Genomic DNA, 134129 nt, shown 5'->3' on the forward strand with positions numbered 1-134129 from the left:
CCAAGGGAGGTGTCCAGGGGCAGCGCACCGTTGCTTACAACACCCATCAGCTCCCACAAGCATCCGCAGCCAAACGTGCAAGAAAAATCTTGGTGTTATTTAGAATGCAGCTTCAAGACCAACCCTCCAGGGACCGACCCCCGCCCTGCCCTGCAGACGGACCGCAGCAGCTCGGGAGCCCCCCCAGCTCGCCCCCCCCCCCGCCCCCCGGGAGTCCTCACGGTAGACGCAAGGGTTCTGGCAAACAAGACCGAAGCGGAACGGGCCGGCCGGCGACGGTTGAGAAACTGAGGCAGGGCCGGCCGGGCGGGAGGAGGATGGGGGGGAGGCCGCTCTCCGCGCGGGGGGAGACGAGGTGCGGCGGGGCTTGGGGGCCGCGGTGGGGGCGCACGGGGCCCTGGCGCGCCCCAGCCGGTGCCCGCGGAGGCCTGGGGGCCGCGGGGGAGGGACATCCCTCCGTCCCGGGGCGGGACCAGGGGGCGGAGCGGCCCGGTGACCGGCGGTGACGCGGGCCCCGCCCGCTCATATAGAGGCGCCCCGGGGGCGCAGGGACCGAGCTCCGCCGCCGCCGCCGCCGCAGCCTCGCCCGCCGGGCGCCCCGCAGCTCCCAGCTCCCAGCTCCCAGCTCCCAGCTCCCAGCTCCCAGCATCCGCGCCGCCGCCGCCGCCGCCCCCAGCGCCACCGCCATGCGGGAGATCGTGCACCTGCAGGCCGGCCAGTGCGGCAACCAGATCGGAGCCAAGGTGCGCGGGGGCCGGGCCACGAGCCCCGCAGAGCCCCCCACCGGGGGCTTCCCGCAGGGCTGGGGTCCCCGGGAGGCCGGCACCCCCGGGGACCGCGGGGGGCGGGGGCAGGGCCAGGCTGGGAACAAAGAGGGCGGTGGGGGTGGGGCCTTCTGTGCGCTGGCCACAGCTGGCTTCACAGCTGGCCGCTGTCCTCTCCACGCGCACAAAGAGACCCTGCCCCTCCCCGCGGCTGCAGCCTGGGCGAGCTGACACCAGCAGGCTGGGCTGAGGTGGTGACTCCGCTCCTCCCCGCCCCCACCTCTCCCTTCTTGCTGCCTCATCCCTGCCTCCCCACGAGGCCTCTGGGTCCCCTCTTCACCTTGCCAGGGGGGACAGGTGGCAGCTAGGGAGGTGGTTGGAGGTTCGTGGGCCCAGAGAGGCAGGGACAGGCCAAGCCGCCTGCTTCCCCTCCCTCTCTCCTCACCACCACCATCCCTCTAGTTTTGGGAGGTGATCAGTGATGAGCATGGCATCGACCCCACGGGCACATACCACGGGGACAGTGATCTGCAGCTGGAGAGAATCAACGTATACTACAACGAGGCCACAGGTAGGGCTCAGGGGGCACCTGCGGGGGTGGTGGGTGGGGAGGCTGGGAGGGGACAGGATGCTGGTGCCCGGCACTCCGCCACCCCAGCTGCCCTCCATCTGCTTCCCTGCAGGAGGAAATTATGTTCCCAGAGCCGGTGCTGGTGGACCTGGAGCCTGGCACCATGGACTCTGTTCGCTCCGGGCCCTTCGGCCAGATCTTCCGGCCTGACAACTTTGTGTTTGGTGAGTTCTAGGCATGGGAAGCCCCCCTGTTCCTTTCACTTCCAAATACTTAGTGGAAATTCTTCACATAGCATGGGAGACGTCAGTGCTAATCGCAGGGCCCCACGGCCCAGTGGGGCAGGCCGACAGGGCAGTCAGGCTGTGACGCGTGACACACAGGTCACTGCGGGAGCCCAGGACAGGCATCTGATATGGGGGAGGGTGTACAGAAGGCTTCCTGGAGGAGGTGGCATTTTAATTTAACAGTATGGACTGGAGCCAGGCTGCCTGGGTGAAAATGCCAGCTCTGCCATTTCATGCATCCAACAAATAACTTATTGAGCACCTACCGCATACCAGGTCCTGCTGTTACCCCCAGATGAACAAAGCAGACAAAACTCTCTACCCTACCGGAGCCAACTTCCCAGTGGAGGGAGATGGGCAAGAGAGGAGATAAACAAGTAAAATTCAGCCACCGATTGAGCCAGCTGGGTGACTTAAGAGGGGCTCTTGGATCTCTCTGTGCCCCAGTCTCCACATCTTTAAAACAAAAAGACCTACCTGAAAAAATAAATAAATAAATAAATAAATACATACATACATACATACATAAAAAAGACCTACCTGTCAGGATGGGAGGCTGAAAGCCATTAATATGCGCAGAGCACTTAGAACAATGCTGAGTGGAGAGCAAAAGGTAAATAAGCATTTGAGGTTTTCACTGCCATCATTAATACCTCCAGCCTAAAATAAGAGTGGGACACAGGCTAACCCAGACACTGAAGGGGGAAAGATGTGCAAGAGAGAGGGAACAGCACATGAAGACCACAGACACATTTGTGGCCCTCAGATTCGAGGCGCACGCACACTCTGTGAAGATCCTTCTCTGAAACCTTCCCTGGTGCCTCCCAGGTCAGGCTGGCTGCACACCCCCACTTGGCCTCAGGCCCCAGGCCCCACCCTCTCCCCCAGCACCCCGGGCACCTCTCTTCCTCAGAGCAGGGTGGTTTGTCGAGGCTGAAGTCTAGACATTGACAAGACAAGCTGTGTGACCTTGGACAAGCGACTCCCCCTCTCTGGTCTGTGGGATGATTCAGCAAGATAATGATCCTCCTGTGTGGATACGGCTGTGGTAGGACTAAATAATGTTGGCCACAGGGTGCGAGGGGTTCCCATGGAGGGCTCCATGGGGACCACGGAATTCTATGGGTTCCAGGAGAGAGGGGAGGGGAGGCAGTAGTAAAAGTGTGGAGTCAGGAGCCAGATTGCCTGGCCATCCTGTTTTCTCTGAGGCTGTGACCTGGCACAGAGACCTGAAGGAAGAGTCAACCATGTGACTATCTGGGGGAAAGGGCATCCCAGGCAGAATGAAGAGCAGGTGTAAAGATCCTGGGCGGCATCAGGCCTGGTGTGCTGGAGGAACAACAAGGAGGCCTGTGTGGCTAGAGCAGGGTGAGCATGCTGGAGAGAGGGAGGAGGCAAGTGCAGGTAGGTGACAGGTCACTCAGGGCCCTGTGGGCTGCGGGGGGACTTGGGCTTGCACCTTGAAGGAGGTGGGAGCCCCGGAGCCTTGCCGGTAGACGCGGGCAGGGCCTGACTCACGGGCGCCCTCTGGTGGCTTAGAGAACAGACTTTGGGGTGTAGGGTGGAGATGAAGGTGGGAACCAGTCCAGCGCAGGGTTGATGAAGTCAGACCAGGGTGGAGTCAGAGGAGGGGATGAGAAGAAATGTTACATTTTCATGAAAATACCAGCCCATATTCTAACACTAATCCTTGTCCTCCCGGAGCTCACACTTCCCTGTGACATTACGGGCAATAAACATGATTAATAGGGCAGCACAGGTTTGTCAGTACTTTGAGGAAAAAAAAAAAAAAAAAACAGGGAAGAGGACTGAAAAATGGGAGGGGTTGCGGTTGTATATAGGGTGGTAAGGGAGACCCTCACTGAGGGTGACAGAGCACTGGAGGAGGAGAGAGCCGCGTGGGTATCTGCGGGTAAGAGCATTTCAGCCAGAGGGAATGTGTGTGCAAAGGCCCTGGGGCAGGACTGTGGGTGGTGTGTTGGAGGAACGGCAAGGAGGACCCTGTGGCTGGAGCAGAGTGAGCGAGAAGGGGAGAGAGAGAGAGAGAGAGAGAGAGAGAGAGAGAGAGAGAGAGGAGGTGACGGCAGGGAGGGGAAGTGGCAGGTCCTGCAGGGCCTTGCCGGCTGAGGGACGGACGTGGGCTCTTGTTATAGACAGAGCTGGGTTTTGAGCCAACGTGGGATGGTTTTGAGCCAAAGTGGGGCAGGAATCCATTCGGGTTCTAACAGAATCCCTCTGGCTGCTGGCTGAAGAGGGGCAGGCGTGGAAGCAGAGGGAAGGATTAACCATGAGACTAATAAAAACAGGGGCAGCCCGGGTGGCGCGCAGCGGTTTAGCGCCGCCTGCAGCCCGGGGTGTGATCCTGGAGACCCGGGATCGAGTCCCTCGTCGGGCTCCCTGCGTGGGGCCTGCTGCTCCCTCGGCCTGCGTCTCTGCCTCTCTCTCGCTCTCTCTGATTGAATAAATAAATAAAAATTCAAAAACAAAAAAATGTCCTTATTCAAGTGCTAGGATGGCCTGGGTGGCGTTGGGGTCGAGCTCTCCTCCTCTCCTCCCCTCTCCCCTCTCCCCCCTCCCCCCTCCGCAGGCCAGTCCGGAGCCGGCAACAACTGGGCCAAGGGCCACTACACGGAGGGCGCCGAGCTGGTGGACGCGGTCCTGGACGTGGTGCGGAAGGAGGCCGAGAGCTGCGACTGCCTGCAGGGCTTCCAGCTGACGCACTCGCTGGGCGGCGGCACGGGCTCGGGCATGGGCACGCTGCTCATCAGCAAGATCCGCGAGGAGTTCCCGGACAGGATCATGAACACCTTCAGCGTGGTGCCGTCGCCCAAGGTGTCGGACACGGTGGTGGAGCCCTACAACGCCACGCTGTCGGTGCACCAGCTGGTGGAGAACACGGACGAGACCTACTGCATCGACAACGAGGCCCTGTACGACATCTGCTTCCGCACCCTGAAGCTGACCACGCCCACCTACGGCGACCTCAACCACCTGGTGTCGGCCACCATGAGCGGCGTCACCACCTGCCTGCGCTTCCCGGGCCAGCTCAACGCCGACCTGCGCAAGCTGGCCGTGAACATGGTGCCCTTCCCGCGCCTGCACTTCTTCATGCCGGGCTTCGCGCCGCTCACCAGCCGCGGCAGCCAGCAGTACCGCGCGCTCACGGTGCCCGAGCTCACGCAGCAGATGTTCGACGCCAAGAACATGATGGCCGCGTGCGACCCGCGCCACGGCCGCTACCTGACGGTGGCCGCCGTCTTCCGCGGCCGCATGTCCATGAAGGAGGTGGACGAGCAGATGCTGAGCGTGCAGAGCAAGAACAGCAGCTACTTCGTCGAGTGGATCCCCAACAACGTCAAGACGGCCGTGTGCGACATCCCGCCGCGCGGCCTCAAGATGGCCGCCACCTTCATCGGCAACAGCACGGCCATCCAGGAGCTGTTCAAGCGCATCTCGGAGCAGTTCACCGCCATGTTCCGGCGCAAGGCCTTCCTGCACTGGTACACGGGCGAGGGCATGGACGAGATGGAGTTCACCGAGGCCGAGAGCAACATGAACGACCTGGTGTCCGAGTACCAGCAGTACCAGGACGCCACGGCCGAGGAGGGCGAGTTCGAGGAGGAGGCCGAGGAGGAGGTGGCCTAGGGCTGCGCCAGCGCCGGGCCGGGGAGCCCTCGCCCCTCCGCCCCTCCTCCCCTCCTCCCCTCCTCCGCCCCTCCTCCGCCCCTCCTCCCCGGAGCCCAGGAGCCTGGCTTCCCACTCACGCTGGGGGTGGGGGTCGGGGAGCTGGCTGACCTTTGACCCGGGAGCCCCGCTTCACCAGTGACCCGGCAAGCCTACCTTTAACCCACTCCGACCTCTCCTCCACCTTTGACCTCCCCCACGAACCCCTCTGTGCCCCCAGACCCCGGAGTCCCGGAGTCCCAGCTTGCCGCCGAGCCTCCACCTCCCGGCATCACCCTTGACACTGGCAGCCCCACCTCCCCTCCCCTGAGCGCCCGACCCCCCTTCCTCTTTCCTCCCACCCCCCCCACCAACTCCCTCCCCTCTGCTCTCCCAACCTCGGTTCCCGCCCACTCCCCCCCCCCCCAGTGGTGGAGGGCTGCGTGCTGCCGAGAGAGCAGACCCTGAGCATGTGAGCCAAAGGCCTCCCCACCCCCCTCCCCTCTGCTTCACCTGCAATAAATAAACTATTGTCCTGCCCTGTTTCTGCCCGGAGCCTTTTTCATCTCCCTGTGGGAGGGTCAGGAAGTGAGCCTTATGGGATGCAACTGGGTGGGGAAGAGGGAGCCTCTGATCTGGGGGCGGTGGGGAGCCAGGCAGAGATTTCAGAGTCCCACAGAGCAGGCTAGACCACTAAGGATCTGTGTGGGGTTAAGTAAGCCACTTGCCATCTCTGAGCCTGGATTTGTTCAGAAGGGGCAGGTAGAAGGAGGGCATCGGTTCTCCCCCAAGTTCTGGGGCATCCTCGCAGCAGGGTGCCCGGTTCCCCGGGAGCCACCATCCCAGGAAAGCGAGGCCTTTTTCTGCTAGCTTCAGAAGTGACCGTGTGAGTGTCCTCTGGACTCCTAGTCGACAGGGTCACAAAGGTCTACTACCCAGGTTCAAGGGGATGGGATGTACACCCCACCTCTTAAGGGTAGAGGTGAGATTCCAGAAGGGCATGTGGGATGGGAGCTATCGCCGTGACCGGCTTTGGAAATTGCAGCCTGCCACACGGAGGCTCTTGCCCAAAGTCCACTGGCTATTTTTTTTTTTTTTTTTTTTTATGATAGTCACACAGAGAGAGAGATTGAGAGGCAGAGACACAGGCAGAGGGAGAAGCAGGCTCCATGCACCGGGAGCCCAACGTGGGATTCAATCCCGGGTCTCCAGGATCGCGCCCTGGGCCAAAGGCAGGTGCCAAACCGCTGCGCCACCCAGGGATCCCTCCACTGGCTATTAAGTGGTGAGCTGGGGCTCAAGCCCTGACATGATAAGTCTAGAACACTGATTCCCCTTTATCAGCCAGAGTTCAGCGTAAGGGCCGTGGTAGGCATATTCAGCAGAGAAGGATTTAATAGGAGGATTTAGGGGCTTATAGCATTGTTGGAGGGACTGAAGGAGTGGGCTTATTTCTTAAACTTTAGCATGCAAAAGGCTCACCAAGAAGTGGCACCTGGCTGGCTCAGGGGGTAGAACACACGACCCTTGGGCTCAGGGTTGTCAGGGTCGTCACCTCGAGCCCCAGGTTAAATGTAGGGCTTACGTTAAAAAAATAATAAGTAAAAAAAAAAAAAAATCTCCAGGAAAACTTGGCTACAGCACAGCTTCCTGGATTCTACCATAGAGTTCCTGGTTTAGTAGGTTTGGGGGGGGGGGGGTGAGGCCCAAGCCTTCACATTTTTAAAAATATTTTATTTGGGGGGCACCTGGGTGGCTCAGTGGTTGAGCGTCTGCCTTTGGGTCAGGTCATGACCCCAGGGTCCTGGGATCAAGTCCCACATCGGGCTCCCCACAGGGAGCCTGCTTCTCCCTCTGCCTGTGTCTCTCCCCCTCTCTAGGTGTCTCTCATGAATAAATAAATAAAATCTAAAGAAAGAAGAAGGAGGAGAAGGAGAAGGAGAAGGAGAAGAAGAAGAAGAAGAAGAAGAAGAAGAAGAAAGAAGAAGAAGAAGAATTATTTATTTTTAAGTTATCTCTATACCCAACTCAGGGCTCACACCCACCACCCCAGAATCAAGAGTTGTGTGCTCCCCCAACTCAGCCACCCGAGCACCCCCAGACTTTGCATTTTTAACAAGCTCCCAGGTGATGGTGGTGGATGCTGCCTATGAAACCACATTCTGAGCAGCCCTCGAACAGGCTGGAACATCACAGAGCTGAGCCACCAGGGAACTGCTTCCTCTGCTCCGTGAGAAAGGTGGAGAATCGAGAGGCTGCCACCAGATTCACAGAATCCAAGCACACCTCCCGACACCCACAAAACCTGGAAATAGGTACAGGCACACACGCACACACTCACTCTGCCTTCCAAATCTTGCGAGCATTTCTAAGTTGCTAGAACCTCATCTGCATCCAGAACCAGAGCTGGAAAGAAGTCTAGGAAAAAAATTTTTTTTTCATATTTTTCACTTCTGCAATTCCACAGGAAGGCGAACCAGCAGGAGGAGAAGGCAGGAGGAGAGAGGTTGAGAGCCACTCAGCTATCTCCACCACACTCTGCTGGGCCACCAGACCCAGGCCGGCCTTCTGGACCCCTGACTGGGTCCCCTCTCCGCAGCCAGGAGGAAGAAGTATAGGGAAGACAGCGTGGATCCCCAGACCCCAGCACCCCCCAGTGGGCAGGCACAGCACAGTGCTGATTGGTGGGGCAGAAAGATGGGATGACCGGGCAGTGAGCTTGGCTCCTTTATCATCACAAACCTTAGGTGGCAGCAAAAGAACTCCTTCTACTCCCCAAACATCCCCTTCTCCAGTAATGGGCACCATCCAGTTGCTCAAACCCCAAAGCGAGGAGTCAGCCTTGATTCTTTGTTTCCCGTGCCCAGCACCCTCTTCCTATCTTTTGCTGAGTCTAGTTGTCTCTGTCTCCAAAGTGTGTCCCAAATTTGACCCCTTCTCCCCACTTGTCTATACCCTGGCCTAAGCCACCACTGTTCCTCATCCCGAAACCTCCTCCACCCATCGCTGCCCTGGCCCCCTGCCACCACCCCAGCCACCCTGAAGTCAGTCCCCCTTCCACATCAGCCAGAGAGGAGCCTGTATATGCAAATAAGAGCCTGTCCCTCCCCGGCTCAAACCTTCCCACAGCTCTCCCTACACTCAGACTGAAACCCAAACTCTCACCTTGGTCTCCACCCACTACTGACTACATCCCTATCACCCTCCCCCGTCGCTCATTAAGCTGAGACTGCAGTGACCTTTCTGGTGCTCAATCAAATCAAGCTTGAGCCAACACTGTACCTGCCATTCCGCTACTTTTTTTCCAGAGGTGCTCACTCACCACCGGCCACTTCTGGTCTGCGGGCTTCAGTTCCTTCAAATGTCACTTCCTCGGAGCAACCCGCCCTGGGGAATACAAATTAGCACCCAGCCCCTCCCCGTCCACTCTCTTGTTTCATTTCTCTGATGGCGCCTCTTGCTAACTCCAATGATCTTGTCTATTTGTACACGTGTTTCTTTTGTCTGTCCTCTTGCGTCCCCACTGGCGTGTACGCTTCACGAGGACAGGAATCTTGTCTACCTGGGCCACCACGTGCCTCGGAACAGCCGGATTCAACACAGGCCTTCCGTAATTCTTTGTTGCACGAATGAGCACGTGCACCATAGATGTTCTGATTTCCTCATTTTACAGTGAGAAAAATGAAAGCCCAGAAAGTACAGAAGGCGGCTTTTCGGATGGCCTCCCGAGAGGCCCATCTCCCCTTCCCATGCCCTTGTGTGATCCCCTCACTGACTGGGGGCTGGACCTGGTGATGGCTTCTGACCCATGGGGTAGGTCAGAGGTGTTGGGATACCGCTTCCCAGTGGAAGTGACAAAAGACCGTCACTGCCAACGCGATGGGCTCTCTGGCCTTCTTAGCCCTCTTGCTGTGGTGAAGCAAGTACATGACAGACAGTAAGGTCCACGTGGCAAAGAACCGAGCCCAGCCAGCAGCCAGCAGGGACCTGAGACCCTCAGTTCAACAATCCCCAATGAACCCAGTCCTGCCAACAGCCATATGGTGAGCTTCAGAGCAGACCCCTCCTCCGGTTGGTCCTACAGATGAGACCACAGCCTGATGGACACCTCACTACAGCTAAGCGACCTTGCCATCGAGGACTCCAATAAGCTGTGCCCGGAGTCCTGGCCCCCACAGAAACTGTCAGATGACAAATGTGTGTTCTCTTATGCCACTAACTCTAGGGCCATTTGTTACACAGCGATAGATAATACTGAGAGGTCAGATGACTTGCCTGAGGCCACACAGATCTTAAAGAAGGAAGTCAGTAACTTCATCAGAAGAGAGAGTTCTAGGCTTCATCAGTAGAAGAGAGAGTTCTAGGCTTAGGCCAGGGTATAGACAAGTGGGGAGAAGGGGTCAACTTGCCTGAGGCCACACAGATGTTAAGAACAAAGTCTGTAACCAGATACCAGTATCTGGTACTTGCTTCCGCAATACCAGATAGAACACATCAAAAGTTCAATTCTGGCCTTATACTAAACATTTTACATGAACTCTCTCGTGGAGCTCACGGGATCTGTGAAACAGACACCGTATCCACCTATGGTACAGATGCAGAAACCAGGCTGGACAGAGAATCGTGCCCTGAGATCACACATCAGAGACATCAATTCTTTTTTTTTTTTTTTTTTTAGCCCCACCTCCTCGGTATGCCATTGGGTATTTGTTCTGAATTGGAGTGGATTTCAGAAACGAAGAAAGACTCAGGACATCTCTGCGGACTCCAGGCCTCAGTCCGTCAGGGCCGCTATACCAGAACACCACAGGCTGGGTGAATACAAACAACACACATTTACTTCTCACAGTTCTCAAGACCGCAAGTCCAAGATCAAGGCACCAACAGATTCCATGTCTGGTGAGGACCCACTCCCTGGTTCACAGAGACAGCCGTCTTCTCACTGTGTCCTCATGTGCCAGAAGGGGCGAGGGAGCTTTCTGGGGTCTTATAAGGGCACTCATCCCATCGGTGAGGGCTCTACCCTCATGGCCTAGTCAATTGGCCCCACCTCCTAATACCATCATCTTGGGGGGTGGAACTCAATCTGTGAATTTGGGGAAGGACACAAATTCATTCAGTGTCTAGCAAGGTCTAAGAGTGTGAGAAGAGAGAGGGGGAAGGCCGATGTGCCATCATCCCCAGGCCTGGCTGTGGTCCAGCCTCCCTGGAGAAAAAAAAGGGACACCGGGCTCTCTCAGCCTCATCCACCTGTGTCTTGGCTGGAGGCTTTAGAGGGATGTGTGTGTGTGTCTGTTCACATGTTTGTGCACCTGCTCCCCCCCCCCCCCACTCCTTGGCATGGAAATACCTTGCACCCATGGTCACAACAGACACGTGCAGAATGAGAATCCCCAGTCACCTGCATCTCTACATGATCTGATGGACTAGACACAAATCCCACAGCCACACACACACCCACATTCACCTCCAGATACCCTGGGACAAGCCAGACATGAGGATTCTTGCACATGCACACCTACATCCACACAGACATCCTCAGCATCTTTCAGGAGGCCAAGAAGTCTTGCGGACTCTGTCGAATTTTGACTCCTAAGCACGTCTGTGGGATTTTGTGTGTAGGTGCGTGACCATGGGGACCTCTGCCTCTGTGCCTGCACGTGCGTCCCTGTGCTTCACAGGGACAGTGTGCCCCTCTGTCCACTTGCATTCTGTCTCTTCCTGAGACTGCAACTCTGCTCTGGTGTGTCTGGACAAGTCCCTCTCCATGTGTGCGACGGCGTGTGGCTCTGACTCTGGCCTGTGGCCGGGTCCTGACCATATCCGCCCCTTTGTCACTGCTCTACCTACATCCGTGCCCTAGGCACTCCTGTCTCTCGCCCAGATCTGATCTCTGTGGTGCACAGCTGTGGTCTGTTGTCTCTGTCTGGAGCTGCCCGCTGGCTGCACCGGTGTGTGACCTCTGTGTCTATCACACAGAGGCCGGGCAACGACCGCTCCCTCCGCATGTGTGCTGTCCCTCTGCATTCATCGCGTCGGGTCCAGACAGACTCTGTTCTGTGTGCTGTGACTATGCAGGCCTGATTGTCTGTGTCAGTCACTTCCTGGCTCTGTATGTGTCTGTCTGTCTGTCTGTTCCTGTGTACTGACTGCTGTCTGCCCACCTCCCTGGCTCCCTGGCGTCCACTGTCCAGCCTGGCTCCCTCTGGTGGCCCTACAGGGAATGGCCCCTACAGAGGGACCAAAGGAAGGACGAGTTGTGCAGAGGAGGCATTTTAGGCAAATTCTGAATCTTTGGCTGCCCCAGAGACAAGGGGGCTTGGGTGTGATGACAGGGCCCCAGAGGTGCCCTGGCCCGGCAGGACGGTGCCGGGGGTCTAGCCTCTGAGCCCGCCGCCCATCCCACCCATCCTCAGAAGGCTAGGAGGCAGGACGCCTGGGTCTCTCACAGGGGTGGGGGCGGGGGCCTCCCTCCTGGGACGTCACCCGTCAAACTTCCTCTCTCGGCCACACAGGAAGCCGAGCGGGCTCGGGGCCCAGCCCTGCGCAAGCACAGGCCCCGGGGACCCCTGGGGCAAGGGCCCCACCGCCAGCGGCGGCCCTGCAGGGACCATGGGATCCAAAGCTGAGTAAGAGCTGCGCCCTCCCCTGCTCTCTGGACCAGGATTCCCAGAGCAGGCCTGGGCTGGGGCCGAGGGGTGCTGGGCTGGGGCAGGCCCCGGCGGGGACAGGTGGCCGGGACTGGGGCTGGCCTTTCAGCAGGCCCGCGGTGTGAACTGGACTTTCAGGCACACTCCGGCCACTCGCAGCTCCTCTTCCCTCTTTCTCTTTCTCCTTCCGGCTCTGTGTGACTAAGTTTGTAACTCTGAGTGGGCACCCCTTGGTGTGCCAGAGAGATGGGGAACATGGCTTGGGGGGGATCAGCGGGGGACAGGGTGGTGAGACAGATTGTGTGGGTCCGTGTGCCCGGTGCTTGTGTGGGACCATGTGAGCATGAGGGTGAAGTGCCGGGGGTTCCCGCATCGGGGACTGTACATGTCTGCAGCCAGTCCCCATCCTGCCCTGTGTCTCTCTTCAAGTCTCATTGCCCCTCTCCCTGAGTCCACGTCCCAGTATCCTCTGGTGGGGGGGGTGGTGGTGGAGGGGTGGGCGGGGACAAGGGAGGATGGCTGAGAATCCAGGGGTCCCAGAAGTACCAGGGCATGCCGCCCTCCTTCCTCTGATGAGAAATCTGGGGTCAGCCCCTGGGGCACCGTGAAGCCCGACACACAGACACACAGGCAGGAGCTCTTGCTCTCACGACCACAGGAATCCACACACATTTACCCAGCCACGCTCACGGCCACGCAGGAGACTGTGGATGTCATTCATCCTCACACAGGCTTGGTCACACACACTCACACTCCCCCCCCGACACCTACAGTGGACAGTCAGGCAGACTCAGGGTAGAGTCACACACACACACACACACACACACACACACACACCTCTGCATGGTCACATAAGTCCTACTCACACATACACATCTGCATGCTCACACAAGTCATGCACACATGCACACACACACACACACATCCTGCACATTCACCTAAGTCCTGCTCACACAAGTTATGCAACACATAAATACAAGTCACATGCTCGTGATCAGGTACACATGCATATCTGTGTGTACACACAAGTCACGCACACACACACAGTCGCATTCTCACTCTGCTCCATACCTCTGTCATGCACATACAGTCAACACTAGTGTTCGCACAGCATCACACGACCTATACACTGCTACAAATCATTGAGGTCACAAACACACAGCTGCACCTGTCACACACACACATACAGAGCAGCAGACACGACCACATACACAGAAGCAAGCCCCTGGACCCACTAAGCCATGTCCCACATGTCCTGTCCCACAGAGGGGGTCCACCTGCCATGTTTGATTGGTTCTTTGAAGCAGCCTGCCCTGCCTCCCTGCAGGAAGGTGAGTTGGGGGTATCAGGTGGGAACGGGGACATGAGGATGGATCTGGGACCCTGGACTTAGAAGCCCGCTCTCCCGCAGATCCCCCCATCCTGCGGCAGTTCCCCCCAGACTTCAGGGACCAGGTATGCAGGCTGGCTCTTTGCTCCCCTGGAGCCAGAGTCAGTCCACCCAGGGGAAGAGACAGTCTTGGCCAGGGTTGTGGCCCAGCCTGGGTGGTCAAGCAGCGTGTGCTTCTCTCCATCTCCAGGAAGCTATGCAGATGGTGCCTAAATTCTGCTTCCCTTTTGATGTGGAAAGGTACGGAGGGAAACAGACACTCAAGGCCCCAAGGACTCAGACCTCTCAGGGACCCCCAGGATTCAAACACCCAGGGACCCTGACAACTGAGAACCTAAACACAGACTGGTGGACACAGTACTAGAAGTGCGGGGGTGGGGGGGCATGGATCAGAAAGCTGGGACCTTCAGGTCTCTAAGAGCCTTTCCCACCTGCAGGGAGCCTCCCAGCCCGGCTGTCCAGCATTTCACTTTCGCCCTCACCGACCTGAGCGGCACCCGCAGATTTGGTTTCTGCCACCTACGGGCTGGTGCCCACAGTTGCCTCTGCATCCTCAGGTGTGGGGTATGGGGCTCTGGGGTGGGGCTGGGAAGGGCCTCGGCCTAGGGGTACTTCGTAGAACCTATGTCTTCTCTCCACAGCCACCTGCCTTGGTTTGAGGTGTTCTACAAGCTGCTGAACACAGTGGGCGACCTCTTGGCCCAGGATCAAGTGAGACCAGCCCCCCTTCTTATTCCTGTGGGAGCCCCAGCCTTACCCTCCCAAGCCCCCAGCCAGGCTCAGAATCCCCAGGCCTGACCTAAGACCCTCAGCTCCTCCCAGACCACTCAGCACCACCACCACCCCCGGCCCCAAGGCCCCCAGAATCCCTTCTGGCTCAGACACCCCACTCCTACCCAGGTCTCTGAGATGGAGGAACTTCTTCTAAACCTGCTGCAGCAGCCCCTGCCTGGGACTCAGGCCTCCATAGAGCTGGTGAGTAGCCCTCAACCCCTGGGTGTCCCCCCTTGGGTGGACAGAGAGGCTGCACCCCAGCCCTGACCACACAGCTACACTCTCTCCCAGGGGAGCGGAGTGACACTCTCCAGCGCACAAAGCATCCCGCCCCCTGCCCCTGGGAACAGCCGGCCGGTGAGCAGAACTGGGGACCCGGTTAGATTGGGCACCCAGGGGAGGCCGACCCCCCGGCTGATCGATGCCCCCACCCATCGCTCCCCCCACCCCTCCAGCTTTCCTGCTTCGTAGCTCCCGACTCGGGCCGCCTGCCATCCATTCCTGAGAACGTGAGTGGACACGTGGGAGAGGGTTCTGGGGGGCGGGGAGAGATTTCGAAACCCAGAGTGGGGCTGTCGAATCCTGCGGTCCCTCGCGCCCAGCGCTTCTCTCCGGTCCTCAGAGGAACCTGACGGAGCTGGTGGTGGCGGTGACCGACGAGAACATCGTGGGGCTGTTCGCCGCGCTCCTGGCGGAGAGAAGGGTCCTCCTCTTCGCAAGCAAGCTGAGCACCGTGAGGCGGGGGGCCAGCCGTCCCGGGGCGGGGCGACGGGGCGGATCCCGAGCTCTAATTCCCCCGGGCGGGACTTGAGGCAAAGTCCTGGCTGGGTCCCTAACCCTGGCTGGGCCCTTCTGGGGGGGCTCAGAGTGGGCGGGGCTGTAGGGCCCCCTCTCCTGCAGGGCTCCGTCCAGACCCCGCCCACTAGGGGCCGGAACGAGACTGGCTCCGCCCCTCTGGGGGCTGCGAGCCTGGGGAGCAAATCCTAGCTGCATCGCTAGGAGGAGGCCTGGGGTCTGGGGGGTCGGGAGTGCGGGACCCACGCGGGCTCCATCCCCAGGGGCGGGACCCAGGGCGCCGAGTCCTGGCCCCGCCTCCTGGGGAGCGGTCGGGAGGGCTGCATATTAGCTCCGCCCCCTAAGGGCCTCTGCCCTGCGGAGTACTGGCTCCACCAGCGCCCAACACTGTCATTTGCCGAATTCTTGGTGTCCACAGGATTCCTAACGGGATTTGGATTTTCACCTCTTACCCAGCATTGCGTGGGGAAGGGGCGAGGAGGGGGAAACGGGGACAGGAGATTGGGGACGTGGGAAATGGAGCCGGGAGAGCCACCATCCGAAAGAGGGTCCTTGAAACTGGAGATGGGGGGAGGGTCCAGGCCTTGACCCCACGGCCCCCCCGCGTATCCGCAGCTGACATCGTGCGTCCACGCGTCCTGCGCCCTCCTGTACCCTATGCACTGGGAGCACGTGCTGATCCCCACGCTGCCGCCGCACCTGCTGGACTACTGCTGGTGAGGGACGGGGACTGGGGAAGGGACCTGGGATTCTGGGGACGCTGGGGCGGTGCCTGCATGACCCTGTCCCCTCGGTCGTCCGCAGTGCGCCCATGCCCTACCTCATCGGAGTGCACTCCAGTCTCGCCGAGGTGAGTGGTTGCAGCGCCGGCCGGGATCCCCCTCCTGCACCCCTAAATAAGCGCCCCCGCCAGAGATCCTCGGGCTCTGAGCGGCCGCCCCCACCCCCACTCCCCAACGCAGAGAGTGCGAGAGAAAGCCCTGGAGGAAGTGGTGGTGATGAACGTGGACTCCAATACCTTGGAGACGCCCTTCGACGACGTGCAAGCGTTGCCCCCAGATGTGGTCAGTGTCACCCCTTCTGTGTTCCTGCCGCGTCGCGGCCGCTGAGGCCCCACACCCGCTGGCTCACAGCTCAGAGCTCACAGCCTCCGCTGGTTCCCCAGGTGTCCCTGCTCAGACTGCGACTACGGAAGGTTGCGCTGGCGCCGGGGGAAGGGGTGTCCCGTCTCTTCCTCAAAGCCCAGGCCCTGCTCTTCGGGGGGTACCGCGATGCGCTCGTCTGCAGCCCGGTGAGCAGCGGGGAGGCCAGGGGAGAGGCCTCGTGGGCCACTGAAGGATTAATAATAGTAACAATAATGATGATGATGATGGTGATGGTGACGATACCTAGCCTTTATGGAGCGCTTACTCCGTGCCTCTGTTTGCTCATCTGTAAAATGGGATCCCCCTAGTACTCGCACAAAAGGGCCACATGCAAAATGTTTGGGGAGTGCCTAGCACATCGTGAGCACTTGACAAATATTAGGTTTTACTGTCACTATTATCTCAGGGAATGCTCACAACCCTATTATGAAATAGATACCATTATGGTCTCATTTTACATACGAGGAAGCCAAGGCTTGGAGAAGTCCCACAGCGGGGTGAGTGTTGAATGAAGCCAGAATGTCAGGATCTGCCCATTCTCAAGCCTTCCCACCACCGTTTTTCACAACTATTTTATAAAAACTTGGGAGCAGGGGTCTATAATTCGAGCATTGGACATTTCTGTTGGCTCTGCTTTTACAACACATTCTGAATCTGCCAATATCTCCCCTTTTCCGTCTCCTCCCGGGGCTGGGCCCCATTACTGCTTGCCTGGATTAGCGCCTTCATCTCCTTCAGTCGTCTCTCATGGGCTCCCACCCTCGCCCACTACAATCTGTCCTCCCCACAGCGGCCAGAAGTCACCTGTGAGCACCAGAATCAGGTCCCGCCCTCCTCCTCCTCAAAGGGTTAAAGCCAAGACCTCCCTGCGCCCCCCCCCCCAGACCCTGCACAAGATCAGACACACAGTAGGCACTCAATCAACGTCTGCTACATAGACATATGGGTAAAATAATGGAGACAGGTGGGCTCCAGGAGAGCCACGGAAGATCAGATCGCGAGTCTTTCTTCTAGGGCCAGCCTGTGACCTTCAGTGAAGAAGCCTTCTTGGCCCAGAAGCCGGGAGCGCCCCTCCAGGCCTTCCACAGGCGCGCTGTGCACCTGCAGCTGTTTAAACAGGTGCGCCAGAGCCCTGGGGGCGGAGCCGGGGCTGGGAGGCACAGCTAGGGCGGAAAATTTCTGGGTCCTTGGAGGCGAGCCGGAGCTAGACAGGCAGCCGACTGGGTCCCATTGGGCGAGACTAGAGTGGGCAGGGCAGGGTCCCACCCTTCAAGGTCCCCGGGTGGAGACAGCATGACTGAACGCCTGTGTCCCTAAAGATGGGAGCCCCTGACTCCTGGGGGGATGAGATCTACCCCCCCAGGTCCCTGGGGAGATTGGGGTGGGATCAAATCTCTGGGTCCCTAAGGGTGGTGCGTCTGGGGCGGGGTGGGTGTGCGTGCGGGACTCTAAATGGGGCGCGTCCCGAGCGCTCACTCCTCTTGCTGGGGAGGAGGGGGGCGGGGGCTCTTGGGTCACAGGGACGCGTGGGGAGAGGTGCAGCCGGACTCCTGGGTTCTCGGGAGGTGGGCTGGACTCTAGGGCCCATCTGTGCGGGGATGGGTTCTCGGGTCCCTGAAGGTGAGGTCGACTCCTTCCAGGATTACTGAAACGAGGGGGGCCGGTCCAGGAGTGTCAGAGTCCGACTTCCGGGTCCTTCTGAGGGGCGGGGTCTGGTCCCTGCCAGGTCCTGACTGGGGCGGCGGGGAGAGGGTTGGACTTCTGGCTGCCCCAGGTGGCTCCAGACTCCTGGGTCCTAGGGGTGAGCCCCTGGAGGGGCCAGGGATGGCTTCTGAGTCTGTAGGGCCAGCAGAACCCTGAGTCCTCGAATTCAGATGTGTGGGTGGCAGCCCTTTCTGACCCTTACCGGGCCCCCAGTTCATCGAAGGGCGACTGGAGAAGCTGAACACAGGAGAGGGCTTCACAGATCTCTTTGAGCAGGAGATCACCTGCAGTGAGGCATCCTCAGGTGAGCTCTGTGCCTAGCCCGGAGCCCCCCCGCCCCACCAGCACCGCAGCCTGAGCCCACCAGCCATGACCACCTCTCCTCCTTGCAGGTGCTCTTCGCTCCTACCAGCTCTGGGCAGACAACCTAAAGGTAGGAACACCGAACACTTGCTTAGTGTTTATTATTGGATTCACTTAGCCTCCTAATGGTCCCCAGGGAGCGTCATCATTATGCTCACAGACAGAAGTCAAGAAATCGAGACCTGGCGAGGGAGGGGGCCTTGTCCTGCACCACACAGCTGAGGGGGGGAGATGGAGTCCGGGGGAACCCCAAGGGACCAAGTCTCTCTCCTCCCATTCTCTCTCCCCAGAAAGGCGGCGGTGCCCTCCTGCATTCAGTCAAGGCCAAGACCCAACCAGCCGTCAAAAACATGTACCGCTCGGTGAGGCTACACTAGACAGGCCACTTACTGGGGTGACAAAGACAAGGGGACAAGGCACCTTTCAACCCCTCATGGGGACATGATATGTTAACCCCACATTTAAAGTGCACTTTTTTTTTTTTATCTGAATTGAACCAGCAGTTAAACTGTTAACAAGTCTTCCTGCTTTTATTCTCCCGCGTACCTACTCATTTTTGTCAGGATCATTGGTTCCCTATTTAAAATTGACAACCTAGATTCATTGGTGAACATCCTTTGTCCTCAGACACGACGACAGTCCCAGCCTCTGCCCTTGTTTCTCTTCTCTCAAGCCCAGAAGTTTCCTGTGGCCAACTTCTGCAGCTTTGAGGTGTCCCTTAGGATTTACTCGAGTTGTCCCTTAGGATTTATTCCTTGCTTGGCTTTTGAATGCTGATACATTTTTACAACATTCCATTTTTGCCCCTCCCCATTTCATTCAGTGGTTACGTCCCCTAGGAATACTCCTTCTGTATTAGGCAAGCGGTGAGTTTGCATGGACTTCTCAGGTGGTAAGTGGAGAATTGTGACTTTCTGTGAGGCCCAAACGTGAACAGATGGCAAGACAGTTGTCCTATGATGGAGAGCTGAGCTCTCAAATGCTCAGGGTCAAGTCACTGTGGAGTCTAATTCTCTTTTGGCTCCTCCGCAGGCCAAGAGCGGCTTGAAGGGTATGCAGAGCCTTCTGATGTACAAGGTAAGGCCAGTGGCCAGTGGCCGGGGCAGTGGAAGAAGGGGCTCCTGGCTCACTCACCCTCTTCCTAGGATGGGGACTCTGGCCTGCAAAGGGGGGGTTCCTTGAGAGCCCCGTCCCTCACCAGCCGCTCAGATCGCCTGCAGCAGCGCCTGCCTATCACCCAGCACTTTGGAAAGGTAGGTATGCCTGCCTCACGGACCACCACCACAAATGCTCTCACCTGGAATTACCACCTAGGCCTCCTCCCATTCTGTCTTCATTCAGACACCTCACTCACAGTTCACCTACCCCAATATCCGGTGCCCACTTAACACTCACCCTCCCCCAGAAACCTGATTGGGTATTTCCTGAGGCCCTGCCCTCCGAGAATCTGTCTTTTGCAGAACCGGCCCATTCGCCCCAGCAGGAGGCGGCGGCTGGAGGAGAGACCTCCCCAATCCCTGGGGGAGAGGTAAGGCTCAATGGCTGGGGAGGGAGCCTTATTGGGAGTGGGAGGCCAAGACTGATGGGGAGGGTGGTCTCTAAACTCAACAACCTCCAGAGCAGTCCAGTCAAAACTGGGGAGTCTTGAGCAGACATGTGAGGCGGCCCATCCTTACCCAGGGCACCTGCTCTGAGCCCTGAGGATGTCCAGGACCCATGGGCAGAGGAGGCTCTGGACAGCAGTTTCCTGGGGTCTGGAGAAGAACTGGATTTGCTGAGCGAGATTCTGGACAGTCTGAGCACGGGAGCCAGCAGGACGAGCAGCCTACGGCCCAGTCAGAGCTTGGACTGCTGCCACAGAGGGGACTCAGACAGCTGCTTCAGCCTGGTGAGAGCCTCCTAGTCCTCCCCCACTAGCCCATCCAGCCCCTCCAGCATCTGAAGGCCAGCAACTTGCCCATCTCCCCACCCCTACCCAGCCTGACATACCAGGAGGACCAAGATGGCAACCAGAGGATGAGAAACCACCAGAGCCTCAGCCCCTGTCCTTGTCTGCTGACCTGCCATCTCTGCACACCCTCCAGCCTTTAGATGCCATGATCTCCTCAGAGGACCCTACTTCCCAGCCACCCTTGGAGGCCAGCCAAGAAATCATCCTTCCATCCCAGTCCTCATCAGGTCCTGTGGACACATGCAGTCAAGGAGACCCTGAGTCCCATCTCCTAATCCTACATCTCTCCCCTTCCCCCAAGGAAGTCGAAGATCCCAGAGCCCAGGACAGCCCCTGCTCCCAGCTCTCCACAGCACCCACCCAGTCCAGCCCTCCAGAAAGCCCCCAACTTCTGGTCCCCACAAAGCCCAACATGGATATTACCCGGACCTCCCAACCCCTTGATTCTTCCTCAGATACCGGTTCCCCAGAGAATCCCAGATCCCAGCCTTCTGAGGTCCTGCTGGCAGAACCCGTTCACCCCCAGCTCCCGGAGGGGGCACCGGGAGCCCTCAGATCCCCTGCTGCACCTGCCAACGACTGGCAGGGGCCCCAGGCTAGGAGCGGGCCCAGAGTTGCTGAGCTTAAAAAGTGTTTTGAAGGTTAAGAATCAGGGTCCTGGAGGAGACCCCCGTCCTTCCTTCAATAAAGCCACAAGAACCCAAAACTGGTTTTCCTGGTGAGTTTATCCGGGGGCCCCTCTCTCTGCTCAGAAACACAGCCCATCCACTACCTTCCTCCTGGGGCAGCCTCCAGTTGGCTCGAAGGTGCAGCTGAAAGCCCCTCCCTTCCAGGAAGCCCTCCCAGCCCTCGGATCCTTGCAACCTTACAATTCATCTCTCAACAGCCTATGAGTCCTGAGTGTGTTCCTTCCATCTAGACTAATTCCTGCCCCCATCAGCTCAAAAAACAACAACAAAAAGTTTTAATATCTCTCACTACTGAATATATGTAAATATATAAAATGTGAGCAGCACATCTCCCTAGCCCTCAGGGACTGTCTTTAAAGCACCTTCTTCCCTTCTACTCTTAAGCACTGGGTAAGTTTGGTTGCCCAGAGAGGGCTCAGCCTTCCCCTAAGGTCACACAGCAAGGGAGATGGATAGAAAAGGGGACCTAGATGGGCAGGCAGCCCCGCACTGTCTCCTTGGAGTCCTGGGGAGCCCGGGCCTCGGCTGCATGGTTGAACTGAAAGGAAAGGAGAGGACTTGTCGGGCCTGTGCAGCAGCAGGACAAACAGCCGAGCGAAGACGGTGCAGCAAGCGCGGAGGCGGGCCCCCAGCCCCGGCACCCCTAACTGCAGGCAGAGTCAAGCAGAGGTGGCATGCTTCACCGAGCCCGCCAGGCAGGTGCCCCATGGCCCCCCAAGTCCTCCTGAACCATCAGAGGCTGTTGTCTCGGTGGCGGCTGCTGTATGTGAGCGAGCACCGGGCGGTCCTGGGCAGTGGTGGCGGCTGCAGCAGGCCCCAGCATTCAGATGAGCCGCTCCTCGGGCGGCAGCTTGAGGTTGGGGGGCGGCGGCACGCGGGCACCCACCTGCTCCTCGCTGCTGGGCCGGTAGGTGCCCTGTGTCTGCCGCTTCTCACGCAGTTTTCGCAGCAGCAGCACCAGCCCCACGGCCAGAAGCACGGCGGCCAGGAGGGAGAAGACCACAATGATGGCAGTGATGGCCTCCTGAGACTGCAGGAGAGGGGACAGGTTGTCCACCCTCGCCTGAGAAGCATCCAGAGCTCCTAATCTCTCCACCCACCCACCCCCCGCCAAAGCCCCCCACGATTCCCATCAATCACATCTGGGGCTCCCAGGCTCCCCTCTGCCATGCCTGGGATCTCCCTCCCAAGCACCTGCCACCTCTGGGAGTCTGGGCCCTTTCACCTGCTACGTGTGGGACACCTGAATAAATCCCTGTGACCCTCCTCCTACATATAACCCCAACTCACCAGGGCCCCATTGGAGCCAGAGCCGGGGGCAGAGGGTGTAATGGTGCCGTTCTCATTTACGTGGGGGTCCAGCGCTGTGGGGAGGGGGTGAGTAGAGAGGATAAGTTAATCCTTATCTAGCCTTCCCACCTTGGCACGACTGCACCTTCCTTGGGCATCCCTCAGTTAGGACCCTGCCTTTCTCCGTCTTCCGTTCTGGTGGAGACTGTGGGTACCCTGCATGCAGGGGCTGGCCTGGTTGTTTCTGCTCCTCTAGCCACCCCCAAACTCGGCAAAGCCCAGCAGTGAGTAATCAGCCACCAGTAGTTTGCAGTTTGTGCTGAGTTGGGGTCTGCTGTAATGGACGGTGTCTGTCTGGTCGGCAGACCCTGCCCTTCCCCCCCCCCCCACCCCTCCAGCCCTCCCTCGGCCCTTAAGGATCTGGGTGGATCCTGCGTTTCCCTGGAGTGTCTGACTCACATCTCCCCCCAGGCTCCCGAAACTGAAATAGGACTGAAAGGCTGGGTCCACACCTATGGCCAGTCTGGTCAACCCAGGCAGGGCCTCCTCCTGGCTCCCAGTCCGCCCAAAACACCTCCAGCACACGGAGACTCAGGTGCACAGGCTCCTGTCCCCGGCTCACAAGTCCACCTTCCCCGGGAACTCAGGAATTCTACACCAACTCCAATTGTGCAAGGAAATCCCTACCCCTGCCCGACCCTGTAGCCTCCTCTCAAGGTATCCGGTGACCGCTCCGCGTTCTTGACCTCTCCAGGGCCCAGGTAACCCCCGCGCGCCCCCCGCCGGTACCTACTTTGCCCCCAGGCCCGGCCCCAGCGGGCCGGCAGCAGCGGCAGGCCGAGCGCCAGGAGCAGCCCCAGGCCGGGGCTCGCCATGGGCCGGGCGACGGGCTGGTGGCACCGGGGACCGGGCTTCGCGGGCGCGCTGCTTCTACCACATCTCGGGCCGGGGGTCCCCGCGACCCGGCACCTGGGGCGGCAGAAAGAGAAAGGCCGGGGCGTGGGGGACGGGCCCGGACCCTGGCGCAGGCCGAGAGGAGGGATGACCCGCCCCGGGCACCCAGGAGTCCCGCCCCGCCCCCGCCGCCAGAGGTCAGAGATTAAAGATTAACTCGAGGCGGCGCGTTCCCGGGCTGGGGAAAGGGAAGGGGGCCGGAGGGGGTAGGGGGAGGCAGGCCAAGCCGCGCGTCCTACCTCCCTACCTGGCCCAGGCGTCTCCGACCTGGCTCAGGTTCCCGGTCCGGGTCCCTGGCTCGAACCCCCGGTGCGTCCGTCGGTAGCTCGGGCTCCTCCAGCCCCGCCCGCTCACGTGACCCGGAAAGTTTAGTCACTCACCTGGGAGGGGAGCGCACTTCCGGCTTGTGCACCTGAGCCTAGATGGGAGGGCGGAGCCAAGCGGAGGTGGGACCGCGCCAGGGACGCACCTGTAACGGGAACCCAATTCTATAATACGGAAGAGTAAAAAGGCGCGGAAGCGCGCAGGTGTACGACGGCCCTTCCACCTATATTGCGGGCATATCTGTAGGATCGCGTTAGTGTGGAGACATTACCGGGCGTGGAGACACTGGTGCATGAGGCACTCCTGTCTGGGGCAGGCCTGAATGGGTGGCCCCTAATAAAAACACACCTGTGTGGTACACACCTGCCTAGGAGCCAACCTGTAGGGAAGACATTTGCGTGGATATATGAGAAGAACCCCTATGGGAGACATCTGCATTGAATCACACCTATTTGGAGTATAGCTGAACGGAAACATACCTGTGTAGAAAACAGCCGTTTAGAGCACACCTGCATTATAGCAAACACCTAACTGAGACACGCTGATGTAGGATACATTTGTCTCGGAAACGCATCTGCATGGCTCGCCCATGAGACGAACAACACTAGTATGAGGAATCCCTGTGGGGAAATGTATTGGAAAGACCCGTACAAGACACAACTGCATTTTAGTACACCTCATAGGACCCAGGTATATGCAAATATGCCCATACAGGTGTGTACTTAACTACAACATACCTATGGGGGGGGCGGGGGGAGCCATATAATGTATTCCTGGGTGGGTTTCTGTTGAGAAACACACCTGTGAAATGAAGGCATAAGCCTGGTATGAGGAACATCTGCATAGAATTGAGATCAAATGAAAAAAAAAAAAGACCTGAGAACATCTGCATGAGGCACACTCATATTGAAGCACACTGGAGCTTCAGGGGGGCGGGGGCCTCAATACACAGAGGCTCGTGTGTATTGAGGCCCACCTGTCAGGGATGTATCTGAGGCATTCCCAGGCATTTCTCTGGGAAAACGTCTGTATTCCCCATGTTGTAAGGCACCCGCAAGGACCCCCCTGTGAAGAAAACACCTGTGAGGGGACCCTCCTGAAGGGGCCCTTTGGTCTGGGACCCACAGGTGCGTTTGAGCACACCTGTCTGGGCAGAGCTAAATGTGCCCCTAAGGCCGTCCCTTCCGATAAAGGACGGTGGTAATAAGACCACCACCCCCTGGGAACTCTGGGGTGAAGAGGAAGGGTTAAGGGGAAATTAACACTTTTAGAGTATAGAGCAGCGGGTAAGAATTCCAGGTCTGGTTAAATCCCCGCTTTGCTCCTTTCTGGGCATGTGGCCTCGGGGGAGCAGTTTAACCTTCTGTTCCTTGGTGTGTGAAGTGGGAAAGCCAGTCCCACCTACCTTATAGGGTTTCGGCGAGGACGACGCGAGGGGCGAGTAAAAGGCCTGAGTTGTACAACGCCGGGAATCAATGTTAGTTAGCTATTGTTATTACTTTTCGCCCAGTGGTCTGGCCGCCCCTCCCCCTAACGGTGACTCGAGAAACTGCGCCCGAAAGGAGTGGGCGGGACTTTCGGCAGGTGCAGCGAGCGCGACAGGCGGGTGCCCCGCCTCCAGCGCTCGGCTCCCCGCTCTTCCTCCGCCCTCGTGCCTGGGACACTGAGGTCCATCCCCAGGTTGGTCTGGAGAGAGCAGTTCGCACGGCGACTGGATCCGGCTGCGGCCTCTTTAAGGCGGCCGGGCGGGCCCGGGGCTGCGGGGGCTCCAGGCAGCACCCGGTGGACGCGGAAGCCCCGCCCAGGTGGGGCGGGAGGGCGGCGCTCCGGCAGCTCCGGCCAATAGGAAGCCGACCTTGCAGCCGCGCCGCAGGTTGATCTTCCGTTTCGCAGTCTGAGTGGGACCGAACGCAAGGCTCGCGGGCGGGATGTCGGGTTCCAGGGAGAAAGCACCGCTGCTCGATCTTCGGTTTCTGCGACCGAGCGGGGAATGTGAAGTGAGCGGGCGGGCAGATGGAGGGCTGGAAGGCGTAGGGTTGGCTCTTCTGCAAGTCTGGGGAAAACGAGGACTTTATTGCCTAAAGAGGGGAGGGAGGTCAAGTAGAAAGGGATTACGAAACCAAATCCCTGATATCTCTCCGCTGGGCCCGCTCGGGAAGAGGGTAAACTGAGGCACACCAGGCGGAACTCTGAAAGCAGAATTGACCCCATTGATCTCTCCAGCCCCTCTCCCCAGAATGGACCCCCGTGCTTCCCGGGCTGGGCGACACCAGAGCATCCCCGGCATCTCGCCCCGCACCCCGCTGCTCCGCCTCCGGCCCCCTCCCCCCCGAAGCGGGTCGGGGGAGGAGACGCAAGTTCTGGCGCGGGCGGCGACGGCCAGCAGTCACCGCCTCCCGCAAGTGCCGGAGCCAGGCGGGCAGCGCGGAGGCTGCGGTGGCCGTGGCCGCGGAGCTGGCCCCGCGGGGCCCCGGGGGGGAGGGGGAGCCGCGAAGCCCCCGCCGAGGCCGCCGCCGCCGGGCCTCCCCTCCCCCCCCGGGCGGGCGCCATGCGGGGGGGCCCGGGCGACGCGGAGCGGCGGCAGCGCTGGGGCCGCCTCTTCGAGGAGCTGGACAGTAACAAGGATGGCCGCGTGGACGTGCGCGAGTTGCGCCAGGGACTGGCCCGGCTGGGCGGGGGCGACCCGGACCGCGACACCCAACAGGTACCCCCGCGGGGACCCCAGCCTGGCCCGGCGGGCGCCGGGTAACCCGATCCCCTGAATGGAGCGCGCCGCCGCCAGCCTCTGCCGGTGGCTGCGCTCCAGTGCGGGTGCCCAGCCTGGGCGCCCCGGGCCCCTTCCCCCTGCCCAGCGTGTCTGGGCCTAACGGGTTCGCCCAAGACAGAGCCGCCGAGGCCCCAGGCCTGCGGTTCAGCTGCCAGCACCCGGTCCCCACCCCCCTCGCCGGTGCCTCGAGGGCGGGGGACGCCTGCCCGCCTCCCTGCCCACTGCCCCGGACACACCCTCCTCTGAACTCTTTGCCCAACCCTAGACGTGCCCTGCGCCCGCCTCAGGAGACACACCCTTTCCCATCCTCTCTGCCCTGCTCTGGGCACCCACCGCCCTCCCAGGGAGCTGCCCCCCGCCTCTCTAGGTTTACATTCCCCAGGCCTCCCCTTTCCTCGGGCCTGGCCTGGCTTAATGCCCCAGGCTGCCCCAGCAGGGACTGTCCTGCCCAGGCCACCCCCGGCTGGGGATGTAGCAAAGCAGGAACCTGCCCCTAGGCCTGTGCAGGTGTCCCCTACACCTGTAGCCCCAGATGCCACTGGAGTGTCTCTCTCCACAGCATCCTGAGACCTCCAGTACAACCTCCCACCCTCCAGGTGGGAAAACGGAGGCCGGGTGGGTGCTTAGCTTGGACCGCTCATTGCCCCACATTGCCCAGAGCTGTGTCTCCCCGGAGCTCCCAAAACTGCCATATGGACAGGGTTTTTTTTAAGAGATAGCTGGGAGGATAGGCTTTCAGAGACAAGAGCCCGAGGCTACCCACCACTTCCCAGTTCTGTAACCTTGAAAAAGTACTCGACCTTGGAGAGCCTCAGTCTGCTTGCCAGGAAAACTGGGCAACTGCTTTCCACCCTGCAGACCTATTGTGGCCTTGGGCATGTTGCTGAGAAGTGAGCTGGAGGTCCGAGGGGTAACATCCCCGGCTCCTGTCCTTTTAAAGGGGCGGGGGGGGGGTGGGGGGGAGGAGCGCTGAGTTCCTGGGCCATAAGTTTGTTGTGCCCCCTGCGGATGGGGAGCAGCCTCCTGGAGCACTCTCATCCCTTCCCCCCCTGCCAGGGCATCTCCTCCGAGGGCGACGCTGACCCAGGTGGTGGGCTCGACCTGGAGGAGTTTAGCCGCTACCTGCAGGAGCGGGAACAGCGCCTGCTGCTTCTGTTCCACAGTCTGGACCGGAATCAGGATGGTAAGGCCCGGGGATGGGCTGCGGGGGCCCTGGAGGCACCAGTGGGGTTAGAACTGCCAGCGCTGGGAAGAGGGGGGAGGGCCACTTCTCCCTGATGACTCACAGGCTATTTTGGGAGCTCTCCTCACCCCCCAGCTAGGTGGTTGGGCTCATGGGCCCATCCCACCTCCTTTCCCTTCTGGGATGCGACCCCTATCATTACCTTTAAGTTTCTACGGGCCAGAGATGCCCCATATTGCATCTGGATTCCCTATGAGTCATAGACACCCCCTCCATAACCTCTTCTGAGTCCCTAATATTGCCCCTCAGTCTCCTATGGCATAAGGACCCCTATAATTATCCCTAGATTCATTTTTTCATTCATTCATGGAGCAGAGAAACCCCCTCCCCACAACATGGCCCAGTTCCATCTCTCTGATCCCAGTGGGTCAGTGACACCCCTCCCCAACCCTGCTGCATATCTCACCCTGGGTTCCTGGGTTCCTGGGTCCCCCAGTCTTCCTAGACCAGTCCCATTCTGAGGTATACCGCACCTGGGTTCCAGGGTCCCTCCCACGCACACTCTTTTCTGGCCCCCTCCCCAGGTCATATCGATGTGTCTGAGATCCAGCAGAGTTTCCGAGCTCTAGGCATTTCCATCTCGCTGGAGCAAGCAGAGAAAATTCTGCACAGGTGAATAGCTTGGGGGGTCCAGAATCCCAGGTAACTCGGGTCCCCGGGACCCCCTTGGTCACCTTGAGCCTCTAGGCCCCAGACCCAATCCCAGGACAGGTAGAGCCAAGAGGTAGGCTTGGGAGTCAGGGAAATCCTGGGCCAGATGCTTCACTTCTCGAGCCTCAGTTTTCCCCTTTGTGAAATGACAAGCTCTCAGCACACAGGAAATCAGTGCCCCCCACCCCAACCAGCTGAACCTCACTCCAGCAACCCCCCTCCCAGTCCCAGCACTGATTCTGTCCCCATCTTGCCCTGCACCCCCAGCATGGACCGTGACGGCACGATGACCATAGACTGGCAGGAATGGCGTGACCACTTCCTGTTGCATTCACTGGAGAATGTGGAGGATGTAGTCTATTTCTGGAAGCATTCTACGGTGAGGTGGGGGCAGCTTTCCTAGCTTGGTGGCGGGGCCTTGCTCTGGTTTCCCCGGCATGGAGGGGCTGGGTCAGAACTCCTGAGAAGGAAGAGCCGCTGGCAACAGCCAAGGGATGAGACTGTTGTCCACTCTTCCTCTGATCAGGGATCAGGGGACTGGGGACCCATTGGAGGAGGTCTGTGATCGGTTGGAGCCCTCAGACCTGACTTTGGAGTGCTGGGCACAGACAGTGGGAGGTGGGAGCACAGGGGAGGGGGAGCTCACTAGATGGGGCACCCAGCCTCCAGCCTCCACCCACGGTTCCCCTTATGCTGACTTCTTTTTGCCTCAATAAATGGTCTGCTGCTGAAGGAACTCATAAAAGCCATGTTCTTTGGAAGATCCACTGAGATCCACTGGAAGTTGGGGGAGGAGGTGCTCTAGATCCCCAGCTTCTGGGTGGGAATCTCTGAGTGATGTTTCCAGTAGCATCTGATGGCATCTGGAGGGAAATCCACCTGTGGGATCTGTTGAGATCCTCTTGGGAGATTCAAAGATTCCTGCCCTGGGGATCCATGAAGGGCTTGGTTGAGAAGTCTATAGATGAATTCTAGAGGAGGGATGATCCCTGGGAGCAGATTCCTGTGGGATCTGCTGAGGCCCAGAGGAAGGGATCCACTGATATCTTTATATGGCAGATCCCTGATTAGATCTTGTGTGGCCCTGGATGGATCTTCTAGAATCCTTATGCGGGTGGTCCTTGGTTGGGATCCCTCAAAGGGATCTGATTGGCTCTGGAAGGAATCTTTATATGGTAGATGCTTGGGCAGGCTCCTCTGGTGGGATTTGGTGGAGGTGCCCAGGAGGGATATTGGGATCTTGTGTGGGAGTCAGGTTGCATGTTTTGCTGGGATCTGGTAGGAGTCCAAGAGGGTCTCCTGGGCTCTCCAAGTGAGAGCCATCATTGGTGGATGCCCTGGGGATCCTGGGATTCCTGAGGGAGATATTCCCATTTAGGGCTGAGGTACATCTCTCTGCCCCTATCATGATGTGACACCCCAGTCCCTGCATCCTTAGGTCTTGGACATTGGTGAGTGCCTGACTGTCCCTGATGAGTTTTCAGAGCAGGAGAAGCTAACTGGCATGTGGTGGAAGCAGCTGGTGGCGGGCGCAGTGGCAGGTGCTGTGTCGCGGACGGGCACAGCCCCTCTGGACCGCCTCAAGGTCTTCATGCAGGTGAGGGGCCCGGGAAAGACCCACCCCCTCTCCCAGGCCTGGGCCCCAGAAGGGGACCCTAAAATCACCTTATCTCCCCATGCAGGTCCATGCATCCAAGACCAACAAGCTAAACATCCTGGGAGGCCTAAAGAGCATGATCCGAGAGGGGGGCATGCGCTCCCTGTGGCGTGGCAATGGGATTAATGTGCTCAAGATTGCACCTGAGTCTGCTATCAAGTTCATGGCCTATGAGCAGGTGGGAGCAGGTGGGGGCAGGTGGGGGAGAGGTGAGCTAGCCGTGAGGGCTGGTGGGATGGCCTTGGGGGCAGGGGATGTCTGCAGGACTCTGGGAGTGGGCATCTGCTTCCCTGTGTGGTGCTCACGGCAGGAGGACCTGAGGTCCTGCCCACCTCTGTGTCTCCCACTTTCAGATCAAACGGGCCATTCGGGGGCAGCAGGAGACCCTGCACGTGCAGGAGCGCTTTGTGGCTGGCTCCCTAGCTGGTGCCACAGCCCAAACCATCATTTACCCCATGGAGGTGAGAAGGAGGGACTCTGGCCAAGGCCCCATTGCAGAGTGGGGGGTTTGCAATAACCACATCACTCCATGGTGTGATAGACATTGGGATCATAACTGACTCTCCCCGATTTGGACTGTGGCTTATTAGAGAAATGCTGTTTCACGTGTAGTCGGAGTGCACATGCACATTTGAGAGGTGACTTCAAGGGATGATGGTGTTGGTCATAACTATTTAGGCAGCAAATGTGGGGGCGGCCAACCGTTTATGGACATGCCTCTTCTAAGGATACTGATTTCCAGGCTGTTTGTTCCCAGAGAAATCATTTTAGGTTTCAGGTTGTGCACTGTGTCAGGATTCTGAGTGATGGAAAACTCAAATCACACAAAGGAAGTCTGAGGTAAGCAGTTCAGGGCAGGTAGGGTGGCTTCAAAGTGTTAGGGACCAAGGTTCCTTCCCTCTATCTTATTCCAGCACTTCAGAATGTAGCATCCACCTCATGGACCAGAACGGCTGCGTGTGCTCCAGTCATCACGTCCATGGTCCAGTCAATAAGGAAGAATAGACAAAAAATAAAATAAAATAAAATAAAAAACAAGGAAGACTAGACAAAAGAAGGAACACCTCGAAGATACTTTCTGAGAGTCACACGTGCCTGTTCTCCTGTTTCATTAGCTAAGACTTAGTCACGTGGCCATATATCTAGAGAGAATGAGAAATGTAGCCTTTATTTCTAGTGGCCATGTGCTTGCTGAAAATGATAGTTTCTATTTTTAAGGGGAGAAGGGAACCAGATATTGGGAGACAGCAGTGGCCACCATATGCAACTCTGAGAGGTGTAACCATTTCAAGATATGGAGATTCGGGGTAGCAGAAGATTCTAGAGTTAAGTGGTTTGTTAAATTCAGTTATTGCGAGGGTAGAGCTTTCTCGGAGTAGCTATTTCTAGGTGTCTTCCCTCCTGGACGTGGTGTTTCTGGAAGCAGTTTTCCCAGGGATAACCGGGTCCTCCCCAGGTGCTGAAGACGCGGCTGACCCTGCGCCGGACCGGCCAGTACAAGGGGCTGCTGGACTGTGCGTGGCAGATCCTGGAGCGGGAGGGGCCCCGCGCCTTCTACCGAGGCTACCTGCCCAACGTGCTGGGCATCATCCCTTACGCGGGCATCGACCTGGCCGTCTATGAGGTCGGTGGGCAGCCCCCTCCCTCCTTTCTCTCACCCTCTGGGATTGGCCTGCGGGACACCCCTTCCCCATAGGGCTGACTTAGTCAACCTCGCAGCTAGGTGGAGAAGCGCCATGAGATCCTGGGGAATCCCTTCATCCATCGAACCCCCCGACTCTTCCACATGTACCACCGCGAGAATTCTTCCCATTTCCATGTGCAGTTCACGCTTCCTGGGCCTCAGGACCCGAGAAGGTCAGGGACCACTGTGGCTCACAGAATCATGGGAGAAAGTGAATGTGAGCTTCAAAGATGCCCGTGTCCCCAAACCAGCCAATGTCTTCATCAGGGCCTGCCCATTTCCTAGAGACAGCAGCGTTTCTATGGCCAGCATCGCAGGGCCTTTGTGGAAAGAGGCAGGAACGAGGAGGGGTTGCTCTTTCTCTTCCAGGGGTCATGACTTTTATCTTTTCCTGGTAGGATTGCCAGGCTCTTCCAAGCAGCACAGCCCCAGATGTCCCCAGGCTGCCCCCAAAGTCTCTGTGTCCAGCATAGGGCCAGCTTCACAGACAGGTAGCCAGTGCAGTCGCCAAGGACCCCATGCTCAGAGGGGCCCGCCTCTTGGTTTAATTCCCTTGCTGTTGATGTCTTGAAATTCTGATCATCTTCAGACAAGAGATTTCACGTTATTTTTATTTTGTGCTGGGCCTCGCCAAGTTCTGGAGCCAGTCCTCATCCACAACACTCCACACCCGCCATCCGTACCTGACTTTGCCAGCAGCCAGCACCACTGCGGCCACATGAGACAAGGCCACCACTCATTCACTCACTTACTTGTTCATTCCTTCATGCGCTCACTCAGCAACTATTTCCTGAGCACCCTAGTGGACCGGGTGCTGTGCTGGTTGCTGCAGAGATGGTGTTAAGTAAGAACAACACAACCCTTGCTTTCCTGGGGCATCCACTCCAAGAGCCAGGAAGTCAGTCTAGGAGCCAACAAGTAGTTTCAGATCCTGCTAAGTTCTCAGAAGATGAGAAAACAGGATGTGTAATTGAAAGTCACAGTTAGCTGGAGGGGGTCTAGGCAGGCCTCTGAGAGGCAGTGAGCAAGGGGGTGTGACCCAGGCGGAGAACGCAGGTCTAGAAGCAGGACTGGCTTTGACCTGTTGGAGGAGTGGAAGTCTTGAGTTGGCTGGAAGGAACTGAAGAGTCCCCAAGAGCTCAGTGACGCGGCTGGTTTTTCCTGAGTGCAATACAAAGCCACTGGGGACTGTGTACAGAAATAAGACATAACTGTATTTGATCCATTCTTCACAAAAAAGGGAGCTGGGAGGCCTGGGTCATTTGAGAAACCCTGTGCCCTCTTGAGTTTCAAAATCTATGTTAGTCTCATAAAGGCTCGGAGAAGTCTGCAGAAAAGTGATCTCACTGGGGTTTTATTTAGCCTGGTGTTGGCCATACTTATACAGTCATCAGAACATCTTTTCAACAGAACAGCTCTTAAAAACTCATTAAACACCTATTTGGCAAATGCCTGCTGCAGCCCCAAAAGAGGGCTGTTAGAATTGCAAAGGCAGGAGGGGTGAACTCTTGCTTCCTTTGTGCCCGCTCCTTGCCCAGAGCAGACATCATGAATCTATCCCAGCCCTGAGTCCCGCCCCACACAGTTCCCGGCAGCTGTTACCAAGGGGGTTAGAACTGACTTAGGAAATGGAACCTAGGAGCCATCCCAGTCCCAGAGGAAGCAGAGAGGCTTCGTAAGGGGTTGGTCTCCTCTGCTGTGTGTCTCTATCCCTGTGTCCCCTCTCCTTATGAGGACATCAGTCATATCTGATTACTCCAGGATGACCTCATCCTAACTCACGCACCTGCAAAGACTATTTGCAAATAAGGTCACGATCTGAGATCCTGGGGGGTGAGGACTCCAGCACATCTTTTTTTTTGGGTGGGGGATGCCACTGAACCCAGAAGGGCATGTTATCAAGCAGGGTATCATGGTAGACAGGTGGGGTTCAATCCTGGTGTCGGGAGGGGCCTCTGGAGGCAGCGTAGAACATGCCCCACCAGCACCGCGAGGGAGCTGGGGTATTGATACACCACGTCAGTTGTCTGAAGCGAGCTTTGCTGGAGGTGCTGCTTTGCCAGCACTTCCTGGCGAGGCCTGGGTGCCCAGAGCAGCCTTCCCCGGGTCCAGCAGGAGTCCTCAGGCAGAACTGTGTTTGCTGGCCTTTGGGAGTCCGCAGATCTTTTTTTTTTTTTTTTTTTTTTTTTTTATTGATTGAGGAGTCCGCAGATCTGAGATGAAATGGCAAGGGGTAAGGAAGGGCGTCCACGTAGGAGAGTGTGTCAGTCTCCTACGGCTGCTGTAACAAATGACCGCAAACTTAGTGATTTTAGAACAGCACAGGATCATTATCTCACAGTTTTGAAAGTCCAAAGTCCGCGATGGGTCTCATGGGGCTAAAATCAAGCCCATGGCAGGCCTGCATTTCTTCTGGAGGCTTCAGGGGAGAATCTGTCTCCTTGCCTTTCCCCTTCTCTAGCAGCTGCCTGTATTGCTTGGCTGGTAGGCCCTTCGTCCATCTTCAGAGCCAGCAGCATAGATCTTCCAACCTGCCCACTCCACCTCTGCTTCTCTCCTCTGACTCTTAGAAACCTCGTGGTGACATTGGACTTACCTGGATATTCTAGGATCACACCCCAGCTCAAGGTCCTTAACTTAATCTCCTCCGCAAAGTCCCTTTTGCCACATGAGGTACCATATTCCCGGGTTCCAGGGACCAGGGCGTGGACAGTGGGGCAGGAGGTGGTCTTTCCACATCCATAGAGGGTCGAGGTAAGGACCGAGTGACAGGACGCAGGTACAGTGTTTGTGCGTGGGCACCTAGGAGGTACCGCACTCAGTACCAGCCGTCAGGGGACCCCAGCCAGCAGGGCCTCTGAAGCCAGGGTCGTAGTGTGTTACCTGGTTCCAGTCCAACCCACTCTACTCCCTTCTTCACCCCTGCCAGACCCTGAAGAACCGGTGGCTCCAGCAGTATAGCCGCGACTCGGCCGACCCAGGCATCCTCGTGCTCCTGGCCTGCGGCACCATCTCCAGCACCTGTGGCCAGATAGCCAGTTACCCCCTAGCCCTGGTCCGGACCCGCATGCAGGCCCAAGGTGAGGCCTGGGCGGGAGGATGGGGCAGGGAGAGAGAGCATCATGACTTGGGCCCCAGGTCCCCATCCCCAGCTCCTCCTCCTGGGTAGGTGGTGTCCCAAACTGGGACCCTCCTGGATCTGGATGGCCTTCGCTAAAGTCCCTGCCTTTCTCTGGGTATCAGTGTACCCATTTGTGACACTGGGACAGGAGCCCTTTATCTGAACGAGGAGAGCAGATGCAGGGAATATTGGGAGGGTGCCCTAGCCCCCCCTAGCTGGGAGAGGTGCTAAGTTGAGCTCCGATTTGCAAGGGTTACAGTGAGGGAAGGTGAAGATCTGGCCAAGGAGGGGTGGGGCCAGGCTGGTGAGGGTTTTTTTTATTTTCCCCTGTAGGTTTCTCTTATGGGTCCTCCCCCCACCCCCCCACCCCCACCCCCACACATTCCTGAATCTGTTTTGGGAATTTCCTTGGGAATTTTAGCATTTGTGTTCTGTGATTTTCTCTGGGGGCCTATCAGTGCATAAACCTGGGTTCTCACCCGCAAAGAGCTTACAGGCTGGAGAGAAGCAGGCTGCTGAATAAACCATTCCACAATTAAGTATGCATTTAGGGTTGAATAAAGGAGAAGACAAAGAGCCAGACTTAGACCAGGGTACAAGGAGGGCTCCCCCGAGGAGCCTGGTTGGAAGGTTGGAAGGCAGAGGAAGTGTTAGCTGGGAGAAAAGGCAGGGAAATTAGTTCCAGGCAGAGGAAATGCCTGTGCCTTCTCCCACCACACACATACATATACCTTCTCTGTTTCTCACCGTCCCCAAACTTGGGCCCTCAAGATTGGGGTGAAAAGGTGAGCAGTCATTTCCAGAGCCACTAGAAGTCCCGACTCTGAGTGGTAGGTCCCGCTGGTAACCTCACCTTCCTTCCCTCCTGCTGCAACGGCCACAGGCCCAGCCCTGGGGAGTGGGAGGGGAAGTGAGAGGGGCCCTTTGGCCTTACCTGGCCTCCCCACCCCTCCCAGCCTCCATCGAGGGCGCCCCCCAGCTCTCCATGCTGGGTCTGCTCCGTCACATCCTGTCCCAGGAGGGCGTGTGGGGCCTCTACCGGGGCATTGCCCCCAACTTCATGAAAGTTATCCCGGCTGTGAGCATCTCCTATGTGGTCTACGAGAACATGAAGCAGGCCCTGGGGGTCACGTCCAGGTGAGGGACCCAGAGCCTGACCCACCCCAGTTCCCTCACCCCAATCATGACATCCCCCACACCTTGGCCACTGGAGACTGATGGCCCAGCCAATGGACCCCAGGGCCCCCGCACACCAAATCACAGGATCCCCACACTTTATTCACTGGGTCCTGCACCCCCACATCACAACGGCTGGCCCCCCACATGGGGGGTCCTGGACCTCCGTGACTTAACCACGGGATCCCCCACAACCCAACTAATGGATCCTGATAACCCAACCACAAGAGTACCCATCACCGTGAGTACCCATCACCATGCCTAAACATTCAGGCCCCAGATCCAGCACTGGGTCCTAGATCCCCAAAACCACTGGCGGATCCCAGATCCTCATGCTTCCTCCAGCCCTGGATCTCTAAGCTCGGCCACTGGATTCTGGATATCAAGAAGCCTCAGCCACCGGATCCTGACAATGCAATGCCTAGATCCCGGGGCCCCAGCCACTGGATCCCAGCTCCCCTCACCCCAACCACTGGATTCCTGAATTCCTTTACCTTGACACTGAGTCCTGGATCCCTCTGCTTTGACTACTGGATTCCCTACATTTCAACCACTACACCCTCAACCCCCAACCACCGGATCTCGGATTCCCAAGCCCTGACCAGCCGGACCCTGGCTCCTAAAATCGCAATATGAGAGCCCAACAGAGGAGTGAGTGGGTCCTGGCGACTGTGGCTGTTGGACCCCAGATCCTTCCACCGCAGGCACTGGATGCTGAAACCTCACCCATAGGAGGTAGACCCCCACCCTTCCAAGCACTGGATCCCAGCCCCTTAGTCCCTGGATTCTGACCGGAATCCTCCCAGGCACTGGATCCTGAATGCCTCAGACTCCAAGTCTGGATAGATCCCAATAGGCCAATCACAGCATCCTGGGTCCCCCGTGCCCCTGCCCCAGATGCACCCTAGAGCCCAGGGCCTAAGGAGCCTGTGGGAAGGAAGCCTAGGTCCTGGCCTCCTGCTTCCAGAAAACCCGTGGGACTTGTCCAAAGTCCTGACGCGGCTAGAAGCCGGCAGCTGGGGAAGGAGATGTCCCTCCCATGCCCTAGACAGAGGCTGGACACCCCTGCCACCTGCCCAGTGTGGACACGCCTCTGGCCCTATGGGCAAACTGCCCCTCCTCCCACAATGCTCTGTGGTATCTTCCATTCCCTTCCCACCTTCAGGCTGATGATAACCTCCAGTCACGCTTTTTGGGGGGCTGGCAAAGGGGCAGCCTGAAGCCGGGGGCACATTAAGGAGACTCCCCCAAACACACCCCAGCCAGAAGCAAGTCTACACAGACAACTCTTCCCTGGAGCCCAGCATCCAATTATGCAAAACAAACAAACCAAATCCCCCGGACTCACTCCAGGTCTATTTTTCTACCAGAGAGCATCAGACATTCCTTCCCGCAGATAACCCAAGCCCCCCCCCAGCTCCCCCGACTCCCCTGTACATTCTGCACTTTATAGTTGGATTCTGAGCTTAGCATCATTGGGGGACCCCTCTCTTTACTCCTCCCAAGTCCTTGGGGAACCCCATTAAAGAACTGCAAAAGAGGAACTGGGTTGTTTGGGGGGGCTGGAGGACCCCCCCATGGCTTCCACCTCCCCTCACCGCCCTCCCCCCTGCTCCACCGTGTCCCATCTCCCGCCTGCGTGTGTTATTTCAAAGGAAAAGAACAAAAGGAATACACTTTCTAAGCTCTTTCATTGTGGTTTTTACTGAAAGGGGACGGGTTGATGTGGGACCACCTCAAATGCCACACAGGGGACAAGGACCATCCTCCGTTGCACTGAGTCCCAGGAGACCAGGAAGTGAAGCAGGCCCAGGGGAAAGCCCACATCCATAGGCCCTTTTTATTTTTTTCCTGTATTCTATTGACATAAGGGTATTTGCTTCCCAGGGCTGCTGTAATGAATGACCACAACCCGGAGGCTTAAAATGATACCGTTTTGGGGTTGATATATTTTTTTATTGTGGTAAACTATACACCACATAAAATTCACCATCTTATCCATTTCTTTTTTTTTTTTTTTTAAACGTTTTTTTTTATTTTTTTTTAATTTTTATTTATTTATGATAGTCACAGAGAGAGAGAATGAGGCAGAGACATAGGCAGAGGGAGAAGCAGGCTCCATGCACCGGGAGCCCGACGTGGGATTCGATCCCGGGTCTCCAGGATCGCGCCCTGGGCCAAAGGCAGGCGCCAAACCGCTGCGCCACCCAGGGATCCCCTTATCCATTTCTAAATGCACAGTCCAGCTGCACAAAGCACACACTGTCCTGCACCCACCCACCATCCATCTCCAGAACCTTCCATCTCCCCATATGGAGACCCGTCCCCAAGAAGCACTGACCCCCTGCCCCCTGCTCCCACCACCTCCTCTTTGTCTCTGTGCACGGGCCTCCCCTGGGGACCTCCTGGGAGGGGGTCATGCAGGAGGTGACCTTCTGGGTCTGGGTCCCCTCCCTGAGCCCGTGTCTTCAGGGTCCGTCCACATGGTGGCAGGTGGCAGGTTGTCCTTCCTTTCTAAGGCTGAATAATATCCCAGTGTGTCGATGGACCAGATTTTGTTCATTCATTCATCCATCAATGGACACTTGGGTTGCTTCCATCTTTGGCTATGGTAAATACAAAAACAACAGGAATTTACTGTCTGTCAGTTCCGAAGTCTAGAAGTCTGAAGTCAAAGTGTCATCAGGGACATGGTCCCTCCAAAGATTCTAGGGGAGGATCCTTCCTGCCTCTTCCAGCTTTTGGCAGTCACTGGCACTAGGCATTCCTCAGCTTGTAGACCCAATCAGTCTTTTTTTTTTTTAATTTTTTTAAATTTTTATTTATTTATGATAGTCACACACAGAGAGAGAGGGGGAGAGGGGCAGAGACACAGGCAGAGGGAGAAGCAGGCTCCATGCACCGGGAGCCCAACGTGGGATTCGATCCCGGGTCTCCAGGATCGCGCCCTGGGCCAAAGGCAGGCGCTAAACCACTGCGCCACCCATGGATCCCCCAATCAGTCTTCAGATGATTTCTGAATCAGACCCAATTTCTGCTTGTCTTCAGATGACCAAAATTTTTCCTGCGTGGACCATGACAGTCACCCTCCAGGATGTTCCCCGAGGGTCTCTCCCTCCCAGTATTCACATTCTCTCATTGTACCAGAGTGGGGCTGACTGACCAAGAGTATCCACCAGAAGTGACAGTGTATGACTCCCAAGATTAGAGCACAAAAGACCCCGCAGTCACCATCTTGTTTGTGTCTTAAGATCCTACCGTTGGGGTAATTTGTTGTGCGGCAATAGCTAACTGGTACACACACGCATACATAGATACGATTTTCCGCCCACTCACATATGGCATGCTAAATATTTTGTATTTTTACTTCCTGTAAATTATGTCCTGAGGATCAATTGCCAGAAGTGGGATTGCTGAGTCAAAAGATGTGACTATTTCAGGGTCATGCCACCAGGGAAATCGTGTGCGATATACGCAGCGACCAACAAGGAATCCGCGTTACTAATTTTACTTCAGTCATACCAGCATCGAGTGTTACCAGGTTGATTTGATTTAATCGGGCCAGTTAACAACTATTTTCTTGTCCACGTTCTTAGATCCCTTTACACCGTTGGGGCCTGAGGAGGCCCTGCTAACTGACATGTGATATCACACAGACTGCTTTTCTCTTTCTGAGTCTCTCCACCCACAAAATAAGGGATGTTATCACTGACATCTTTAAAGGGAAAAGGACTCACGTTTATGGAGTAAGTAGTCCACACGCTGGCTCTGTGCTAAGCCTTTTGTTGTGTTATCGCCTTCCCTTACTCATCCTCTATTTACTGGACACTTAGTTTGTGCCAGACCCGGTTTTGGACATGGGATTCAGAAGAGAGTGCAACACCCCACCGTCTTTGCTCTCATAAACCCCACATTCCAGCGGGGAGCGACAAACAATAAATAACACACGTGAGTGAATGTGTAGCTGGATAGAAAGCAAAGGCGCTATGGATAAAAATAAAGTGGTGAGGAAGGAGGCTATGAGATACTGCAGAGCAGAATTTACATTTTATTTATTTGATTTTATTTTTAAGATTGTATGTATTCATTTGAGAGAGAGAGACAGAGAGAATGAGTGGGACGGAGGGGCAGAGGGAGAGGGAGAAGCAGACTCCCCGCTGAGCCGGGAGCCCGATGTGGGGCTCCATCCCAGGACCTGGAGATCACGACCTGAGCCAAAAGCACACGCTTAAGCATCTGAGCCACCCAGGCCCCTGCAGCCCCCACCCAGGGTTTATGCTTTTTTTCTTTTTTAGTTTATGTTTTAAATCCAGTGGATGGAGGAAGCATCAGGGAGAGGATGATATTTGCATAATGATGTAAAGACAGTGAGGGAGGGAGCCATGGCGATGTCTAGGAAAGCAGCATTCTAGGCAGAGGGAACAGCCAGTGCAAGGGTCCTGGGGCAGCACTGTGCTGGTGCATTGGAGGTACAGGGAGGATGCCCGTGTGGCTGGAGCAGAATGGGCAAGGGGGAGAAAGGGAGGAGGGGAGGGCAGGAAGGGAACTGGGTAGGTCATGCAGGGCCTTGGGGGCGATGGGGAGGACTTGGGCTTCCACCCCAGGGAAATAGGAGCCCTGGAGGACTGTGGGCAGAGGAGGGCGGGGTCTGACTGAGGTGCTCACGGGAGTCCTCTGGTGGTCACTCTGGGGAGCACAGACGGGGGCAAGAGTGGGAGGGCCCAGAGTGGAGGCGACTGCACCAGTCCGGGTAATCCATCATGGGGCTGGACCAGGCTGGAGGCCCCGACATGGTAAGCAGCCACCAGATTCTGCGATATGTTCAAGGTTAAGCCAGGATGTGATGACAGAGCGTGGGCATGAGAGCAAGAAAAGAATCGTGGATGGCATCAACATTTTGGAACCAAACCGCATGGGAGGATGGAAGTGCTCTCAACGCTCACTGCAACCTATTGACCCTTCGTGGTAAGAGCTTATCGCCGCTTCCAATTTACACGTGGGGGAAACCGAAGCTCAGAGAGGTAAAGTGAGTACCCCCAGGTCACACAGCAAGAGTTGCCCTAGATGGGATTCAAACCCAGGCTGCCTCCAAACCCAGGCCTCTCTCACTTCGGGGACCCACTGTGTCTCTCCTTCCCAGAGCTCCAGAACCTTCCCATTCTCCTTCACTTCTATCTCCTGTTGCCATGATAACGAAACACAGCGCATTAGTTTCCTCCGGCTGCTGTAACAAACGACCACGAACGTGGTAGGTTAAAACAACACAAATGTATTATTCCAGCGGTCAGAAGCCTAACACGAATCCCCCTAGGCTAAAATTAAGCTCCTTCTGGAGGCTCCAGGGAAGAATCTGCCTCCTGGCCTTTTGCAGCTTTGAGGGTCGGCCTGCACCCCATGGCTGGCGGTTCCCTCCTCATCTGCAAAGCCAGCAATGGTCAGTCGAGTCTTTCTCAAGTTGATCCTTTTAACCCTGTTCTGCTCCCTTCCTCACTGTTTAAGGACCTACGAGGTTAGACCAGGCCCACAATTAGTCCAGAATAATTTCTCCATCTCCCCATCGGCTGGTGAGTGACCTTAATTCCTTCGGCAAATTTGCTTTTCCCTTTGCCACTTGACATAAGCGAGTTCATGAGTTTAGAGGAATTTGGATATGGACAGGCTTACTCTGTGCACCATATCCAGTGAGGTCACAAGGGCCTCTGTGACCTCATCATGGCCTGGTTCCCAAATTTACAAGGTGACCCCTCCCACATGGTTGCTGGATGGGCAAACCTGTCGCCAGGGATTTGAACCTAGGTGTCCTAACCCTCCGGCTGCCATGGGAGCCCAGCCTGAGGAAGCTCAGAAGCCTTGCTCCAGTGTCCAGACCCTGTTTAAGAGGGTCAAGGCCTTACTCACCGAAGCCCCACCTCCGACCCCACCCCTGGCCCCCTCCCGGAACGTGGGCTGTACACACGTGTATGGGTATGTGTTTGGGCACGTGCGTGAAAACGACCTGGAGCATCTGCCATCACAGCAGGTGAGTTTGAGAACTGCAGGTCTTCGGCACCTGCAGCCTGACTGCCGGGGTAGAAGGCCGCGCTGCCTGCCTCTGCCTGCCCCACTCCCCTCCAAGCGGACCCGGAATTCCATCTGGAAGCAGTGGGGACCAGGGTGGGCCTTCACACTAGGAGGGGCTTCTGGGGTTGCAGGGAAGGAGCTGCAGCCCGGCTCAGTATGGGTGGGAGCTGGGTCTGCCCTGCAGGTGCTGGACACAGGAGAGCAGCTGATGGTCCCCGTGGACGTCCTTGAAGTGGACAACGAGGGGGCCTTGTGGAAGTTTCTGCTCTCAGGGGCCATGGCTGGGGCGGTGTCCCGCACTGGGACGGCCCCTCTAGACCGAGCCAAGGTGTATATGCAGGTGCGCGGGGACCAAGGCCCTGGAGCCTTTGGGGTGGGGCTGGCCGGATGGAGGTGGAGCTGATTGGGGGACAGGATAGGGGTGAGGATGCAATTGGAAACAGGTTTGAGGGTGGGGCTGGGGCATGGGTTGGAGTCAGGAGGAGGCCGAATGGAGGTAAATGTGGGAGTTGAAGCTGGGGCTGGCGCTGGAGCCAATGAGGATGGAGCATGAACTTGAGTTGCTGGAGCTGAGAGAACAGTACCAGGGACAGGGTGGGGTCAGGGATAAGGGAACCGAGGATGGGGTCTTTGGGTGGCTTTGAAGGCGAACTAGAACAGCCAAGGAGAGGAAGATGAGGGAGGAGGCAGGATGTGGGTCTGCATTGGGTTACAGCACTAGCTGGGGAGGAATGGGGTTGGGTGGCTGGGGACAGGATGGGGTTGGACTCGGGGCTGGGTTGGAGGTGGGGATCGGGTGGGAGGCTCCTCACAGGGCCGGTGGCCTCCCTACCCCCAGGTCTACTCCTCCAAGACGAACTTCATGAACCTGCTGGGAGGGCTCCGAAGCATGGTCCAGGAGGGGGGCTTCCACTCCCTGTGGCGGGGCAACGGCATCAACGTCCTCAAGATTGCCCCCGAGTACGCCATCAAGTTCTCCGTCTTTGAACAGGTTGGGGAGAGGGGGGGCGCAATGAAGTGTGTGTGTGGGGGGAAGGCCCGCTTTACCCAGCCCTGCCCTTTAACCCCAAACCCTCTCCTACACCCCCGCTTGCAAGCCCAGATCCTTACCCAAGACTCAGGGTGGGTTTCAGCGAGGGAGGGGGTTAGCGGCTCTCTCCTGCTCCTCTCTCCTGCCACAGTGTAAGAATTACTTCTGCGGAGTGCATGGGTCCCCACCCTTCCAGGAACGTCTCCTAGCTGGCTCCCTAGCCGTGGCCACCTCCCAGACGCTCATCAACCCCATGGAGGTAAGAGAACCTCTGCCCTCCCTCCCCCCAAGGATGAAACAAGGTGAAAGTTAGCTACCACCTGCTACTACTTCCCCCTCCTTCCTGTCTTCTTCCCTCCTCCCCCTCGTCTTCCCCTTCACGTGAGGTGTGTGGCAAACTCGTATATTCCAGATGGCTCCCCAGTCAGCTCAACCATCCTTTCCCCCGTCAAGGATCCAGAAGACCCTGTGTAATTTGTAATTTACTAAACTCCCATGTACAGTTGGGCTTTCTCTCTTTGCTCTGGTGTGTCTGTCCATGCACGAATGTCTCTTTTTCCTTGTTTTTTTTGGGGGGGGAGGGGGGAGGGAGGGAGGTAACAGATTTTATTGTGCACAGCAGTTTTAGATTTACAGAAACACGGAGCAGGAGGTACAGAGTTCCCATACACCTCTTCCCACATATACAAAGTCTCTGCTATTAAGGTCTTGCATGGGGTGGTCCATTTGTTGCAACAGATGAGCCAATATATATATCAATACATTATTATTAAAGCCCAGAGTTGCCCTCAGGGGCACTCTTTGGGTTGTACAATCTGCGGTTTGTACAGATGTGCATGGACAGGTGTCTGCCATCTGGGGGTCAGACAGGGTAGTTTCACTGCCCTAAAAATCCTGTGCTCCACCTCTTCACCCCTTCTCGCTTCCCCCCTGAATCCCTGGCCACCCCTGATCCTTTTACTGCCTACAGTCTTATCTTTTTTTTTTTAAAGATAGATTTATTTACTTATGATAGAGAGAGAGAGAGAGAGAGAGAGAGAGAGGGGGGCAGAGACACAGGAGGAGGGAGAAGCAGGCTTCATGCCAGGAGCCTGACGTGGGACTCAATCCCGGGTCTCCAGGATCGCGCCCTGGGCCAAAGGCAGGCGCTAAACCACCGAGCCATCCAGGGATCCCCCCAGTTTTATCTTTTAAAAAATTTTTTGATTTATAGTGGTCTCTATACCCAACATGGGGCTGGAACTCATGACCTCCAGATCAAGAGTCGCACGCTCTTTGGACTCAGTCAGCGGGTGCCACTGTAGTTTTACTGTCTTTAATTTTTGAGGCTTGATCGTAGGCTTTCTCATCTCCCTCTTCCCCCCATCTTCTTTATTGGCTTTCCAGGTTATCCCCCTGGTGGTTTCCCATATAAACTTGAAAAGCAACTTATCTAACTCAGAAAACAAGGTCACCTATTGGTTTTGTTTGTTTAACTGGGATGGTATTCAACTTATAAATAAGCTTAGAGGGATCCCTGTGTGGCGCAGCGGTTTAGCGCCTGCCTTTGGCCCAGGGCGCGGTCCTGGAGACCCGGGATCGAGTCCCACGTCGGGCTCCAGTGCATGGAGCCTGCTCCTCCCTCTGCCTGTGTCTCTGCCTCTCTCTCTGTGTGACGATCATAAATAAATAAAAATTAAAAAAATAAATAAGCTTAGAGAGTCCTGCTATTTTTTCTTTTTTTTAGATTTTATTTATTTATTCATGAGAGACAGAGAGGCAGAGACAGAGACAGAAGAAGCAGGCTCCATGCAGGGAGCCTGACGCGGGACTTGGTCCCGGGTCTCCAGGATCACGCCCTGGGCTGAAGGCGGTGCTAAGCCGCTGAGCCACCCGGGCTGCCCAGAACATTTCCATTTGTTCAAGTCTCCCCTTTTGTACTTCAATGTTTGTTTAAAGTTTTTCTCATATAACGCTTGCTCTTGACCAGTTAAATTTCTTCCTAAGTATATCTGTGTTCTACTGCTGCGTAACAAATTGCCAGAGACTCGGCAGCTTTTAAAATGATAGATTTATTATCTCATTTGTGGGTCACGTCTGGGCACTGGCTGGTCGGGCCCTCTGGTCAGGATTTCATCAGGCCGAAATCAAGGTGTTGGCTGGGCTACAGTGAGCCCACCTGAGGCCTGTGTTGTTCCTTGGTTGTTCACAGGATTCAGTTTCTTGTGAAACATCCTACAACGGATGGAGATCCTCAGCACCAAGAAGGCTATCCACTGTCCCTACCACGTGGTCTTCTCCCCAACGGTCTGCTTGTTTAAGAGCAAATGAAAAATGTCCTGGACATTCCCAATCGCTCTGATTTCTCTGGTCTCTGGCAAGAGACTCTTTTAAAGGGCTCACCTGATTTGGTCAGGCCCACCAGGGATGAGTGGTCTTGCTTCACTTAAAATCAGCTGCTTCAAGACCTCCATTACATCTGTAAAATCTCTTCACCTTCATGTCATGTAACTCAATGAGGGGAGTGACACCCAATCACATTCACTCATTCATTCATTCACAGCACACTCTCAAGGTCGGGCAGGCATTATATGGAGCATATATATCAGATGTGGTAATCTTAGGGACCACCTTAGAATTTTGCCTACTGCACTTGGTGTTTGGTCTTTTGGGCAACTGTAGAGTTGCCAATATTTTGATTTTGGAGCATTTCATACAAATCACGTTGTCTGGCTTCTCTTGGAAGATTGGCAAATCTGGCCACCTGGGGTCTGCACTCCCACGGCATTGTGTCTGGCTGCTGTTAGGTATAAGCTGTGACTCCAGTCAGTCCATGTCATTTCCCTTATCCTCTTGGCCTCTGCTGCTGAACCCTGGGTTGGGAGCACAGAGAGGCCAAGGGATCGGACGGCTCTGGGTTTGAAACTCAGCTCTGTGTACTCTCTTGAGCTTCAGTTTCCTCAGTGGTAGGATGGAGACGATGGTTGCTGCTGAAGGTCGATGAGAGCATTGGATCAGATGAGCCACTCCCTCCTCATCCTCCACAGGTGCTGAAGACGCGGCTGACCCTTCGCCGGACGGGCCAGTACAAGGGGCTGCTGGACTGTGCAAGGCAGATCCTGGAGCGGGAGGGCACCCGCGCCCTATACCGCGGCTACCTGCCCAACATGCTTGGCATCATCCCCTATGCCTGCACTGACCTGGCCGTCTATGAGGTGTGGAGCCCATGGAGGGGTACCAGGAGTGCCGTGAACACAGGCCCACAGTGCACTTCCTCCTGACCCCCTTCTCTTGCAGATGCTCAGGTGCTTCTGGTTGAAATCAGGGAGGGACATGGAGGATCCCAGTGGCCTGGTCAGTCTGTCATCTGTGACGCTGTCCACGACCTGTGGCCAGATGGCCAGTTACCCACTGACCCTGGTGCGCACCAGGATGCAGGCCCAAGGTCAGGCTAGCCCCACTGGCCATCGTGTGTGCCCCTCTCCCTCAGCCCTGACTCTGAACTTTCTCATCCCCCAAAACTCACTCCCAAATGTTCCACATCTGATCCTGGATGCTTCTGCTGCCCTCTAGACCCACTAAGAATCACCCCTAAATCTGATACCAGACCCCAAATGAACCCTACAAACCACTGAAACGAACATCTCCTAACTGACCCCCATAAGCATCCCCAAATAGGACTTAGGCCCCCACACTGACCTCAGTGGGGATATAGATTCCCCAAATGTTCTCCCAGCTTCTCCAAATCAGACCCAGCCCATAATTGACTCCAAAAGTCAAAATTCCTAAAATTCCTAAAATTCCTAAATCTGACCCTTAGACGTCTTAACATCATAACCACTTCCCCCACTACCCTGGGTACTCCCCAAATGGACTCTCACCCCCTACACCAATCCACAAACATCCAAACAAGTCCTTGGTCCACTACCCTAATCTTGAAAATATCCCCAACTCCCCCCTCCCCCTTAGCACACTCCTCAAATCTCTAGCAGATCTTAGAAGTTCCCTCTCCATTATAAGCTTGTTTTCTAAGATGTTCCGAAAAACAAATCCTAAAAACTCCTGCCTGAATTGATCTCACTCTCCCCAAAGTGACCAATATCCTCTACAAGTCTCCAAACACCCTCCCAAATGACCCCCCAGACCTTGGCCCCGGGCTTCACCCAACCCCCAATATTCCAGCGCCCCTGGAGGCCCGATCATCCTCTGGCAGAAGCCCTGAGCTTGCCCCTGTTCCCACAGACACTGTGGAGGGTTCGAACCCCACCATGTGTGGAGTCTTCCGGGGGATCTTGGCCCAGCAAGGTTGGCCGGGGCTGTACCGAGGCATGACTCCCACCTTACTGAAGGTGTTACCAGCAGGTGGCATCAGCTACGTGGTGTACGAAGCCATGAAGAAAACCCTGGGCGTATAGGCCGTGGCTAGTCGACACACCCTGGGCAGAAATGGACAGGAGGATCCAGGGTCCCCTGGCCCAAAGAGCCCACCAGGCTTAGACCCGGGGGGCAGTTTTTGTCAGGAGAAGCAGTCTGGAGGCCTGGGTCAGAAGATCCCTGGGGATCCTTCCTGAGGGTGCAGCCAGAGACTAGTGTGGACTCCAGTTTGGCTCGCTGTGGCTCGTCACATCCAGCTTCAGGGTGAAATGGTGGATGTGGAGAGAACCTGAAATAAAGAGACAGTTTCTGCTGGATGTGTCTGGGATACCTGCGTCCAAGTGGGGAGCCCAGTAAATGGACTCTCTGGGTCTAGGAAGGCACCAGGAATCCCTGGTTTCAGGAGGTGAGTTGGGGACCTGGAACACCCAGGGCCTAAGACCCAGCAGGGCGCCTCGGATACCTGGGTCCCAAGAATGGAAGCGGGGTACCTGGGAATCCCTGGGGCCCGGAAAGGGGGACCCTTGAGCCCCTCGGACCTGAATAGGAATTGTAAACCCATAAGACGCCTGGGTTCAGGAGAGAAACTGAGGGCCGAGGATCGGAGCTTGAGGCTCTGATCCCCCCCACCCCCATCCCCGGCCTTATGGGAAACGGGTGTGGGGTGTGGAATTAGGGTCCTAGGCGAGAACCGATGGCCCTAGACCCTTGCATTCTGGAGAGGAACTGGTCCCGTGAGTCCTGGAAGGGAAGTGGCGGCTCTAGAATCCTGGGTGAAGAGCGCGGGTGCAGGGGATCCGTGGGCCCCCCCCTGCTCCTGGGCCACCCCGCCCCCGGGAGCATCCGACCTCCGAGGCCTCGAGCAGGCCATGTGTTCGGCCTACCCAGCCAGGCTCCTGGGGCGCTAACCCAGACGTCAGGCCCGAATTCCGGGCAGCCGGTCGGCGCTGCCCACGTCGACTGCCACTCACTCCCACGACGGCTAATCCCCTCTCGTCGTCCGGCGGCCGGCTCCGCCCCAATGCAGCTCCGCTTCCACTGGCTCCCACCAAAACGGGGCCCCTAGACTTCCTCCACCGCCATTTGTCCGGCGCGCTGTCCGTCACCTTGCGCCCGCCCCCGCCGCCCGGCCATTGGCCTAGAGATCAAAGCTGGAAAAGGATTCTGGTTAACAGGAGAAGCAATCCCGTCCAAACCTGAGCGCGTCACCCAGGGCTCGTCAGGGATTGGGCTAAGCCGGCCGCCAATCTTCCCAAGAACCGCCCCCCGCGCGGACTCATTGGCTCGCGTGCACGATTATCTCACCTGGCGCCCGCCCAGCCTGTTCAAAGGAGCCTTTCGCCAGGCCCCTCCTTCCTGTGCACTTGACTCCCTGGAGCCGTCAATCCGGTCCTGAAGTCGCCCCGTAGTTCTGGAACCCCCGCTCCATTGGGCCTCCTGCCCTCTCGGGTCGCCTCGATTTGCCCGCCCGGCACCGGCAGCGCGCAGCCCACTGCCTCCGAGAGCTGTCGGTCACGCGGCGCCTCCCGCCCACAGCCTCTCGCGGCCCTCCGATTGGCTGCTCGTGTCCGGAGCCCGCGATTGGTGTTCCTGGAGAGGCGGCCGCCTCCCATTGGCCTGGCTGCGCCGTCCGTCACGCCGGCGGCGGGAGGGGGCGTCCCTCTCCCCCCTCGTCGTCTTCCCAGCCGCTGGGTTCCCAGAGTGCTCCGCGGCCGTGTGGAGCGAGGCCTTGTTCCCGCGTTGAGCCGCCGCCGCCGCCGCCTCCTCCTCAGCTTCAGCCTCCGCGCCAGGCCCGGCCCCGCCGCGCCATGTCGGACTACAGCACGGGAGGACCCCCGCCCGGGCCGCCGCCGCCCGCCGGCGGCGGCGGGGGAGCCGGGGGAGCCGGGGGCGCCGGGGGAGGCCCTCCGCCGGGCCCGCCGGGCGCGGGGGACCGGGGCGGCGGCGGCCCCGGCGGCGGCGGCCCGGGCGGGGGGTCGGCCGGGGGTCCCTCCCAGCCGCCCGGCGGGGGAGGCCCGGGGATCCGCAAGGACGCCTTCGCCGACGCCGTGCAGCGGGCCCGCCAGGTGAGGAGGCCGCGGGCCTGAGGGGCGCGCGCGGGCGGGGGAGGGGGCGGGGTCACGCGCGCGCGCGGGGTCGCGGGGGGGGCCGAGGCCGCGGCGGGGTCACGTGGGGGCGGTAGGCGGGGGCTCGGGCCTTCCAGGGTGTCCCCGGTGGGCCCCCGGCGGGTGACCCCCTGCAGGGGAAGGGGCGTGCGAGGGGGCCCCGGAGGGCTGGGACTCACTTTGGGGGGCCCCCACTCAGGACGCCCGGGGGCACGCTTTCCTCTCCTGGGAGCGGAGTGCCCAGCTTCCCGGAGGGGAGGGTCTTGCTTGGCGCTCGCCTCCCCACCGGGGCAGAGAGCTGTTTGCCTCCGGCCCAGCCGCGTCTTCGCCCGTTCCCCGGGAAGAAAGGACTTGGGGATGAAACAGCCCTTCCTCTGGAGCCTGGGAAGGGGGCCCCTTGCCACCAGAGTGGCCGAGCGCTTGGGCGAAACGGGGAGGCTGGGCACCGGGTCTGGGTCCTTTCTGATGCTTCCGGTGGCTTGGAAGCGTGGTCTGTCTGTCTGGGAAGGAGGGGAGGGTCCCACTACTGTGTTTTGAGGCGTGATGGTAACATGGAGGTGTCACATGCTGCTGTGACTGACCTCCCCAGCTCCATCTGCGGCCTCCGCACGCCCTGGAGGGGAGGAGGCCTGGAGAACCGGAGAACTTTGCTGTCCTCCCGGGCAGCGGACCGGCCGGGAGCCGACTGAGTGCGTTCCCGTCGGAGGCTTTCCCGGGGTTGTTCCAGTGCCTCCGGGGCAGAGTGGGAGGTCCCGTTAGGTGAACGCCCTATTCCCCGCCCAGTGTGGTCTAGGCTTTCTCACCTAGGGCGCGGGATCAGCCTCTGCTGTGCACTTGGTCTTGTTGCCCACCAAACTGCCTTGAGGGAGAAGCGGTCGTCACTAGGCGAGCTGATGCTCTTTGTTGGGCTGGGGAAAAGCCTCATCCTGAGAGCTTTGGCCCAAAGTGTTTAAAAAAAAAAAAAAGAAAAGAAAAGAAAAAAGAAAATTAAGAGAGGTGGGAAGATAGATCCTTAACTTCTGGTTTGCGTTTCTTTGGAAAAAACAAAGTGTGATAGTTTCACACATGGATTCTGGTCTTAAATTTTGTTACATTGGGATTATTTGAAGTCGTTCCTCACGTGTCTGGCGTGTAATGTGTGTTTTCAGAAAGGGTCTTTGGATTTGGTGGAATGAAGATTTTAAATGCCTTTAAGCAGACGTTTCTCTAAAAGTCATTCAACGATCGCAAAGATTTTGAGGGGGAGGGAGATAAAGGAAAGTTGTGGTCTCCACCATCCCAGGAGAGCTGGGCCACAGTCACACTTCTGCTTCCCTCATGGAGGCAACCTGAGGGTCCTCCCGAGAGCAGAGCAGTTGCAGACGACGAGGGCACGAATCCCATCTAGAAAGGGAATTTTGAAATTCCTGGATGACTCTTGAATGTTGAGGCCCTCGGGTAGGTTCTGAGAAGTTCGTCTGAGCACCCGTTCGTTGTGGTGGTAACCTTCTGTGCTTACGATTTTGTTTCTAGATCGCAGCCAAAATTGGAGGCGACGCTGCTACCACAGTGAACAACAGCACTCCTGATTTTGGTTTTGGGGGCCAGAAGAGGCAGTTAGAAGATGGAGGTAACTACCTACCTGCTGGGAGGAAGGCCGGGGGTAGAGCGAGGTGCCTTTGTCTGAACGTGATGCAGAGTCGGGGGAAGCCCACTGCCATTTGGTCTTTTAAAACCTCAGCAGCCCCAGCTTTGTTCATTCTTGTTCGGGCTGCCATCCTGGGGTATCAGGTGGCTGAGAGGAGCAGATTGATTGTGACCGGGTCCAAGTTGTAAGTTGTCAAGATTGTTCCTCCCCTTCTGGTTGGCTTGGGAAATGCTCATGGTTTTATCCAAGCCCCACATTAGTGCAGCTTGGCTGGCCCTAGGGCGTGCAGCGCTACCCACAGTAGCCAAAATGATCAGCGTGGGGGATCAGCCAAAACCGGACTTTCCCCCCGTCCCTCCCTGCCCCTGGACTTGAGTGCTGCCATCATTGGTCCTGTTATAAAGGACTTTTTTTTTTTTACTCTAAGTGCTGATGGTAGGACTGGTGGAAGTCTGGCCTCCTTCCTGGTTGGTCCCTGCTACTCTCCTGTCTTGGCTTTGGTGTGGGGGGTGGGGGAGGGAGGCTGTTTGCCAGGCCATGTGGCACCAGCATCAGATTTGAGGCAGCTGTGGGTGGGTGGGTGTAGCATCTGACATCCTCTCTCTTTCACAGACCAACCGGAGAGCAAGAAACTGGCTTCCCAGGGAGACTGTAAGTCCATTGGATGATGCAGGCAGAGGGCAGCTTCAGGGTCTTAAAAGGTTTTTAGGATTTGGGAGCTAGAAACTCTGAGGAGGTGGCACCTGTCCATGGAGGCTCTAGGTGCTTATCATCTGGGGTCTGTGAGCTTTAGGGGTCTCAGAGCCCCTGGAGATTGAGGCAGAGATGGTTGGTGCGTGTGCTGATGTGAGATGTGCTCAGGAAGGCTCAGCCTGTAGTAAGTGCTAGCCACTCCTCGTGCGGGCAGGAGTACTTGGGGGCCAGTAGTGTTCAGGGGCCCAAAGAGGAGCCAGGCCAATCATTGCTTTGAATTTTCTCTCTGCAGCCATCAGTTCTCAACTTGGACCCATCCATCCTCCCCCCAGGTAAGCTGTGATTTGGAGAGCGCATGTTTCCTTGTCTGTCAGCTATCGCTGGCCTTTCTTACTGACTTAGGAGAGCTGTGTCTGTGGCTGCTTCCTTGGCCCCAGAGAAGCCCAGGAAGTATAGGGGCAGTCTTTGTGCCCTGTTGCTGCCTGTGCTGTGGTGGGACACTTAGCAGGAGGGCTGAGGACCAGCTATGGGTTTCTCCTCTGCCTTCTGCAAATGCTTGTTCCCCAAGAGCTGGTGGGGCCTGTGGTTTTTTCCTATTTGCGCACCCCCCCCACCCCCCCCCACCCCCCCACCCCCAGTGACTTCAGTGAATCTGATGTAGAATCTTTCCTGAAGGACCGTGTTGTTTCTTTTTTTTTTTTTTTTTTTTTTTTTTTAATTTTTATTTATTCATGATAGGCACACAGTGAGAGAGAGAGAGGCAGAGACACAGGCAGAGGGAGAAGCAGGCTCCATGCACCGGGAGCCTGACATGGGATTTGATCCCGGATCTCCAGGATCGCGCCCTGGGCCAAAGGCAGGCGCCAAACCGCTGCGCCACCCAGGGATCCCTCTTTTTCTGTGTATATGAAATTTGAAATTGATTTGTTAGGGAGAGGATAGGGAAAAGATACCAACCCTTTTATTTTATTTTATTTTTTCTTAAGAGACCTGAAACGACGGTCAGAATTCTGTCTAAGCATCCAAGCCTTTGCTCTTGCCCTGAGTCAGTGGGGCAGCACTAGTTTGGGGGCACAGTGACCCCAACCAAGTGTCCTGTGGCCTAAATGGGGAAATGGGCCTTGAGAGGTTGAGTGGCTTGCCTTGGGGAGAGGAAGCTGTGTGCTCTTGTCAGACTTTGCTTAGTCCTGTGGGGTCTTGGTCCAGATGTGGTGGGAAGTAGGAGCAGAGGCCAGTAGCACCAAAGACCCCACAGGTGAGGAGCGGTGGCTTCAAGGGGTCTTTTCTAGAGACCCTTCTGTCTCTTTCTTCTCACCTGAGACTGGCTTTTACTGTTTTTTCTTATAGGACTTCAATGACAGAAGAGTATAGGGTCCCAGACGGCATGGTGGGACTAAGTGAGTGTGGGTCACTGTGGGGTGCCCATTTTCCTGCCTCTCAGGGACAGTGTCTTGGGAGCCCCTGCTGGCCCAGAAGCTTTTGGTGTGAGAGGGCCTCCTGTACTTTCCTCTCACCTGTCTTCTTTGGGCTGGGGGCCTGGTGGAGCTCTCAGCAGAGCCAGGAACCCCTGCCTGCCACATAGTCTTTTTAGTGCTGGGGTGCCCTTATCAATCTGCTTTTTCCCTTTTTCTCCATCTAGTCATTGGCAGAGGAGGTGAACAGATTAACAAAATCCAGCAGGATTCAGGCTGCAAAGTCCAGATCTCTCCAGGTATGAGAGCCAGATTTGTGTCAAAATGGTCACAGGGCCGGGCTGGGTTCCTTGCACTTTTTTAAAACAATCACCTGACTGGATAGAAGTGAGATAGATTGGTGTTTATGGAGTGCTTTCTACGTGCCAGGTTCAGGGCAGGATCTTAACTAGTACAGCGTGGTGCCCTGCAGTGTAGCACTTTACAGCTGGGGGGAGGCCAAGGTGGAAGATTGAAGGTTGAGTATCCAAAATTTTGTTCTAGATCTTGCTATAAACTGTTAAGTCCCTATCTGAGGTAAACACCTACTGGGAAACCAGTGGGAATGTGTGAGGCAGGGAGATGCATTCGAAGGAGTGACTTTGAGACCAGGCCCAGGTTTGAATCCAAGTCTGGCTACTCAGCTGCACGTGTCTGTCATCCAGGGGTTTCTGGGGACTTGTTCTAACACAGTGAGGTCTGTAGACCATGGAGAGGATGTGTGTGATCGTCGGTGATGGCAGGAATGGAGTAGGTTTGGGAACTTACCTTCCAGCTCCTCTTTTTCCCCCAAAGTTCCACTTTCTTGACTGACCTTTAGGCTTCCCAGCCTTGGTCTCGCAGCTTCCCAGGTGTTAGTCGTGATTTGTCAGGCTGCTAATGGTGGCAGATGTAGCCATTGTTGTGCAAGTTTTCCCGTCTCCGTGGAAAGCCTTTCTCCAGTGTCCACGGACCTGGGGAGGCATCGACCCTCTCTCTCCTCTACAGACAGCGGTGGCCTGCCCGAGCGCAGCGTGTCCTTGACGGGAGCCCCAGAATCTGTCCAGTAAGTCCCTGGTGGAGCCTGTCATTGTGGTGAGGGGAGCCAGCAGAAGCTCTTTCCATCCTTTGGAAAGTTGGGGGCAACTCCCCCATGTCCCTCAACCCTTGCCCTCTCCAGGGGGCTGTACTGATGCTTTGATTGCCCTGACTCCGAAGATCTGGGAAAACCACCTGAATAGCCCCATCCCCAGGGACGGACCCTCTTTCTCGTCATCTGTCACACGCGCATGTTGGAGTCACCTTCTTCCCTCTGAGCTGGATGGGGCTGTCAGACCTGTTGTACTCTTTCAAGTGTTTGAACTCACTCTTCCCCTTCCCAGGAAAGCGAAGATGATGCTGGATGACATTGTCTCTCGGGGTCGTGGGGGCCCCCCAGGACAGTTCCACGACAATGCCAATGGGGGCCAGAATGGCACTGTGCAGGAGATCATGATCCCCGCAGGGAAGGCCGGCCTGGTCATCGGCAAAGGCGGGGAGACAATTAAACAGCTGCAGGTGAGGGGTGGGATGGAGGACAGAAGCTCCTCCTGTCCCCGGAAAGTCTCCTTCGTGCATCTGTGTGTGTGAACACCCCACCGACTGCTTTGCCAGAGCCTCTTACCCTTTGTGATCACACCTGCCCCCCCACGTGCGCTAGCCCCAGAAAGTTCTTTGAAAGCCCGACACTGACTGTCCGCATTGATTGTAAAGGAGCGAGCTGGAGTGAAGATGATTTTAATTCAGGATGGCTCCCAGAATACGAATGTGGACAAGCCTCTCCGCATCATTGGGGATCCTTACAAAGTGCAGGTGAGAACCCTGGGGGTGACGGGGTATCTAGGGGAAGTGAGCAGCAGACAGGGCTGGACATTTGAGGGAAAGGGGAGAGGTTTTCAAGAGCACTGGCTTGAAGTCTGTGCAGGACTCTCACTCTCATTTTGAGCTCTCCCAGCACTGGACATGGGAAAGAGACCTAAGTTTTGATCTTTCGTTTTTTTATCTGGAAAATGGGGATGCTGGCCATTCCTCCCTCTCGGGACGGCAGGTCAAAATTTTAGCAGGCCCTGGGTGGGCTCAGCGTAGGTCCATGAGGCCTTGGGTCATGGGAGGCTAGGGGAATGGTGTTGGAGGGCGTGCCCTGTGTGTTTGCAGCAAGCCTGTGAGATGGTGATGGACATTCTGCGGGAGCGTGACCAGGGTGGCTTTGGGGACCGGAACGAGTATGGATCCCGGATTGGCGGGGGCATTGATGTGAGTGTGGGCCTCCCACAGTAGTGGAGTGCCATGGGCTGGGCGTGACTCCCGCTCTGGTGGGCAGAGGGCACCAGAGCCACAGGGACAGGACTCGGCTGACCACCCCCCACATCCGTCCCTCCGTCAGGTGCCAGTGCCCAGGCATTCTGTTGGGGTGGTCATTGGCCGGAGCGGAGAGATGATCAAGAAGATCCAGAATGACGCTGGTGTGCGGATACAGTTTAAGCAAGGTCAGGGGCCTGGCCGAAAAGACTAGCTGGGGCGGGGGGGTGGCTGTGTCTACACTTCTGTCCTCAGGATGACTGAGGGTCCACTGCAGATAGCCTGGCACCGTGGTGAGCCCGTTGAGCCTCTTTGTGGTGCCATCGTTACTCCTAGCCAGCAGAATGGGCCTTGTTTCCCTCCTCGAGGGGAAAGCCAAGTGCGAGAGGTGGCGGAGGGCAGACTTCTTAACTTTAAAGGAAAGCTCTTCCTGTCATCAAATCTGTTCTGTTTCCCCCACCAAATGGCCCATCCTGATGGGGCAGCCTGGACTGGATCAAATCACTCTGCCCCAACTCTGGGCTACTGCCAGGCTTCAGTGAGAGTCTCGGAAGTGGTAGGCCCATGGGGAAGGAGGACCTTTCTGAGGTTTATTGTCGTCCTTAGTTTCATAAAATGCATCTGTTCCGGGGGTGCCACCCTGCCCTAGCTGGTCGAGTTTTCTTCTCTGGAAACATGGGCCTCCCCGCAACCCCCCCCCCCCCCCCCCCCCCAATACATGGAGTGTGATGAGCGGCACTTTGAGCCGGAGATATTTCTGACACCTGGCTTGGCATGGTGTCTACCTCGCAGAGGCGGTGTTATGGGGGTTTGGTGTTGTGCTTTTCTTTAAAACTCATCTTTCTGTTCTCTGGTTGCTGGCTTCAGATGATGGGACAGGTCCTGAGAAGATAGCTCACATAATGGGGCCCCCAGATCGGTGTGAGCATGCTGCTCGGATCATCAATGATCTCCTCCAGAGCCTCAGGGTAGGTGGCTTCGGGGTATGCTGCGAGCCGCCCGTGAGGATAGAGGGGACTGGCACTTCCCTATTAGAGAAGTCCAGGAGCCAGGCTAGCTTTCTGTGTTCACTCTCCATTTCCTCCCTGTCTTGCAGAGTGGTCCTCCAGGCCCTCCAGGGGGTCCTGGCATGCCCCCGGGGGGTCGGGGACGAGGAAGGGGCCAGGGCAACTGGGGCCCTCCTGGGGGAGAGATGACCTTCTCCATCCCCACCCACAAGTGTGGGCTGGTCATCGGCCGAGGTGAGTAGGCCCTGCGTGCATACTGCTCCTCACCCGCCCACTCCTCCTGCCTTCCCTTCACTGCTTGTGGCTTCCCATAGGTGGTGAGAATGTGAAAGCCATAAACCAGCAGACAGGCGCCTTTGTGGAGATCTCCCGGCAGCTGCCACCCAACGGGGACCCCAACTTCAAATTATTCATCATCCGGGGCTCACCCCAGCAGATTGACCACGCCAAGCAGCTCATTGAGGAAAAGATTGAGGTGGGGTCAGGGAAGGGTTTTAGGAGCCTAGACCCATCTCCTGTCTCCTCCCACTCCTGAACCAAATTTGTCTGCTTCTGCTTCCTCCAGGGTCCCCTCTGCCCGGTTGGACCAGGCCCAGGGGGACCAGGCCCTGCAGGCCCCATGGGGCCATTCAACCCCGGGCCTTTCAATCAGGGGCCACCTGGGGCTCCCCCGCAGTGAGTATTCCTCTCAGCTTCCTGGGATTTGGGACATGGGGATTGCCGTGCTGGCAAGAAGAGCAGCGGGTCCCATTTTCATTCACCACCAATAAGTGCTGATTGCACTGGTCCAAGACGCAATCCAGCCCAGCCTCTTGTTTCATGCATATTTGTAAAAGATGTCACACGTGTTGACTGTAGTCTCCCCACCTGATAAGCAAACTCATGTATGTTGAATTTGGGGGGACTCTCACATCCTTAAGCCAATGGAGTTTGTGTTCTTCTCACTTTTTTCTGGGCAAGGGGCCTGTGGCTGAGTACAAGCAGGGGGCTGGCCTGGGCCCCTTCCTATTAGCCTTCCCTGCCCCTGTGAAGGAGCAGTCCCGGCTCAATTGTCCTCCCTTTCTTGTCCTGCAGTGCGGGGGGCCCCCCTCCTCACCAGTACCCACCCCAGGGCTGGGGCAATACCTATCCCCAGTGGCAACCACCTGCTCCTCATGACCCAAGTAAGTAAGGCTGCCTGGCTGAGGGTCAGGACAGGGCTTGGGTGCCCCTGTGGGGAGGGCAGGGCCGGCTCCCTGTTCTGCCCTTCAGCCCCCTGCCCTCCTACAGATAAAGCTGCAGCCGCTGCAGACCCCAACGCTGCCTGGGCCGCCTACTACTCACACTACTACCAGCAGCCCCCAGGCCCCGTGCCGGGCCCTGCACCAGCCCCTGCGGCACCCCCTGCCCAGGGCGAGCCCCCTCAGCCCCCACCTGCCGGCCAATCAGACTACACGAAGGCTTGGGAAGAGTATTACAAAAAGATCGGTGAGTGTGGGGCACCTGGGTGGCTCAGTCAGTTAAGCGTCTGAAATTTGGGTTGTGATCCCAGGGTCCTGGTATCAAAGCTACACATCGGGGAGCCTGCCGCTCCCCCTACTTGGCGTGTGTGTGTGTGAGCTCTCTTTTTCTTTTTCTATATGTCAAATAAAATCTTTTAAAAAAGAAAAAAGATCCAATGAGTGGGTGCGGGCCAGTGCCGGGGCTCTGGTCTGCCAGAGGCTGCTGAGAGGCAGCCGCCTCCCTGTGCCGTCCTCTGACCTCCTGATGCCTCCCCCCCTTCAGGCCAGCAGCCCCAGCAGCCCGGAGCACCCCCACAGCAAGACTACACGAAGGCCTGGGAGGAGTACTACAAGAAGCAGGGTGAGCCGCTGGGGTCACGCGGTAGGGGCAGGGCTGGGCCCTCGAGCCCCCAGCTGCACTCGCTCACCCTCTGCCTCCCTGCAGCTCAAGTGGCCACCGGAGGGGGTCCGGGAGCACCCCCGGGCTCGCAGCCAGACTACAGTGCCGCCTGGGCCGAGTATTACAGACAGCAGGCCGCTTACTACGGCCAGACTCCAGGTCCCGGCGGCCCGCAGCCTCCTCCCACACAGCAGGGACAGCAGCAGGCAAGTGGAAATTGCCACCCCCCTCCTCCTCCTTTCTCCTTCCAACCCCCGGCCACCGTCCATCCTGCCTTAGTGGGGAGCGCCGGAAATCCCTTCCCCTGCGGGGTGTGTCCTTGATGCCTGCAGCGGGGGCCGTGTGGCCAGAGGTCTCCGGGAGTCCCCGCGAGCTGGGGAAGTGTGCGCTGGGTCCAGAGGTTAAACGAAGAGGCCTCCCCGCGCCGGCCCGCTTGTTCCTGTGTCACGCTGTCGCGATGCTGGGGGAAAGCGCGAAACAAATACAAGGTGGAACTGTTGAACTGGTGGGTAGTCCTGGGGGTGGGGGGCAGGCCGGCAGCACAGACGGTTGGTCGCCATCCTGGCCGCTAACTCGCTCACTCAAAATCTGGCCACTTGGGAAGAAAACGGATGTGTTTTCCCCTCTCTGCATTACTTTTTTGGGTTTTGTTCTTTGCATTCTTTTATTTTTAACCCCACAATCTTTTCCCCGTGTCCGAGTGACTATGTGTTGCAGGCGGCCCCAGCGTGGGTCGGCCCTGGCTCTGGTGGGCCTTGGGGGAGCTCGCCAAGGGGACCCGCCCCAGGGCCCCTCCCGCCCCTCCTGGGCTCCGCCTCCTCCGCTATCGCGCCTGCCTCTGTGTCCCGGTTTTGTCTGTGAAGTGGGCATGACGATCGCCGCCACCTTCCAACCTACCTCACAGGGGTGTTGTGGGGACACCGTGATCTCTGAGATTGTCATGTTGTGATGCGCCGGAGCACCTGCCTTCCTGAAGACAGAGGGCACCCCTCCTCCCTCCCTGACCCTGAGTGCGCTTCTCTCCCTCTCTTCCCGCTCTGCCTCTGTGGCCCTTGCTTCTCTCCTCCTGGTCTTCATGTCACTCTTTCTCCTCCTCCTCCATCAAGGAGCCAGTCTGACTTCAGCCGAGGTCCCCGGAGCATTTGACTAGACAGTTACAAACACATGGTTGCAGCCTGAGCTCGCCACAGGCTCAGGAGAGGGGCTTCCTGGCCCCCTCCTTGCCGCCGTCCCCTGTCTCCCGCCCCCTCCTCCCCTCCCCGTAGTGACCGATTCCTATCTCTTCCCTCTCCGCAGGCTCAATGAATCGAATGAATGTGAACCTCTTCATCTGTGAAAATCTTTTATTTTTTTTTCCATTTTGTTCTGTTTGGGGGCTTTTTTTTTGTTTTGTTTTTTTTGTTTTTTTTTTTTTTTTCCTCGTTTGTTTGGCGAGAGAGCGATAGCTGCTGTGGGAGGTGCTGGGGAAGCCCTTGCTGAGTGGCTTGGAGGTCACAGCCTGGGCGATGCTGGGCTCTCACTCTCTCGCTCATTCTGTGTGTCTCATGCTTTTTTTCTTTCAAAATTGGGATCCTTCATGTTGAGCCAGCCATAGAAGATAGAATTAAATCTGCCAAAAAAGAAAAAAAATTTAAAATATAAAAAACACAAAAAGCAGACAAAACCTATAAAATTATATATATATATATAAAAATCTCTATCCTTTCCTGAAACTGCCTCTTTCAGGGGAAAGCAATTCATTTTCTTCCTACCACCCTTGGCCCTCTTCATGTTTTTAAAATAAACTTTTAAAAAGGAAAAAAAGTCACTCTTGCTATTTCTTTTTTTTTTTTTTTTTTTTAGTTAGAGTTGGAACATTCCTTGGACCAGGTGTTGCTATTGCAGGCCCCCCTCCCCCCCAGTCGAGCCCCTCGGCCTCTGCTCTTCCTCTCTCCTCCTCCCCCCTGCCTCGCTCGGCTCCCCTGCAGCCCCTCCTGCCCCCCACTCCCGGGACTGGTCTTGGGTTTCAACTGTTCAAGAGGACAAATTGAGAACAAAACAACAAATTGTATGGCAGTTTTTACTTTTTATCGCTCGTTTTTAACTTCACAAATAAATGATAACAAAACCTCCCCGTGTCTGCTGGGTGCCGTCTCTTTCTCTCTTTCTCTCAGTCTCTCTCTCCTCCTCTTCCCCCCTCCCTCCTCTCTCCTTTCCCCTGCCCCCTGTAGAGTTTTGAAGCAGATGTTTGTTTGTTCTTTATAGATGTTGTAAAAGCCTGATAATGGTGATTGGAAATTACAAGCTTTGTGTTGTGTTTTTTCTTTCCTTCCTTCCTTTTTTTTTTTTTTTAAGAAAAAGAATTATAAGAAAAAATAGTTTTCTGCAGGCGCATTGTGCTTTCCTAACCCCCCCCCCCTTTTTTTTTTTGGTTAAATAAAGTGCTTTTTGTCTAAAAACTGCGTGCTGGCCGCAGTTGTGTTCGTAGAGGAAACAAGCTGAAGAGGAACAGGGGTTGGCCAATAAGAATGGGGGGTATGGGCCCCCCAAAGACTGTTCTAGTGTTGCCTCGCAGAAAGGGGAATAGCAGGTTGAGCCCAGGGGGAGTAGTCTTAACCCCATCCCATGTTTCTCCTCTGGGAACATGGGGAGCAAGACACCCAGGAGAGTCCCTGGGGACAGGTGTTTCCATGGACGCAGCCTGCCACCACAGCAAACGCTTGGCTCCGTGTGCCTCACGGGAGTCAGACTGCTCTTGGTACGCACCTGGCTGGGGCCTGCTCTGTCCGTGTGCCCCAAGGTGGAAACCAGGCCTGGTAAGAAATGGCACCAGATCCGTGCTTGGTGGGAGGCCACGGCCTCCCAGGGGTGAGGACAGGAGACAGAGTGAACCCAGGGGCTGATCTCGAGGCCTACTGTATGGCCGGAGTGTTCTTTTGGGGTTTATAGTTGAATACTAATGCAGATCAGGTTTCAACTTGAGAATCCTGGGCTCTCAGGTTTGAAGCAGCACCAAGCAGGAGCCCAGAAAAGCTCAGAGCCCCCTGCCCCACCAGGCTTTCTCTAGCCTTGTAGGAACCTGCTCCTGTGGGTGGTGGCCCCCACTCAGCCCACCCCTGTGGTGCCATGGCCCAGGAAGGGGCTCGGTTTGGGGTCTCCTGGCCTGTCTTACATACCTTACCTCACAAGCCTGTCCCCCTTCTGAGCCCTATGTGTGTTCTGGGATGGGGGGGAGACAGCCCCCAGCCCCTCCCGTCACTGCAGGCTTTCAACGACAGAGCAGCACTTGGCAAAAATGTTTTCTGGAGCTTCTTCTGCCAAGATCTAGAGGAGGGGGAGCAGAAGGTCAGTTCTGAGTCACAGCCCGGACACTGTCCAGCCCTCCAACGCGGGGGAAGCAGGTTTGCGGGCCTCTTCTTACTAAGTGCGGACAAAGAATCGGGAAGTGCGGTGGCAGGTCACACAAGGTGAGGGAAGAGGGAAGTGGGTCAGGAAGGCTGCAGCACAGTGTTATAGGTCACTAAGAGTTGGCCACTCAGCCACACCAGCTGTGCAGATACTGTCCCTTGGAGCGGGCCACAGGGGGCGGGAAGTGTGGGGGATTGCCTCCCAACCCCTGTGGCCCCTGCCCTCCTATCCCAAACTCATTGATCAGTTAAAGCTTGTTCCATAGGACACCCTCATTTTAGCTTCATTTCACACTCCTGCCTTCAGACAGAGACGGGGACAAGCCGGAGGTTTTCATAGATGGGTCACTTTAAGAATTAGGATACCCCTGCTTTCCCCCTGGAGGATGTATATCCCTGCACTTGAGCTGAGCCATGCTTAACCAGTTGTCCTAATCTTAGGTTTTGTAGATGCAGTCAAATGTTTTTAATGTTGCAGTTTGGGAGACAGTCCTTCTGTTTAGACCTTAAATGTCCTAGTGGGAAGGCCACAGCCTGTGCCTATACTGCCCAGTGGAAGAAATGGAATTTCCCAGTGTACACAGTAGGGAAACAGGCCCAGAGAGGTCCAGGATGTGGGCCAAGCCATCACCCTTGTCTTGTTCCCGTGGGGAGTTGGTGGCGGGTGATGAGGGGCAAGCAGGAAGTACCTACATTACAGAGCAGGTTCTTCTGCTGATAGAAGGTCAGGACTGGCTCACACAGCATGTAGTAGGTCTCCAGGCGCTGGCGGATGGCCGACTCACAGTCATCTGCCCTGTGCTCCACCCGGCCCCGGTGCAGCACTCTCCGGACCATTGTATCCATGGAGCAATCAAACACGATGACGATGTCTGGGGCCCGGCCCACCTAGGCATCCGCCAAGGAGGCTGGGTGAGGAAGAGGCTAGAGGGTGGCTCCCTGCCACCCCCCCACCCCACGCTGAGATCAGGAGTCTAGGAGGATTGTGCAGCCCCCTGGGTTCATCTTATTTTTTAGCTCTGAGTTAGTGTTTTAACGTGTTTATTTTTGGGGATAGGTAGGACCTTGGCAGAGCTCGTAAGTAAACACCACTAACAGGGAAGAGTGAAGACTCCCTCACCATCCCCAGCCACCCAGTTTCACCGTCCCTGGAAGCCACTCCTCCTTGGAGTTAGCCTGCTATTTTAGGCTTATACTGTAGAAGTGAATTGCCTCCGATGTCCTTTTCCCTGAATTTTTTTATTTTTTTATTTTTACAAGTGGTGAAGATACTGATTTGCCTTCGACTTCATTCACTTGGTATAATTGGAGGTGGTTCCATATCAGCACGTAAGGAGGTTCCTGAGTATTCAGCTGTATGGATGTACCGTAACTTAGTTCTAGATTGATGGATATTTGGATTGAAATATTCCCTCTAAGATGGATTTAAGCAGTCTTCACTTGCTTTCTTGTTGCCCAGATACTTCACTCACACTGGGTTAAGATACAAGAGTTCCCAGCTCACCTGTACCATTGCTCTGCCCTCCCTGACTGGTCTCAGGAGATCCCTAGATCTCCATGGCTGCCCTCTGTGAGCTCTACCTCCTACTAGTTCCTCCAGAATTTCCTCATGAAATAGACACCAATGGTGCATTAAAAACAACCACTACCACCACCAAGTGAGATTCATTCCAGGAAAGCAAGGATGGTTCAATACAATTTATTGTATTAACATCTGAGGAAAAAGGCATACGGTATCCTCACAGGGCAATTAGAATGTAGCATGCATTCTAGATTTTTATTTTTTTATTTTTTTATTTTTTTTTTTTTTTTTGCATTCTAGATTTTTAAAAGATGCTAAGAATTGATAATTATCTTCAGCCAACATCTTAATGGAAATTTGTTTTCCCACTGAAGTTGGGGACAAGACAAAATTGCCCCACTCCTGCTCCTGTGACATAGTAAGGTATAAGAAGATTAGCTAAGGCAATGAGATGAATCACTTTGAGAAACCTGAATTTGAAAGAAGGGAGGTAAAACCATGTCTGTTTGCAGATATGTGGTTGTATTTCTGGGAAACTCAAGAAAACCAATAGATAAACCAGTGTAGACTTAAGAGAATTTGGTAAAATAATGGGATATAGCATTAACACACAGGTTAGTAGCCTACATCCAGACAAAAGTCACCAGTTAGAAAAGAAGGCCCCACTTACAACAACAAAATGAAACATAATATGCTCAGGCAAAACTTTTTCCAAAAATGTGAAAAGTCTTAAGGACAATCTTTAAGGAACACTTGAGTAAAATTACTCCTAAATGATTCAAAGGAGACTTGAACAAAAGGAAGATATAAATGTGCCTGGATAGGAAGACCACATCATAAAGGTGAGTTCTTAAATCAGTTTATAATTTCAACATGATAACTTACTTAGTGGAACTGGTTGACTCTAACATTCGTGTGCAAAATCAAACGAGTGGGAATGTCCAGGAGAACCTAGGCAAAGAGAGTGGATGGTGAAGGTGGGAGAGGAGGTGTTGAACCCTAACAGATACTAAAACCTAATAAGGATGGGACGCCTGGGTGGCTCAGTGGTTGAGTGCCTGCCTTCAGCCCAGGGCGTGATCCTGGAGACCTGGGATCGAGTCCCTCATCGGGCTCCCTGCATGGAGCCTGCTTCTCCCTCTGCCTGTGTCTCTGCCTCTCTGTGTGTGTGTCTCATGAATAAACAAAATCTTTTAAAAAAATAAAAAATAAAACCTAAGAAGGCTGCCATATCAAAAACAGCAATGCTCAAGGGAACAAACAGATCCCTGGAACAGAGTAGAATCCAGAAATTGACCCAAGCAAATGTGGAAACTTGTTACATGGCGAGGGTGGCATCCCAAATCAGTGGAGAAAGGACAAACTTTCAACTAAATGATCCTGGAATAACTGGATCACAATTTGGAAAAAGGTCATATTGAACCCTTACCTCATTCTAAAAACTAGGATAAGTCCCAAATGGATCCGAGATCTACATGCAAGAAATAAGGTCCTACAAGTACTAAATAAACCATGAATGGTTTCCCTGATAAGCCTAGGATTGGGGGGGAGGGTGTTAGAAATGGTCTTAAAATCCAGAAGAAATAACAAAATATTGATAAATTTGATTAAAAATTTAAAAACAACTTTTGCATGACCATAAAGCAAAGTCAAGAGATAAATTGACAAAGTGGGGGGAAAAATATTTGCAACCCATACCACAAAGGGCTAATAGCCCTAATATATCAAAAGTTCCTAGAAATCAAGAGGAGACCAACAATCTGTCAGAAAAATAAGCCTAAAACTATAAAGAGCACACAAAAGACGTAAAAATGGCCCTCAACCTCACTCATAGCAAGACAAATGCCCATTTCAAACTACCCCAAAACGCTCTTTCACACCTGAGCAGGGTGGCAAACATCCAAAACTTTGGCAACATCTTCTGCTGGTGTGGGTGTGAGGAAAGAATACTCTCATCTATCGCTGGTGGCGATGCAAAAAAAGAGTGGGGACGGCCAGCAAAATGATCGACAGGTTTCTGTTTAATCTCACAAACCCACTCGGAGGAACCTATCGTAAAGATACTAGCAAGAATCTGAACTGCCATGCAGAGGTTGTTCAGTGCGGCATTGCTCGTAGCGGCCCACGACCGCACACAGCTTATTGCCTGTCAATGCGTTGTCCAGCAAGTTATTGTCAATGGGGTATCAGCTGGATAGACGACGGCAGTGCCACGCAATGGAACAGCAGTTGTGAAAGGAAACGAGGAAATCCTCGATGCCCATAGGAGATCTGCGGGATATATCGTAAAGCTCAAAAAAGTGAAGACACGTATATACAGAATGCCGGCTTTTGTGTGAGAAAGATCTCTCTCTTACATACACACACATACACACACACTTTATATCTGCAAAAAGAAACACCAGAAGGACAAACCAAACCAAAAACTAATGAAAATAGTTGCCTATGGGGAAAGGAGGACACAACTGGGGATTAGGGGCGGACAGGAGTGGTTGGAAACAAGCTCTTACTCCGGCACACCTTTTTATGTGGCTCTGACTTTGGGATCATCAAATAACATGCAAATTCAAAAGTTAAATGTAACAAGGCAATCCCCAAATATCCAAAACCAAACCGAAACAAATGTACCTGAGTTATTGTCACGCATAACTACATAGAGAAAATAATTATTTCAGGCAACTCGGTGTTTTTTTTTCCCCACGTACGTCCACAGTGAGGAATAGTATAAGGAAAGTCAGAGCCACAGAGAAATCTTAAACCTCCTTCAGTCGTTTTATTTTTACTAGTTAGTAGTGGTATATTCCCTGGAAACAATTTTGCACCTAATGGAATAATGCAAATGACTACGTTAATGGTTTTAGGAGTCTGATGTTTTAGGGAAAGAGAAGGTGGCATTGTCCTGCTAAGTGTGAACTGGAAACATCAGGATGAACTTGGGATTTTTTTTTTAAAGATTTTATTTATTTATTCATGTGAGATGCAGAGAGAGGCAGAGACACAGCAGGGGAGCCCGACGTGGGACTCCATCCCAGGATCCCGGGGTCACACCCTGAGCCGGAGGCAGATGCTTACCCACTGAGCCCCCCAGGTGCCCCAAACTTGGGATTCCGTCCCCTGCACAAGTGCGTGTTTTACAGCTCTGACCACTGGAAAGGTTTGGAAATGGTGACAACCCAGTGACAATGAATTCCCCTGGCCCCCAGGCCGGACGCCACTGTAAAAGGGCTCCTGCGAGGGAGCGCCAATTCGAGGGCTCAGCAGGAAATGTGGAAGGTAGGGGTGGGAAGTGGGAAGTCAGGCCAGAAACAGAGCGTAGGGGTCATGGGGGGGGCGTGGCCGTGTCAGAGGACACACGTCAGTGAGAAAGGTGCCACCCTGGCCATTGATGGGACAGCTGGCAGGACCACAACAAAGACCACGGAGTTCTGATGAGAGAGAACCAGACGAATGAAGGCAAAAATGACCAACCGGGGATCCCTGGGTGGCGCAGCGGTTTGGCGCCTGCCTTTGGCCCAGGGCGCGATCCTGGAGACCCGGGATCGAATCCCACATCGGGCTCCCGGTGCATGGAGCCTGCTTCTCCCTCTGCCTGTGTCTCTGCCTCTCTCTCTCTAGCTGTGTCTCTATGAATAAATAAATAAAATCTTTAAAAAAAAAAAAAAAAAAAAAAAATGACCAACCTCATGGTCACCATTGGAAGGACCTAGGACACCAACGCCTTAGTCTGAAAAATGGCCCTCGAGGAAGGGAAGCTAAGCTTCTATAGGGCCCACCTGTCTGGTAGGAAGTGTATTTCAGGATAACCCAACAGCCCTTGACGAGGAAAGAGATTTCTTCTTTAGGGAAGAATTCGCACTAATCGGTGTGGGAAAAAATGCCCAGAAGAGAAAAATCGCAAACTGGCAATGTCTATCAGCCTGAATATCAGCACGAATAAAACCAGGAGATGGGAGGTGGAGGGGGCACTTTGCGCCCCCGCTGTCTGACCGGGTGTACTCAGTTGAGGCTCCCGCCACAAAACGCCACGTGTGCATGCCTCAAACAACAGAAACTCTACTTTCATTTTTTAAAAAAGATTTTATTTGGGGATCCCTGGGTGGCGCAGTGGTTTGGCGCCTGCCTTTGGCCCAGGGCGCGATCCTGGAGACCCGGGATCGAATCCCACGTTGGGCTCCCGGTGCATGGAGCCTGCTTCTCCCTCTGCCTCTGTCTCTGCCTCTCTCTCTCTCTCTCTGTATGACTATCATAAATAAATAAAAAAATTAAAAAAAAAGATTTTATTTGAGAGGGAGACAGAGCTAGCAGCAGAGATAGGGAGAGAGGGAGCATGAGCGTGAAGCAGGCCCCCCACCGAGCAGGGAGCCCGATGCAGGACCCCGGGGTCACGACCCGAGCTGAAGGCTGATGCTCCACCGACTGAGCCTCCCAGGGGCCCCTACAAACTCTACTTTCTCACAATCCTGGAGGCCGGACACCAAGATCAGGGCGTCCACACGGCTAGTTCCTTCTGAGGCTTCTCTCCTCGGCTGGTCGATGCCGGCTCTGCCCCGTGTCCCCTCTGTGTGTGCGTGTCCTAATCTCTTCTCGGAAGGACACCGGTCAGATTGGGTCAGGGGCACCCCCTCTCCCCCAAGGACCTCTTTTAACTTGCTCACCTCTTTAAAGACCCTGTCTCCACATACAGGCACATTCGGAGGCCCTGGAGGTGAGGGCTTCCACGTACACATCTTGGGGGACACAGTTCCGCCCATTACAGACCCCTAGCGGAGAGGGTGCCAGTCGGGCATGTGGGAGCCTCCTGGGAAATTATGCAAGACATAAAGTATTGAATCACAGTGCTCTACGCCCAATCCGCCCTGATTCATCTACCACCACGCGGGGGAGGAGCCAAAGCCTGAATGTCACAGGAGCGCAGAAATGTCACAGCCCCAGCATCCTCACAACTGGACGGAAGAAAGGACCCTGCATGCACAACACATACTCCGTTTTCCCACTTTCTCAAGTCCACCACCCGTGTCCCGGTGGACGGACGTTCAGGGGCCTGACTCCTCCCGAAGAGCACACTCGAATACTTGTAAAAGATAATCCAGGGGATCCCTGGGTGGCTCAGCGGTTTAGCACCTGCCTCAGCTCAGGGCATGATCACGGAGTCCCGGGATCGAGTCCCGCGTCGGGCTCCCTGCGTGGGGCCTGCTTCTCCCTCTGCCTGTGTCTCTGCCTCTCTGTGTGTGTGTGTGTGTGTCTCTCATGAATAAATAAATAAAACCTTTTAAAAAAAAAAAAGATAATCCACCCATGGTGAGGAGACAGCAAGGCATCCCGTGCCACCTGACAACTTCACGTCAACGCCTAGGGAGGACGCCGGACAAAGCGGCATCGGAGTCCCAAGCAAGCTCCAGACACACTAGCGGTGGCGACGACATCTACTGGAGAGAGGAACGTGGTGAAGAACGCTTTGCAGCCAGCGAGAGCCAGGCTGTGCCAACTAAGGAGACCCCAAGATGCGGCTTCTTTTCGAGAAACACAGTTGCAAGGGAAACAGAAGCAGCCGAGACGGAAGGAGCACCTGTCTGACGACTGACGACAGGGCAGGTGAGACGTAGGACCAACTACACACTGTCACCCTTACCTAAATCCTCATTACAAACCACTTCCTCTTAAGAAGAAAAGGATGTTGAAGACGCTCACGGACATCTGACTATTGGCGAGTCGTTTGAGGACGCGGAAGATATTAACGTGTGATCGTGGCAGTGTTTTGACTTTACAAAAATCTTCATCTTTTGGAAAATATATACTGAAATATTTTGGATGAAATACACACACACACACACACACACACACACACACACACAACGTACAGAACCCGAATCTGAGCACGTCGGTAGTTAACTCTGCGTGTGCAGAGCGAATGAGGGATAGAGAGGCGAGGTAGGGACCCGTGAGTCCAAGGCAGGAGGGAAGCAAGCAGTGTGGATGCGCCGCCCTGGATTAGGAGACACCGAGCGAGGTGTGGGCCTCGTTTCAGCTGGCAAACCTAACCCCATGGAAATCAAAGGGACGCTCTTCAGACACCGGGGAAACTGAGGTGGCCTGGGTATCAGATGGTCTCGAGGCAGGAACGTTGGCCATGTCGGGAGCGGCTGGGTGAGGGAGCGCCCAGAATGGGCCCCGGAACCTGCTTCAAAGGACACCATCGATCGGCCACTGCGACAAGACGTTCGGGCGCAGATAGAGCACGTGTGGCCAGACCCCGATGACAGTTTGATCCGGGCACCCGGGGATCCCTTAGATCGTGCTGATTGTGCGCACAAGCACGGACACACCTCTCCTTCCCGGCAGGGACAGTGAACGGGACGCGCGTGGGGGCCTTCATCCCCTTGTGCTTCTGAGCACGAGGCTTTGTGGGGTCAGCTTGCACAGACTTTGCACATCCTGGGCCTGTACGCCACTGCCCGTGCTGTCACTTAAAACACCGCATTCCACCAAGTGCCTTTTTCTGCTTCCTGCGGGGCCGGGAGGGGGGCAATGGGAGCACTTTGGTAAAGGGAAAGAGAGCACCGCTTGCTCTGGAGGTAACTGGAAAATCAAAATACGCCGTGATCCCAACAGCCAGCTTGTGATCCTGGACGACCCGCGGAATAAGATGTCACCAGTAGGGGGGTTGGGGACCTGGGTGAATGGTACAAGGCAATTTCCTGTGAGGCTATAATTAACAAAAAGTTTTTTAAAATACATCATTATTTTAAAGTCTTCTTCCGTGAACAGGGGAGTTTCCCTGCAGGTGACACTTCTGGGAGAAACATCGATGCAGAGAAATGGGCGTTTCAGGGCCACTGGTCAGGGACGCTCCAACAAAGTCCGACCTGATTCTAATAATCGGAGCCGCACGTGGCTGTCTGGTTGTCCTCGGTGGGGAGTCCCCGTGGGCTCGTTCGACATAGGCCACCCATCCCCGGGCCTTGGCTCCCGAGCTGTGTTCTCAGACAGGTGCAGGTGTGACTGGTGCCGTCTTGGAAATACACAGGCCGCTGCCTCGGGAGTCAGCCTTCCTTCCCCGTGTCCCCACATTGAGGAGACGCCTGTAGCGTTTCTGTCCACATTCACAGAGGAGGACACTGAGGCTTGGGAGGCCAAGCCTCGTGCGAGTCACAGACGGGGAGAAAGTGACCGAGTGTGACCTGCACGCCAGTCTCGCTGGCTCCAAAGCCAGTGTCTGCACTAGGCTGGCCCACCTCCAAGGGTAACCTTCCCTCCGTGGCTCCCGATTTCCCTGTCTATAAAATGGGGGCGCTGATCTCCCTAGGAGTCCGACACAGCATCCCAGGGCGGCTTCCTCTGAATTTCAGCACCTTGGCCCTCAAAAGGCCCCTGGGGGTGTCTTGAAGGTACACAGAGAGAAGAGCAGCGGCAAAGGGCAGGGTCCCCAGGCAGTGTGTCCTTGCGGGCAGAGACTTCTTGCGCCCGCTTCAAGCCAGACCCACTGCACCGACGCGACCCTCAAAACAGACGCTCAAGGCCAGCAGGGTCGGCGGGGGAAGGGCCTGAGCAGGGGCCTCCAGGGTCCTCAAAGGCCGGCAGGGGCCTGGCAGCTCGCAGAGATCTAGAAAATTCTCCACAAAGAAAATCCACCGTCATCGCACAGAGCCCCATTTATTTCCTTTTTTCCACCTCTGGCAGCCGCACGGGCACAAGAGAAAAGCACCCGTCTGTTCCCCTTAGCGTAAATCCACAACGCCAGCACGACCCTAGCTGGCAGATGGTTCTCGGCCTCCATGACGGAAGGCAACCCTCCGTGGGTAAAGGGGGGACCACCGTGAGGCGGAGAGGGGCCCCCCACTGACGTGGTCAGAATCTAGGCCTCGGAACTGTCCTGGGGCCTAAGGAAGGCCTCTGCCCGCCACCTAACTTGTGTGACCCAGGGCAAGTTGCCCGATCCCTCTGTAAAAAAAGCAGGATGGTGACAGTGCAAGAAACGTTTCTCTGGAATGTTCCGAAAGATCAGAGCTCATCCGAGTAGGGTCGAGAACAGCGCTGGGCTCAGTAAAAAGCTCAAGATGCATTCATGCTGCTGTTGCCATGGGGACATGCAGGCCCTGCGTTGCCAAGCCAGGCGGTTTTCAAGGGAAGCTGCGCCATCCAGCTGCCCTGCCCCAGCCCTGGGCCACCTCTGTTGGATCCCCACCTGCACTTCTCCGAAGGCATTTCAACCGATTCCAGCAAGTTCCAGAACAGTCTGGAGGCTGACAACCTGCCACAGGTTGCCTCTTCTCCCGCTTGGCCATTTCCAGACGTTCCAGTCTTATGGCTGCTCAAGGGGGCGGATGGGCCTTTTCACGAAGTCAGCGCTACTGGCATGCAGAAGGAACCTGAAGAAACGCAGCTGGCTCCTCCTTGGCACAGCTCAACTGTCCAATGTCCTGGCTTCGGGGAGGCCACCTGGGCCCGCACCCCGAACAGCCCACTTGTGTCCCTCCAGGATGTCGTTCTGTCTCCTCCTTACTGCATTCACCGCGACCTGAAATGTCTGTTTTGTCCAGCGAGTCACGTATAGGTCAGCGCCTGGCATCCTAAGAGCAGGGACTGAGTCGGTCTCATGAATCCTAAGGACAGAGCCTGTTCTCGAAAGATCTGGGGACAGGTGGTTGAATAAATAAATGAACGGATAACTAGACTCCATGTCAATGGCCCAGAGATGATACTAACCCCACGTGCTCTTCAGTGGGCAAATAATTGATGTGCAGGAAGATATTAATAGGACTTTGTCCCAGCCAGCTCCCCAGCTACCTACCCAGGTTCTAGAAGCTTCCAACCATCTCCCTCCCGACTGTCCCTTGAAAATATAAAACCCCATTTCCCCCCTTGCCATCTCCTCTCCCCCAAGTCTCACTCCTTCTGATCTCCATTCAAGGCAGGGAGGGGGGGAGCGGCTTCACGCCTCACCGCACGCTTGCACACCCTGGGGTCACTCACAAGGCGCTCAAACTCCTTGGCCTGCTTCAGCCCCCGTGGGAAGCCGTCAATGAGGAAGCCTCGGCTCTCTGGGTGAGACAGCATGGTGCTGCTGATCAGGTCTAGGATGATGCCCTGGGAAGGAAAGGGGTGGCGGGTTTGGTGCCCCGGGGGTCCCTCACCTACATGGCTACCTTGTCAAGTGCGCTTCCTGGGTCTGGACTTCAGGTGAGTCCAGGGGAGCACCTGCCCTGCCCAGCGCCCAGGATGCCGAGGCTGCTCTGCTGCGCCGAGCCGGTCTACCGGGCAGAGCGACTACTGTGTGCCAGGCTTGCGAGGTCTCATTTACTCATCGCTACCGTCCTACAGGTAGGTACGGGGGGGGACCTTCCTTTTACAGGGGAGGAAACAGGTACAGAAGGGGCCAGTGACATATGCCCAAGGTCACGAGGGTAATAACTACTGACTTTACGGAGCACTCGTTAAGTTGCAGGCACTTTGCCACATGCTTTATGGCAATGAGGTCAGCCAACCCTCACTACGGACTCCTGCTGGGAGTCCAGCTGCTCTTCCACTTTGACAGGTGGGGACACGGAGGCTCAGGGCAGCAAAGCAGTGGGAGTGGCGGCCTTCTGGGCCTCTCTGCTTCCAGGGAAGCCCATCCTGACGTACCCCCTTCTTCCCCCTGCCCCGGTGCCTGTGAGCTCTCACCGTGGGCACCAGGAGCCCCTGCAGCATGATGTCATAGATCTTCCGGCCCCGCTGGGTGCTGCGTCGGGCCTCCTGCCGCAGCAGCTGGCCCAGCCCCACGTGGCGGAAGCCGTATTTGGTCGCCATGTTCTTGCACTGTGTCCCTTTGCCACAACCTGGGCCGCCCATCACGAAGATGATCAGGGGAGACTTGAGGATGTCTGTGGGGGCCCAGGGAAGAGGTGGGGAGAGGGTTTGGTGCCTGCAGGGGCCAGCACGCACCGATGTGTCTGTGTCCACAGCCTAGTGTGTGTCCTCGGGTGAGTGACGCGGGACACGGGTCTCCTGGCATTACCCATTTTTGCCCTAGGGTGGCATCTGGGGGTGTGCATCCATGCCCAGTGGTATATCCACACAGGGCACGGGTTAGCGCTGCTACAGGGGCGGGTTTGGGGGGCTGCGAAGAGGATGCAGACTGCGAGCAGGCCATGCCCTCTGCACACAGCATCTCCTTGAAAACCTCAATGACTCGATTGTCCCGTTTGACAGCTGAGGAAACAGGCTCAGACTTGCGCCCCCTCTGGGCCATCCCACAACGCCCTCCTCCTCCTTCCCTCTGGTCCAGCCCCCCTGGCCTCTTCTGTCCCTTGAACTTGCCAAACTCATCCCTCTCCCGCTGCTCCCCCTGCACGCCAAGTCCCTGCTCCGCCGCCTTCAGGACACAGCCCACCCGCCCGCCCATCAGGCTTCCCCTCCCGACCTCCCCCCGCATCATCCCGTCCCAGGGCCACATTTCCTCCACTGCAGCAGCCACGGTCAGCTAGGATTTTGCCTGTTTCCTTGTTCTTGTCCGTCTCCCCAGCCACACTCTGTGCTCCGGGAGGGCAAGGACCAGTTCTGTCTTGCTGGTCCCCGGGTTTCTACCAGTTGCCACGGTCCCTGACGTGCGGTAGCGGGTGATGAGCAAACGAAGGTGCGTGGCTACCAGGCGTCTCTAAGGCAGCGCAGTAGTCGATAATGCAATTTCCGTGTCTTGCTTCCCTCCCGCTTGGCTTAGTGAATTCCCAGGCATCCCACAGGGCCCAACGTAAACTTTAAACCTCCCCTCTCCTGGGGGCCGCAGAGCCGGCTCCTCTCTCCCCGTGGCAGCCCTGCTCCCTCCTGCTCGCCGATCCCATTTTTCTGAGACTGTCTCCTTCCCTGTCTACACTGTCATCTCCTGGAGGCCGGACAGCTAGTGTGACATACTCGCCGTGGAGTGCCCAGAACCCCGCGCAGCAGGTGCCCAAGCGGATCAAAGCGCGGCTGATCCTCGAGCACGTGCAGCTCGGTGGGTGGGGGGCGGGGCGTGTGCACACCGGCCTGGGGTGTGGGGTACCTGCACCTCCCTCGTGCCCTTCACGGCCTCCTTCCTCCCCCCCGCCCCGTGAGCCAGCCGCCCCTGCGACGTTACCCTTCTCCTGGGGTCGCAGGGGCCTGCCCACCTCGGGCAGCTTGGACTTGCACAGACCCATCCCACCAGCGGCCCTGGGGTGGTCGCGCCCCATCCCCACCCGGGCCCTGACTCCTCCTCCTGGCTCGGCTCTACGTCACAAGGGCCCGATCACTTGGCGAGACGATGAGGTCTCCCCGGGGCAGAAGGAGGAAATGAACCCAAAGGGGCGCAGCTGGCGGCGCCCCAACAGCTCGGCGCGGACTAAGAGGCCCCGGTCGCTATGGTGACGCGGCCTCCTCCGACTCACTTCCGGAGTGCAGTGGCGCATGCGCGAGGCGCCCGAGAGCTCGCGAGGGAGGCTAGGTTCCTCCCTCCTCTCCCAGGACGCCCCGCGGCCCCCGGATGTGATGTCACGAGGAGGCGTGGCCACAGGCTGATTAAATCAGTCGCGCTTTATAGAGAGGCGCGACGCGGCTTCCGCCGCAGCCGGGGTGTCTTCCGCGTCGGGGTCGGTCTGGGCCGTCCGCTCCGCGGGACTCGGGGAGCTAGGTGACGCGGAGGAGGTTGCCGTCGCGCCGCGGCCCGAGTGTCACGTCCAGGTTAGGCGCAGGCGCAGACGCGGCCGGAGCGGTTCCCCGAGAAGACCGACTTCTGGGTAGCGGCCCCCTCGATCCGGGCCAGAGACCCGACGGCGCGCGGGCGGCTTCCCCGGGACTGAGGGGCGCGGGCCGCAGCGGACCCGAACCCCCGACCGTCACCATGGCGGCCCTCGTGAGTACACGGGGGAGCTCGGGGGTCGCGGCGCGCCGCCTCTGCAGCCCCCCACTCACCCACCGCCCCTCCTTCTCTGCCCGCAGGGCCCCAGCAGCCAGAACGTCACCGAGTATGTCGTCCGAGTTCCCAAGTAAGTCCCGCAGCCCTCTCCCCGCTTCCTGAGCTCCCAGGCCAGCCTGGCGCCGCCGGTGATGCCGCCTCCCGAGGAGCAGGGACCTGGGCCCAGGGCTGGGGTTGAGCGAGGTGCATCCCGTGTTTGCAACGGAATGAATGAATGAGCCCATTAGTGGGCGGTACGTCGGATGCAGCCCCCTGGCCTAGCCTTCTCTCGGCAGGAAGGCCTTTTCCCTGGCGTTGTGACTCCTGTCGGTCCTATAAAACCCAGCCCCACGATCTTCCTCCTCTGGGAAACATGCCCTGCCTGCCCTCCCCCGCCCCCGCCCCCAGGACAGAGGTCTCCATTATTCCCACACCTTGGGCACCCCCCGTCCCCCGACCTTTATGCCTCCCCTCCTGCTCTTCTTCAGCAGAGGGGTCGGGAGAGACCGGGAACCCCTGAGGGCTTCTGTGGGTCCCCAGCGTTGCTGAGCCAAGGGAGGGTTTGTTAAATGAACGGTGAACTGAGAGCAGCCCTCTTTTTGCCCACCCCAGAAACACAACGAAAAAATACAACATCATGGCCTTCAATGCTGCTGACAAAGTCAACTTTGCTACCTGGAATCAGGTAAGTCCCCGTTGGGAGTGAGCGTAAGAACCTGATCCTGCAATAGGCGCTTAGTTACAGTGGTAAAACTAAGGCTTGGCTTCGACCCCGCTCCCCGAGTGGGGATAAGACGATGTACTGAGGCCCAGGCTGAGCTGCTAGGGATCCCTGTGAGGAAGATTGGGCAGGCCCCACAGGAGGCCTCATGAAAGGATGGCATTTAGAAGTTGTGCCCCCTGACGGGCATTTCCAGCCTAGAGTCATCTGGGCAAGGCCGAGGGGGCTGCAGCCTGCAGATGGTTTTTGGAAGCTCTGTCCATGGGTGCTGCTACAGCAGAATACCGCAGACCGGGTGGCTTTTAAACAACACATATTTATTTCTCACGGTTCTGAAGGCTAGGAGGTCTGAGAGCAAGGCGCCAGCAGATGTTTGGTCTGGTGAAGGCCTGCCTCCTGGTTCGTAGATGTCTGTCTTTTTACTGTGTCCTCACGTGGCAGAGGGGGTGAGAGAGCTCTTAAGAGGGCACTCATCTCATTCACCAGGACTCCACCCTTCGGACCTAATCCCCTTCTCAAGGCCCCACCTCCCCATACCATCACACCGGGAGTTAGGTTTCATCATATGCATTTTGGGATAAAACACAAACATTCAGGGATCCCTGGGTGGCGCAGCGGTTTGGCGCCTGCCTTTGGCCCAGGGCGCGATCCTGGAGACCCGGGATCGAATCCCACATCGGGCTCCCGGTGCATGGAGCCTGCTTCTCCCTCTGCCTGTGTCTCTGCCTCTCTCTCTCTCACTGTGTGCCTATCATAAATAAATAAAAAAAAAATTTAAAAAAAAAAAAAAAAAAAAAAAAAAAAAAAAAAACACAAACATTCAGTCTATAGCAGAAACCTTTAAAGGGTTCTAAACAGGGGAGTTATAAACTGATCTGGGTGCTATAGGATCAGGGGCAGACAAAGGGTGTTGCAGGGTGGAGGCGTCGGCGGTGGTCCAGGTGAGTGACGACTGGGCATGGAGCAAACAGCGGTTGTGAGAAGTCAGTGGATTCTAGTGTGTTTTAAAGTGGAGCCAACATGATTTGTTAATGATTGGATGTTGACGGGTGACAGGGCCGGATGGACAGAGTATTGGGAGTTCAGTTCTCAACATCTTATATCAGACACCCAGGAGGAGACAGTAAATAAGCAGTGGAGCATCTGAGTTGGGAGACTGGGAGGGAGCATCTGGGCATTGGGGGCAGCATTTGAAGCCACAGAGACTGGACCAGCCCAGCACAGGAGTTGGCCCAGGTCTAAAGTTGGCAGCTTCAGGCAGCTCCTGCTGCTCATCCTGTTTTCAGCACCGGTCTGTCTTTTGACTGTTTTTAAACATCCCTTCATCTAGTTGAGCAAGTGAGGCTATTTGAAAGAGACGTTAGTCCCTCTGGATATTGGGCAGGTGGATGCTTGCTCAGGGCACCCTCTTCCCTTGTAGGCTGCCTGCCCCCCAGCATCTCCAGCCGTATGCACATTCATATACAAACTAACATGCTCCCCCAACCTCTGGTCTCACCTAAATTACCCAGAGAAGGTGGAGTGTTTCCAAATCCCTGATCACTCTGGGGGTGGGGGTGGGGTGGGGCATTCTTTATCACTGATCATCCAAGAGGGAGATACCCACACATCAGGGGGTCCCAGCTTTAAACACCCCTCACTAAGAGGAATAACTTGGTAAATACCTTGGGAACATACTAACATACTACCGCCATCCCTCATTGAGTGGGAGAGCCCCTTTTCCCTCATCCACAAGAAACCAGAGGAACCTGCCCCTCGTCACCCATCACCTTGACATGCAGCACCTGAGTAGTTATCACCTTTTGAGATGTGTGACCTCCCAGCCACTAGTAACTTGAGGGTGACACCCTGTTCCCTGATCATCATGGGGGGGACATCACTCCTTGTTTTTACCACCCAGAGGTCATGCCCTCTATAACCTAGTCACAGAGAGATACAGCCCCCAGAATTCTCCTTGCCTAAGTGGCACACTTAGGAGGGGATTGCATTCTCTGGGGAAGAGATGAACCTGCTGGGTTGTCACTCATTACCCCAAGGAGGGGGCAGGTCTAGCACCTAAGCACTTATAACCACAAGAGACATCGCTTCCCCCAGTAGCTGCTCCTCACCCATGAACAACGTGTGGGCAGAAACCCCTTCCAAATGCGTTCTTTCCAGCAGCTGTCCCTGGAGAGCACCCCCCAGGCTAATGGTGAACAAGCCAGGCAGGGGCCCTGCCCTTTGGGGTGCCCACCCTCAGGGAATCAGGCCTGTTTACTCCCCTTTTGTAATGAGGTACCCCCTGGGCTGGCTCCCTGAAGAGGAGCTGTGGGAAGTACACTGATTTCTCCCATCCCGGGGGTGCCTTTCTTCTAGCCTCAGGCTGGGGAGCATGACCAGGGAGCCCAGGCTAGCTTGGTAGCCACTTTCTCTCCTATTTCGAAGGTTTCTTCTGTTGGACTCTAGCTTTTGGTTTCCACCATTCTCATTCTTGTCTTTTGTACCAGGGGTCAGCAGACTATTTCTTCAAAGACCAGCTAATTATTATGCTTGGCCCTGTTGGCCAGTGTCCGGAGCAGCCCTCCGACCCCGCCTCTACACAAGTAAAGGCATTGCAATCTGTAAATGGTTGGGCATGTGCATGCCAATAAAACTTTGCTTTTCCCCCCACTTCCGGATGCTTGGAGGATCTTTTTGTTCCCAGCCATCAGAAATCTCTTGATAATGGGGAGTGACCTCAGTCATCTGGCCTTTTTCAGTTAATATGTTTTGGCAGTTGTTACATACTTTTGCCTGTGTTTGGTCTTCCATTATGTGGAGGCGGCCCCCTGTATTAAGCCAGTCCCCTGCTGCTGTGTATTAGGTTCATTTCCAGTCTTTTGCTGCAACAGACAGTGGCGCAGTAAACAGCCCTGTGTGTGTGTGTGTGTGGGGGGGGGGGGGGGGGCACGTGTGTGTATGGCACTTCACCTCCACTGTCTGGAGGAGGAAGCTCTAGGGTAAGAACTGTGTGCATCTTAAAATATCTTAACTGCTGCTGAATTGCCTGGAGATCCGAATTGGAAAACAGCCTTTAATGGTGTCTAAATGCAGAGAGAGAGAGGAGGAGTGACCAGTTCCAAGCAGGTTGTTTTCATGGTTTTTGCTTTTGTCCTGTCACCAAAATGATCTATTTTTTTCTTTATTGATTTAGAAGTAATTTCAAACTCTGAAAGGCTGCAAAATAGAGCTAGTACAAAGCTTACCCCCAACCCTTCCCCCAGATGCACAGAAAGGCAGTGTCCTGTCCCTTTTTTGTTCAGGAGGTTGGCTCTGAAGGTCTGCAGCTCAGCCTGGGTCGGGGGTCAAGGGTGTTCCTTGGGGGGGCAGGCATAGCTTGAGCAATGGCGGGCACCCTGCTGAAAGTGTCTGTTTCCTGCCCAACCCTGCCCCGTTGCCCCAGGCCCGGCTGGAGCGAGACCTGAGCAACAAGAAGATTTACCAAGAGGAGGAGATGCCTGAGTCTGGTGCGGGCAGCGAGTTCAACCGCAAGCTTCGTGAGGAGGCTCGGAGGAAGAAGTATGGCATCGTCCTCAAGGAGTTCCGGCCAGAGGACCAGCCCTGGCTGCTCCGCGTCAATGGCAAATCGGGCAGAAAGTAAGTAGTGGCAGCGGTGAGTGCCTCCCGTATCCTCCTCCTGTCCTAACTCCACTGGGTGTCCAGTCGCAACCTCCATGTCTCTCATGGGGTTTTATTTCTGAAGATCCAAGCTGCTGCTCACACGGGAGCTCTAGGGGCCAGGGTTTGGGAAGCCTGAGAGCCTGCCCTGATCACACACTGCAAGGGGCCACCTAGAGACTGGGGGTTGTGAGAATTGGGAAGTCAGGTGGATGGAGGGCACTCCAGGCAGGCAGAACCACATGCACAGAAGCATGAGATGGCCCGCAGACCGCTAGGGACTGTCACAGGCATGACAGTGACAGAAGGCAGGTGGGTAGTGCCAGACAGTGGATGCCAGGATGCAGCTGGACTGTGGGGGGCCAGGGCCCAGGGGAGCCTTGAAGGTTGTAGGCAGGAAAGAGCATTCTGTAAGATTATCCAGACTTTTAGGGCAGAGAAGGGTGAGGGGAGAGGTCAGGAGGAGGCTAGCAGGAGGAACCTGGAGGCAAATCCGCGGGGGTCTGACTGCAGGGCCCTTGCTTCACAGCTGATGTACCGTGGTCCTTTCGGAAAGGACCACGATACTTACACAATGAAGTGAGCCCTGAGTGGGCTCTCAGAATGATCAGAGCAGAGGGGTGGGGAGTGCTGGCCCTGCTTTCCGGATATGGAAATTGAGGCTCACACAGTTGAAGGGCCAGCCCAGGGTCTCCTGACTTTTGATTTTTTTTTTTTTTTTAAAGATTTTATTTATTTGAGAGAGAGCATGTGTGGGGGAGGGGCAGAGGGAGAAGGACAAGCAGACTCCCTGCTGAGGGCAGAGCCCAATGACTTAGGGTTGGATCCCAGGACTCCGACATCATGACCTGAGCTAAAGTCAGACACTTAGCCAACTGAGCCACCCAGGTGCCCCTGGATTTTGCTCAGAGAACCCAGATAGTTCTGGAGAGGGGGCAGGCCAGGGGGCACAGGCAGGCAGAGGGCTGGTCCTGAGGGCCAGGCTGTGACCATGATTCTTTGCAGGTTCAAGGGCATAAAGAAGGGAGGCGTGACAGAGAACACGTCCTACTACATCTTCACTCAGTGCCCTGACGGGGCCTTTGAGGCCTTCCCGGTGCACAACTGGTATAACTTCACGCCGCTGGCCCGACATCGCACACTCACTGCTGAAGAGGCCGAGGAGGAGTGGGAGAGGTGAGTGAGCCCAGGCAGGCCTGGAGGGAGGCAGGACCCTCTGAAGGGAGACACTGCCCTCTCCCAGCTTCCCAGAAGGGGGCTGAAACACTTGGAAGTGGGGTGTATCATCATAGCTTTCTGCCTGGCAGGGAGCTGGGTACTCAGTGGTAACCAAACCAGACTCCACCAGGCCGTGGGGGAGCTCCCAGTTCAGTGGGGGAGACAGACACAAGCATCAGGGACTACAGGGCCCTGAGAGAGCTGGGGAGGGGTAGGTGAGCTGAGTCATGGAGCAGGAATCGGCAGAGCAGGGGCCTCTCCCTGGCCCACTTGGCATCCCCCAGGCAGGAGGGCTATGGCTGGATCAACTACAGGCAAAATGTATGTAATGTAAAAGCTTGCCATTTCATCCTTTCTAAGTATCCAGTTCAGTGGCATTAAGTACATTCACATTGTTGTACGACCTTCACCACCATTCATCTCCAGAACTTTCATATCTTCCCAAACTGAAACTCTGTCCTCATGAAAGTTATTCTTTGCCCCCTTTCTCCAACCCTGGCTTCCACCATTCCACTTTCCTTCTCTGAGTTGACCCTTCAAGGGACCTCATACGAGTGGGATCATGCAGTATTGGTCCTTTTGTGACTGGCATGTCATTCAGCAGGTCTTCAAGGTTCATCTGTGTTGTAGCATATATCAGTATTTCATTCCATGTTTTAAATTTTCTTTTTAATTTTTTTTTTTAATTTATTTATGATAGTCACAGAGAGAGAGAGAAAGAGAGAGAGAGAGGCAGAGACAGGCAGAGGGAGAAGCAGGCTCCATGCACCGGGAGCCCGATGTGGGATTCGATCCCGGGTCTCCAGGATCGCGCCCTGGGCCAAAGGCAGGCGCCAAACCACTGCGCCACCCAGGGATCCTCATTCCATGTTTTAATTAAAAATAATTAAAAATAACTAAAAAACACACAATAAAATTTGTCAACTCTAAGTGTACTAATCAGTAGTGTTAAGTCCACTCACATTCTTGTATCAAAGAGCTTTACTCCTTCCCATGCCACTGATGAACTTTGCTTGTGCTATTAGATACAATCCTAAGACTCTCTTTAGATAGTCATATTTTTAAAAACTTTAAAAACTTTTACCATCACGGTAAATGGAAACAGCAGTATTATTTGTCATAAAAACAAAGGCACCCATAAACTACCATAAAAACACATGGATGTAAATACATTGTGGCCAAATTCTGTTGTTGCCTGGGAAAGGCCTTGAGCTTGAGAGATGCTGGGATACCAAACCACTGAGAGCTTCTCCTTGAGGGACATAGGACTGAAAGGAGTCAAAGAAATTCAGCTCTCTGCATGTAATTTCAGGGTGTTACTTGCCAGGGTTGTGATCATCCCTCATATCACCAAAGTTGTGTCTATGGTTCCCCTTTGGGGGAGTGCCTGGTGTAGATGCAGTTAGGAGGCCCGGTTTCTGGAGTTAGGCCCCTTGTCACCTCCCACTGCATCCCATTCCCCTGCCCACAGGAGAAACAAAGTCCTGAACCACTTCAGCATCATGCAGCAGCGACGGCTCAAGGATCAGGATCAGGAGGAGGAAGACGAGGAAAAGGAGAAGCGCAGCCGAAAGAAAGCCAGTGAGCTGCGCATCCACGACCTGGAGGATGACCTGGAGATGTCGTCTGACGACAGCGAGGCCAGTGGTGAGGAAGGTGAGGCCGGTGGAGCCCCCGGGGTGACTGGGTGATCCGCACAGCCTGGTGATCTGTGCTTGCGTCGTACTTTGTCAAGGTGTCTGAGTGATGGCCCAGGGAGGTTAGTGCCACTGAAGCTTAGTCACAGCCCCCTGGGAATGAGAGCAGGGCTCAGCAGGCTACACAGGCCACTGGGCAAGCACCTGAGTTGGTAGGAGGCAGAAAGCTACAGGAAGGTCTCAGCTGTGGCCTTTATTGGGGCTCCCACGGGATGTGCAATGCGGAGGGGCAGAGGGTGCAACAGCTTCAGGTTGGCCAATTCAAATAATTCTGGCCACAGGCTGGTTTCTGATTGTCGGTACCCGGTCCTGGGGGATGCAGGGAAGGAGGTGGCGTTCCTGAGTGTGAGAACCGGAGAGAGGGAGTCAGGGGTGTAGACTTGCATTGGTCGGGTTTGCTTGGGAGACGTGGGTCCTCGGGGGCTTCTGCCGAGGCGGACCTCCTCGGATACACCAAATAGGATGAGCGCCAGCCTGAGCCCGCCTCTGCTTCCGCAGGGGGCAGAGCCCCCAAGGCCAAGAAGAAGGCACCACCCACCAAGGGGACCAAGAAGAAGAAAAAGAAGAAGGGCTCCGATGATGAGGCCTTCGAGGACAGCGACGATGGGGATTTCGAGGGCCAGGAGGTGGACTACATGTCGGACGGCTCGAGGTAAGGCAGGCAGGAGGCGGCCGAGGGGTTGGGGCCAGGATGGCCCAGGCCGGCCCTCACCCTCTCGTTCTGTCTTCTAGCAGCTCGCAGGAGGAGCTGGAGGGCAAGCCCAAGGTCGTCCAGCAGGAGGAGGGCCCCAAGGGCGTAGACGAGCAGAGCGAGAGCAGCGAGGAGAGCGAGGAGGAGAAGCCACCCGAGGAGGACAAGGAGGAGGAGGAGGAGAAGAAGGCGCCCACGCCCCAGGAAAAGAAGCGTAGGAAAGGTGGGTCCCCTCCCTGCATCCCAGCCCACCCCCCACCCCCTAGCCCCTTACCCGAGGCGGGGCTGGCACGGGTGGGCACCCCGGCAGCCACACCTCTCCTCTGGCCCCCAGCAGACAGCAGCGACGAGTCGGACAGCTCGGAGGAGAGCGACATTGACAGCGAGGCGTCCTCGGCCCTCTTCATGGCGGTATGGCCCGGCCCGGGGGCGGGAGGGGGCAGGCGACGGGCTATCTGTAGACTCATGTCCCGGACCCCATCTCCACAGAAGAAGAAGACACCCCCCAAGCGGGAGCGGAGGCCGTCGGGAGGCAGCTCTCGGGGCAACAGCCGGCCGGGCAGCCCGAGCGCGGAGAGTGGCAGCACGTCCTCCACCCTGCGGGCCGCCGCCAACAAGCTGGAGCAGGGTGAGCGGGACCCAGCCTCGCTGCCTCCTCTTCTCCCACCCTTGGCCCGCATTCTGCTTCGGGAGCCAAGGCCTGTGTGCCCCCTGGGCCCCCTGCACTGGGATCCTGGCACCCCTCCGCCTGGGCTCCCCCACTTCGAGCACAGGACTCAGCCCTGTTCCCGCTCCCCCAGGCAAGCGGACCAATGAGACGCCGGTGGCCAAGCGTCTGCGGCTGGACCCGGGGCCCCAGAGCCTGTCGGGGAAGTCAACCCCTCAGCCCCAGTCGGGGAAGTCGACCCCCAGCAGCGGGTACGTTGCGGGGGAATGGCAGGGGCGGGGCGGGGGTGTGGGGAGGCCGCCTGCGGACGCCCGCCCACGCCGCCCTCTGCTTGGCCCCACAGAGACGTGCAGGTGACGGAGGACGCGGTGCGCCGCTACCTGACGCGGAAGCCCATGACCACCAAGGACCTGCTGAAGAAGTTCCAGACCAAGAAGACGGGGCTGAGCAGCGAGCAGACCGTGAACGTGCTCGCGCAGATCCTCAAGCGGCTCAACCCCGAGCGCAAGATGATCAGCGACAAGATGCACTTCTCCCTCAAGGAGTGACGGGCGGCGCCCACCCACCTGCCCAATAAACAGGCTCCGTCGCCAGAACCTCCTGGGTGCTCGCATTGTCTGTCACCTGCTCCCTGAGTCCCAGAGCCCCCTTGTCAGTGCGGGATCACCCCGGGCCGTCCTCTGGTCTCCCAGGTCCCTCCCTCCGGGAACCTTCCCCTGCCCCTTGGAGCTGGCTCCTTAGTCCTCAGCCCATGGTGCTCTCTGCGTGTCTGCGTGGGCGGCCGTCCCTCCAGCTGGCTTCCGGTTCTGCCTTCAGCTGTGCCCACCCCCCCCCCCCCCCCCCCCCCCCCCAACCCATGAAGTGCTCGGCTCCCAGGCCCGGCTCTCCATTCGGCTCATCTCTGCTTCCTCTTCAGAGCAGATCTGCTTGTGGTTTGACCCCTTCTTTCACATTTTAAGCGTCTGGTCTTACCACGGTCTCTGCCAGGCACCTGGTTCCTGACGCTTGCGGGCCTCCTGACTCCTCTCCATGATTGATTCTTGTGTTTTACAACTTGGGATGGGGACCTGGCGCAGGGGTTCTGGGGGGGCCTCCTGGGGACAGTCGGCTTTACAGGCAAATCTTCCAGGTGCATTTGGCCTCAGCTTCCCCCCCACCCCGGTGTCCCAGGAGCCCCTCACCAGGCCCAGATTAGGTGGTTCTCAGCGGGTGGGCTCTGTCCTAGTGGCTGAACCCTTTTGTTGCCAGTGTCAGCACCTGGGCCCTATTTTTCAGCTTTCCAGCGATGTTTCTAGGGCTTCCCTTATTTCCAGCGACTTCGTTAGGCATTTATTTTTATCTCGTATTGCTGGCGCGCTGCCGTGGGAAGGCTCTTTGAGTTCATGGACAGTTTCATTGCTGGAAATGGAATTTGGCAGCTGGCGCTACTTTTGAACCCCTGTACTGAGGGATCTGGCTGGGGGGCAGGCTGCGGCGCTTCCGTCCTGCCCGAGGCTGCACACGAGGCGGACAACCTCCCCACCCTGTTCCGCGGGCCCTGGGCCACCGAGCAGGGATGCCGGAGATGTCAGGCTAATTCCTAGGAATGTCCCAGGTCTGTCCAGCCTCCCTCCCCAGCGTTCTGCCAGGCCTCTTGGGGCCGCAGGAAGGCAGTGTTGCCCCTGGCCTCCCCACGCAGGCCGGAGCCACGTGCCGCGGTGGTTAGGAGCAAGGCCCTGGGGTTCAGCAGGATGTGGCTTCCAATCCTGGCTACTGTTCAATCCCGGTGACTCTGGACCGATGACTTTCTGTCTGAAGCTGGTCTCCGCAAGCACCGCAGTAGCCACCACACCAGAATGACCGAAGCCTCCGTCACAGTGGAGTTCCCGTCGCTCCCTGTCTCTGCTGATGTAAAGCGAGCAGCGGTCCTGAGCTTGTGCCTCTGCTCACCTGCGTGGGAGGAGTTCCTGGCGCCAGATTTGTCCAGGGGCAGCGGGGCTGATTGGCGGCTTCCGGAGCGAATGCTCAAGGGCTGCCGGTTTGCACCCCTGCCCACAGCGTGGAGTAGGGGTGCATGGCACACGCGCCCGCACCACACACACCCCCAGACGTGGGTGAGCGCACTTGCAGGGTTTTGCCCCCGGGGCTGCAGGGTCCCACCTATGTTTCCTCCCCCCGACCTACATGGGACCCAGCACCTCTTTAAACGTACCCAAGTCAATCGAGCTTCCTTTGCCTCAAAGGAGGGCTTATTCTCGAAAGCTCCTCACCGTCAGGCAGCGTGTTAAACCCTAAATGCACCATCTGTCCTCAGAACCTCGCGTGGGAAGGACTCTGATTAGCCCCCTTTCACAGGTGAGGGGTGGCCTCGTTTCCCAGGGCTCATGGGGCCGGGTATGGAAATCACTGGAAACTGCTGCTGCCTCTCAGACCTGGTGGGCTTAACCTCCCCTCCCACCCTAACGTGGGGATGGGGCTGAGGTCCCAGGGACCTCAGCTTGGCCTTCTAGAGACAGGCGTCCCTGCAGGGTGAGCTTCCTCCGTTCCTGTCCCAGTTCTTGGCTGTCCCCGGGGCCTCTCCCTTTTCCTGTTTTGACGGTGGCTCAGCCAGGCCCGGAGACAGGGGCATGATGTCTTAATCCTCCAGGTGGCGGCTGTGATGGAGGGTTCCCCATCAGCCCGGCCACCTGCTGGCCCGTCTCTCCCCCTTAACCACTCTACCTGGTGCACGACGTGGGGATCCCTGAGCCCTGGCACCCTGAGTGGGGAGAGGTCCCACTGGCGGGTCCTCGTGCCCCCGCCCCCTGCACCTCTTTCGAGAAAGCAGGTGGGGTGGGGGACTCGGTGGCCCGCCCTGGGTTCGGCTCTGGCTGCCACAACACTCATAAATCAGGGGTGAAGGGGGTGTCGGAAATGGGTCTGTGGAATGTCTGGCCGGGGCGGGGCGGGGGTGAGCACTTAACTCTTAAAGCACAGGGGTGGGCAGAGGCGCTGGCCCCAGGGTGCCGGAGAGCAGCTGGCGTGGGACATGGGGGGCTCCCCGCCCGCGAGGCAGCGGCAACGAAGAGGTTATGTCCCCAGCCCTGGTGGGGGGATAAATTGAGGGTGCGACGCTCCCCACCGTCCCCACCGTCCGGACCTGCCTGTCACGATGGCCCCAGGAAGAGTCCTCCTCTGCTCGCTGCTGCTCCTGTCACTGCAGTTGGGCCTCGGCTGGGGCCCTGGTGTTCGGGGGGCCCCGGTGGTGGAGGGAGAGCTCCGAGGGACCCAGAGGCCACAGCTGGGTAAGGTCTCCCCCCGGGCCCCGCGTGACCCCCAGCTCCTTCCCACCCAGATGCCACCTGCCATCAGCGGCCCCTTGTCCCCTGCAGGTGGCCGCCCACGCCGAGCCCTGGCCAGCCCGTGCCAGCTGTGGAGCCTGTCCCTGCCTGTGGCCGAGCTGGGTCTGGGCTACGCGTCGGAGGAGACGGTCACCTTCCGCTACTGTGCGGGCAGCTGCCCCCGCGGCGCGCGCACCCAGCACGGCCTGACGCTGGCCTGGCTGCGGGGCCAGGGCCGAGCCCTCGGCGGGCCCTGCTGCCGGCCCACCCGCTACGCCGACGTGGCCTTCCTCGATGACCGCCACCGCTGGCAGCGGCTGCCCCAGCTCTCGGCGGCTGCCTGCAGCTGCGGCTGAGGACGCCTGGCCTGGGGCCCCGCGGCCTCTTGAGGGGCTCTACTGACTTATTTATTGGAGACCAGAGGGGAGGTGGGCCGGGGCCGCCCGCAAGGAGCCTAATAAAGGAACTGCCGCATGACTGTGTTCAGCCCGAGGGTGCCTTGACCCTGCCACCTTGGCTCCTGGTGTGGGTTGGGGGCCGGGAGGCGGGTTCCGGGCTTCCCCTGCACCGCCCAGCCCCTGCCAATAGCCAGCGCAAGCAAGGCCGGTTTGTCCACTCCCCCACTTTATTTACAAACACGGTGGCTCCGAGAAGCTGCGGGAAGGGTCTGGGGTTCAGCAGGCTGGGGGCGGCTGTCCGGGCTCCCCTGATTCCATCCCCTCCGGGAGGGAGCGACAGATCACAGAGATGCGTCGGCCCCGGGGTACCCGACGCTCTCCAAAAAAGGACTCTTCATCCCGAAGAATCTCATGGGAGAAGTCATAACGGGCCGAGCCCCTGCAAGAGAAAACAGGCTGTCGCTGGGTGGGGTGACGGCAGCCCCCGAGCCAGGCGGACAGCCTGCCACGGGGGAACGATCGTGTCTGCCGGGAGGGCTGAAAAAGAGAAGGTGCTCAACATGCTAGGTGGGCATCTGATGAGTTACTGGTGGGGAGGGGGCTCCCCGGCCGGGCAGTACCTAAGGATGTAGAGGGAGCCTGGCTCCAGCAAGAGTTCCAGCCACTCCCCCGGCTCCTGGGTGTGCACCAGCCGCATGACGCTGGGAGATAGCAGGGACAGGCCAGCGATGGTGGCTCCACAGAACTGCAAGACGGGGCATGGGGGGGCATGGCGGCCGGTCACTCTCTGGCCTAGGCCAGCCCAACCCCAGCTGGGAGCTTGTGCAAGGCTCTGGCCTCTGCCCACCTTGATGCTGTCCACGTGTGGCTTGATGTAGCCCCGAGGTTCCAGGTCCAGCACATGCACGGAGGACAGCAGGGTCTGGCCGGGGCTAAAGGCGGCAGCTTGCACGCGCTGCAGGATGGCCCGGCTTGCCTCTGACCAGCGTGACTTTTCTGTCTCTCGGAAACCGTGGATGGCCTGCACAGAGAGCTTCGGTCAAGCCTGTAAACTCTCAGAGGGAGCAGGGAAACTGAGGCACGGGGGGGGGGGGCAGTGCAAAGGACTGGTTTTCCCAACATGCCCCCTTGACACCACCTGCAACGCAACACCTCGATCCTATCTACCCTAAGATCCTGGGTCTCAAACCCCAACCCCTGCCCTCCCAGGCCCAGCCTTACTCCTTGGTACCCGCCTGCAGGCTCCAATTCAGTCCCAGATCCTGTCCCCAGTGCTGGCCCCACTCCAATATTCGTCTGTCTGCCTCCGCCCACAACTGGTGACCCTCCCTCATCTCGCTCCACCCCTGCGTCGGCCCCGGACCTTGCTCCTGCCCCCAAAACACCCTTAGGTTCCAGGTCCGGCCTCCAGCTGTGGCCACGCCCTCATCTCCAGGCTTTCACGGCCCGTGCAGCCCCGCCTAGGGCATCAAGACTCCGCCCCCACGCCGCAGGCCCCGCCCCCTCGTAGCCCCGCCCCGCCAGGAGCGTCATCCGGCCCCGCCCCCGCGCAGGCCCGCCCCCCGCGCTGCCGGCCTCACCGCGTCCCAGTGATCGTATTCGTAGCGGCGGCGGCGCAGCTCGGGCTCCAGCTCGCGGCTCAGCGTCTCCTCCTCGGCCGCGCTCAGGAAGCCTGGCCGCACCACAGCCGCGTCCCGAAGGCGGCTCAGGACGGCCGGGCCCGAGCCCCGCACCCAGCCGGGCCAAGGCAGCGTCCCCAGCGCCAGCCGCCCACTCCCGGCCATAGCCCCGGAGCCGAGTCGTGGAAGCGGTCGGAGTCAGGGCCACGCCCCCGCCCCGCGGCCATTGGCTGTGCAGCACCGAGCCCCTTCAGTGATTGGCCTTCTCCGGAGTCCCGCCCCCCGGCCGAGGCTAGTGGCTGCTGCTCGGCTCGCCCTCTCAGGCTATTGGCTCCCCGTAGAGCCCGCCTCCTCTCCTGCGCGATTGGACGCCGCGGACGGTGGAGGCCGGAGGGGCGGGGCTCGAGGGCCGGAGTCGGCCTCCCCTGGGCTCTGCGGTCGGGAGGTGCCCGAGCGAGCGTTTGGGCCAATGCCCAGGGGAGATTGAGGGGAAAGGACGCTCAGGCCGAGAGGAAGGGGTCAAGGGCACAGGGGTCAGGGGGAGACGTCAAGGCCATGGTCATGGGGTCGGGCCAAGTAGGAGGTTGAGGTCAAAGGTTAAGCCAAGCATCACCCATCCCCCCTCCACTGGGTCATTCCTGCCCCTGTACCAACAGGTACCTCCTATCTTATAAATAAAAAACAACAAAATAAAAACCCCTCCTCTTCCTTTAAGGCTAGAATTGGCACAGCACCATTTGCAGCCCTTATTGGAATATTTAGTGGATCCAGACACGGATTGTCATCGGCCTCTAACATTGCAAAATGAGGGGCCACGAGCACTTTGGGTGCCTCTCGATGGGTGCACACACCTCCACTAAGGGGTCATTTCCCAAGCAGTGGATCCCGAATCCCATCAGACTGCTCTGGGTTTATAGCTCAAGTCACAGGAAATAATCAAGGACAGAGGTCCCAGCCCATGCTGATCCAATCACCAAAATTCAGATGGAAAGTCCACAAGGCAAACGGCCTTGTATCTCCAACAAGTGAACTTCAAAGAAAGAGAAGAAAAAGGGGGGGAGATTGTGAGAGAGATTAAGGGGAAAACCCACAGTTGCACGAGGCTTGGGGAGACATCCACCAGTTGCAAGGTATGTGCCTCATCTGGATGCAGATTGGAACAAAGTGAAAACGCAGAGGTAACTGCTGAGATTTGGACACTGGGTGAGTATGTGACCATGGTAATAAGCATTGTTATTATTTTTTTAGGCTTGTGAGTGGTACTGCGGTTGTCTTTTTTTTTTTTTTTTTTTAAGATTTTATTTATTATGAGAGACACAGAGAGGCGGAGACACAGGCAGAGGGAGAAGCAGGTCCCTGCAGGGAGCCCGATGCGGGACTCGATCCCAGGACCCCGGGGTCACGCCCTGAGCCGCAGGCAGATGCTCAACCACTAAGCCACCCAGTCGTCCGTGTGGTTGTCTTAAGGATTCATCTTTTTAGAAATTTGTGTTGAGATATTGACCCCACGACCCCTCCAGTGACGGCCACATGTTGTCTGCTCTCCTTATACAGTGAAATTCCTTGAAAACCTTGTCCAGCTCCCGTGTCTTCCTGCCCCTTCTCTCTGCGGGCGCTCCAGGGTGGCTTTTGGCACCCAGAGCACTGAACGTGCTCCTACTCATGCGGCCCGTGACTTCCACTGTGCCAGGTCCAGCAGCCGGTTCTTAGCCTGGCTAACTTATCGACATCCTGATGATGTCTTTTCCATTTTTATTCCCAATCCTACCCCAGATTTATCCATCCCCTGGGATGTCTGAGGCACGTCAAACACCAGAAGCAAAGCGTCCGAACTCAGCTCCTGATCCCCTGCCCGACCTGCGCCTCCCCGCAGCCTTTCCACCTGTCAGCTCTGCCTCTGACCTCTCCTGGCCACCCAGCTGGGGCCGCCAGCCTTCATCTGATTATTTCAAGTCTCCTAACTGGTCCCAGCATTTCCACACGGGCTGCATTCCTCCCCCTACTCTGTGGGAGCCACAGTCCTCCTGCTTTTCATTCTTTTCAAAACCCTCCAGGGCTCATCTCCCTCCTTGCTCAGATCTACCAGGCCTTCCTTTCCATTCTCATTTCTCCACTGTCCCCGCGGCCACTCCACTTCAGCTATGAGCCTCCTTGGGGCCCCTCCTATGTGGCAGCCACAGTCCTGCCACAGGGCCTTTGCACTTGCTATGCCCGCTGCCCAGACTGCTCTGCCCCTCTCTCACCCTAAACATCTTCTGTTCAAGCATCACCTTCTCAGCAAGGCCTTTGTCTTCTACAGCTGTCACACACAAACACACTGCATACCTCTTTTCCTGCTTTTTAAGAAACTGTCTAGGGGTGCTGGGTGGCTCAGTTGGTTAAGTGTCTGCCTTGGGCTTGGGTCATGATCCTGGGGTCCTGGTGTCGGGTTCCCTGCTCAGCGGAGAGTCTGTTTTTCCCTCTCCCTCTGCTGCAATTTATGCTCATGCATGCTTTTCTCAAATAAGTAAATCTTAAAAAAAAAGAGAGAGAGAGAGAGAGAGATTACGTTCTTGGAGGGCAGGGATTTTTGTTTTCTTCGAGGTATGAGGTGGCCTCTAGACAGTGCCTGAAATGTTGTATTTGCTCAGTAGAGTTTGCTGAAGTTAGGGCACTGGAGGTGAGAGCCTCGGGGTCAGGCTGAGGGCCGGAGAGGCCTCGTGAAGGGCACGCGCGTGCGGGCCGTGGTGGAGCAGCGAGGGGAGGCGACAGAGATGGGGATCAAAGACTAGAAAGATTTAATTGAAAATCACAGTGTCTACTTCAAGATGCCCGCCCTGAGGGGCACCCCCAAACCCAGAGTTCCTCACGGGGCCCTTCCAGGCTCAGCCGAGGGGCGGGCGGGGCTGCAGCTCCAGTGTCTGGCCTGGTGCCTGGTGTCCCCCGACTCCTCCGGAGGGTGAGGTCCCGCGCTCAGATGCTCGTGGGGGCCGGCTCTGTCGCGGCCACCACGGCCATGGGCTCCTTCTGCACCAGCTCAGGCTCGTCCTCCCCGTCCTGGGGCGGGTGCACCAGAACCTTGTCTAAGATGCCAAACTCCTGGGCCTCCATGGGGCTCATGTAGCGGTCCCTCTCCATGGCCGACTCTGCCGGGGGAAGCAAGAGGCAGGACGCACATGCGTGAGGGCGGACACCTGAGGCCGGGTTTGGGTCCCTGTCCTGCCACTTCTGGGGTAACCCATTCTGCCACAGTGGCCTTCCCCCTTTGGTGCCTCAGTTTCCCCAATCGGTGAAACACCCGTTTCCATTTCTCCTTTTTTACTTGTTACTCATGAATAACATACACCCAGGAAAGGCCCCAGATCGTAAATGGACAGTGTGAGTTCCACACGGAACATGCCCACGTGGCCAGCACCCACATCAAGACACGGGCCGTCCCCACAGCCCTGACCCCCACAGCCCTGCCACAGCCTATGTCCAGTCACTGCCTCCTCCGGCCCAAGAGCAACCATTAGCCTAAAGGTGGCCTAACGGCATAGAGAAGTACACTTCTTTTTGTTTTTATTTAATTTTATTTTTTAATTTTTTTTGGGGGGGGGGAGGTTTTATTTATTTATTTATTTATTTATTTATTTATTTAAAAAATAAATTTATTTTTTATTGGTGTTTAATTTGCCAGCACATAGAATAACAGCCAGTGCTCATCCTCTTTTTGTTTTTAAATATGTGGAATCTGGACACCTGGGTAGCTCAGTCGGTTAAGTATCTGCCTTTGGATCGGGGTGTGATCCCGATCTCGATCCTGGGATTGAGCCCCACATCAGGCTCCCTGCTCAGTGGAAAGTCTGCTTCTCCCTCTGCCCCTGCCTGCCGCTCTGCCTACTTGTGCTTTCTCTCTCTCTCTCTCTGTCAAATAAAGAAATAAATCTTTAAATAAATAAATATGTGGAATCGCAGAATATTTATTTACTCCTTTCTCTCACTCAGTAGCATTTCCGAGCTTCAGCCAGGCAGCCGTGTGCCACTGTGGGTGAGTCTCTGGCGCTGCCGTGGACATTCCACAGCGGGATTAAAGCACGAATGCCCCCGTCCTGCTGCTGCCGGGCACCGGGGTGCTTGCCACGGTGGGGCTCTACAGACAGGCTGGCCGTCAGCGTTGCTGTCCGCATCTTTGTTCTTTTTTTTTTTTTTAAGACTTTATTTATTTATTTATTCATAGAGACACAGAGAGAGAGAGGCAGAGACACAGGCAGAGGGAGAAGCAGGCTCCATGCAGAGAGCCTGACGTGGGACCTGATCCAGGGTCTCCAGGATCACGCCCTGGGCTGCAGGCGGTGCTAAACTGCTGCGCCACCAGGGCTGCCCTATCTTTTGTGGACAGAAGCCCTCATTTCTCTTGGCTACACGCTGAGAGGGGTAATGGTGGCAGTTTTGGCCACTCGGAGCCGAGCTGGTAGGTGGCGAGCAGCTTTCCTGGGCGGTTGTACCGTGTTCACTCCCGCCTGCAGTGGGTGAGCGTTCCAGGGACTGCACACTCTCACTGGCATGCAGCGTTGTGTTCTAGATTTTAGCTGTTCTAGTGATTGAAATGGTTCTCACCGAGGCCTTTATCGGCCTTTTCCTAAAAACCAATGACATTATTAAAAAAAAAAAAAAAAAAAGAAAGAAAGAAAAAAAAGATGGGACGCCTCGGTGGCTCAGCGGTTGAGCGTCTGCCTTCAGCAGCTCAGGTCCTGATCCCGGAATCCGGGATCGAGTCCCACATCGGGCTCCCTGCATGGAGCCTGCTTCTCCTTCTGCCTGTGTTTCTGCCTCTTTCTCTGTGTGTGTCTCTCTTGAATAAATAAATACAATTTTTAAATAAATTAAATAAATAAGTAAATAAATAAAAGATACATGGGTGAGGGGTGCTTGGGTAGCACAGTTGGTTAAACATCTGACTCTTGATTTCTGCCCTGGTTGTGATCTCAGGGTCGTGAGATGGAGCCCTGGGTCAGGCTCCACAGTGAGCGAGGAGTCTGCTTGGGTTTCTCTCTGCCCTTCCCCCAATGTGCTCTCTAAAATAAGTAAGTCTTAAAAATATATATATATATATTTATAATATATATATGCAAATTTTATCTATCTATCTATCTATCTATCTATCTATCTATCTATCTATCTATCTATCTTTGAGCAGTCTTCATGCCCAACGTGGGGCTTGAACTCCGGATCCTGAAATTGAGAGTCACGTGCTCTATCGACTGAGCCGGCCAGGTGCCCCCCTAATGATGTTATTTTTAAATATTATTGCTAAAGATCATGAGCATCTTTTCCTCTATTTCTTTGCCACTTGGAATATTCTTTATTGAGACCCCGTTCAAACCTTTAACTTATTTCGGTGAAGTTTTCATGAAGATTCTGCAAATTGGTCTTTTTAAAGTGCTGAGGACAGGGATTCTCCACTGGGGATGATTCCTGATAATTCAATGGGGACATTGGGTGATACCTGGAGGCAGTTTGGGAAGGAGGCAGTCACAGATGGAAGGTGCTACTGGCATCCAGTGGGCAGCGGCCAGTGATGCTGCCCCACGTCCCACAGTGGCCAGGACCAAGGATGATCTAGCCCTGAGTGTCAACAGTGCCAAGGTCGAGAGGCCCTGGCTCAGCACGAGGCCTGTCACATATGTGTGTGTTGGTTAAAATAGCGGAGCGCAGCCAGGGCTCTGCCTGGGGCGGGGGGCACTCACCAATCACCTGCAGGCTCTGTTTGGTGTGCTTGGCGTAGATGCCGTAGAGCTGCTTCTTGAGTTTCATGATCTCCTCTGCCTGGATGGCGATGTCTGTGGCTTGGCCCTGGGGGGCAGCCCAAGATGGGTAAGAGGGAGAAGGTCAGAATGAGCCTCAGCCTCTCACAGGGAGGCTGGAGGGTGTGCAGACAGGTGGGGCAGGGCTTCGCAAGTCCCTGCACGTCCTGCTGCATCTTTGCCCCACCCCGAAGACTTCCTGTAATTTTTTAAAAAATATTTTATTTATTCATTTTAGAGAGAGAGCATGCACGCAGAGGGGAGGGGCAGAGGGAGAGGGAGAAGCAGATTCCCCACTGAGCTGGGAGCCCAATGTGGAGCTCGATCCCAGGGCCCTAAGACCATGACCTGAGCCAAAATCAAGAGTCAGATGCTTAACCTACTGAGCCACCCAAATGCCCGAAGGCTTCCTTGTATGAACTGTATTTTCTGCATGTGGAGCTTTGCCCCACCCAGGACAAGTGGATTCCTGGAGAGAGTGAATAGCTCCAGCTCAGGCCTGAGTTTTCACAGGCAAAGTAGCCAAATCCAGAGGATCCAGGGTACACGCCCTCACCACCTCCTCTGTGGGGCTCTCATACTCAGAGCCATTGTCCCCTGCCCCCCCCAGGGCCAGGGTCCCGACAACTAGGTCAGCTCCCACACCCCAGAGCCCGCCGAGATTACTGACACTAGCCAGTCCTGAGCCTGCTGGTCGTGCCTCACTGTTCCTTCCTGCAGAAACCACAGCAAAATCCTTGTCCATTGCTCCCACTCCGTGCCTCCTGAGTGACCCTGGTGCTTCCCATGTGGCCGTGCCTGGAATGGCATGTTCCCCCCCCCGCCCCCCCGTCCTGCCCCTTGGGAACTGTAACAAACTGTCTTTCCCATGGGAGTCCTTTCCTGACCTGCTGGCCTTGCTGTACATGCATCATTGTAAAACCTACATTTTCAAACACTGACACTCCTGCATGACTGCCACCCAGTCGGTCCCTCTGTCTAGACACCGTCCCCCCACCCCCCACCCAAAGCAGCCTGCACAGCCGGCAGGGCACTCACCCGAGCGCCCCCCGAGGGCTGGTGGATCATGATGCGGGAGTTGGGAAGCGAGTGGCGCATGCCCGGGGTGCCAGCGGCCAGGAGTAGGGAGCCCATGCTGGCGGCCTGGCCCACGCACCATGTGCAGATGGGGTTCAGGATGTACTGCATCGTGTCGTAGATGGCCAGGCCCGAGGTCACCATGCCTCCTGCAGTGGGGGTGTGTGTGTGTGAGGAGCTGTGCGGGCTCCAACCCCCATCCTTTCCCTAGTGCAGCGCAGGGGCCCTAGGGAGGGCTTGTGTAGAGGCAGCCCTTTTTTTGGTCGGGGGGGGGGTGAGAGGCAGCCCTTTAAAGCAGGTGTCACCAACACAAATATTTCCAAGGGTAGGGAGGTGACAGAAACAGGTGACACGAACTAAATGGAGGCAGAAAGGGAGACCACTTGCTCCAGAATGAGCTGTTACAACCTGTGCACATGGGCCCAGGGAGACCAGATCTGTCAAAGTTTCAAGAGAAAGTGGAAATCGGGGAGCGTGTGGTGGCCCGAGAGGGAAGCCCTGGAGCCAGCCTGCCCTGGCAGTTTTGTCTGCGTGACCTTGGGCAAGTTACCCAGCCTCTCAGCTACAGTGGCTCCTGGCAGACTGGGGATCGCTGAGCAGTACCTACCACGTGCAGCTGCCATGAGGACAAGATGAGTTCAGTGCCTATAAAATGCTTCAAATCTGGGGCACAGTAAGCACCGTCACGGTGAACTACCCTCTTTTGGGAGAGGGTGGTACAGGTGGTGGCAGCTGCCAATTTTAAAAAGCTGACCGCAGGGTCAGGTTGGTAAAATGTTATGTGTGGGGTCTAAGAGGCAGGCTGGGCTGCCAGTTTGTGAACCTAGATCTAAAAGCAAGGAACAGGCTACTTGTGGAGGTTTCAGGACAGTTTTGGGATTCTGAAGGCAGCTCAGCATCCTTCCTTTCTCCAGAGGGAGAATGTTCCTGATCCAAGTGTGTGTGTGTGTGTGTGGGGGGGGGGGGGGGTCTCTGTCCCCTGAGTCACCTGGAGTGTCCCAGGAAGTGGCCCTGGCACCCGGGGAAGGCTCCGCTCACCCGGGCTGTTGATGTACATGTGGATGGGCTTCTTGTTGCTCTCAGACTGCAGGAACAGCAGCTGGGCGATAACCAGGCTGGCCACGCTGTCATCGATCTGCAAGTAAGCGGGGAGGGTGGGCTGCCCAGCTGGGGGGTGCGGAGCGGGTTAACGGAAGCAATTACAAGCTGGCTGGGGATGAGTCAGGAACAAGGATGGGTGTCAGAGCCCAAGTGAGATGGCAGGGGAGAATTCAGGACCAAGGAGGGGAGGTGCTGAGGTTGGGGCACAGGAAGGGGGGAGTCAGTGGGCTCAGGGCAAGGAAGGGAAGGAGTCAGGAGGGTTGGGGAGACGGATTAGAGCCAGGAATGGGGAGGATCACTGGTGAGGGAGGGAGTCAGAAGTCAGGAAGGGTAAAGCAGAGGGTCTGAGGAGGGGTGGGGGTGGGGCGCTGGGGCCAGAAGAGGGGGCTGAAGGCTTCGGTGCCCAGGAAGTGGGATGTCAGCCTGGGGCCAGAGCAGGCAGGAAAGTCCAGGGGGAGGGGTCAGGAGGTCAAGAGGGCTCGAGGAGGAGGGGCTCGTGGGGTCGGGGCAGGCGCAGGGGAGGACCCCGCGGGGCGCTCACCGGACCCATGACACACACGATGCGCTCCCGCAGCAGCCGCGAGTAGATGTCATAGGCGCGCTCGCCGCGACCCTGGGGCAGAAGGACGGCGGCGAGAGTCAGGGCAGCCCGGAGACCCCGACTCCCGCCCGGGCCGAGTTCCCGCGGCCGCCGTACCGTCTGCTCCACCACGATGGGAATGAGCGGGAGAGCCCGGGCCGCCGTCACGTGCAGGCTCCGCTGCAGCGCCAGGCCGGTCCTGGGCGTCCGCCGCGGGGGGAAGCGGGCGGCAAGGCGAGGCCCCAGCGCGGGGGACCTACCTACCGCCACCCGGGCCCCCCCGACCAATATTCCGGGCCACATCCCGCCGCAGTCCGTCCCGGCTTCCGTCCGATGGCGGAACTACAACTCCCGGCGTGCTTTGCGCCCGTGGCGCATGCTCACTGCCCGCCCACGTCCTGGGAGCTGGGCCGGCGTGCTGAGGGGCGGGGCGGAGGGCGGGGCGGGGCGGAGCCCAAAGGGGGCGGAGCCGGAGGCCCTTCAATGCGGCCGGTTGTAGTTCCCTTCCCAAAGAGCTTGGCTGGCTCAGTCGGTGGGGCGACTGCATCTGGGGGTCATGAGTTCAAGCCCTACGTGGGCTAAAACTTACTTAATAAAAAAAAAATAAATAAATAAAATAAAATAAATAAAATAAAATAAAATAAAATAAAATAAAATAAAATAAAATAAAATAAAATAAAATAAAATAAAATAAAATAAAATAAATAAAAAAATAAAATAAAATAAATAAAATAAATAAAAAAAATAAAATAAAATAAAATAAAATAAAATAAAATAAAATAAAATAAAATAAAATAAAATAAAATTGACAGCTGCATTGTACTCACTGGGCTTTCCAACTCGGTGAGACTAACTACTGAGACCTTTCCATTCAGCCATGGACCCCAGGTTGTGGGAGCCCAAGGATGGGTGTTGCTGACTCCGGCTGGGAGATGGGTGTGAAAAGGTTTCCTAGGAAGAGTGTGTATTGGGACTGGATTTTTAAGGATGGATAGGAGTTCGTTAGCTGGAGATAGACGTTCCTGGGAGGAGAAAGAATAGGCAAAGGGATGGAAGTAGGAAGGTTCCTGGAAATGTTTGGGACCTCTCTTTTCCTCCAGATCAGCTCAAATGCTGCCTTCCTACAGTGTCCCCAGAGCCTAGAACGGTGCCTGGCACGCAAATAGGTGCTTATCAATGACGCTTTGAACCAAGAGGTGATAAGGGAGGAAGGTTAAGAGCTGAGAGCTTTAGAGGCAGCTGCCCCACCTGCCAAGCTGGCTCAATCCATGACGTGCTGTGTGATCTTAGGTGCGCTGTTTAACCTCTCTGAGCCCAAAGTTTCTCATCTGGAAGATGGCATTGATCAAACCAATCTCACAGGGAAGGATTTAAAGAGACCTGCTGAAGCAGCATACTGAAGTCACCCGAGTTCAGATTTGCACTCCATTACTTACTAGCTGTGTGTCGCTGAGCCTCAGTTTTCCATCTGTAAAAAGGGATAATGATAACATGCATCTGAGGGCTGCTGTCAGGGTCTCAGAATGGGGCCTGACACACAGTAAGGGCTCAGTTTGTATTAGCTGCTGATGGGTTTTAATTATTTGATTGTGTTAGCCGGGAACCACAGGGGTCCAAGAAGTCCTCCCTTCGTCCTTTTGAGTTGGGCTTTGACGGATAGATAGGAGTTCACCAGGCAGACAGAGCCTAAATGCTGGACCCTAACAATGATGCTGGGTTCCCTAGATAAGGGTAGTTTTTGTATCCCTGGAATCGCAGGGGACCCCAGTCTGACGGCAGGAGAGAGCAGGACACAGACACTCCCGCCTTATGGAATCAGGGCAGCATGGAGAGAAAGACCTGGAAGCAGAAGAACTTGGAGGAGGCCTTGGAGGCACCCCTGAAAGAAGGCCTAGACCTAGGCCTCGGTGACAGGGGCTGGGGGTGAGGGGAGCCTGTGTGGGGGAACAGGGAGTGGCATTGCCCGGGGTAGGGGGGGGCTGTGGAGGTAGGTGGGCAGCGTGGGCGGTCCCAGTTTCTGCTGTGAGTCAGGTGGGTGGCCCTGCCCAGCCGGTTCCCCTATTGCCCAAGCTCCCTGCCCTGCCCCGGAGGGAGAAGGGTGGGCCTGTCAGGTGCCACAGCCCCTGCAGTCCCTCCCCCGACACTCCCCCGCTCCCCCTGACCTCACCGCCTCCCTTTGTTTCACCTGCTTTACTGTCCATAGTTCAACTACTTCTCCCCTCCTCCGTCCACAGCGGTTACTGCTTCATACAGCAGCCTGAGAAAGCTCATCGCGTCACAGCCCTCCCTTGCCTAACGCCCTCCCCTTGGCTCCCCGTCCCCCACACTGACCTCTTCCCTCACCTCCTTCCACCCACTTTCCCCACTTGGCTCCAGCCGTGACACTGGCCAGCTCGCTGTTCCTCAAAGGTGCCAAGCCCCATCCAGGCACCTGGGCTCCGCTTGCGTCCTCTTCCTGCATCTATTCCCTTCCGGACATAGACACCACCCCTCGAATGTCACCTCTTTAGAGAAGGCTTCCCTGATCCCCCTTTTTAATATCCCAGGCACATTCTGGAACCTTCGCCTTGTTTAAATTGGCTGTCCAAAACAGTGGCGTCAAGTCACTTGTTTTCTCCTTTATCATCTGTGGAACGTGAGCTCCTGGAAGCCAGGGGTCTTATTCAGCCCTGTGGTCCTCGGGATGGCATTTGTCAAGCCTTTTTGACTGGGACTCACAAGGAGACGTACAGCTGACGTAGAGTCTGAGTACACAAAAGTACACACGCTTCATGAAATGATATTTGTCTTTACTCTGAGCAGTGCCTTCCAATGTTTTCTATTCTGTTTTTTCTTCTATTCTGTTTCATCTACGTTGGGGTTTCTCAGCCTTGGGACCATCGAAATTCGACGTTGGATGATTCTTTGTGTGGGGAAGGCCACCCTGGTATTGCGCCGTGTTGAGCAGCATCCCTGGGCTCGACCCACTAGATGCCGGTAGCGCTCCCACATCGTAGCAGTCAGAAATGTCTCAGACGTTGCCAAGTGTCCTCTGGGGGGAAGAGTTGCTCATAGTTGAAAAATCACTGACTTAAATTTTTTTTTTTTGGGGGGGGATCCCTGGGTGGCGCAGCGGTTTAGCGCCTGCCTTTGGCCCAGGGCGCGATCCTGGAGACCCGGGTCCCACGTCGGGCTCCCGGTGCATGGAGCCTGCTTCTCCCTCTGCCTATGTCTCTGCCTATGTCTCTGCCTCTCTCTCTCTCTCTGTGACTATCATAAGTAAATAAAAATTAAAAAAAAATAACTGATTTAAATTAAAGTGGTGGGGCCCTGGCTCAGTGGAAGAAGCTTCGACTCTTGGTTTGGCTTCAGGTCATGACCTCAGGGTTGTGAGACTGGAGCCTGGAGGGGGCTCCTTGCTCACCAGCAAGTCAGCTTCCCCTCTCCAAGCCCCTCTCCCCCACTTCTGCATGTGTGTGCTCTCTCTCAATCTCTCTCTCAAATAAATAAATAAATAAATAAATAAATAAATAAATAAATAAATAAATTTTAAAAATAGAGAGTGACCTGAAATGGAAAATCAAAAGCAACTTTTGAATAGTATCTGGCACCTTGTAGGCACTCAGGTACTTAATGGGTACCTTCTTCCTCCAACTTTGTTGGGCAGTATGATCTCAGTGAACAAATCCATGTAATTAGGTGGCAGGGAGAGGGAATATTTTGACCCTTGGCTATAAAATCAGTCCATCTTAGGTGATTACTCTGTTGTCAGAGAGAAGCTCTGATCATTGTTACCGGTTCTCAGATGTCTGCAGAACAGTCCTGTTGACATGGATAGAAATTGAAAATTAAGAGAAGAAATGGAAAACCAAGGACTGAAGAGGCTGTGGGCAGATGGACACTCCCGTCAACAGCTCACAGATGTCGCTACAACTTCTCTGGAAATGAAGTTGACCCCACATTTCAGAGTCACACAGTCTACTTCTAGTTACTCCCATTTAGGAAATGATCTAAGGTGAGTACCAAGAGTTGGCCATAAGGCTGTTCGTGGCAGAGCTGTTTCTAGGCTGTTATAACTGTTGTTTCAGGTAGCGAGTGCTGCGTAACAAATCATCCCACACACCTAGGGGTTTCAAACAGCCACAGCTTATTATGTCTCACACTTGGGGAATCTGGCCTGGGATCCTGTGGTTCTTCTGCACGTGGAGTTTGCTGGGGCTGGAAAATCCACCGTGAACATTCTGTGGTCACATGTTAGGAGCCTCACCTCAGCTGTGTGGGCATCTCTCTCCCTCCACGTGGCTGCTTGGGCTTCCTCGAGTATGGTGGTCTTCACATCTCCCATGACAACTGGCTCCCAAGAGAGAGGAGGCAGACTTGTCTTTTTCTTTCTTTCTTTCTTTCTTTCTTTCTTTCTTTCTTTCTTTCTTTCTTTCTTTCTTTCTTTCTTTCTTTCTTCTTTTTTAAAGATTTTATTGATTTTTTCATGAGAGACACAGAGAGAGAGGCAGAGACACAGGCGGAGGGAGAAGCGGGCTCCATGCAGGGGGATGTGGGACACGATCCCAGGACCCCAGCGTCCCACTACATGCCTTCTTAAAAGCTTGGCCTGCAAGTTGCACAGCACCTCCTTGTCACATTCTGTCAGTTAAAGCAAGCCACGTGGCCCGACCAAGATTCACGGGGAGGAAAAGGGGTGTGGGGTGTGGCAGGGGCACCCAGGATGGAAAGAATGAATGGTGGTCGTCTGCCACACTTATGCCAGCAAAGAATTGGAAATAAGTGTCCAAAAAAGAGGGAACTGATGAAATCATTAACAATTTTAAATTGAAAAAAATCAAAAATTCTAAATGAAAAAAATATGATCAAGTATTGATATTGTGGAATATTACTGGTATTTACTGATTGCCTACGCGGACGCAGGGTTTATTAGTTAGGTATGACTGTGGTGGAGGGTAACCCCAAAGTGCCAGTGACTTAGACAAGATAGGCATGTCTTTCTCTCCAAGTAACAGCCTGGAGGTTGGCACCCAAGGTGGGCAGGGTGGCTCTGTACCATGACGTCTCCAGAGGCTTTCTCCTTCTGACCCACACCTTAGCCATTTCTAGGGTCTTCAGAATCCAAAATGAGGCTTCTGCCGGCGCATTTCCATCCCAAGAAGCTGGATGGAGGCAGAGAAAGAAGAAGAGGCAAAGGGTGTGTGCCAGCCAGTCTTGAAAGATGGCTACTGCCAACCTCTCTGCTTTTTTTGGCCATATAGCATTCCATCCCGTGCGCGTGTGTGTGTGTGTGTGTTAAATATATATATTTAACCATTTCCTTGTTGGTGAATGTCTTCATTGTGATGAAATATTTTTTTTTCTCTTATCAGATTTATCTTTTAAAGAGACTCCCTGCGTTGGAGAGCCCTTGACCTCAGCCATCTACGCTTGTCTTTATCTATCTACACCCCCTAATAATCTCCTTTGATCTCTTGGCCTTAAGTACCTGCATATCTGATGCTTCCCAGGTTGGTGTCTCCCACTCAGATATCTCTCCCCAGCTCCAGACTTCCCTCCCTCCCATCTCCCCAGGGACTTATGCACCAAAATGAACGTGGTTGAGAGGAATCGCTGATCTTCTTTCCCACACCAAAGTATTGCTGTTTGCACCCTTCCATTTGCTTGTACTAAAGAAAAAAAATTGGAGTCATGCTTCCTTTCTCCCTCTTCATGGCACTGAAATGAGTTGGCTAATCCAGCAGGCTGAGCCCTGCAGGTTCCCCCAGAGCTCAGCATCTACCACCCACCAGTGCAGGCTGCCTCCCTGGCTTGAGGCGCCACCACCTCTTGCCTTGACACTTGGAGTCACCTCCTCCCATTTCTCCCAGCTTCCAGCCCCGCTCCCTTGTAAACTAGTCTCCCTTCAGTGACCCGAGGAATGCTTTTAAAGCTTAAGTGAGCTCATGTCATCCTTCTTAGAACCCTCCTGTGAGTCCCTGATCCACTCAGCTCAAAGGCCTAATAATAGTCCACGGCGCTCTATGCAGTCTGATAGATGCCCTCTCCTGCCCCGTGCCCATCTGGCTTCACCTCCTCCGTCTCTCCTCCTTGCTCACTCCACTGCAGCCACACTAGTCCCCCCACTGTTCCTCTAACTCATCAGACACACGCTGGCCTCAGGGCCTTTGCACTGGCTGTGCCCTCTGCCTGGAATGCTCTTCTCTCACGTCCTCATGGCTCCCTCCCCGTCTCCATTAAGCCCATGCTCATTGTCATCTCCTGACACCCCTATTTATTGTTTTAAAAGATTTTATTTATTTATTCATGAGACACACAGAGAGAGAGAGAGAGAGAGAGAGAGGCAGAGACACAGGCAGAGGGAGAAGCAGGCTCCATGCAGGGAGCCCGATGTGGGACTCGATCCTGGGATTCCAGGATCATGCCCTGAGCCAAAGGCAGACCTTAACCACTGAGCCACCAGGCATTTCTGACTTTAAAACTGAAGCTCACCCTCAGCTCTCAGTGTACCTTATCCCTTTTCTATGCTTTGTTTTCTTGGTATGCAATTTATTAGCATAGCATTTCCCTACTCAAAGTATGCTTTATGGACCAGCAGTAGCAGCAACATCACCTGGATCGTATTAAAAATGCAGACTCTTGGGGCACCCGGCTGGCTCAGTCGGTAGAGCATGCAACTCTTTTTTTTTTTTTTTTTAAGATTTTATTTATTTATTCATGAGAGACACAGAGAGTCAGAGACACAGGCAGAGGGAGAAGCAGGCTCCTTCCAGGGAACCCCGATGCGGGACCCAATCCCCGGACTCCATGATCATGCCCTGAGCCAAAGGCAGACGCTCAACTGCTGAGCCACCCAGGCATCCCATAGAGCATGAGAACTCTTGATCTCAGGATTGTGAGTCTGAACAGTGTCTGGCACATAGTAAGCTCCTGGTAAACATTTATTGAATCAATGAAGGAATGGCTAATGGGTAGAGAATAGGTTTTATGAGCCAATGATGCAGGCAGACGTGCCAGTCAGTGTTGTTGGTTGAAAGCAACAGAAATTGTCTAAAGCAGAGAGAAAATCTTGCAGATACTAGAGATTTCCAGTATGGGTGGCAGTCCTGAATATCCACTTGGAAAAAATAGGCAGAAGGTTTCAGGGATGCCTGGGTGGCTCAGCAGTTGAGCGTCTGCCTTCGGCTCAGGGCATGATCCTGGGGTCCTGGGATCCAGTCCCACATCAGGCTCCTTGTGAGGAGCCTGCTTCTCCCTCTGCCTGTGTCTCTGCCTCTCTCTCTGTATTTTTTTTTTTTTTTTTGAAAGAAGGTTTCAGAGACTGAGCATTAGGGAAAATTTATCTCGGAGGTCACAGTTGCCTCTGGATACCACTGCCACCATGATGGACACTGCTACAGGCAATGAAGTTCCCACTCCCAAAGAAATGATTGGATGTTGGAAAACAAAACAAAGAAGCAAACAAACCAATAAAATAAAAAAGACGTGACAGTCGTCTTCCAAAAACGGAGACCAGTGATGGGGTAGATGTAGCCATTCAGAAGAGAGATGTGGAGGCAGCCTGTGGGAGGTAGAGTCTAGAGGAGGAGATGGACTTGTGAAGTGTTTAGGAGATAGAACAGAGCTTGCAGACTGCAGGATAAATTGTTTTCTAAAGGTCATGCTTCTCCTTTGTAGCAGTTACATAATAAATTACCCCATAATTTAGTGGCTTAGAACAATAGCAATAGCATTGAACATTATCAATAACAATACACATTATCTCATGCAATTTCTGTGGATCAGGAATCTAGGGGAGCTTGGCTTGGGGTCTTTCAGAAAGGTGATGTTAAAAATGTCAGACAGAGTTGTAGTCCTACCCAAAGGCTCAACTCGAGCGGAAGGATCCACTTCTAAGATTGCTCATTCACGGGGCTACCAAGTTGGATGCTGGACAAATTGGATGTCTAGCCATCATCAGCAGGCCTCAGTTCTTCCCCGTGTGGACTTCTTGATTAATTGAGTGTCCTTGCAACGTGGCGGCTGGCTTCCTTCTAGAACAAATGATCTAAGAGAGCAAAGTGGAAGCTATAATAGCGTAAACAACCTGGTTTTGGCAGTCACACATTGTCACTTCCACGTTATTCTTTTTTTTAAAAATTTATTCGTGATAGACAGACAGACAGACAGAGAGAGAGAGAGAGAGAGGCAGAGACACAGGCAGAGGGAGAAGCAGGCTCCATGCAGGGAGCCCAACGTGGGACTCGATCCCGGGACTCCAGGATCGCGCCCTGGGCCAAAGGCAGGCGCTAGGCCGCTGAGCCACCCAGGGATCTCCCTATCACTTCCACATTATTCTAATGGTCACTCATGGTTCAGTGTGGGCAGGGGACTCTGCAAGGGGATGATTTCGAGAGGTGAGCATCAGGGACGCCTGGGTGGCTAAGTGGTTGAGCATTTGCCTTCAGCTCAAGGTGTGATCCCAGAGTTCTGGGATCAAGTCCCACATCGGGCTCCCCGTGGGGAGCCTGATTCTCTGTCTCCCCATGTCTCTGTCTCTCTCTGTGTGTCTCTCATAAAGAAATAAATAAAATCTTTTTTTTTTTTAAAGAGGTGAGCATTATTGGAGGGTGGTCATCGCACCCCTCTACCCAAGGATTACATTTCCCAGCATCCCTTGCATCTGAGGAGCCATATGAAGAGTTTTCATTAATGGACCCTGCAAAGAAATGATGTGTGACACTTCTAAGCCAAGGAGCTTAAGTAGCAGGTGTGACTTCACTCTTATTCTCCTCCCACCAGCCTTCGCAGCTGAGTGCAGTGGCCTGATAAAATTGATGGAACCGTAGAAGGAGCCTAGGAAGGGAGCCACCTGCCAGTTAGGATGATTCCTTTTGGATTTGGATGAGTGAACAACACATTCCATCATATTTGAGTCATTAAACATTTTAAGATTTGTTCATTGCAGCAGCTAGCATTACCCAACTAATTCAGGAATGGATTGCATATGAATACCTGAACTCATTTATATTGTTGAATAAGGTTCACAGATTTCTGGCTAGAGCCATTGGATACATAAAGGTGCCTTTTACTGAGATAGAGATAGAATTTTGGGAGAAGATAATGAGCCAGTTTGGGGCAGGGTTTCCCTACTTTGGTAGTATTTTTTTTATTCTTTTTTTATTTCTTTTATTTTTATTCATTCATTTATTTATTTTTTACTTTGGCAGTACTGACATTTAGGGTTGGATAGTTCTATTTTGTCTGGGGCCATCCTGTGCATTGTAGCCCAGTAGTTCAGTAGCATCCCTGACCTCTATCCACTAGATGCCAGTAGTATCTCCCAATCATGTCAACTAAGAATGTCTCTAGACATTGCCCAGTGTCTCCAGTTGAGAGCCAGAGGGTTATGATCTAGGGAGTTGGGACCCAAGTGGAGATTTCCAGGAAACTGATGATTCTGTCATTCTGGCACCCAGGGAGCAGGGAGCAGGTGAGGCCTTCCCTCCGTAACCCTGCCCCAGGAGTGGGTTGTAGTGAAAGGAGGCCAAGGAGGCCCTGCCAGCCAGAGAAGTAGGAGAGGAGCCCGGGGGAAGCAGTCACAGGTTCAGGGAAGACAATGCATCAAGCAGAAGAGCAAGTCTGGCAGGGGTGTAGGCTGTTGAGATCTGCCGTCAGTGTCAGAAGCATCAAATGCTTTTGGGAGCCATTTTAATGGAGAAGGGAGTCATTTAAAGGGGATTTCACCAATAAATATGATGTTGTACATTCATTTTCATTGACATGAAAAGGGTTCCATGGTGTCATTTTTTAAGAAATTTTTTTAATTTATTTATGAAAGTCATAGAGAGAGAGAGAGAGAGAGAGAGAGGCAGAGACACAGGCAGAGGGAGAAGAAGGCTCCATACACTGGGAGCCCGACGTGGGATTCGATCCCAGGTCTCCAGGATCGCAGGTGCTAAACCGCTGCGCCACCCAGGGTTCCCCATGGTGTCATTTTTTAAAAAAGATTTTATTTATTTATTCATGAGAGACACACAGAGAAAGGCAGAGACACAGGCAGAGGAAGGGAGCTTGGTGCAGTACTTGATCCTGGGACCCCATGATCACACCCTGAGCTAAAGGCAGACACTCAACCACTGAGCCACCCAGGCATCGCCAAAAATTATTGGAGTATAAGATACACCCAGTAAAGTTCATACATCTTAACTCAATGATTTTTTTTATATGAGTGTACAGCTGTGTAACCAACACCCTGTTCAAGATCTAGAAAGTTCCTTCATGCCCCTTCTCAGTCAGAATAGCCTGGATACTCTAAATTACCACCATTTTTATTCCCTTCATATAATATCTAAGAGGGAAAATAAGCAGGTAATTAGATAATGTAGACTCTGTAATTCAAAGGCCCTGTAGAGTGCTAGTCCCCTCCCTTCTCTTTCTGTGTCCATCTTGTTTTATTTTTTTATTTTTATTTTTTTCCATCTTGTTTTAAAGTTCACTCTATTGAAGTAAAATGTTTGTGTAAGAAAATATGTCCATTTTTAGTGTACGGTTTGATGAATTTTGACCCAACCGTGTGACAACTACCACAGTCAAGATAGAGAACATTTCCGTGACCCCCCCCAAAGATCCCTTGGGTCCTTTTGCAATCAATCCCCCTGCCATCTCATCCCCAGTCATTGGTCCAATTTTCCATCAGTCTAGTTTAGATTTCCCTTAACTAGAATTTCATATAAATGGAATCATGTAGTATATAATCTTTGGTGATGGGCTTCTTTCATTCACCATAATGTTGTTTTTTATTTTATTATTATTATTATTATTTTGCTTTAAAGATTTTACCTATTTATTCATGAGAGACACACAGAGAGAGGCAGAGAAATAGGCAGAGGGAGAAGCAGGCTCCCTGCGGGGAGCCCAACGTGGGACTTGATCCCAGGACCCCGGGATCACGACCTGAGCCAAAGGCAGATGCTCAACCACTGAGCCACCCAGGCGCCCCACCATATTGTTTTAAAATTCACTGCGCTGCTGCGTATATGCAGTCATTTGTTCGTTTCCACTACCGAGTAATATTCCATTGTATGGATGTGCTAGAATTTATCCATTCACCAGATGATGAGCATTTGGGTTGTTTCCGGTTTGGGGCTATTATAAGTGAAGTTGCTCTGAACATTTGTGTACAAGGCTTTGTGTGGGCATACATTTTTGCTTCTCTTGGGTAAATATCAAGTGGAATGGCTGGGTCAGTTTTTGAAAAAAACTGCCAATCATTTCCCAAAGTGGTTCAACCATTTTACACTCCCACCAGTGATGTATGAGAGTTCTAGTTACTCCACGTCCTCAATGTCACTTTCTGCAGACAGGTTTTTGTTTTAAAATCTTAGTTCATTCAACAGGTGTGTAGTGGTATATCCTTGTGGGTTTTTTAAAAATTTATTTTACTTTATTATTATTATTATTTTTTATCCCTGTGGTTTTAATGCTCGCTTCCCTGATGACTAATGATGTTAGGCATCTTTTCATGTGCCCTTTGGCCATCTCTGTATCTTCTTTTGTGAAGTGTCTTTTCTGAACCGTTTCCTCATTTGTCTTCTTATTACTGAGTTGCAAGAATTCTTTGTGTATTCTGGCAATAAGCCCTTCGTGAGATGTAAGTATTCTAAATATCTTCTTCTAGTTAATGGTATGCCTTTTCATTTTTTTAGTAGTCCTCCTCAAACCTTGAAATGTTTCAATTGTGCCCTCAGAAAATCACGATCCTTCCTAAGCAAAATCCCCTGTATTCTCAACCTCTTGACAAAGCATCCTCTTTACCTTCTCCCCCCAGCAGAAGTTTGGCTCTCCCCCAAGACTGCGTGCTTTTGGGCCATGGCTGTTTTCTCTTCCAGCTCCTTGCACTCTTGTGCCCCTTGAGATGAGGTAGGCATCCTTCTTCCATCGTGGCTTCTAACTCTTCTCTGAAACTCTGCAGCTTTGAATCTCAGGTCATTAAACAATACCCACAGCTTGTTTATCTTGCTTGTTTATCTATCGGCCTCAGGTCGTGTCCTCTCATCCTTTCACTATTTTATGTCCTATTTTATGTTCCTTTCTTGAACGCTTCTCTGGGCATAATTCTTAGTGACTTTGGTATCCACATAGACCATGGTTTCCCAACCTCGGCAATACTGACACTTGCGGCCAGGCCATTCTCGGTTGTGGGGTCTCCCCTGTGTACTGTAGGATGTTGAGCAGCATCTCTGGCCTCCACCCACTTGATGCTAGTAGAACCACTCCCCAACACCACCACCAAGTTGTGACAACCAAAAATGTCTCCAGACATGGCCAACAGTCCGCTGGAGGCAGAATTGCTCTTGGTTGAGAACCACTGAGGCTTGATGATCCTTCTGGGTATGTGACTTTCAATTCCCTCTACTCTTCTCTCCTTGTCACCTTGTCCTCCACTCTATCCCAGCCCACCTCTCATGTTCTTATTTTAGATCTTGTCATTTCCAAAAACTGCATCACTTTCCATGTTCTCATGCACCCTACTCACCAACCCACACTTCTTTTTTCTTTCTAGCTCATTCTATTTGGTATTTCTTTCTGAACAATCCTTTAGCTCTGCCAGAATCTATAATCTATGAACAACCCTCCCTTTCCCTGTCCCCTCACTCAGTTGAGAGCCATGGGCTGTCATTACAATCACTCCTTGACATATATCCTAAACTCCCTCATCTGCCTCTTCCTTCATCACATTTACATGGTCAGACAGCCCGATTAAAGCCAGCCCCTCATCTACTCCTCACTCGAACCTGGGAAGCCTCATACACTGCCATGATGACTGGCCTCCCTTGAGATTTTTGACCACCAATCTGCTGCCCAGTGACCCTACAACATACCCTTGTCCATTCACTCATCTACTCTCTCGTATGGTAATGCCCCGCCTTTCCTTCTCCCCTCATGCTTCCCCTTCCTCCCAGCTCTCAGTTCTTGGCCTTGCCTTCTATCTTCACAAAAACAAAGCCATGAAAGGTGACTTCCAGGGCAGCCCGAGTGGCCCAGTGGTTTAATGCCGCCTTCAGCCCAGGTCGTTATCCTGGAGACCCAGGATCGAGTCCCACATCAGGCTCCCTCCATGGAGCCTGTTTCTCCCTCTGCCTGTGTCTCTGCCTCTCTATCTCTCTGTCTCTGTGTGTTTCTCATGAATAAATAAATAAAATCATTAAGAAAAAAAAAAAAGAAGAAGAAGGTGACTTTCATGGCACTTAGCCCATCAATATTGCCTTCTTTCTTGTTATGATGACAGAGCTGTCCTGGCTCCCAGCCAAGGCCAACACTCTACCTTCATCCTGGATTCCATTCCACTCAAGGTCATCACTCTAAATAAGTCTCTGCTGTCTCTTACTACACCAGATGTTCCCTTTCTTCTTGATTATTCCTATTAGCTTATAAACATGATAGCTCCCATCATTGTTATCCCACAATGTCCTCTAGTTATTACCCATTTCTTTATTCTCCTTTACAGAAAAAAAGTTGAATCTTCTAAGAGTTGAATTTTTTCTTGGTTTCCATTCCTTCGCTTTTCATTGCCTCTTGAACCCACTCAAATTGGGCTCCCCCCGTCATGGCTCCACTGAAACACCAACTGTTGAGGTCACTAGTGGCTTCCAGATGGCCACATTCGATGACCAATTTCAAAAGCCAACTCCAAAGGTCACACAAGGGAAATTAGAAAATACTTTGAGAAGAGCAAAAATGAAGACATAACATCAAAAAAGTATGGAATGCAATTAAAGCAGTGCTTAGAGGGACATTTACAGCCATAAATGCCTATATTAAAAAAGAAGATCTCAAATCAGTGACCTAAAGTTACAACAAATTCAATGGTCAATCATCAGTTCAGTGTGTTGTTAATCCTGTTAGCAGCTTTTGACACATCTCTCTCTCTCTCTCTCTCTTAAATTACAGTAATACATCATATAACATGAAAGTTGCCATTTTAACCATTTTGAAGTGTATGGGTCTATGGCATTAAATACACTGACATCGTTGCACCATCATCCCCACCAGATTTTGTCTATTCATCTGTTGATGGACACTGGGCTTGCTTCCACCTCTTGGATTTTGTGAGTAATGCTGCTGTGAACGTGGGTGTGTAAGTATCTTTCAGACTCTGTTTTCAGTTCTTCTGGATAAGTAACTAGGAGTGAACTTGCTGCATCATGTCGTAATTCTATTTTTAGCTTTTGGAGGCCCTGCCATGTTGTTTCCCCTGCCCCAGTCTTTGAGCCTCATCTTTTTAAAAAGGGAAATTAGCAAGTATCAGGTGTTAAAGATTTGTATCACCTAACTGAGCCTTTCTCCTGAGCATGATTGGAAGAATCAAACAATTGAAAAAAGAATAGCGTTCTCACAAAGGTGAGTCAAGGTTGTTTGAGGCCATGTCCAGACACCATCTCAAATCATTTAAGGCATTAGGGATGAGCAATCCTCCCAGCCTTCCTGCGATTTTTTTCAACACATAGGATTTTTACCGCCAGAACTGCGAAAGCCCTGAGCAGACTGGGAATGAGTTGGCCACCCTACTGGGAGCATTTTCCCTGCTCTGTGCTCTGGGCAGCACTATCCCTACTCACCAAGTCAGTTTCCAGATGGAAAGACAAAATCTTCAGATTTGGGGGCTTAAACAACAGAACTTTGTGGTTTCAGAGTTTTGGAGGCTGGAAGTCTGAGATCAGGCTGTTGACAGGGCCCCACTCCTTCCAGAACCTGTAGGGGAGCAATTCTTCCTTGCTTGTCCCAGCTTCTGGTGGTTTTCTGGCCATCTTTGGTCTTGCTTGCCTTGTCGACCCATCACTTTAAAACTGTGTCTCCACCTGACACGCTCCCTGTGTCCCTTCACACATCTTCCCCGTGTGTGTTTCTGTACAAATTTCCTCTTTTCAAAGGCTCCCAGTCATATGGATTACAGCCCATCCTGATGACTCAATCTTAACTTAATCACCTCTGTAAAAACTTTGTCTTCAAGTAAGGTCACATTCCTAAGTCCAGGGGAGTTATGACTCCAACATACCCTTTTTTGGGGGGAGGGAGGGGAACACAATTCAATCCATAACTTAGCCTTTGAGAGGATGGCTCTCCTCTCTCCCTTTGAAAGGGAAGGGACAGGCAAAGTTGTTTCCTTTAGACCAGTGATCTTGGCTGTGATGTTGGAGAGAAAAGTTGAATTTCAGGGCTAGATTTACAAGCCTAAATCCTTTGAACCTTAAAATCTGGCAGATATCCTAGTTGGCAAAATGTTGGGCAAACTGTCACTAATTCCCCTGCAGGTGAATAATAGGAGTACAGCAAAAGGTTAGCCTCAGAAAAACATTGGATGTTTTTGGATCTCAGAAATGGAGGCGATGAAAGACAACTTCGGTGAAACTCTCTTATTGGAGAGAGGAATGGGGTAGGGGTTTGGTTAAGGAAACACTCCCAAAATAGTGCTGTCAGATTGAGCAAATAAAAATACAGGATGCCCATTTAAATCTAAAATTCAGGGATTCCTGGGTGGCGCAGTGGTTTAGCGCCTGCCTTTGGCCCAGGGCGTGATCCTGGAGACCCGGGATCGAATCCCATGTCGGGCTCCCGGTGCATGGACCCTGCTTCTCCCTCTGCCTGTGTCTCTCTCTCTCTCTCTGTGTGACTATCATAAATAAATAAAAATTAAAAAAAATAAAATTCAGATGTGCGAGGAATACTTTTTCAGTGGTTCAGTCAATTCCCATGCCGTATTTAGGACAGACTTAACGCTAAAAATTGTTCATTGTTTATCTTAATCTGAAATTCAGATTTAACTGGGTGTCCTGTAGTTTACCTGACCATGCTTCCATACATAAGTAACGGAGTCAAGCCACATGAGAAAGCAATTCTGATGGATTTCTTGAAATTCTGAGGCCACTGGAGGTTGTGGCTGAAGCAGAAGCAGTTGACATGGCTCTGAGAACGGCTCCTAATGGGGTGTGATGACATCTTCCCTTTGTTGTCCTGGAGTATTGGGAGGTAGACAGGAAGGGAGCACACTGAGTCTAGTACAAACTCCCCTGATCCTCCCACTGAGATGACCTCTATTCTGGAGCTGATGTTTACCATTCCTTTACTTTTTTTTTTTAAGTATTTTTAAATCACATATGCATGTCCCCCTAAACTTAAGGTAAGATTAAAAATAGTTACTCGATCTTAACCCTTTAGCTTCTGGATTGTGAAGATGTCTACAGGGTCATGAGGACAAAGTCATGGTGGTCGGGGATGCACTGGGGTGAGGGGGCTTAAAGCAGCAGCATCTAGGTACCAACCAATATTGCCGTATTTTAACAAATGATACATTCATATATGTGTGTGACTGCTGATTAGCAGCCCCACCCTAAATATTATTTGCTTAATGTAGCCTGAATTTTGGTCATTTTATAAATAGAGGTATTGTTTTGTGACTTTTTTTCCTTTTTTATTCTTCTTTTTAAATATTATATTTATTTATTCATGAGAGACACACAGAGAGAGAGAGAGAGGCTGAGACATAGGAAGACAGAGAAGCAGGCTCCCCATAGGGAAGCCCAACGTGGGACTCGATCTGGGGACTCCAGGATCACGCCTGAGCCAAAGGCAGACGCTCAACCGCTGAGCCACCCAGGCATCCTGTGACTTTTTTTTCTTGTCTAGCATTATCTTGTTGAGAGTTGTTCATGTTGATGCACGTCCCTGCTGTTCATTTATTTATGTGTATTCCATTGAATGAAAATACCATCATTTATTTCTCGAGTCTGCAATGCAGGAGTATTCAGGATAATTCCTGGGTTTTGCTATGGCTAGTAAGGCTGCTCTCAGTAGTCTTGTGCATGGCTCCTGAGTCCATGTGTGATGGTTTCTCAGGAGGACACAAATCCAGGAGGGAAATTCCCAATTGCAGGATATGTTCATTTGTGGCTCTGCTGGTTGTGGTGGAGTCTCTGCTGGATATGGCCAAGGCAGCCTGCTCTGACACAAAGGTTCAGGCTCCCTTTCCCTGGGGTAGAGTTGTAACAGAGGAGCACCTGCCCTGTGAGAGACTACATTTCCCAGTTCCGCTTGCACCTGGTTGAGGTCAAGTGGACTCATTTTGATCAATAGAAAGTATGGCCAAAGTAACGCAAGTCCTTCTGGACTGAGGGGGTTAAGAATCCAGTGTGTCTTCCATATGCTTTCTTTTCCTACTGGGGTCACCCTGAAAACTTCATGTTGGGAGTGGAGGCCACATGTGGAGAATGGAAGCATCACAAGATGGAAGGAGTCTGGGCCACCTGATAGACAGCCTTCCAGGGTAGATGTGCACACACTCAGTGGACTTTGCTTATGTGAGAAATTAACTTTTAAGACATTTTCTTATTGTAGCAATTGACCTATCCTGCTCCGTACTACACTGGACAATGTCAAATCGTTTTCAAAGTGGTTGACCCTCACACATTTTCACCAGTCAGGGACGAGACTTTCCTTGCTTCCCTTCCTCACCAATACTTTTGATTAGCCAACTTAAAAATAATTTTTAAAAGATTTATTTATTTATTTATTTATTTATTTATTTATTTATTTATTTATTTGATGGAGAGAGAGAGCACAAGCAAGGGGGAGCAGCAGGTAGAGAGAGAGGGAGAAGCAAGTTCCCAGGACCCTGGGATCATGACCTGACCCGAAGGCAGATGCTTAACTGGCTGAGCCACCCAGGTGTCCCTAAAAAAATATTTCTATTGCAACAGAAAAGTCACAAGAATACAATGAGCTGCTATGTATCGTTCACTCAAATGCACCAATCACTTACATTTTGCCATATTTTCTCTCTCTCTCCATCTTTCCCTCACCAATTGACCCTCCCCACCAGCCCCTGGTTTTTGTAGAACTATTTCAAAGCAAGCTGTGAACATCATGTCCTGTCATCCCTAAATATTTAAGGATGTATCTCCTAACAACTAGGACACTCTCTTACATAACCACAAGTCATTTATCAAATTAAAACATGTTACTCTGATACAACATTATTACAGTATACAGTCCATATTCAAATTTCACCAGTTGCTCAAACATGTCCCTTCATAACCTGGGGAATTTTCGGATTTTTAAACTTTGTCCGGCTGTATCTATAACCATTTTTTACTTAAACATTGTTTTGAAATGAACTCCCTTTTCAAAAATGTGAATCCACATGTTTATTTCCAAAAGGCAATCTACAGTGCTCCCCTAAATGGCAAGCTAGAAAAATAGATAAATAGAAAGTAATTATAGAAACCTATACTCAGGTGGGTCTGTTCATTAGCTGGATTGTGGTGGGGTTTCAAAGGTGTGTGCGTATGTCAAGATGTATTGAATTATATATTTTAAACATCTGTAGCTTATTGTGTGTCAACTATACCTCAATAAAGCTGTCTAAAAATCAATACAGAGAAGCCAAGAGGTGAAATTCTAGCCCAGAAGGGGAGCCCAGGAATAGATAGGCTCTGAAGGCACAGTAGCACCCAGTGGAGCCTTTCTCATTGACCAAAACAGTTGGAAAGAGAAATCAAGAGACTGAGTTTCTCACAATGGGATCCAGCGTTACTTAAGGCCATGAAAAGTTTCCCACACTTTGGGAAACAGTGTGTCCCCCCCGACCCCCTTGTGTGTGACTGTGGGGCAGATCAGTTGAAGCTCTGCGAGCCTCTACTTTCTCCTCTGTAAGGTCACCCTGTGAGGCAGAGTGTAGGGTGGCATCTTGGTGATTAAGGGTACTATATTGAAGAAGCAGCTTTAGTTCCACACCCTGGAGCTCCTGCAGTATCTGGAACAATGAAATGAGATACTGTTAGCACAGGGCTTGGTGTTGTCGATAAGCATTATTAGCCCAAGTACCATCCAGTGGAAATCTTACATGAGCTACATATGTAACTTAACATTTTCTAGTAGCCACAGTTTGGAAAGTAAACAGGAACAACTGATACAAATTCTAATAATATCCTGTATTTAACCCAATATCCAAAATACTGTTGTTTCAATACATAGCACTGGCCCCATTTCAAGTGCTTAGTAGCCACATGTGGGCAGAGGCTACCATATTGGATAAAGAAGCATTAGATTTTATCAGTATTTATTGCCTGAAGATTAAGCCTTCTGAGACAGCATTCTTTTTTTTTAAGATTTTTTTATTTTAATTTTATTTTTTTAAAAAATATTTTATTTATTCATGAGAACACAGAGAGAGAGTGAGAGGCAGAGACACAGGCAGAGGGAGAAGCAGGCAGAGGGAGAAGCAGGCTCCATGCAGGGAGCCCAATGTGGGATTCGATCCCGGGTCTCCAGGATCACGCCCTGGGCCGAAGGTGGCGCTAAACCACTGAGCCACCAGGGCTGCCCTTTAAGATTGTTTTAATCCATTTTAGAGAGAGAGAGAGAGAGAGCACAAGCAGGGGAGGGGCAGAAGAAGGAGAGAATCCCAAGCAGGCTCCAACTCTTCGCTGAGCACAGAGCCCAATGTGGGACTTGACCCCACCACTCCAAGATCATGACCTGAGCCAAAACCAAGAGTCAGACACTTAACCAGTTGAGCCACCCCAGTGTCCCTCACCAAAGCATTATTTATAAAAGAAAAATAAAAGAGAACAACTTTCCAACACAGGAGGTTATCTCAGTATATGATTGTGCATCCATCCACGTAATGGAACGTTATACAGCTGTTAAATGATAATGTAACACCCATTGAGATGCTTCATTTTATGTGCCAATTTGACGGATGCCCATGTAGCTGGTAAAACATTTCTTCTGGGTGTGTCTGTGAGAGTGTTTCTGGAGGAGATTAGCATTTGAGTCAGGAGACTGAGTAAAGAAGATTGCCCTCACTAATGTGGAAGGGTATCATCTAATCCATTGAGGACCCAAATAGAACAAAAAAGTGAAGGAGGAATTTGCTCTCTGTTTGAAGAGCTACTTTTCCTGCCCTTAGACATTGGTGCTCCTGGTTCTCTGGCCTCTGGACTCAGACCAGCACCACTACCATCAGGCCCTGGTTCTCAGGCCATCTGACTTGCGCTGAATGTTATCCCTGGATTATATTATCTTTTCTGGTTCTCCAGTTTGTAGATGGTAATCATGGGACTTCTTGGCCTCCCCAATCTGGTGGACCAATTTCTATAATCAATATGATGATAGAGGGGATCCCTGGGTGGCTCAGCAGTTTAGCACCTGCCTTTGGCCCAAGGCGCGATCCTGGAGTCCCGGGATCGTGTCCCACATCGGGCTCCTGACATGGAGCCTGCTTCTCCCTCCTCCTGTGTCTCTGCCTCTCTCTCTCTCTTTGTGTCTATCATAAATAAATAAATAAATCTTAAAAAATATGATGATAGATAGGTAAGTAGATAGATAAGTATATAGATAGATGATAGATACATAGATAGATCATAGGTAGACAATAGATAGATTCTGTTTCTCTAGAGAACCCTGACTAATGCACCCATGTTCACAGTAGCCCTATTCATAATAGCCAAAAGGTAAAAACAAACCCAATGTTCATTGTAAACATAATATGGTCTATTCATACAATGGAATATTATTCAGCCTTAAAAAGGAAGGACATCCTGACACCTGTTACAGTATGAATGAACCTTGAGAGCAGTATGCTCCCTAGAGTTGTCCAAAAGAACAGATAGTAGATGGTGGGCATCAGGGGTGGGAGGAGGAAATGGGGACAGAGCTAACTAGTGTTCAATGGGGACAGAGGCTCAGTTTGGAAAGATGGAAAAGTTCTAGAGATGGATGGTCGGGATGGTTGCGCAGCAATGTGAATGTGCCTCATGCCACTCAACTGTACACTTAAACATGGTCAGGATGGTAAGTTTTGTGTTATATGTGTTTTACGACAGTAAAAATAAAAAATAAAATTTAAAAGAATTATGGTGAAGAATGCTTTGATGTATGGAAGGATACTAATGGCATTTTAAGTGAAAAAAAATAGGTAACAAACATGCACCCAAATGTTTGTGAAAAATAATGTAAATGATTTTTTAAGCTGAAGATATCTCAATAGTAACAGCAGTTATGCCTGGACCATAAGATTATCAGTGAGTTTAATTTTCTCTTTGCTAACTTGTGTCTTCTGTGATGCACATGTGTTATTTGATCCTTTATGAAAACACAAATAAAGACAAAAACCGGTCCCTCTCCCACTGAGGCTCATGGCAGGGGTGAGCGGCATTCATACCGGTCCTGCAGCCGAGCATCATGGTGGGGCTGGGATGTCTAATGGTCTTTGTGACTGGTTACCTGGACCAGGTTGTCACTGGCAGCTGACAGAAACCAAGGACAGATCCCAGCTTCAAACCTGAGAGGGTGTTGAGAGGAGAGAGAAGGATAGGAAGGAGCCCCCATAAGAAGAGCACACGAGACCTTTGCCCGGGTGAGTAGAGTAGCAGAAGAGTCAGAGCATTGACAGCCTCTTGGCCACCGCCATTGGTGTCTGCCTCCCCCTACAAGCCCATCGGAGCTCCTTCTGGGTCCTGACCCAGGGTGGGATGCCCATGTCCACCAGAGATGGTGTCCCATCCCTAGCTCCACTTCTGATGGGATCATCCCTGCCCCACCATCCCACACCGTCCCTGTCCCCACGCCCATTTCCATCCCCAGCTCTTCCATCTCCAATTCTGCCACAAGATCCATCTTCAGTCCCACTCCTAACCTCATTCCCAATTCTCACCCAGTCTCCAGCCCCTTCCCAACCCCCTCTTCACCCCATTTCCCTCTCCATTCCCGGCCCTCAACTCCACTATCCCCAGGCCTTCCTCCTTCCCCCCGTGGTGAGTAGATTAATGATTCCCCCCAAATGTCCACGTCCTTGTTACTAATCTAGGGAGTATGTTACCTGCAAAAAGACTTTGTGGCTATGATTGACTTAGGATCTGGAGAAGGGGAGATGATTCTGGATTCTCCTGGTGGGACCCAGTCCTCTGAGGGTCTTTAGAAGAGGGTCAATCAGAGAGAGGGAGGTGTGATGATAGAATCCAAAGGGCAGCCACGTGCATTGAAATAGAGGAAGGAGCCCAAGCCAAGGAATGCAGGAAGTTTCTTGAAGCTGGAGAAGGCAAGGAATGGATTCTCCTCTAGAGCCTGCAGGAGGAACTAGCCCTGTGGACACCTTGATTTTAGCCCCATAAGACTCATTTTGAACTCCTGATCTCTGGAACTGTAGGATAATATATGTTTATCGTTTTAAGCTACTATTTATCTTAATTTGTAAGCGGCCCTGGGAACTCACACACCCCTCTGCCCAGGCTCTGGCCCTTTGCACACCTTCCCTTTCCTCCCAGCAGAGAGAGGAGCTACACACTTATCTGACTGTCCTGTTTCCCTAGTTGGTTCTGGGGAGGGTGATTTCCCAAATTCTTCAGACTGGGCTGGGCGTGGACATCTGTCATCATCTTGTTCCTGATGCTAAATAAACCTTTCACTGAAGTCCTGGAGAGCCAGATCCCCACAGCTGGGCCCTGCCCTGGATTTGAGCAAGGTGGGAGGTCAGAGGCCATGTGCTCCACCCCTCATGGACTTAGGCTCCCTGCTTTCAGCTGGGCTGGCGTAGGATTGCTCACCTGGCCCACCTGGGGAGGGGGATTTGGGGACCAGGGCCATGGCTAAATGGTGGGGTTTCAGCTATTGTGGGGGAGTAGAGAGCCACTCAGGCACAGCCTTTAATTCAGGCTCTGGGAACCTCTCACCTCCAAGTCTGGCATCTTTCCCATCTCCCCAGAGGATCTCGAAGTCAGCTTTCTGGCAGGGTGTGAGCATGGAAGCTTTGATATTGTGTGGATTATAATAATAACCATAATAATAGTAGCAATGACGGTATTAGGCTCCGGGCTACACCTTGAGCATGCACCAGCTCAATAGTCCCCAAATGTTTGACCTTCACAGACCACCCTCAAGATTTTCGTATTATCTACCTTCTGTCCGAACTCTTATTTATTTATATTTGGCCAAATAAAACCCTTCTAATGTGATCCTGGAGACCTGGGATCAAGTCCCACGTCAGGCTCTCTGCATGGAGCCTGCTTCTCCCTCTGCCTATGTCTCTGCCTCTGTCTCTCTCTCCTCTCTGTGTATTCTCATGAATAAATAAATAAATAAATACATACATAAATCTTTAAAAATTTTTTTTAAAAAATAAAACTCTTCTAAAAAACCTAAATTACTTTTAAAAACAGTATTAAAATGTACATAACATAAAACTGATCATCTTAACCATTTTTAAACGCATAGCTGTGAGATAAAGCACATTCATATAATCGTGCGACCACCCCCAGTACCCGTCTCCAGAACCTTCCATCTCCCCACATGGAGACCCCGTCCCCAGGAAGCCCTGACCTCCTGCCCCCTGCCCCACCCCTGGCTCCCACCACCTCCTCTCTGTCTCTGTGGATGTGCCTCCTCTGGGGACCTCCTGGGAGTGGGGTCCTGCAGGAGGTGTCCTTCTGGGTCTGGGTCCCCTCCCCGAGCCCGCTGTCCTCGGGGTCCGTCCACGTGGGGGCAGGTGGCAGGATGTCCTTCCATCTCGAGGCTGAATCATATTACGCTGTACTGATATACCACGTTCTGTCGATTTATTCATCCACCAATTAAAAGCCTAAATCAATTACTTAAAAAGAAACACAACTCTTTATTTTGGAATAACTATACACTCACAAGAAATTGCAAGAATAAAAAAATCAAGAAAAAAAGAAATTGCAAGAATTTCAGAACGTCTCCTGTACACTTTCCTCAGTTTCTCCGAAAGCACATTTTGTATAGCTATACAGTAGAAAAAAACAGGGCATTTACCTGGGTGCTGTCTACGGATCTTATTTAGATTTCAACAGCTGTTATGTTCATTTGTGCACGTGTGTATGCAGTTTCTTCGCATGTATAGATTTACGCAACCACCCCCAGGATTATAAAGCTTAAATCAATATGTTTAAAAAAAGAAATTGAGGGAATCCCTGGGTGGCGCAGCAGTTTAGCGCCTGCCTTTGGCCCAGGGCGCGATCCTGGAGACCCGGGATCGAGTCCCACGTCGGGCTCCCGGTGCATGGAGCCTGCTTCTCCCTCTGCCTGTGTCTCTGCCGCTCTCTCTCTGTGTGTGTGACTATCATAAATAAATAAAAATAAAAAAAAAGAAAGAAATTGAGTAACCCTGCCATGAATGAAAAGTGGGTATCACCAGCAATAAGACAAGCTTATTTAAAAATAAATACAATATAAACAGTGTCACTACATTCTGGCAGGATACTGTTGCCTGCTGAAGGACTTTTTAGCAAACAAAGGGATTAAGTGTTAAGGGTCATAAACATGTATTAGCACCAATTGAGCCCCTCTCCTTGAACTATTTGGCATTGAAAAGGGAGGGCGACTGGGTGGCTCAGCAGTTGAGCATCTGTCTTGGACTTGGGTTGTGATCCCGGGGTCCGGGGTCCGGGGATCGAGTCCCTCCCTCATTGGGGTCCCCACAGGGATCCTGCTTCTCCCGCTGCCTAAGTCTCTGCCTCTCTCTGTGGGTCCCTCATGAGTAAATTAAAAATCCTTAAAAAAATCTTAAAAAAAAACAACAAAAACCATTGGGTCTATCCCCCGTCCTCCCCATAGTACAGATGAGCAAACAGGTGGATTCATTTGCCCAGGTCATACAATTTAAGAAGGGGAGCAACTCAGAATTCAAATCCAGCCCTTGCTGGTTCTAAAACCAGAGCTTTCTATAGCCCTCGGAAGCCAGGACTAGGGACCCCAGGCCTGGAAGACTGCAGATTTTCTCCCTTCACGGGGATCTTGAAGGTGGCCCAAGGTAGAAGTCAGGACACTCTGGGTTTTGACCAGGCAAGAGACCTGGCTGCAATTCAGCCCAATCTCCCATAACACAAACAGGAAGACCTAGGCCCCCAAAGGTGAAATGGGCGGGCCAGGTCACATAGCCAAGGACTCCAAGGCGGCTGAGCCAGGCCCATTGGGGTGGGTGTGCTACCCACTGTTGCCCCTGCTGTGGGAAGTAGCCGCATGGAGCTTGGGCAGCGTGGAGGTAGGTAGACCTGATGGTTGAGAGCCTGGAGTCTGGTCTCAACTGCCTGTTTTCACCACCTTGCATGCCCTCAGCCAGTGACTTTGCTCTTTCTGCCTCAGTTTGCTCATCTGTAAAATGGGGCTAGCCAGGATCCTCCTCTCAATGGGCTCATTCATTATTACTATTCTGATAGCAGTTCCCCCGACTCCCACTCCTAGTGGATAGGGATGGGAGGTGTGCTCCCTGACCTCCCCAGCCCCCATCCTCCCCTTCTCCCAGATGATGCCAGCCCCTCTGCTTATGCCCAGGGCAGCCGCCCCACCGCCACCGCACAGCGAGGCTGCCCTGGTGCAACCGGGGAGTGGTTCAGCAGGTTTTTCCTCTCAGCCTGCCTACCTGCCTGCCTGCCGTGGGGCAACCAGCTGTCCTCTGCCTGTCTCACCTGGGCCGGGCCCTTCTAGGCTCTCATGCTCCTCTCTGCCAGACTGAGCCAGCGGGCAGTGGGTGCCGCATCACGATGCCCAGCATCTTCGCCTACCAGAGTTCCGAGGTGGACTGGTGTGAGAGTAACTTTCAGTACTCGGAGCTGGTGGCCGAGTTCTACAACACGGTGAGGTCCAGGGCGGAGGGCTGGGGGTGGCGGTCCTAACAGCCCGGGGTGCAGGCCCGACTTCTCCACATGGTCGCTGGGGGAGCCTGCCTCAGTGTTCACCGCATCTGAGCTTTTGCTCGTTTGTTAGGCAAGGAGCGCTGGCTTTCATTCATTTGTTGGTCTTTATTTGGCATCGGGCTCCGTGGTAGGTTTTGGAAATGCAGCAGGCCCCAGGAAAACAGCCAGCCTCTGCCCTCCTGGAGCGGAGGACAAAGCTGTGACTCCGGGCATTCACAACCCAGGGTGATGGCGCGGTGAAGGGAGATGCACAGGCAGCCTGGCGGAGCAGGGAGGGCATGGGGAGCCAGTGGTGGTGGTGGTGGTGGTGGAATCAGGAAGGGCTTCCAGGGGGAGGTGACTGTGTCTAGTTTGTTCTCAGCTGTACCCCCAGCCTAGGTGGACCAACTCATTCCAGTTTGCGGGGGCCTGTCCTGGTTTCAGCATTGAGAGTCCCATGTCCCGGGGACCGCTCCAGTCTGGGGATACTAGCAACTGTGGGTGATCCTTCCCCCAGCCCTTGCTATGGGGCCATATTAGAAAGGTTCCAAATGCCTAACTGGCACTGGCATTTCAGCAAAACCTGGAAGATGCAAAGCAGCCAAAGATGCAGGTGTCCGTGCTACCCCCGCACGGGGTGCTGGGGAGACTGCTGTGCATAAGGCAGGTTGCCTACCTTCCTGGAGCCCGTGGGATGGTGGGTGATGAGGCCATGTGCTTTGCTCTGGACCCTGCACAGAGCGAGGGTGCTCAGTAAGTGGCAAGTGATGCAAACATACCTTTATTGAGCACTTACTGTGTGGCAAGCGTTGTACTACACATTTTACAGGGAAAATCTTGTTTAATCTTCACGTTGACTTTGAGAATTAGGCATACAGGGTTCATCCTGTTGTCCAGGTGAGGAAATGACCTTCAGGGAGGCTGAAAGATATGCCAAGGGTCACTCCAGCACTCAGAGCTAGAATTTGAACTTGGGGTTTCCAAGAGATTGTTTTGGGGGGATGGGGCAGTGGGAGTTCAGTCTCGGGCTGGCCTGGCTGCTTTTGCCCTGCTTGACCTCTCCGCTTTCCAGAGCGGGGAGGTGGGGGTTTAGGATTCAGGGGTTCCTTGTGATCTCCATGGCTCTTGCTCCTCCTGACAGAGACACTGACTCTGGTCCTCAGTCCCCTCACCTGATGATGGGAGAGGGCTGAACGTGCTCAACTCTGAGGTGGAGAAGAGGTGTGAGGTTCTGGGACCCTTCTCTCTGGATTCTCTGGCAGCCCACCCCGAGGTGGGGGGTCCTCACAAAAGGCACCGAGAAAGGGCTGACTTAGGACTGGGCTGAGCCTCCAGTCTAGCTGCACATGACCATGCAAAATAGCCTTCCGTTCAGCCCTCCTCGGGCCTGTCTATAAATGCAGCAAGCTGAGCGACTGGGAGACGCACTCTGCAGGAGACATGGTCATGACACATACTAGACTTCTACATCATCATCACCCAGTACCTGCATTTCCACATACTTATCAAACAGAAACAAAAGTTTCGCAAATTAATAGTTACCTTTCCCTGGTGTGAACACACTTGGACATTTCCTCTCCTATTGAACAGGCTCTTGCAAAACAGACCAGGGCATGAGGAATTGCACCCAAGCCATGTTACAAAGGCTCTCCCTGAGATTTTCTCCTCCCAAACGCTTCTGAGTATCTCAGACCCATCACTAGAGCTAATAAATCATAGAGTTCAGGGGTTGGCAAGCATTTGCTATGAAGGCCAGATATTAACTGTTTTTGGCTGTTCAGGCCAAACAGTCTGTATGGAAATGACTGAGCACTACCATTGTACCTGGAAAGCAGCCACAGATTGTAAACAAATGAGGGTGGCCGGGTGCCAATAAAACTTTATTTATGGACACTGAAATGCACATTTCATTAACTTTCACATGTCACAAGATATGCTTTATATCTTTTCAACCATTTAAAATTATAAATGTCGCTCTTAGCTCATGAGCCATACAAAACAAGACAATGGGTGGATTTGGCACAGGGGCCAGAGTTTGTCAGCTTCTAATATAATTATATATATATTAGAATAATATAATTATATATATATGTGTGTGTGTGTGTATATGTGTGTGTGTGTGTGTGTGTGTATAAAATAACCAGCCAAATAGAAAACAATAAGGTCTTTTCTTTTTGGCCTCTCAAATCAGTAATTTAAAAATGAATTTATTTTTGTTTTATTTTACTTTATTTTTTTAATGAATTTATTTTGTAGTGAATGTGGGCACACTCGTATTTTGCACCTTCCCATGGGCAATTTGTCAAGTTGTGTTGAGACATAGATTTACAAATAGCACCACCTCTGATCTGACTCCATCACTGCACCTCCAGACACTTGCATCAAAGAGATAATCCCAATAGAAAACAAAATTCATATGTAAAGTCCTGTCTGAGTCATTTATAATTGCAATAAATAAATGAATACATAAAAAGGAAGCCATAACATTTTCACTAGCCTATGTAGGGCTGAATATATTCTGGCCAAATACTATGCAGCTCTTTATCTTTTATTTTAAAAGATTTTATTTGTTTATTCATGAGAGACACAGGGAGAGAGGCAGAGACACAGCAGAGGGAGAAGCAGGCTCCCCATAGGGAGCCCGAGGTGGAACTGGATCCCCAGACCCTGGGATCACGCCCTGAGCCAAAGGCAGACACTCAACCACTGAGCCACCCAGGCGTTCCTATGCAGCTCTTTAAAAGCATGTTTTTGATCAAGGTATGTAAATGAAGACAAAATTCGTAGCAAAAAAAAATTTATTTTAAAGGTTTTAAGCTGAAAGTCCGACGTGAGGCTTGATCCCTGGACTCTGAGATCATGATTTGACCCAAAGGCAGACAGATATCTAAACGACTGAGCCACCCAGGCACCCCCTTAGCAAGAATTTTTTTCAAAAATTGATTCTCATTGATTTCATCATGATCCGTTTAGGGAGTCTCTTCACTCTGCAGAATCTTTTACTTTCTCAGTGCAGTGCTTTCAAGGTTCACTAGTCTGGAGTGGGGGAAGGCAGAGCCAAGCCCCACACGATCAGGGTGAAGAAGAAGGCAGCACTTGAGGACTCAGCTCAGGTGTTGGCAAGTTTCATAGAGGAGGGTACCTAGGGTTTGGGTTTTGAAAGATGAATAGAAGAAAATAATAATAATAAATAAAAATAAATAAAAATAAAAATAGAAAGATGAATAGAAGCTTGCCAAGTAGGGAAGTAGTCGAGAAAAGGGTAGAAGAAGAGAGAATACAGATGTACTCACCCTGGAAGTAAAAAAGAGGGTGTACAGTTTGGGGAAAGGAAGTGTGTTTCTGTGACTAGAATATGAGAAGAGATGAAGATGAACGAGCTTTGAGGACTGGGTCGGAGTGTTTGAAATATACCCCATATTTACTGATGGACTCATTGGGTTCATTCATTCATTCAACATCAGTGCCATGAATCAACCTGTGCTGATTGATCCGGGGGTCCCAAGGGAGGTTTGGTGCTCCCAGGATAAGGAAGTGGGGTGTTTAGGATTAGAGCTGACCAGCCTCATGGTTAGCTGATGGCAGAGAGAGGGCAAAGGGGCCAGAATAGGAAGAGGGGAGCCTTGGGGGAGACACAGGAGGTCTCTGCTTGCTGAATGGGGAGAGAATCTCAAAGCTTAAAGGACGAGTAAATGTTCTCTAAGGCATATGGAGCAAACGGACCAGCATGAGCAAAGGTCTTGAGGTGACAGGGAACCGCAGGCCAAGGAACAGTTGGTGGCTTAAAGCCAGAGCTCGGGCTGCCTATGAAGGAGGAAATGAGGGCTGAGAGAAAAGTGGAGGAGGCTTCTGGGGGCCAAGTGAGGAATGCCTGGCAGGGGAGCGTGAGCTCCATGATGAAGGCACTGGGGAGCCATGGGTGACTTTTGAACAGCAAAGACTCAATGAGGTGGGCAGTGGTCAGGGCACCTGGTTGCTTTTCACAAATGAGCCTGGAGAGCCACGAAGGCATATTCAACAGGAACAGAGGTCAAGGGTGTGGGAAGGGCCTGGTCAGGTGGGATGGAGGAGAACTCAAGGTGTGGGCTGCTCCAGTTTGCTTCTGCTTGCATTGGCCTGGTGGCCTCCAGGTGTGGCCTCTTTCAGGGCAGCTGACAACTTAGGAGAGTTTCGAGTGGTGGCAGAGGAAGTGTCAAGGCTCCCTGGCTCTGAGAGGCAGCTGTGCTGCTGAATTTCTTTCCTGGGATCCTGCCAAAGCTTCAGAAGCTCTGCATCTCCAGGTCCTCTCCAGAAAGCTCCCTCTCAGATGCTTGGATACAGAGCAAAGGGATGGTATGTCTGGAGTAGGGAACCTTTGCGTAGGCAGAGGTGCAGTGGTGAGGGTAGTCTGGGGGAGGGATACCATAGGAATACAAAGAGGGACAGAGAGGTCAGAGTGCGAGGGGGTGGGGGTGTAGGGTGCCATGCCCTTACCTCCTACAGCCTCCCCACCCCCCTTTTCTTTTTTTCCCCACCCCCCTTTTCAATTGAGCATTCCTGTTGCTGGCCTCAGCAGAGTGGAGATCCTAGTCCCTCTCTTCCCTGCATGCTCTCTGAGCCCCTGGCTGTGGTAGCAGGTCCTATGAGTTCCTTTTTTTTTTTTTTTTTTAAGATTTTATTTATTTATTCATAAGAGAGAGAGAGAGGCAGAGACACAGGCAGAGGGAGAAGCAGGCTCCATGCAGGGAGCCCAATGCAGGCCTTGATCCTGAGACCCAGGGATCATGACCTGAGCCCAAGGGAGAGGCTCAACCACTGAACCACCCAGACACTCTACTTCTAGACTCCTTCAGAAAACGCCTTCTGGGGATGACAGGAGGTCCAATTTGAGGAGATAGTGACCCCTTCATCTCGTTCATGATTCAACAAGAATGGATTGAGTCAGGCGCTGTTTCAGGCTCTGGGGACACAGGTGACCAAAGCAAACAAAAACGTCTGCCCTCACTGGGCTGGTGTCCTGGGGTGGGTGGAGGAGACAGACAAAAAAAAAGTAAAGTCAAAAGTACAGCATGCAGGTAGTATAGGGAAGAAAGACTCGTTCATTCATTCATTCATTCATTCATTCATTCATTCATATTTATTCAGCAAATATTTACTGAGTACTTATTCGGAAAGGAAGTAGCTATGGGGTGCTAATAGTGATTAACCCACAGGGCCACGGAGAGGATGAAACAGCTACTGGGCACCCCAAATGCTCGTCATGGATGAATGGACAAACACCCTGTCATTCATCCACACAATGGACTACTACTCAGCCATAAACAGGAATGAAGCGCTGACACACTCCACACCTTAGATGAACCTCGAAAACGATGCTCGGTGAGAGAAGCCAGTCACAGGGCCACATACTGTAAAGATTCCATCCATATGAAATGCCCAGAAGAGCCAAACCTGTAGAGATAAGAAACAGATTAGCGGTTGTCCGGAGAGGTGAGGGCGGAGCCGGGGAGTGACTGCTCATGGGGACAGGGTTTCTTTTTTGGAGTGATGAGAATGTTCTGGAATTTAAAAATGTGATGGTCCTGCAACTCTGTGAATAGTCCATTGAAACCCACTGACTTGCACACTTTAAAAGGGTGAATTTCCCTTTAAAAGGGAAAATGTATGGGATTTATATGTCAATTGAAAAAAAAAAAACAAAAAACCTTACAGTTCCTGACACATCCTAAGCATCGAATAAACAAAGCTACTACTATTAGAGGTAAACACAGCACAGAGACATGGAAGTGTTAAGGTGTTCTTTTTTAAAAAAAATATTTTAGGGCAGCCCCGGTGGCGCAGCGGTTTAGCGCCGCCTGCAGCCCAGGGCGTGATCCTGGAGACCCTGGATCGAGTCCCACGTCAGGCTCTGTATGATGCCTGCTTCTCCCTCTGCCTGTGTCTCTGCCTCTCTCTCTCTGTTTCTATGAATAAATAAATAAAATATTAAAAAAAATATATATTTTATTTATTTATTCATGAAAGACACACAGACAGAGAGGCAGAAACACAGGCAGAGGGAGAAGCAGGCTCCACGCAGGGAGCCCGACGTGGGACTCGATCCCTGGACTCCAGGATCATGCCCTGGGCTGAAGGTGGCACTAAACCACTGAGTCACCCAGGGATCCCAAGATGTTCATTTTATTTAGCAAATAACACTTCCTGTAATCCTCCCAGTAATTTCATGAAGCAGGTAGACTTATTCTCCACTATTTTACAAATGAGGAATAAAGGCTCAGAGAGTATGTTTCCTCCTCAGGGTTGCATGGCGTGTAAATCACAGGTGCACAGAAGTCACGTATGCTGGAAGTGTCAGAGTTAAAGCCCAGGCCGCTCTGGTCCCAGAGTCTCTCATTTAATTAAGCACAGCATTGTGAGGCCACCCTGTCACTGAGTGATTAACAATTAATTATGTGTGTTTTAATTCATGCAAGTAAGTCCTGTTCGGGGAGGGTGTAAGGCTGGTGCGCTAGCTCCGTGCCCCGGGGCCCTGCACCAACACTCTCGTGCATGTGTTGAGTGGATGTAGAGGGGGTCCTGGACAGGTGACAGAGCCAGGTGTGGGTGGTGGGAGTTCAAGCTTTGGCGGTGGGAAGAAAGGGCACTGGGATGTTCGGCGAGGTTCCTTGATTTGGCTGAGTCAGCAAATTTTTCTTGAGCGCCCACTGCGTGCCCAGAGAGCTGGGTGTTGGGGACACAGCCAGGGATAAAACAGGTGTCACGGAGGTCACCGGCCAGTGGGGAGGACAGGGACAATAAAGGAGTCAAGAATGAATGGATGAGGGCACCTGGGTGGCTCACTGGTTGAGCATCTGGCTTCAGCTCAGGTCGTGATCCTGGGGTCCTGGGATCGAGTCCCACATTGGGCTCCCCCATGGGGAGCCTGCTTCTCCCTCTGCCTGTGTTTCTGCTTTTCTGTGTGTCTTTCATGAATAAATAAATGAAATCTTAAAAAAAAAAAAAAGAATGGATGGATGAAATCCACAAGTGAAGCAGTGGATGGGAGAGAAGCAGTGGGGGGGGGGGGGCGGCAGGGAACATGAGAAAGGGGTTCCCCCACTGCCTTTTCCCAAAGCTGAAATGGCAGTCAGTTCAGGCCAATCTGCTTCCCTCTCTTCCTTCTTCCCTCCCTCCCTCTTCCCATCTTTTCCTCCCCCATTCCTTCCTTCTCTCCTTTCCTTCTTCCAGACCTAAGGTACTCAGCCACATGTATTTGCCAGACATTCTGCTGGGTACTGGTGATCAAAAAGGCAAGTTCTTCCAGAATAACAGCACCCTGTTGTACACAGCCAGTACAGCACCTGTGCCGGGCACATGGATGCATTATTTTTTAAAAATATTTTATTTATTTAGTCATGAGAGACACAGAGAGAGGGGCAGAGACACAGGCAGAGGGAGAAGCAGGCTCCCTGCAGGGAGCCCGATGCGGGACTCGATCCCAGGACCCCGGGATCACGCCCTGAGCTGAAGGCAGATGCTCAACCGCTGAGCCACCCAGGCGTCCCTGGATGCATTATTTACACGTCTTCTCTGCATGCATTATTCTCTACTGAGCACCTACTGTGTGTCAGGCACTGCTTTAGATGCCGGAGTTTCACAGCAGTGAGCAAAACTCTCCGGCCCCTTGGGGATCCCTGGGTGTCTCAGAGGTTCAACGCCTGCCTTCGGCCCAGGGTGCAATCCTGGAGACCCGGGGTCGAGTCCCACACCGGGCTCCCTGCAAGGAGCCTGCTTCTCCCTCTGCCTGTCTCTGCCTCTCTCTCTCTCTCTCTCTGTCTCTCATGAATAAATAAAAAGAATTTTAAAAAATCTTAAAAAAAAAACCAAAAACTCTCCGACCCCATAGCACTTGGCTCTCTAATCCTCACTGTGGTGCTTGGAGTTGGAGGAGGAAAAGGAGGCACAGAACGTCTCCCAAACCCTGACTGGATACACTGGTGAAGGCAGGCTTTGTTAGGGGGCGTTGCTGAGGTCCTTGGGCAAAATAGTAGATACTGAAGGAATGATTGGTAAGCAAATGAATGAATGAGCGAATGAATGAATGAATGAAAGCCAAGGCATCTCCTGGGGCTGGGACCCAGAGAGTCCAGCTGTGATCCTGGACATGCGCCTCTCCCGCCTGGAAGAGTCTAGGTGGGGCCAGTGGTTGGGAAATGTGGGGGCCCAGCCCCAGAGGCAGGGAGGGAGGCCCCGGTAGGGGGTGGCCTCTGATGCTATCGGAGACTCTGGAGCCAGTTGGAGCTCATTAGAGGCTCCGCCCGTTTCTTTGCCCTCATTCTGCGTGCACTCGGGGCGTTATCAGAAATTTCTGTCTTGCTTGAGCTGGCTTCCGAGCTGGGAGCAAGGATAAGCCTGTCACTATTTCCTCCCATAACAACAACGCAGCAGTAACCCTTGCTGCTTGTTGAGCTGGAACCACATCCCTGGCCAGGTAGTGTTTCGATGCCTGGCCTCATGCATTGCCTCTGCACAGCCTCCACACTAGCACGGGGGTAAAAGCAAACTTTGGAGCTCCCCCAGAGCTGTGCAACCTCAGAGAAGTCACTCTCCCTCTCCGAGATCCAGTTTTCTCATGGCCACACAAGAACTAGAAAGCCAGATCTTGTGTGTGTGTGTGTGTGTGTGTGTGTGTGTGTGTGTGTGTGAGGATTAAAAGCAATACTTATAAAATTGTGCTGTCCAAAGATAAGAAAGTAACAGTCACAGCACCTTCTATCCAGAACTTTCCAGTTCCATGCAGAACTACAAGCCCTTCCGCCGAGTGTTTTCTTGCGTGTGACTGGTGATGCACATAAACGTGCCCTGAGATCTGGTCAGCAGGAAATGTTTACTGAGCACTTACCATTTCCACTTCCCGAGGTTACAGTGGAGAATGGGGAAGACATGGAGCCTGTTCTCAAAGCCAGGTTTAGGGGGAGAGTGAGACAGTTTCAGGACAGCTGGACAAGTGTTAGGATAGAGGGACCGGGCACAAAAGAAGACCACCTGACTCTCCCTCGGGGGATTGGGAGGGCTTTATCAAAAAGTGATGCCCAGGTGAAAGATGGAGTAGCAGTTGGCCTGGCAAAGAGGGGTAAGTGGGGACAAAGAGTGCTCCAGGCAGTGGGAACAGCCTGTGGAAACTTTTGGAGGTTAAGGGGTAAGAGAAAGTATGGCTCATGTGGAGGAGCTGAGTTATCCCTTCCACCTCGACTATAAAGTTAAAGGTGGAGAGAGGTGAGTTATAGAGGGAGTTTACAAGGCAGGTTTAAGAGTTTGGATTTTATTTATGGGAATCGCAGATGTGTCTTAAATGGAGGGTTCAGAGATCAGGAAACTGGTTGGCTCAGCATCGTCAGCTGTGCTCAGTACACCCAAGGGCTGGCATTTGTTTGAAAGCAGAAGGAACGTCGGATTGGTTTAGGATTTTTCCCATTCAGCATCCATGGCACCATTTTCCCTATGACAGCCAACTGCCCCTCTCCTACTGGTTATGTTCTCAATGGGATGGTCAATCAAGGTGCTCCCCCTCTTCTGGCCAAGGGGGGGGGGGCAGCTGTGGCCCAGGCAACATCTCCAGAATTTGAATCTTGGGCCTGGATTCATTCATGCCCAAAGTTGGTCCCTGAAGAGATTGTCCATTTGAGCCTCAGAGCTGTTCTGATTTCTGGTTGTCCTTGTCTTCTGCAATTCTTTGGATTGATGAGCTCCCCAGAATAAATGACTGAATGAAAAATAAATAACTACACACATTTTTTAAATTTAAGGTGTAAGTTCACAAATTCATTTTGTTGTTGTTGTTGCTTGCTACCAAAGAAACCCAGCTCATACGCCAACGGTGATGGTTTTGCTGGATTCAAGCGTTAGAAAGCTGGCTTAAGCAAAAACAAAAAACAAAAAACAAACCAAACAGGAAGAATGCATTGGATAGGCACTGAGGTGTCTTAGAAAATGGAGAGATGAGTTGCTGGCGAGGGCTGGGATCCAACATAGGTCTGTAGAATTCAGCACAAGGCCGGTACCACCCTTGAGTATTTGCCTGTGTTCTCAGCCTTGTCTGTGGTGGTGGCAAGACGGCTGCCATATCTTAAACACTGGGACAATACCCCAAGACCTTAGAGAGTTGACAATGGTGCAACTCAATTTTGGTGACTCTCAAGCTCTGTGTCTGCTCCACGTTTCAAATTCCCAAGAAAATCGGATTGGCCGGGTTTGGGGTAGGTGTCTACTCCAGTGGGATTGGGTCTCAGGATGCAGACATGGCATGTGTGTTCTTGGGTGGCCACTGTGAGCTAGGCTGTGCCAGAGATGTGTTCGACATTGTCCGTTGGTGGGCATCGGACACCTTGATACGGAAAGCAAGGACATGGGGTGGGAACATGGGCTGCAGAACCAGTTTGCCAAAGGTTCTCAAATTGTGGTCTTTGAGCTGGTTCACCATCACCCAAGGAGAGCCATGGGCTTCCCTAGAACTGGAAGGACTCCTGCCTTGGGAACTTGTCTTGATACCCAGGACCTAGCATCCTAGATGGTGACCTTGTATCAGGTAAATGATTTCCCCACACCCGCTACTGTGCTCTGTATTTTTTCAAAATTAAATTATGGTTGACATAGAATATTATGTTAGTTTTAGGTGTACAACACAGTGATTTGACAATTATATACATTACACAGTGCTTACTACGATTAAGTGTAGTGACCATCTGTCACAATAAAATGTTACTATAATATTATTGACTATCCCCCCTATGCTGCACTTTTCATCCCATTGACTTGTTTATTTTATAACTGGAAGTTTGTACCTTTTCGCCTGTTTTACCCATCCCCCACCCTTTCCCCTCTGGCAACAACCAGTTTGTTCTCTATTTATGAATCTGTTCTGTTTTTTTGTTTGTTGATTTGTTTTGTTTTTTAGATTCTACATATTAAGTGAAATCATATGGTATTTGTTTTTCTCTGACCAATTTTACTTGGCAAAATACTCTCTAGGTCCCTCCATATTGTCACAAATGGCAAGATTTCATTCCTTTTATGGCTGAGTACTACTATATTTGTATTATATATTATATATAATATATATAGTCAA

At 53.9% G+C, this 134129-nt stretch overlaps 12 protein-coding genes and 1 long non-coding RNA gene across 54 annotated transcripts in view; 8 read left to right on the forward strand and 5 right to left on the reverse strand.

Annotated features, from left to right (window-relative positions):
- The first annotated feature begins 579 nt into the window (after positions 1-579).
- Positions 580-5832, forward strand: TUBB4A (tubulin beta 4A class IVa). Its single transcript, XM_038567541.1, is given in 5 exon segments — positions 580-743; positions 1227-1335; positions 1448-1470; positions 1472-1559; positions 4210-5832. Coding segments are annotated over 5 exon segments (1335 nt in total). The 5' UTR covers positions 580-686; the 3' UTR covers positions 5268-5832.
- Positions 5833-11758: 5926 nt separating this feature from the next.
- On the forward strand, positions 11759-20763 carry DENND1C (DENN domain containing 1C). 2 transcript variants are annotated; one of them, XM_038567542.1, is made up of 23 exons: positions 11759-11914; positions 13202-13266; positions 13347-13390; positions 13516-13565; positions 13763-13882; positions 13967-14036; positions 14226-14300; positions 14391-14456; positions 14555-14608; positions 14722-14832; positions 15510-15610; positions 15699-15744; positions 15857-15958; positions 16060-16185; positions 17054-17158; positions 17957-18047; positions 18136-18176; positions 18397-18468; positions 19139-19183; positions 19252-19359; positions 19567-19634; positions 19787-19994; positions 20086-20763. In XM_038567542.1, exons 1-23 carry the CDS (start codon positions 11898-11900, stop codon positions 20701-20703), a joined length of 2403 nt encoding a protein of 800 aa, XP_038423470.1. In that variant the 5' UTR covers positions 11759-11897; the 3' UTR covers positions 20704-20763. The 2 variants fall into 2 exon arrangements, with proteins under 2 accessions (XP_038423470.1, XP_038423471.1); XM_038567543.1 differs by having other exon boundaries at positions 20191-20763.
- Positions 18610-25101, reverse strand: CRB3 (crumbs cell polarity complex component 3). 6 transcript variants are annotated; one of them, XM_038567548.1, is made up of 9 exons: positions 24720-25101; positions 24052-24115; positions 23794-23934; positions 23586-23693; positions 23371-23459; positions 22830-23005; positions 22037-22110; positions 21633-21776; positions 18610-21284 (listed from the first exon to the last, which is right to left on the reverse strand). In XM_038567548.1, exons 6-9 carry the CDS (start codon positions 22909-22911, stop codon positions 21213-21215), a joined length of 372 nt encoding a protein of 123 aa, XP_038423476.1. In that variant the 5' UTR covers positions 22912-23005; positions 23371-23459; positions 23586-23693; positions 23794-23934; positions 24052-24115; positions 24720-25101; the 3' UTR covers positions 18610-21212. The 6 variants fall into 6 exon arrangements, with proteins under 6 accessions (XP_038423476.1, XP_038423477.1, XP_038423473.1 ...); XM_038567549.1 differs by lacking the exon at positions 23586-23693; XM_038567545.1 differs by lacking the exons at positions 23586-23693; positions 23794-23934.
- A 658-nt stretch (positions 25102-25759) lies between these two features.
- SLC25A23 (solute carrier family 25 member 23) lies at positions 25760-39249 on the forward strand. 4 transcript variants are annotated; one of them, XM_038567558.1, is made up of 11 exons: positions 25760-26018; positions 27138-27264; positions 27849-27936; positions 28243-28354; positions 29414-29572; positions 29658-29810; positions 29986-30093; positions 31089-31256; positions 34246-34396; positions 35394-35574; positions 39210-39249. In XM_038567558.1, the coding sequence occupies exons 1-11, from the start codon at positions 25863-25865 to the stop codon at positions 39232-39234; spliced, it is 1428 nt and encodes a 475-aa protein (XP_038423486.1). In that variant the 5' UTR covers positions 25760-25862; the 3' UTR covers positions 39235-39249. The 4 variants fall into 4 exon arrangements, with proteins under 4 accessions (XP_038423486.1, XP_038423483.1, XP_038423485.1 ...); XM_038567555.1 differs by lacking the exon at positions 39210-39249 and adding an exon at positions 35841-37306; XM_038567557.1 differs by lacking the exon at positions 39210-39249 and adding an exon at positions 35959-36235.
- A 752-nt stretch (positions 39250-40001) lies between these two features.
- SLC25A41 (solute carrier family 25 member 41) lies at positions 40002-47371 on the forward strand. Of its 13 annotated transcripts, none has more exons than XM_038567569.1 (10): positions 40002-40082; positions 40441-40578; positions 40754-40861; positions 41113-41177; positions 41410-42013; positions 42512-42664; positions 42855-42962; positions 45730-45897; positions 45980-46127; positions 46925-47371. In XM_038567569.1, the coding sequence occupies exons 5-10, from the start codon at positions 41432-41434 to the stop codon at positions 47095-47097; spliced, it is 1332 nt and encodes a 443-aa protein (XP_038423497.1). In that variant the 5' UTR covers positions 40002-40082; positions 40441-40578; positions 40754-40861; positions 41113-41177; positions 41410-41431; the 3' UTR covers positions 47098-47371. The 13 variants fall into 13 exon arrangements, with proteins under 13 accessions (XP_038423497.1, XP_038423493.1, XP_038423496.1 ...); XM_038567574.1 differs by having other exon boundaries at positions 40004-40082; positions 41858-42013; XM_038567565.1 differs by having other exon boundaries at positions 41113-42013.
- On the reverse strand, positions 44736-48803 carry LOC106560123. The gene is made up of 3 exons (XR_005375180.1): positions 48362-48803; positions 47941-48207; positions 44736-47345 (listed from the first exon to the last, which is right to left on the reverse strand). It is a non-coding gene; the product is annotated as an uncharacterized LOC106560123 (long non-coding RNA).
- Positions 48804-48849: 46 nt separating this feature from the next.
- On the forward strand, positions 48850-60416 carry KHSRP (KH-type splicing regulatory protein). Of its 4 annotated transcripts, none has more exons than XM_038567553.1 (20): positions 48850-48880; positions 49022-49122; positions 50674-50770; positions 51401-51439; positions 51774-51813; positions 52829-52878; positions 53121-53192; positions 53920-53977; positions 54294-54468; positions 54664-54762; positions 55105-55203; positions 55334-55436; positions 56116-56216; positions 56345-56489; positions 56570-56730; positions 56821-56930; positions 57330-57418; positions 57525-57722; positions 58020-58097; positions 58182-60416. In XM_038567553.1, exons 1-20 carry the CDS (start codon positions 48865-48867, stop codon positions 58457-58459), a joined length of 2109 nt encoding a protein of 702 aa, XP_038423481.1. In that variant the 5' UTR covers positions 48850-48864; the 3' UTR covers positions 58460-60416. The 4 variants fall into 4 exon arrangements, with proteins under 4 accessions (XP_038423481.1, XP_038423482.1, XP_038423480.1 ...); XM_038567554.1 differs by having other exon boundaries at positions 48862-48880; positions 49026-49122; XM_038567552.1 differs by having other exon boundaries at positions 48865-49122; positions 58182-58342; positions 59433-60416.
- Positions 59518-74573, reverse strand: LOC611724 (adenylate kinase isoenzyme 1). 13 transcript variants are annotated; one of them, XM_038567584.1, is made up of 7 exons: positions 74237-74419; positions 73516-73677; positions 72705-72904; positions 71985-72128; positions 62216-62410; positions 61297-61439; positions 59694-59745 (listed from the first exon to the last, which is right to left on the reverse strand). In XM_038567584.1, exons 3-6 carry the CDS (start codon positions 72870-72872, stop codon positions 61371-61373), a joined length of 576 nt encoding a protein of 191 aa, XP_038423512.1. In that variant the 5' UTR covers positions 72873-72904; positions 73516-73677; positions 74237-74419; the 3' UTR covers positions 59694-59745; positions 61297-61370. The 13 variants fall into 13 exon arrangements, with proteins under 13 accessions (XP_038423507.1, XP_038423505.1, XP_038423512.1 ...); XM_038567585.1 differs by having other exon boundaries at positions 74137-74238; XM_038567579.1 differs by lacking the exon at positions 73516-73677 and having other exon boundaries at positions 59518-59745; positions 61292-61439; positions 62212-62410; positions 74137-74419.
- GTF2F1 (general transcription factor IIF subunit 1) lies at positions 74403-84157 on the forward strand. 4 transcript variants are annotated; one of them, XM_038567561.1, is made up of 12 exons: positions 74403-74889; positions 74976-75022; positions 75544-75616; positions 79074-79267; positions 80294-80464; positions 81978-82162; positions 82702-82855; positions 82939-83117; positions 83229-83305; positions 83384-83522; positions 83695-83812; positions 83905-84157. In XM_038567561.1, the coding sequence occupies exons 1-12, from the start codon at positions 74878-74880 to the stop codon at positions 84107-84109; spliced, it is 1554 nt and encodes a 517-aa protein (XP_038423489.1). In that variant the 5' UTR covers positions 74403-74877; the 3' UTR covers positions 84110-84157. The 4 variants fall into 4 exon arrangements, with proteins under 4 accessions (XP_038423489.1, XP_038423487.1, XP_038423490.1 ...); XM_038567559.1 differs by having other exon boundaries at positions 74415-74889; positions 82936-83117; XM_038567562.1 differs by having other exon boundaries at positions 74416-74717; positions 82936-83117.
- A 2340-nt stretch (positions 84158-86497) lies between these two features.
- On the forward strand, positions 86498-87216 carry PSPN (persephin). The gene is made up of 2 exons (XM_038565334.1): positions 86498-86848; positions 86912-87216. Exons 1-2 carry the CDS (start codon positions 86692-86694, stop codon positions 87214-87216), a joined length of 462 nt encoding a protein of 153 aa, XP_038421262.1. The 5' UTR covers positions 86498-86691.
- Positions 87217-87466: 250 nt separating this feature from the next.
- Positions 87467-89072, reverse strand: ALKBH7 (alkB homolog 7). Its single transcript, XM_038565335.1, has 4 exons — positions 88839-89072; positions 88106-88279; positions 87879-88003; positions 87467-87697 (listed from the first exon to the last, which is right to left on the reverse strand). The coding sequence occupies exons 1-4, from the start codon at positions 89040-89042 to the stop codon at positions 87535-87537; spliced, it is 666 nt and encodes a 221-aa protein (XP_038421263.1). The 5' UTR covers positions 89043-89072; the 3' UTR covers positions 87467-87534.
- A 2559-nt stretch (positions 89073-91631) lies between these two features.
- CLPP (caseinolytic mitochondrial matrix peptidase proteolytic subunit) lies at positions 91632-97747 on the reverse strand. Its single transcript, XM_038567589.1, has 6 exons — positions 97518-97747; positions 97362-97433; positions 96758-96854; positions 95681-95868; positions 94586-94691; positions 91632-92002 (listed from the first exon to the last, which is right to left on the reverse strand). The coding sequence occupies exons 1-6, from the start codon at positions 97701-97703 to the stop codon at positions 91830-91832; spliced, it is 822 nt and encodes a 273-aa protein (XP_038423517.1). The 5' UTR covers positions 97704-97747; the 3' UTR covers positions 91632-91829.
- A 25067-nt stretch (positions 97748-122814) lies between these two features.
- ACER1 (alkaline ceramidase 1) overlaps positions 122815-134129 on the forward strand; it is an 18909-nt gene continuing 7594 nt past the window's right edge. For all 3 annotated transcript variants that reach the window (XM_038565338.1, XM_038565336.1, XM_038565340.1), the window contains exon 1: positions 122815-123007. In XM_038565338.1, coding sequence (XP_038421266.1) covers positions 122915-123007 — 93 coding nt within the window. In that variant the 5' untranslated portion in view covers positions 122815-122914. The remainder of the gene's footprint in view (positions 123008-134129) is intronic.

This window comes from Canis lupus, chromosome 20, assembly GCF_011100685.1.
Source record: "Canis lupus familiaris isolate Mischka breed German Shepherd chromosome 20, alternate assembly UU_Cfam_GSD_1.0, whole genome shotgun sequence".
Classification (NCBI taxonomy): domain Eukaryota; kingdom Metazoa; phylum Chordata; class Mammalia; order Carnivora; family Canidae; genus Canis; species Canis lupus.

Bases quoted from the DNA above. Each gene is read 5' to 3' on its own strand.
- DENND1C (XM_038567542.1), top strand. The intron at 13,391-13,515 runs GTATGCAGGCTG...CTCCATCTCCAG, and splicing joins CCCCAGACTTCAGGGACCAG to GAAGCTATGCAGATGGTGCC. The intron at 18,177-18,396 runs GTAGGAACACCG...CTCTCTCCCCAG, and splicing joins TCTGGGCAGACAACCTAAAG to AAAGGCGGCGGTGCCCTCCT.
- SLC25A23 (XM_038567555.1), top strand. From the start codon at position 25,863: ATGCGGGGGGGCCCGGGCGACGCGGAGCGGCGGCAGCGCTGGGGCCGC. The intron at 29,811-29,985 runs GTGGGAGCAGGT...TCCCACTTTCAG, and splicing joins AGTTCATGGCCTATGAGCAG to ATCAAACGGGCCATTCGGGG. The intron at 34,397-35,393 runs GTGAGGCCTGGG...CACCCCTCCCAG, and splicing joins GACCCGCATGCAGGCCCAAG to CCTCCATCGAGGGCGCCCCC.
- LOC611724 (XM_038567577.1), bottom strand. From the start codon at position 74,230: ATGGGGCGCGACCACCCCAGGGCCGCTGGTGGGATGGGTCTGTGCAAG. The intron at 72,129-72,704 runs GTGAGAGCTCAC...TTTCCTTCCCAG, and splicing joins AGGGGCTCCTGGTGCCCACG to GGCATCATCCTAGACCTGAT. The intron at 61,440-62,215 runs GTAGGTACTTCC...CCCCTCCTCTAG, and splicing joins AGAAGAACCTGCTCTGTAAT to ATCTTGGCAGAAGAAGCTCC.
- ALKBH7 (XM_038565335.1), bottom strand. From the start codon at position 89,042: ATGGCCGGGAGTGGGCGGCTGGCGCTGGGGACGCTGCCTTGGCCCGGC. The intron at 88,280-88,838 runs GTGAGGCCGGCA...CTCTCTGTGCAG, and splicing joins AATACGATCACTGGGACGCG to GCCATCCACGGTTTCCGAGA. The intron at 87,698-87,878 runs GTACTGCCCGGC...TTTCTCTTGCAG, and splicing joins GGCTCCCTCTACATCCTTAG to GGGCTCGGCCCGTTATGACT.
- KHSRP (XM_038567551.1), top strand. From the start codon at position 48,865: ATGTCGGACTACAGCACGGGAGGACCCCCGCCCGGGCCGCCGCCGCCC. The intron at 52,879-53,120 runs GTGAGTGTGGGT...TTCTCCATCTAG, and splicing joins AGACGGCATGGTGGGACTAA to TCATTGGCAGAGGAGGTGAA. The intron at 53,978-54,293 runs GTAAGTCCCTGG...TCCCCTTCCCAG, and splicing joins GGAGCCCCAGAATCTGTCCA to GAAAGCGAAGATGATGCTGG.
- PSPN (XM_038565334.1), top strand. From the start codon at position 86,692: ATGGCCCCAGGAAGAGTCCTCCTCTGCTCGCTGCTGCTCCTGTCACTG. The intron at 86,849-86,911 runs GTGACCCCCAGC...TGTCCCCTGCAG, and splicing joins GGTCTCCCCCCGGGCCCCGC to GTGGCCGCCCACGCCGAGCC.
- CRB3 (XM_038567546.1), bottom strand. From the start codon at position 22,911: ATGGCGAGCCCCGGCCTGGGGCTGCTCCTGGCGCTCGGCCTGCCGCTG. The intron at 22,111-22,829 runs GTAGGTACCGGC...CCCTCCCCACAG, and splicing joins GGGCCGGGCCTGGGGGCAAA to CGCTGGACCCCCACGTAAAT. The intron at 21,285-21,632 runs GTGGGTGCCCGC...CTTTCCTTTCAG, and splicing joins GGCCCAGCAGCGAGGAGCAG to TTCAACCATGCAGCCGAGGC.
- CLPP (XM_038567589.1), bottom strand. From the start codon at position 97,703: ATGTGGCCCGGAATATTGGTCGGGGGGGCCCGGGTGGCGGTAGGTAGG. The intron at 97,434-97,517 runs GTACGGCGGCCG...CTTCTGCCCCAG, and splicing joins CCATCGTGGTGGAGCAGACG to GGTCGCGGCGAGCGCGCCTA. The intron at 92,003-94,585 runs GTGAGTGCCCCC...TTCCCCCGGCAG, and splicing joins ACAGAGCCTGCAGGTGATTG to AGTCGGCCATGGAGAGGGAC.
- GTF2F1 (XM_038567559.1), top strand. The intron at 75,023-75,543 runs GTAAGTCCCGCA...TGCCCACCCCAG, and splicing joins TATGTCGTCCGAGTTCCCAA to AAACACAACGAAAAAATACA. The intron at 82,163-82,701 runs GTGAGGCCGGTG...CTGCTTCCGCAG, and splicing joins CGAGGCCAGTGGTGAGGAAG to GGGGCAGAGCCCCCAAGGCC.
- SLC25A41 (XM_038567565.1), top strand. From the start codon at position 41,264: ATGGACAGGCTTACTCTGTGCACCATATCCAGTGAGGTCACAAGGGCC. The intron at 42,665-42,854 runs GTTGGGGAGAGG...CTCCTGCCACAG, and splicing joins AGTTCTCCGTCTTTGAACAG to TGTAAGAATTACTTCTGCGG. The intron at 45,898-45,979 runs GTGTGGAGCCCA...CTTCTCTTGCAG, and splicing joins CTGACCTGGCCGTCTATGAG to ATGCTCAGGTGCTTCTGGTT.